The sequence below is a fragment of the Xenopus laevis genome, chromosome 5L, assembly GCF_017654675.1.
Source record: "Xenopus laevis strain J_2021 chromosome 5L, Xenopus_laevis_v10.1, whole genome shotgun sequence".
Taxonomy (NCBI): Eukaryota; Metazoa; Chordata; class Amphibia; order Anura; family Pipidae; genus Xenopus; species Xenopus laevis.
The window spans coordinates 153,877-290,263 of NC_054379.1; the positions used below are offsets into that span (position 1 = coordinate 153,877).

Consider the following 136,387-nt stretch of genomic DNA (forward strand, 5'->3'; position numbering starts at 1 on the left):
CTTTATTAGTGGAAAACCTTCAGTGCCTGGGGTCTCCTTCTGAAAATATTTTTTGCCCCCCCCATTGCCACACAAAATTGTCAGTCACCCATGGTGTGAGTAAATATGTGGGTCACCCGTGATTTCACATTCATCATGAGTCTCCCACTACTCCTAGCCTCCATGAGACCTATGTTCCCCCCAGGCTGGCTATGGTTGCAAAGTATTTCCCCATCTAAAGTTAAACCACTGGGCCTAATCAATTTGCCTAAAGCAAATAAAGTTCTGTCTTGCATGAAAAAGGGCATTAACTCAAAGGATGAAAACATAATTATGCCTCTTTATAGGTCCCTGGTGAGGCCTCATCTGGAGTATGCAGTTCAGTTTTGGACTCCAGTCCTTAAGAGGGATATAAATGAGCTGGAGAGAGTGCAGAGACGTGCAACTAAACTGGTTAGAGGGAGGGAAGAGTTAAATTATGAGGGGAGACTGACAAGGTTGGGGTTGTTTTCTCTGGGGGAAAAAAGGCGCTTGTGAGGGGACATGATTAGACTTTACAAGTACATTAGAGGACATTATAGACAAATAGCAGGGGACCTTTTTACCCATAAAGTGGATCACGTACCAGAGGCCTCCCCTTCAGACTAGAGGAAAAGAAGTTTCATTTAAAGTGTAGGGTAGGGGGTTCATTACAGTGAGGACAGTGAGGTTGTGGAATGCACTGCTGGGTGATGTTGTGATACTGATTCAGTTGGTGCCTTTAAGAATGGCTTGGATGATTTTTTGGACAGACATAATATCAAAGGCTATTGTGATACTAAGCTCTATAGTTAATATAGGTATGGGTATATAGAATTTAATTAAAAGTAGGGAGGGGTGTGTGTATGGATTCTGGGTTTTCATTTGGAGGGGTTGAACTTGATGGACTTTGTCTTTTTTCAACCCAATTTAACTATGTAACTATGTAATCCTGTACCTGAAACAGAGCCTCCCTTCTTCTCTCAACTTCTCTGCCATTTGTTTGCCCTGTTTGCCTCTATCCCATAAGTGCAGAGGAATCTTTAAATACTATTTTATACACACATTTCACCACATAACTAAGCATAACAACTGCTTCCCATACAGAATGTTCCTTAGTAAAATAGCAGGTACACTGAACATGTGGGATGGAGGCAAGCAGTGGAAGTGTGGGTTTAGAATAATTCTAAAGAGAGATTCTAATAATATGACCCAGGCCCCTGCTTTTTCTACCTGTAAATCCTGTAAAGATGTACAATTTGTATCTGTTGTTTCATGTTATTTAGGGTTACTTAAAAGACAGTTATGCCATTTTTGGTTGTTATCAAAAATTAAAAACAATAAAATTGTAAAAGAATCGAACAAAGTAGACATTTAACCCCAACCCAAAATAAATTTCACAGCAAAGACTGACTGTGTGATTTTGCTTGTTAATGAACTACAGCTCCCAGCATCCCCTGTCTTCCTATCCCTAATCATTTATAAGTAAATAGATACACGAAGGGAGAAAACAAAAGGCAGCAACCAGGGCTGATAGAGGTCTGATATATATTGTGGCCCTCAAGCTGTTATAGCTCCTGTGGTATATGTTTACACTTTATAAATACATGTTACCAATAATAATAATAAGGAACAAGAGGATGAGTGATGCCCTTATACTAGGATCTTAAAAATGTGTCCTAGGATTTTTCATCAGAAACAGCTGCAGGGTGAACTTGGGTTGTACTTGTATGGCGTTTATAAACACGAGCAGCCCTCCAGCTATTAGATAAGAACAGCTCAGAGTAACTAGACACAGATACTGATTAACCCAATTGCAGCAGGAAGAATACAAGAGACAGTGACTAATCCCAGTATAGCTGGAGGGAAGCAAATACTTCATTAAAATCCAGAATGCAAACCCACCAACTGTTAGTGACTACAGTGCCAGCATACACAGACAGTGATAAATAAAATAATTAATGGGGTTACCCATACTGGTCAGGAATGTCACAGATGACACAGAAGAGTGCAACATGGGGTCCTTAAGTTGATATTAAAGTTAGCTCTGGTGAGTAAAGGCAGATAAGAATGAATTGCACAAAAGCTAGAGGCACCCAAGATAAAAGGTATGACATAAATAAATGTAGTACGTGGTTCTGCCCCCTACCATCACCAAACAATAGATCTTGTCCTCTCAAAAAACAGCAGTTTATTCCACAACAGCTGGAGAAATTAAAGACATAGCCTTCATGAGACTGGATCATGAAAATGCCCTCCTGCTCTTACTAAACTTCTTCAAAAGCTTTGAATTCAAAAGTTATTTTTATATAAGAGTTTAATAATGAAATCCTACACAAGTAAAGAGAATAAATGATGAGCTATATACCAGCCAGCTGCTGCTAGTTCTGTATTCCTATCTGAACCCATAATGAGTAAAATAAAAAATAACTTACAGGAAGGAGCTGCGGTAGATAGCAAATTCACTGGTTCAGGAGAAGAGAGGAAAGCTATAATCCAGTACACTGCACAGTGCAAATGCCACTCCTGGACTTTGTATGGCAATGCTATGAGGAGAGCAGATACATGTCTAGCCAATAGGGGCACAGAGGGGGAGGAACCACAATCTGATATCCAGAAATGAGAAAAGGAAACCACAAGGTGGCACCATATGTATACCTACAAATGAATTCTCAGATGTTCTGATCTCACAATGAGCTAAACCCTCATACACATGTTCTGTCTAAATGAAGCAATATGAAAGTTCCCATCCATATGTATAAATTCAAATATACAGAGAAGTGATCCACTGGATGCTTTATGATTTAGCCCTCATACCATACTGGCTAATTGAAGCAATATGGTAGCTCCCTCCCATATGTCAAAGTCAAAGTAAACTTTATTGTCATCTAAGCAGTATACGAATACACAGCGAGATGAGACGATGTGGCTCCAGCTAGTACAGATGACAAAAAGGCACTTAGAATACACATACAATACACAATAAATAAATATGTATTTATAATAAATATATTGGTAGAAATTGTAAAAATACATTTACAAATATACAGAGACGGAATGTTCTGTGCACATAATAGCTATACCGCCATACTGTACTTTCTAAGGGAATCAATATGGCACCTCCTCCTCCCATATGTATAAATACAAATATACAGAGACGGAATGTTCTGTGCACATAATAGCTATACCCCCATACTGTACTTTCTAAGGGAATCAATATGGCACCTCCTCCTCCCATATGTATAAATACAAATATACAGAGAAGGAATGTTCTGGGCACACAATAAGCTATACCCCCATACTGTACTTTCTAAGGAAATCAATATGGCACCTCCTCCTCCCATATGTATAAATACAAATATACAGAGACGGAATGTTCTGTGCACATAATAGCTATACCCCCATACTGTACTTTCTAAGGGAATCAATATGGCACCTCCTCCTCCCATATGTATAAATACAAATATACAGAGAAGGAATGTTCTGGGCACACAATAAGCTATACCCTCATACTGTACTGTCTAAGGGAATCAATATGGCACCTCCTCCCATATGTATAAATACAAATATACAGAGAAGGAATGTTCTGGGCACACAATAAGCTATACCCTCATACTGTACTGTCTAAGGGAATCAATATGGCACCTCCCTCCTCCCATATGTATAAATACAAATATACAGAGAAGGAATGTTCTGGGCACACAATAAGCTATACCCTCATACTGTACTGTCTAAGGGAATCAATATGGCACCTCCTCCTCCCATATGTATAAATACAAATATACAGAGAAGGAATGTTCTGGGCACACAATATGCTATACCCTCATACTGTACTGTCTAAGGGAATCAATATGGCACCTCCTCCTCCCATATGTATAAATACAAATATACAGAGACGGAATGTTCTGTGCACACAATAGCTATACCCCCATACTGTACTTTTTAAGGGAATCAGTATGGAACCTCCCTCCTCTTGTATGTATCAAGTGTAGCAATATGGAAGCTCCTCCCTTATGTATTAATACAAATATATAGATTTAAGGTGCTCTTTTAGGCTTGGGCAAAATGACTGTGGATGTTGGCGTGCATTTCTCTGCAGGGGGCCTTGAAACACCAGCTCCAATGGGACTCAGCCCCCCAGTCTGACTGGATGTGCCTATGGCAGACATGTACCTAATGATACTGGCAGACACCTGAGAAATCTACACGGTGAGAAGCCTTATCTATCAGTTGTAACTGGGTAGAGCAACAATGGGGAAAACAAGGGGACAGGAATGAAAAGCCAGACTAATGGTGGGGGAGAAAAATGTTGTGAAGTCTATTGTCCAGGTAAGTCCCTTGCTCTTCTGAAGGCAGACATCAATAGGAGCTGATACTGGCTGCTGGGCTTTTTACCTCTTTTTATGATTCATACCCCCATACTATACTGGCTGAGTGGATTAATATGAAAGTTCCCTCCCATATTTATAAATTCAAATATACAGAGAAGTGATCCACTGGATGCTTTATGATTCATACCCCAATACTATACTGGCTAAGGGGATCAATATGGCAGCTCCCTCCCATATGTATAAATACAAATATACAGAACACATCTGTTTTTATGCTGGCCTCATAGAAATATGCTGACAGGGGGATACAAAACCATTTTGCAATAAGGTTAAAATAGCCTGCTGAAATACACAGGCTGAAAAGCAGACCCCAGGTGGGCAGTAGCCTCCTCCTCTTTGAATGAAAACCACCCGGTCTGGTACACAATGAATTGGTAACAGGCAAACATCTAAGGAAAAAGGCTTTGTTGAGGTCCATTTGTTGCCATTTGTAATAAAAGTCACCTCATTTTCCCAGGAGCAGTAACCTAAAGCAAACATGTTATTGGGTATGTCTATGGGTTGCTGCTACTGGGCAAATGTAGTCACTCTAACCCTCACCCTTTATTACATATGGTCAGGGCTGCCATCAGAAATCTCAGGGCCCTGTATGACAAAGATTTGTGGGGCCCCTGGGCCCTGCCCACCACCACCTGGCCTGCTATAGAGCCACAGCAATTCCACAATCATGGATGGATATCATGATATTGGTGGTAAATATAAATAAAAAGAAAGGGGTTTCCCCACTGCAGAAAAACTAGTGTGTGCGGATCCATGATTGTGGAAATGCTGTTGCTGAGGGGCCTTGTTGGGTCAACGGATAACCAGCACCACTAGAGCAGCGAAAGTGAGTAAAATTCCGGGTGTGCGGTGTAATTATTATAATATTATTGACTGCTATAGAGCCACACACTAAAAGGCCACACAAACATGGGCACTAAAAATCCTTTGATGGCCAGGGTCCCTCCTACAAGTTAAACAAAAATAATTGGTGGCCAGGGGCCCCCACAAAAGTTTAAAAAACTTCAATGGTGGCCAGCCCCCCTATAAGTTAAAAGAAAATTGGTGGTCAGGGGCCCTGATTGTGACCATGAGATGCAAAAATACAGTACATTTGAAAACAATGACTGAATGCTATATGGTACCTGGTTAAAGGGATGGTTCACCTTAAAGTTAACTTTTAGTAAGTTATAAAAGGCATTTTTTAAGCAACTGTTCAATTGACATTTATTTTCTTTTTTATAGTTTTAGAATTATTTGCCTTCTTGCCTCTTTTCAGATTTCTAATGGGGGTCACTGACCCTATCTAAAAACAAATGCTCTGTAAGGCTACTAATGTATTGTTATTGCTACTTTTTATTACTCATCTTTCTATTCAGGCCTTTCCTCTTATTCAAATCAGTGCATAGTTGCTAGGGGAATTTAGGCCCTAGCAACCAGATGGCTGAAATTACAAACTGGAGAGCTGCTGAATAAAAAGTTAAATAACACAAAAAAAAGCTGCAATTTGTTTTCAGAAAAGATGGCAACCATTCTACATGCTCACCCTCTGGCATCCATACACAACACAAAACCTGCATTTGCTTATAAAACTCCACTGCTCATATACATCCCAAACATGCTGATATTACTCCTATATAACAAATAACAAGTATGAGTCTGATATCTGGCAAAAGTAAAAGATTTCAATTATCACCAAACTGATTTTCACTTTAATTTCTTCACTTGTTTTGTGTCCCCTGAGGAAAAAGTTAGGAAACCTGACACAACATTATCTGAGGGGGGAAATGGGCGGAGCCTCACCAGCACAATCCTGTCAGTCTTATCAAAAGTTGTATAAGGGGCATGGCCAAGACAAGGCCAGATAAATTGAGAGGGCTGGACTTGTAATGCTTTGGGCGGTCCCGCTGTAGAACATGGGTGGAGCTTGGGACAGGGAACCGGTGATCCATATGCATTGTGTGTCAGGAAGTGTCATGTTTGTGGCTTCCGTTCCAGAACTCCAGCTTTGAGCTCAGCACCAGCAACATGGCTGCCCCAGCAAGTGAGGAGAGTTGCAGCAGTATGGTGATAGCAGTAAAGTGCGCCACTTGTTATTCCCACTTTGTGCCTGCCACACAATTGACTTGCTTCTTTGTGCACAGTCTGCTGGTACACTCCCTCATTCCACTGCATACTGTCAAGGGGGACCCAGCTAATTTGGAAATTGCAGCACATATGGGCCCCCCTTTAGACCTGGGCCTGGTACAACTTTACCCCCTGTGCCCCCCTGATGGCAGCCCTGCATAAGGTGCTATTATGTGTACCAGACAGGGCACATTAATACCATTACAGGTGGTGACAGAGGTGTTTGTGCTTCTGCTTTCCCCCAGATGATGAAATACACAGCAGCAGTACAATTACTATACAGCATGTGCCAGTTAAGGTTCTGCTAGCAGCTTAGTCATTTCTGAGTTACTGGGAAAGCATCTTATTCACAGCTAAGGGTTTGGAGACCTACAGAATAGAAATGGTGCATGTATTGTTATCTACATTATACTTGCTTTAATAATGAGTCCAACAGTGTACACTGTCATATCCAATGACTACTATTTGAGACACAGAAAGAAAAATATTCAGGCCATAAAACTTGTCAGTTTCAAACTTTTTATTTAAACCAACAACAAACATAAGTGCACACACAAACTGCTGCTTTAGTCTCCCCTAATGGCAGGTCTTCCTCCATCAGGCTCCTGCAACAAAAATACACATTTTATCAGTACAGTGGCTAAACTATTATTCTCTCATATACAGTATTTTGCATGTTTTTGAAATCTCATGCTTTACCTGTTCTACCCACTGACCACCAGAAAATATGAAGGCTAGTTACATAAATTCATATCGGGGCAAAACATTCCTATTCGTTTAATTAATAATAAAATGTTGTTCTTAGTAGACGTAAGATAATACAAATTACATAAGAAACAACCATCAGAAAACACACTGGTCTTAACCATTTAGGATTTTCTATCAGCGCCAGTCTGTCTGTATGAAGGGCCCCCTCCCTTTTATTCCCACTAATTTTCATCATCGGGACTGGAGCAATGGGGATTGGCGCACAGGAAATTTCAAAAACTATTTTATCTCCTGCACATCCCCAGTATTTCTGAACCAATGTGGGTGTGGTTGGGCAGCATGTCGCCCCCTAAAATCCTGCCCGGGCCTTTCTACAAATCTGGACTTGTCTGTATGAAGCTTTGTGTCAGTTAGATTAGTTAGATACTCAAATGGAGCATCTAGCCACAGCCAGTATAGAGCAGTGTTATGTTAATGTACACATTATTATATTTAAAAAGATATTTATTTCCATGAAATTATGCTTATATAAAATATAGCAGACCCCTCTGATATGTATAAATAGGAATACACAGAGTGCTATACCCTCATACTGTACTGTCTAAGGGAATCAATATGGCACCTCCTCCTCCCATATGTATAAATACAAATATACAGAGAAGGAATGTTCTGGGCACACAATAAGCTATACCCTCATACTGTACTGTCTAAGGCAGTGATCCCCAACCAGTAGCTCATGAGCAACATGTTGCTCTCCAACCCCTTGGATGTTGCTCCCAGTGGCCTCAAAGCAGGGGCTTATTTTTTAATTCCAGGCTTGGAGGCAAGTTTTGGTTGCATAAAAACCAGATGAACTGCCAAATAGAGCCTCCCGTAGGCTGCCAGTCCACATAGGGGCTACCAATAGCCAATCACTGCCCTTATTTGGTACCCCAGGAACTTGTTTCATGCTTGTGTTGCTCTCCAGCTCTTTCTACATCTGAATGTTGCTCACAGGTGAAAAAGGTTGGGGACCCCTGGTCTAAGGGAATCAATATGGCACCTCCTCCTCCCATATGTATAAATACAAATATACAGAGAAGGAATGTTCTGGGCACACAATAAGCTATACCCTCATACTGTACTGTCTAAGGGAATCAATATGGCACCTCCTCCTCCCATATGTATAAATACAAATATACAGAGAAGGAATGTTCTGGGCACACAATAAGCTATACCCTCATACTGTACTGTCTAAGGGAATCAATATGGCACCTCCTCCTCCCGTATGTATAAATACAAATATACAGAGAAGGAATGTTCTGGGCACACAATAAGCTATACCCTCATACTGTACTGTCTAAGGGAATCAATATGGCACCTCCTCCTCCCATATGTATAAATACAAATATACAGAAAAGGAATGTTCTGGGCACACAATAAGCTATACCCTAATACTGTACTGACTAAGGGAATGAACATGACACCTCCTCCTCCCATATGTATAATTATACAAAGAACAAATGTTCTGGGCACACAATAAGCTATACCCTCATACTGTACTGTCTAAGGGAATCAATATGGCACCTCCTCCCTTATGTATAAATACAAATATACAGAGAAGGAATCTTTTGGGCACACAATAAGCTATACCCTTATACTGTACTGTCTAAGGGAATCAATATGGCACCTCCTCCCATATGTATAAATATAAATATACAGAGAAGGAATGTTCTGAGCACACAATAAGCTATACCCTCATACTGTACTATCTAAGGGAATCAACATGGCACCTCCTCCTCCCATATGTATAAATACAAATATACAGAGAAGGAATGTTCTGGGCACACAATAAGCTATACCCTCATACTGTACTATCTAAGGGAATCAATATGGCACCTCCTCCTCCCATATGTATAAATACAAATATACAGAGAAGGAATGTTCTGGGCACACAATAAGCTATACCCTCATACTGTACTGTCTAAGGGAATCAATATGGCACCTCCTCCCATATGTATAAATATAAATATACAGAGAAGGAATGTTCTGAGCACACAATAAGCTATACCCTCATACTGTACTATCTAAGGGAATCAATATGGCACCTCCTCCTCCCATATGTATAAATACAAATATACAGAGAAGGAATGTTCTGGGCACACAATAAGCTATACCCTCATACTGTACTGTCTAAGGGAATCAATATGGCACCTCCTCCTCCCATTTGTATAAATACAAATATACAGAGAAGGAATGCTCTGGGCACACAATAAGCTATACCCTCATACTGTACTGTCTAAGGGAATCAATATGGCACCTCCTCCTCCAATATGTGTAAATACAAATATACAGAGAAGGAATGCTCTGGGCACACAATAAGCTATACCCTCATACTGTACTGTCTAAGGGAATCAATATGGCACCTCCTCCCATATGTATAAATATAAATATACAGAGAAGGAATGTTCTGAGCACACAGTAAGCTATACCCTCATACTGTACTGTCTAAGGGAATCAATATGGCACCTCCTCCCATATGTATAAATATAAATATAAATATACAGAGAAGGAATGTTCTGGGCACACAATAAGCTATACCCTCATACTGTACTGTCTAAGGCAATCAATATGGCATCTCACTCCTCTCATATGTATAAATACAAATATACAGAGAAGGAATGTTCTGGGCACACAATAAGCTATACCCTCATACTGTACTGTCTAAGGGAATCAATATGGCACCTCCTCCCATATGTATAAATATAAATATACAGATAAGGAATGTTCTGGGCACACAATAAGCTATACCCTCATACTGTACTGTCTAAGGGAATCAATATGGCATCTCCCTCCTCTCATATGTATAAATACAAATATACAGAGAAGGAATGTTCTGGGCACACAATAAGCTATACCCTCATACTGTACTGTCTAAGGGAATCAATATGGCACCTCCTCCTCCCATATGTGTAAATACAAATATACAGATAATGAATGTTCTGGGCACACAATAAGCTATACCCTAATACTGTACCGTCTAAGAGAATCATTATGGCACACACCCCCCTCTCATATGTATCAAGTGTAGCAATATGGCAGCTCCTCCCTTATGTATCAATACAAATATACAGAATTATGATGCTCTTTTAGGCTTGGGCCAAATGAATGTGGATGTAGGCCTGCATTTCTCTGCAGGGGGCCCTGAAACACCAGCCCCAGTTGGACCCAGCCCCCCAGTCTGACTCTGGGTGTGTCTATGGCAGACATGTACAGATGAAGCCACATGTGTGTCTAACAGAATAACTAAACCCAGACAACTCATTAAATACAGAAAATTGTGTTACAGCATCCCATCTAGGCTTTATGTAAACAATGGTAGTATTGTATTGTTCTTGGAAAGGTTAAATACATTAAATGAGATTAGATGACTTTAGATAACACCGTTTCTTCATTATTCTCCAGTCATGACATATAAAACACATAAATCCAAGTGGCTGCATCTGTACCTAATGATACTGGCAGACACCTGAGAAATCTACATGGTGAGAAGCCTTATCTATCAGTTGTAACTGGGTAGAGCAACAATGGGGAAAACAAGGGGACAGGAATGAAAAGCCAGACTAATGGTGGGGGAGAAAAATGTTGTGAAGTCTATTGTCCAGGTAAGTCCCTTGCTCTTCTGAAGGCAGACATCAATAGGAGCTGATACTGGCTGCTGGGCTTTTTACCTCTTTTTATGATTCATACCCCATACTATACTGGCTGAGTGGATTAATATGAAAGTTCCCTCCCATATTTATAAATTCAAATATACAGAGAAGTGATCCACTGGATGCTTTATGATTTAGCCCTCATACCATACTGGCTTATTGAAGCAATATGGTAGCTCCCTCCCATATGTCAAAGTCAAAGTAAACTTTATTGTCATCTAAGCAGTATACGAATACACAGCGAGATGAGACGATGTGGCTCCAGCTAGTACAGATGACAAAAAGGCACTTAGAATACACATACAATACACAATAAATAAATATGTATTTATAATAAATATATTGGTATAAATAGTAAAAATACATTTACAAATATACAGAGACGGAATGTTCTGTGCACACAATAGCTATACCCCCATACTGTACTTTTTAAGGGAATCAGTATGGAACCTCCCTCCTCTTGTATGTATCAAGTGTAGCAATATGGAAGCTCCTCGCTTATGTATTAATACAAATATATAGATTTAAGGTGCTCTTTTAGGCTTGGGCAAAATGACTGTGGATGTTGGCGTGCATTTCTCTGCAGGGGGCCTTGAAACACCAGCTCCAATGGGACTCAGCCCCCCAGTCTGACTGGATGTGCCTATGGCAGACATGTACCTAATGATACTGGCAGACACCTGAGAAATCTACACGGTGAGAAGCCTTATCTATCAGTTGTAACTGGGTAGAGCAACAATGGGGAAAACAAGGGGACAGGAATGAAAAGCCAGACTAATGGTGGGGGAGAAAAATGTTGTGAAGTCTATTGTCCAGGTAAGTCCCTTGCTCTTCTGAAGGCAGACATCAATAGGAGCTGATACTGGCTGCTGGGCTTTTTACCTCTTTTTATGATTCATACCCCCATACTATACTGGCTGAGTGGATTAATATGAAAGTTCCCTCCCATATTTATAAATTCAAATATACAGAGAAGTGATCCACTGGATGCTTTATGATTCATACCCCAATACTATACTGGCTAAGGGGATCAATATGGCAGCTCCCTCCCATATGTATAAATACAAATATACAGAACACATCTGTTTTTATGCTGGCCTCATAGAAATATGCTGACAGGGGGATACAAAACCATTTTGCAATAAGGTTAAAATAGCCTGCTGAAATACACAGGCTGAAAAGCAGACCCCAGGTGGGCAGTAGCCTCCTCCTCTTTGAATGAAAACCACCCGGTCTGGTACACAATGAATTGGTAACAGGCAAACATCTAAGGAAAAAGGCTATATTTGTTACCATTTATAATAAAAGTTTGCCCAGGAGCAGTAACCTAAAGCAAACATGTTATTGGGTATGGCTATGGGTTGCTGCTTCTGGGCAAATGTAGCCACTCTAACCCTCACCCTTTATTACATAAGGTGCTATTATGTGTACCAGACAGGGCACATTAATACCATTACAGGTGGTGACAGAGGTGTTTGTGCTTCTGCTTTCCCCCAGATGATGAAATACACAGCAGCAGTACAATTACTATACAGCATGTGCCAGTTAAGGTTCTGCTAGCAGCTTAGTCATTTCTGAGTTACTGGGAAAGCATCTTATTCACAGCTAAGGGTTTGGAGACCTACAGAATAGAAATGGTGCATGTATTGTTATCTACATTATACTTGCTTTAATAATGAGTCCAACAGTGTACACTGTCATATCCAATGACTACTATTTGAGACACAGAAAGAAAAATATTCAGGCCATAAAACTTGTCAGTTTCAAACTTTTTATTTAAACCAACAACAAACATAAGTGCACACACAAACTGCTGCTTTAGTCTCCCCTAATGGCAGGTCTTCCTCCATCAGGCTCCTGCAACAAAAATACACATTTTATCAGTACAGTGGCTAAACTATTATTCTCTCATATACAGTATTTTGCATGTTTTTGAAATCTCATGCTTTACCTGTTCTACCCACTGACCACCAGAAAATATGAAGGCTAGTTACATAAATTCATATCAGGGGCAAAACATTCCTATTCATTTAATTTATAATAAAATGTTGTTCTTAGTAGATAATTAAGATAATACAAATTACATAAGAAACAACCATCAGAAAACAAACTAGTCTCAACCATTTAGGATAATAGCTGCCATATGCATCAAGAAACAGATTTTTTAATGCACTGTATTATTTTAGAGGTTTCACGTGGACACATGATTCTTCCTAATGAATGATTTTCTATTAGTAGCCTGTCTGTCTGTATGAAGGTTTGTGTCAATTAGATTAGTTAGATACTCAAATGGAGCATCTAGCCACAGCCAGTATAGAGCCAGTGTTATGTTAATGTACACATTATTATATTTAGAAACACTTTTTTTACATATACCCTCATACTGTACTGTCTAAGGGAAACAATTTGGCACCTCTCTCCTCCTATATGTGTAAATAGAAAAATACAGAGAGCTATACCCTCATACCAGGCCCAGATTGGCAATCTGTGGGTTCTGGCAAATGCCAGAGGGGCTGCTGTAAGATGCCATAGAAAGTGACTATTAAGTGGGCGGTTGGGGTCTGTTTGGGCCTCTATGTACTAGGAATGGCAGGGCCTATTTTGAATCCCAGTCCAGTCCTGCCTCATACTGTAATATATAAAGGAAACAACATGGCAGCTCCAACCCATATGTATTAATTCAAAGTTACAGAATAAGAGTTTGTGTAGCTAAATGCAGGTGGGCAATGTAGGAACATAGAAGGGCAGAAAAGATGAATGACGTGTATGGTGCATCTTGGGGTCATGCTTACCTAACAGTCACATTGTTACATGTTTAAGCTCCAGCAGTGACGAGCTTTATGTCCACAGACACCACAGACATAGCATCTTATATTTTTCTTGTCCTTTCTTCTTTGATTCTCTGGCAGTGGTTTCAGTAGTTGTGCCAGGAAAGGGCATTTGATGTTTTTCCACATGGAACTGTCTTGCCGTGGACTGATGTTTTCACCTGGCTTTTCTTTTGGTTTGCAGTCTGGGCAGTGGCACTCCTTGTCTTCCTCCCAGCACAGTTTTTCCACTGCTGGAGCTGGAGTTGGGGAGCTGAAGGATAAATCCTGTCCAGACATGCTTTTGTCTGTTTGATGGTACCCAAAAGAGAAGAAATTGCAATTTGTTTAGCACAAAATCAAACTCAGGGAACTCTTAAGTATAACTCATCCATTACAAGTCCTACTGCAAATTGTAATGGTATTAGAAGTCCCTGATATCATTGTAGCTATTACTAAAGGTATTGGACAGTGCTATTCTACATCTCCATGCTGTAATCTAAAGTACATACCAGGCATACAGTTTGAAGCTGAGCAACCCCATCAAGCACGTTAAAATGAGATATTACTGACCAAAATATATCACCATTAATGTGCTAAATCACTAAACAATGTGCTAGTGTTTCAGTTAAAACCAAAAAGGTGCATTATGGGGAGAAACTTTGGAATGAGTGGTTTGCACCTTTGTAAGCTGCAATGGCACTATTGGTGAACTACAGCTCTCAACCTTTTCTTTAAACTGAACAACTAGGATTTTAATGGTTTAATGCATTATATGTCATATGTAACTAGCAAATAAAAACACAGAAAAATAGAGAAAACTAGACAAGAAAGTTTATACATTACCAGTAAATGGCTGAGAAGCAAACATGTGGAGAGGCTTTATCTCTTGTTTGCAGTCTGGGCAGTGGCACTCCTTATCTTCCTCCCAGCATAGTTTTTCCACTGCTGGAACTGGAGTTGGGGAGCTGAAGGATAAATCCTGTCCAGACATGCTTTTGTCTGTTTGATGGTACCCAAAAGAGAAGAAATTGCAATTTGTTTAGCACAAAATCAAACTCAGGGAACTCTTAAGTATAACTCATCCATTACAAGTCCTACTGCAAATTGTAATGGTATTAGAAGTCCCTGATATCATTGTAGCTATTACTAAAGGTATTGGACAGTGCTATTCTACATCTCCATGCTGTAATCTAAAGTACATACCAGGCATACAGTTTGAAGCTGAGCAACCCCATCAAACACGTTAAAATGAGATATTACTGACCAAAATATATCACCATAGTGCTTCAGTTAAAACCAAAATGGTGCATTATGGGGAGAAAATTTGGAATGAGTGGTTTGCACCTTTGTAAGCTGCAATGGCACTATTGTTGAACTTCAGCTCTCAACTTTTTCTTTAAACCGAACAACTAGGATTTTACTGGTTTAATGCATTATATGTCATATGTAACTAGCAAATAAAAATACAGAAAAATAGAGAAAACTAGACAAGAAAGTTTATACATTACCAGTAAATGGCTGAGAAGCAAACATGTGGAGCGTCTCAGTGGCAGGCAGAGTAAAGACCTTTTAATAAATTCTAGTTCCTACAGGGGTTGATATAGCAAAGCTACATCACAGGGGCTGGGCTAATGGCCTAGCTTAACTAATGACTTGCATGCTATTGGTTATACTTGTTTGCTCTCAGTTCATTACACCATAGGGTGGGTTCCACCCAGTCTGAAAAAAAGTTTTTTTGTATTGTTCTGAATGGGATATGGGCAAGTTGCGGCAGCTACTACTAAGCAGCTGTCTAAGGGTCCGTGAAGGTGCCACATAGATTTGGGGGGAAGGGGCTGGCCTCTTCATTATGCCATTAAGCAGAGAGACACCCTACAGTATTATAAATTGTCAAAAGTCATATGACCACCAGCTCATTTGGACTCCGCTGCAACAATTGGAGCATATAAAAGGTGAGCTGCCCTCTTGCAATTTTGTTCTTCGTACCATACAAAGTAAAGCAATATGGCAGCTCTCTCCTATATGCATCAATACAAAAATACAGAGAAGGCGTCCACTGGTCTATGATCTATAACCTTATATTGTACTGGCTAAGTGGAGCAATATGGCAGCTCCTTCCCATGTGTATCATATATAAATTTACAGAAATAGGGATGCTTCTTATCTTTGGCCCTGTTGAGCAGACTATCGGAGTTTCATTAAAAGCAGCTGTTAGAATTGATACAATAGTTCTTAATACTCGCGAGATGCTGGAAATAGTATCAACTAATTGTATCAACTAAATATGGCAAATTGCAAGAGTTTAGCAGCCCCTTAAGGGAAAGTTTCAGTAATGAAATGGTGCACAATATGTGGCTCTTTTATAGTAATTTACACTGGCCAGTTAATCTCCTTTTATGGGAGCATTAGAGCAGTGATATACCTGATACTACTTGGTACAACATATGCATACCTGAGACTGCAGTAAGAGGTTTTTCCAGATTTAAGTATCAAAGTAATAGCTCCCAGCATGAATGGAGTGCATCCACTGTACTGCATAAGATGCATACAAACCCGCAAAAGAAGGGATTTTGGCAGACTTCACATTTATATGTTTTAATATTTAAATGAAAATGATAATGTGCCCACATTGAATGCAATATATTAAGTGAAACAATGTTAGGCAAGATCTGTTTGTAAAATTTTATTTTTATTTTAACAAACAATAGACACACAGGATATAAATCAATGGCAAGTGAATCAATTAAAGTGAGCATATATTTAAAAAAACACACACAACTGCAAACAATAAAAAATGATATCAAAGAATTGTAGTATATGAACGTGAGGAATAGTCTGCGTCACTTGCTAAACTAGGGTACATTAATCTAACAAATGCGTTATTGGCTACTAGGAGTTAGTGGTCAACACTGAATCTCTTCATAAATCTGCTTATAACTGCCTTTTTGGTTCGGTCTAACTCAATTAAACGGTTTTGTATTTCACCAGGTAAGTTTGCAGAACTTTCATCTGGAAAGATGTTATGCTTTTTACCAGACTGCAGACATTCCACAGCAAAATCTGCATTGATTTCCCTACCATGGTTAGTGTGGTGATAGTATCTGATAAAGGCAAGCCAAAAAGCAGGCCATGTTTCACCCTGTGGTATCACTTTAGGCATATATTGCTTAATCATATTGTGTATGGGATCACTGTGCCCTGGATCTTGTCCCTTTTCCCCTGTCGTGTCCACACTGTCTGACGATTTCTCGGCCAAAGATGTGCCAGCTGTGTCCCTGCTTGTGCCTGACATGTCAGCTTGTTCATCAGATAAAGCCTGGTCAGCAGCAGCTGCATCATCATCATCATCAAGAGGTGAGGCTGCAAGGACATAGAAGAGTTCAACAAAATGCTTTCATGAAAATGTGAACTTTTACAGGTTAATGGTTGTTTGATGACGGCCTGTATTTTGCACATCAGACACACAGCACTTCTAGGTGTCAAAGTACACAGAGGAAGGGATTAGTTGGTATGTGGATCATTTGGGGAGTTCTTCATTTTCACCCTGAGATCCCTGAACAGGCTCACTGACAAGGTTCATTTCTGTGCAGTTCTATTAAATAGGACCCATCAAGACCCTGATTGTGGAACCACCCATATCTCCGCTTGTTGTCAAATATATTACAGTTCATAATTATGGCTATATTTGTTTTATTAATAGAATTTAATGGTGGACAGGGTCAGACTGGGGGACCCAGGGCCCACCGGGGCAGCTATCTCAGGCCCCCCTGCCACAAATCCTCCTATGGACCCCGGCCGCAACCCCCCCATGTGCATGTGCATACCTTGCCGTGACCGGGGCCAGAGAGAGAGGAGATTGGGCAGCAAAGGCAGGGTGCGGGTCTGGGCTGGCCAGTCACACAAGAGATGGGGCCCACCAGGTTTTTCCTGAAGTCCCGCCAGCCCAGTCCAACCCTGAATGGGGACCAAGTCACTTTAGGGTTTACAATGTGGCCAAATAGTTAAAAATGAAAATAATCACCGGTGCCCTGTTCCTGACACCAAGAGCCATCAGTTGGGCACAGTACTCATGCAGCAGCAGCAGTGATCCAGCACTATTGTCTGGTGCAATTAGGCCCAAGACAATCCTGCTGGCCACTTTGTCCCCTCCCCAACATGTGCAGAGGGAGGAGGAGCTCACACAGAGGTGTGCCAGAGAGTGCCAGTTGGGGAATAAGGGCCTGGACCAGGGGTAGGTGAAAGAAGAGTATGTGCTTGGCACCCCCTCTTCCCTGCATCCTAGGCATTTGCCTCTTCTGCCAAGTCCTAGTTCTAGCCCTGCTTGCAAGTATTGCATTTTTATTCAGGGTGATGAGTGTAGGTGTATGACATGTAACTCCCCCTAACCCTACAATAACCAATAACACAGAATGATATTTATTGTAAGGCCTTTTACTTACACTGGGAGAGGTCCATTTCTTCCGGAGCAATGAAAGACCGGTAGGTTAAGACTAGCTTGTCACACTCATTTCTGGCACTTTGGAGATTCTTCCCTAGGGTAGTCCACCTGTCTACAGTCCCCTTATATTGCTGAATTTTTTGCTTTTTGTCACTGATGTTCTTCTCTTTTTGTGTTATAGAGGCCTTTGTTGACTTTATTTTCATTTGCAAGGACTGGATTTCTACCTGCTTGACATCATTTGCAGTTCTCATGCTGTTCAGCTCTGCCAGGAGCAGTTGCTTTTTCTTGTTTAGCTCACCTGACAATATTAGTTGATTACAATGCAGGTTTTGGTAATGTTTAAATTCTTGTTTTAGGGCATTATATTCTTCTTCAGGGCTTTGCTTCTGGTGTGCAGTCATGTCGGTATGTATTTGGCCTGTAAGAATAGAAATAGACAAATTCAGTTCTCACAGTGTCTGAAATCACAACTCACACAATGGACAGCATCTATAGTCAGAGTACAGTTAGTCCCATAAAAGCTGCAGGGGCCCAGGATGGAAAGAAAATTATGTAATTATACATATGATCCAACAGCCTGCCCTTCAACTTTTAAGAAACTAAGGGGCAAATTCACTAAGATGCGAAGTTGCGCCAGGCGAAACTTTGCCGCACTTCGCCAGGCGTAGTTTCGCCAGTGCTCCGCAAATTCACTAAAATCCAAAGTTGCGCTCAGGGGTAGCGCAAGGTTGCGATGTTGCACTAGCGTTGATTCGCTATGTAAAGCGAAGTTACGCTAGCGAAGGCTAATTTGCATACCGCGCCAAATTCAAATTTCAATGGAGGAATACGTATCAGCACTACAAATGCCAAGAAAACCTTCAAATCATCAAATAAAAATTTTATTTTGCCCTACACATGTGCCCACTGTCTAGGTAAGTTGCCATGAGTCAGGAAATGTAGGGGGGAAGGAGGGGAGCCCCAAAAAATTTTTCGATCTTTTTCAGCCTATCACCCATAATGTAGAAAACACGCCAGCGTTTTTTGGGACTTAGAATTTTTTTTTACTTTTTTTGAAACAATCCCTATCTACTCTATTGTGCTTCGCCAGGTCTGAGGTGGCGAGGGAAGTCTAGCGTAAAAGGTAGCATTCAGTACACTGCGCAAGTTAGTGAATTTGCGTAGTTATGTCGCTAGCGAAATTCGCCTGGCGTAAGGGTGCGAAGTAACACTAGCGAAACTACGCCAGCGTTCGTTAGTGAATTTGCGCAGTAACGAAAATGCCTAATGCTAGCGAATTAACGCTAGCGTTTGGCGCTTCGGCGCTTAGTGAATTTGCCCATATAACTCTCAACCAGAAACAGCCCCCTAAACATTGCACCCATGGCAAATACCTCTTCTGCCTACCACTAGTTCTGGCCCTGGTTTGGGCATCTGTGCATCTGGGACCCAGAATGTAAAGCCACAATGTAAATATAAACTCCCATCAACACCACAACAGACCCAGGATTGAATGCATAGTGTAAAATAAGCAGTTTACAGCCCACCTGCCATTTCAAAATTATAAAGGACTGGGATACTAGGTAATTTGGAATACCTTATATAACAATAAAACAACATCCAGCCCTGAAGATACTATGTAAGTAAAACTCTAGTAATGAAATCATGGAACCTTGTTCAGACATAGGCAATGATTAATCCAATAGCAGCAGCAGCAGCAGCAGCAGCAGCAGCAGCAGCAGCAGGGGGTCAGATTGGAAGCATCACACAATAGCTGTGGTATCTAGATGTTCTTGATTGCTAGACTTTTTTATTATTGCTAAATATCACCATTAACTTCAGCTCTTGTCAGCAGGTTCCTCTGCCCCTATGTTTTTATTTTGTAACCCTTGTTTGTGAAATAATTGTAAGGACTCCTGTTTGTTATAAAGTAATGTAAAACATTGTAATTTACTTCTGCTATGTAAATGATCAGGATAGACAATAAGAGTCATAGCATTTTCATGGAGAAGCATATGCCCCAGTTGTTCTGTGACTAGGATTGCCACCTTTTCTGCAAAAAAATACCGGCCTTCCTATATTCTTGCTATGTCTTCCTATTAATAACATTGGCATCAAGCATAATTTTTACCAGCCAGGCCATTAAAATACTGGCCAAATGGCAACCAGGTCTGGACTGAGAATTAAAATAGCCCCTGGCATTTTAGGTACACAGAGGCCCAATAAGCCCACATAAAGGCCCAAACAGCCCCCACCAGCCCACTAAATACTGACTATTAAAATGGCACCTTATAGCCCCCTCTGGCATTTGCCAGAACCCACATATTGCCAGTCCAGGCCTTGTGGCAACTAGGGTTGCCACCTGGCCTGTATTTTACTGGCCTGGCTGGTAAAAATGATGGTTGGTCCCAATGTTATTAATAGAGAAAAAAGATAAATATATAGGAAGGCCGGTATTTTTTTCCAAAAAAGGTGGCAACCCTATCTGTGACACAGTAATGTACCCAGTGTATGAACAATAACCATGGGGATTTTATGTATATGATTTAAGTGCATTATTGTCTCACAGACTGGCTGTGTCTGTGGTTTTGTCATTTCATCAAACACCTCAGCAGGTCTGATTAACACTGATTTGAGGGTGCACGCTCTAAAAATATCATGTGAATATAATGTTTTGTTCCAGTTATAGTTTAACTATTCACATCTGCTTAGATATTTTCAAGCATAAAATACATACTTTATGTAGCTGGCATACATCTCTGAAAAGAATCATGCTTAAACACATACCTGAATATTAAACTGTCTATGCCTGCATTTATTGCCCCCCTACATAAAGGAATATGTTACTAACCCTATTAAAAGCACACAATGTAAAAGATTTCCTGTTATGTACAGAAACAAAATATATATGAAACGTGTAGCAATCTATCACCTAGTGATATAGTGTAATCTACCTAACTGAACTACAGCTCACTTCATCCATTAGCAGACACCATTTTAATCTCAGCTGGAGGGCCCCCAATAGAAAGGTTAGGATGGTCTCTCTTACCTGAATATACTGTGAAGAAAGCTTTTGCAAGGATTGCTGAGTCTTTCTATAGGTTCCACAAAGTTGTCAATGAAGCATGTGCAAGTAGATGCTGCTTGTTTGTTGCACTGAGGAGAAGTGGGCCTTTCATACTGGCAGACACTATGTGAGAGGGGAGGGGCAGAGTGGTGAGATACTTATATATGCTTAGTTTCATTTACATGCAAGAACTTGGATATCCAGAGATGCACATGGCCTTCCCAGCCTTCTGTGTAAACTGCTCAGTTTCTTTATCTAAAATGCAAGTCATATGATATATGGTGTGACAAAAGAAAGTTAATGCAGAACTATTGCTGTGATTGTCACTGTTTCATTCTGCTTTTAGAGAGCTGATTACTTGGATATTTCTACATCTCTGCAACATCTGTGAAAAGAAACATTCAACATTCAAGTCAGACCACAGCCTTGAAAGTTCGTAAGTAGACTCTTAATAATCAGGCCAATGGGGGTTATGTAATAAAAGACACAGAGTTTTCCTAGGAGCAGAAACCCATAGCAACCAAGCATAGGGTAGAATTTACTAGTCAAATGTTTAAAAGCAAACTTCTTATTGGTTGCTGTGGGTTACTGTTCCTGGGCAAACAGGTCTGGATTTGTGGTGAGACCACAAAGGCCCGTGCCTAGGGTGGCAAAATTTCATGGGTGACATGCCACCTAGTCACATCATGATGTGCACTGGGGATGCACAGCTCCCCAGGACACAGGCGCATGTGCACGCGTGCTTTTAGGGCAGGGGTATTTTCTATATCCATATTGATTTCTTATGTTCTTATGTTTGATGTTCCTCTGGGTTCCTCTGTGTGCCTTGGACCACCTCACAGTGGGCCTAGCACTGATGTGCCAGTTTTGATAACGTGTTATGACAATGTGTTTGAATATTACAGATCTCAGTGTTGCTGGTCTTTTTTGCTGGGATATATATATATATATATATATATATATATATATATATATATATATATATATATATTATACAGTTGTGTATTTTAAAGAGACAATGTTGGCTCTCCTTGAAGTTGGGGACCAGGCAGGAGATTTTTAACAGTTGTTTGAATCTCACAACGGCCCAGTACCCAGTGTCAGCAATCGGGAAAACAGTGAAGTAGATGAGGGAGGTGAGTGGTGGGACAATGTGAGCAGGAGGGGAGTTGTGAGTGGTTGGGGGGTTGCAGGTGGTTGGGGGGTTGCGGGTCAGGGGGATGTGCAAGCTGATCAGATATGAGTGGAGTGGGTCACCTTTTCAATCTGGCACTGTGACAATTATTGAGGCAGAGAGAATTGAATGCACATTTTACATCTAAGTGTGTCTATGCAGAGCCAAGTGGAGGGGAGGCTGGTCTCCACTCTGTTAACTATGTAGCCACACACAGGTGGAATGACCCAAATAAGCTAGTATGCCCTTGCCCATGTGTATGGTTAATGCAATGCTATCTTAGCAATTAATCCATTCTTTAATAGCACTGTATGAGACAAATATAATTTTATACACACTGGTGAAATGTATATGTTAGATTAAACAAACTGTAATGGCATTTGGGTTTCATATAACCAGGCCCGGACTGGCAATCTGTGGTTTCTAGCAAATGCCAGAGGGGCTGCCATAAGGTCCCATAGAAATCAGTATTTAGTGGGCTGGTGGGGGCTGTTTGGGCCTCTATGTGGGCTGATTGGGCCTCTGTGTACTGAAATGCCAAGGTCCATTTTAATTGTCAGTCCAGACCTGCATACAACTGTTGTCACACTGCCAACGGACATAAGTACTGTGATGCCAGAAAGTATTTTGTTGTAAATGAATTTGACATTGCACGGGAATGGTGCTAATAAAGTTAGTCAATTTATTCTGCAGAACTTATTTTGAACAGCAGTGTGAGAGACGGGGTTCAAGGTGGTGCCTTGGAGTGTGGAAAGATGATGCTTAAGGAACAATGTAAAGAAATGAGGGAACTGTATGAAGATCTCCTGAGAGGCAATTCAAACCTTAGGAGAGAGATTCGGTCTCTAGCTCATTCAAAGGATGATGCCAGCAGTAAATTGCTTGAGTTGGAAGAGGTTGGTAGACTGAAAATAAAGGAGCTGCAAGCATTAAAGAACCATTTTAGAATGCTACAAAAAGAGGAGTGCATTCTGGCCAACCACCTGGAGGATCTGACTGGCACATTGCCACACTTATCCCCGGAACACATGATACAATGCCAGTTAGAGATCAGTCAAGAAGCATCTTCTCTGTTACAAGCCACCAACAAAAAGATGCTGCAACAGACCACTGATAAGCCACAAGCAGGTAAGTATTCTATCCTCCTGATAAAATAATGCTCTGATGTGAAATCAGATAATGATTGTATGGATCTGTTATATAAATCTCTATATGCGGGAGCTATCTTACTGCTCAAAAAGACACACAATGGGAAATCTCTGGTTCAGCAGGTAGTATGTCTACCTCCCAGCAAATGGGTGCCTAAGGATGCTGGGCATTTCATTGCCTGACAGGGATTCTTCTCTTCCATCACTAATGAAGCACCCGACATACCTGCTCCTGGTAATTTGAATTGCTGCATGTAAAACACATTACATGTGGTTATGCCAGGTAATTGTTCAGAAATTCACCCTTCTGCAATTTTAGGTGATTAAAAGATTGTTTTACATGCAGCAGTTGAAAATCAAGTGAAGGAACAGGTATTGTTGAGCACTTCATAGCCCAAGAGAGATGAGATTTACAAACGGACGATGAAGCACCCTGTATGTCAGGGCCCTAAGTTGCAGTGTCGAATTGGAGTGGTGGGGCTCACCAGGGCTGAGAAAAAGTTCCAAGGGTGCCAAATAAGAGCTTTTGATTGGGTAATTGGTAGCCCATATGTGAACTGGCAGCCTACAGGATGCTCTGTTTGGCATTACTACAGGTTTTTATGCAATCACTGTTTGCCTCCAAGTCAGGAATTTAAGATTAGGCCCCTGTTTTGAGGCCAGTGGTAGCAACATTTGAAGGGATTGGTGAGCAACATGTTGCTATAATGGCTGCCTTACTTACTACAAAAACATTCCCATGAAATACTCCCTCTCACACATTTATTGCACAAAAGAAAAATCTGAAACATGTTATAAATAGTGAAGCAGAGGTAGGTGCGCTTTGCCGGATTAACTAGTAGTTGCCTGGAAAAAAGAAGAGGGGGACTCGATGGTGTATTATCCTCTTTTTTATGGGGTAGTGTGTGTTATAAAACTACTCACGGGGGATCTGTAGATTTGATTCGCAAAAAAGGCTGCTCTTGACTTCAGTAAAGCTGATCGTCTTGGTAGCCTGTCAGAAGAGAAATTTGGCTACCAAGACGACCAGCTTTACTGAAGTCAAGAGCAGCCTTTTTTGCGAATCAAATCTACAGATCCCCCGTGAGTAGTTTTATAACACACACTACCCCATAAAAAAGAGGATAATACACCATCGAGTCCCCCTCTTCTTTTTTCCAGGCAATTACTAGTTAATCCGGCAAAGCGCACCTACCTCTGCTTCACAAATTATTCGCTTGTGGATACGTGGATCCACTCCTTCCTGGTGCAGCTTAACCCCTTAGATAACCAGCAAGCGCAGATCTCCTGCCCCCTCTCTATAATGTTATAAATAGTGGATAGTTGCCTTTAGATGTACAATTGTTTAGAGAAATGCTTTATTTTTATTAGTTTTCCTTTCAGGAGATGTTTGATCTTTTTTTTTTTTTTTGCAGAAAAAAGTAGAGAAGAGAGGCAAGTAAAGGGGAAAGAGAAGATGCATTTAGAGGAAAAAATGATAAGTAAGTGCTATTATAGTCCTGTGAGAAAACTAGGGGCTATACTACATATTCATATTGATGGCCAAAATTTAAACTACTTGAAATGCCAATGACTCCTCTACAACTATATGGGTAGTTAAAATATAAAAATCTAATATTTAACCAGCAATTTAGTCTTGTGCACTGCTGAGTTCTGCACCTGTTTACCATGTCTATAGGCAGGAAGTAAAAACAGGGCTTCTTAGCAGCCTGCACCCTCCCCTGCTCCATAACTTGCACATCTGAATGGCATGCAATTCAGGGTCAGACTGGGGGGCCCGGGGCCCACCGGGACTGCTGTCCAGGGCCCCCTCCACCCCCTACTGTGATGATGTGTGCACGCTTATGGTTGCTCATGTGTGAACAGTGCCCCCTTGGCTGAACTGCATCGGAAATTTATTTTTTTTTGTAAAACCCGGACATCAGGAGAGGTGGGTTTGGCCCGGCAGCGGCCCACAGGGCTGCCATCAGGGGGGAACTAGGGGGACAGTTGTCCCGGGCCCCATGCTTTTTGGGTCTTAGGGGGAGCCTGGCCGCTGTACTCACGCTGTAGTTTGTAGTTTCCCTAGAGCCGTATGGTGATTAGATAAGCCTATCCAATCCCTGTGTATATCTACCGGGACTACTAAGCACTATAGCTCCACCCACCCTACCCGATGCAGCTCACTGAGAGCAGGGGGGACTTAATGTTTTTGTTTTTTATAGTTTATTGAACCCATGGCCACCAATGATTTTTTTTATTATATTCTACGGGGCCCCTGGCCACCAATGTTTTAGTAAAACTTTTATGGGGGCTCTCTGTCATCACTGGGTTTTTTTTTATTTATTGGTGGGCCCTGACCACTAATGAATTTTTTAAACTTATAGGGGGGCCCTGACCACAAATGAATTTTTTTAACTTATAGGGGGGCCCTGACCACCAATTGTTTTTGTTAACTTATAAGGGGGCCCTGACCACCAATGATTTTTTAACTTATAGGGGGGCCCTTACCACCAAATATTTTTTTTTTACTTATAGGGGGTCCCTGACCACTAATGATTTTTTTTAATGATTTTTTTTTTTAACTTGTAGGTGGGCCCTGACCACAAATGGTTTTTTTTGGGGGTGGGACTTGGGTGCAGGATCTGGGGTGGGCGGGGACCAGGGTGACCAGAAAATTTTGACGCATTCCTGATGGCAGCCCTGGGGGTCCACAAGGGTCAGGGTCACTGTGCATGCAGATTATTGTACACAATTCATGGCAGGAGTGTAAATAGGTATTTATGCATACGTTCTGGCCTGAAAGTGAAATAACATTAAAAAGAAAGGCCCTAGTTGGAGGCTGAATTGTTCAGGTTGTACATGTGTTAATAAATAATATTTTCCATTTTCATTTAAGCCATACCTGAGAGCCTTAGAGCTTTCAATCCAATTATACCCACTTATAAGAATAAAAAAGGGTCAGCAAGAAAGGTAGCATTATAACAATAGCACACATCTTTATAAGATTCATAATAATGACAACACTTGGGTATTTAAGATAAAAAAACATTTATACTCACAACATTACAGAAAGTCTTGCCAAACTGAAGTTCTTGATATCCTGTATTTATAATGCCCTGTAATATTATGCTGGTCTGTGTCAATAAATAGAAAATTCAGCTAATGAGGTTACTAAAAGCAGCCATCAATATAGCTACAACCAGGTCTGTATAGCTATTAAGATTTAAATAACCAGTATAGCAAATAATATGCTGTTGTTTGAGGTGTATTATCGCTTCTCATTCAGGCTTTCTTTCTTCTAGGGGTTGTTCCTCCCACATTAGCTAAAACACAAAGGAAAGTAGAAATAGCTGGAACTACAACAATGAAGAGCAGTAAGTAATATGAGTGCATACATAAGTAATCTGGAACTGGGGTAACAGTTTCGCACTTATAGTCCCTGTGTGCTGCCCCAAGCCCCACCCCCACCCCCATCCCCAAGTGAGTTTTACTTTGTCCTCTTTTGACAGAAGATGGAATTGTGAGTAGTGATGTTAGCTATGAGAGTTCGTCCTGGCAGAGTGCAGAAGCATGTGCCTAGGCCACAGCATTAGAAGGGCATTAATGCCTACACCCTAATCTGTCTACCTCCCTCCTAGTTCATGGTCCTAGAAGATTGCCCAACCCCTCACTTCCTCCCCACTTGTCACTTTCTGGCTCTCTTGTACATGTGACAGTTGGTCAGGGGGTTGCTATCAGCAGCTTGCCTTAGTCACATTTTGTTCTTAGTCCAGCATTGCTTATATGCAGTAGGGGGCCAAGAAAAACAATACACAGACACACTGCATGGGGAAAGTATATGAACAATAATGGCTGTATATATTAATATTTATCTGCCCTGTACTAAAACATGCTTTGATTGTATTAAATATTTGTTCTATTTTGTCAGTAATTAAATTAGTAGTAGTTAAATTATAGCAGGGTGACTGTTACCCCAATGTTTCTATATACGTGTAACCATGTTATGAGCTAAGGGGGCCCAGTCTGAAGGCCAGTTAGGGGGAGATTTGGGGTGAGTGCTTATTTGTACCCTGAGTACCCCTGGAACTATAGCAGGGTGACTGTTACCCCAATGTTTCTATATATCTGTAACCTTGTTATGAGCTAAGGGGGCCCAGTCTGAAGGTCAGTTAGGGGGAGATTTGGGGTGAGTGCTTATTTGTACCCTGGGTACCCCTGGAACTATAGCAGGGTGACACCCCAATGTTTCTATATATCTGTAACCTTGTTATGAGCTAAGGGGGCCCAGTCTGAAGGTCAGTTAGGGGGAGATTTGGGGTGAGTGTTTATTTGTAACCTGGGTACCCCTGGAACTATAGGAGGGTGACACCCCAATGTTTCTATATATCTGTAACCTTGTTATGAGCTAAAGGGGCCCAGTCTGAAGGTCAGTAAGGGGAGATTTGGGGTGAGTGCTTATTTGTACCCTGGGTACCCCTGGAACTATAGCAGGGTGACTGTTACCCCAATCTTTCTATATATCTGTCACCTTGTTATGAGCTAAGGGGGCCCAGCTTGAAGGCCAGCTTGGGAGAGATTTGGGGTGAGTGATTATTTGTACCCTGGGTACCCCTGGAACTATAGCAGGGTGACTGTTACCCCAATGTTTCTATATTTCTGTCACCTTGTTAGGCCAGCTAGGGAGAGATTTGGGGTGAGTGCTTATTTGTGCTCTGCATATCCCTGGGACTTATAGCAGGGTGATCACCAATGGTCCTTCAATTCTGAGACCACACTACACTGAGCATACAGGCCAGTTAGGACTAGGGTGGGTATTTAATGTTGATGAGAACTCAATGGAATAGGTAAAATATAGAATCTAAAAGGCTGCATTAGTACAGGAGTCCCTGACCTTTTTTACCCATGAGCCACATTCAGATATAAAAAGACTCTGGGAGCAATGCAAGCATGAAAACTGTTACTGGGTGGTATAAAATAAGGGCTGTCATTGGTGATTTAGTGTCCCCTATATGGACTATATGGACTGGCAGCCTACAGAAAGCTCTGTTTGGCAGTAAATCTGGTTTTTATGCAACCACAACTTGCCTGTAAACCAGGAATTCAAAAATAAACACCTGCTTTGAGGCCACTGGCAGCAACATCCAAGGGGTTGGTGAGTAACATGGTGCTGACAACCCTCTGTTTGGGGAACAGTGTATTAGTACTAGTACTGACCAGTGGATACCAATGCATGTAACCAAATTGGTCACTGATGTGGCTGTTCATCTTTTGGGTTATCAGGCAGATTTACATAAAGCTGTATTCGTTACAGTAGTGTAGACTGACATGTAGCTCTATGAAGCAATTGAAATTTTGTGCCCGGTTAGTAAATACATAGATGTGGAGTTGTATTGTTTGCCTGCCACTGTATATTATTTTTGGTGAGTCTTTCAAAAGAAGCAAAAAATGATGCATTTTTGAAATCATAGTTCAATGTGTAAGCTATGCAAATATTTTTTGTTGCCCCAGTGGTTTTGTTTTAAATTGTATGCACAAAGCACATCACATAGGTATGCAGCTTATAGGAGTCATTTACGACTGCAAATGCAAATGTTTCCAATTCTGGAAATCAGCATGTTTTTTTTTTCCCCACAAAGTAGGATTTTTCCCATAATTCCAGTGTAGTAGAAAGCATAAGGGAAAGTCATGGCTGAGGGAATTGTGACAGATGCATCAAAATACAGATAACCACACCTTTCTTTCAATCCTAGTCAGATGCTTTTGTGTTCTTTATGGCACAAATTAAGTCTATGCCTGATTATTTGGATGTCAGTGTTCTGCATGCATCGCCATTACACTCTATGCTAGCACCTTTAAGTTTCTCATTCCTGGTATAGTAGTGGCACCTATAAACCAATGCCCCAACCACTGTAAACATCAGTACTTGTTTCCCACCTCTTTGTTTCTCTAAGTCACCCACTGTAAGCTCTGCAAGGTAGGGTCTTAGATACCACAAGTGATTGATAAGTGATTGATAAAGCACCTATAACTCGAATCTACTGTTTTCTCAGGAGTACAGCCAGCCAGGAAGAGTGCTGTTAGAATGGAAGAGGAGAAAACAAAGAAGTTAAAAGATATTTTATCTGGGGATGAAAGCAATTTTAAAATTTGTAATTTCCAAGAAAAGGGGCGTGGTGTGGTTACTTTAAAATCATTTAAAAGGGGAGATCTTATCTTACAGTACAAGGGGGATCTCCTAAAATACAGAGAAGGCAAACAGACAGAAGAGACATACTCCAGTGATGATAGTATAGGTTGTTACATGCTGTTTTTTAAACATAAAGATACCACTTGGTGCCTTGATGCAACTGCGGATGATGGAAGCTTGGGGAGACTGCTGAACCATAGCTTAAAGGGCAATTGTTTGCCAAAACTGTTTATTCATGAGGGAGATCCCTGTGTGATTTTTGTAGCAATTCGAGACATTGACATTGGGGAAGAATTGTTATATGACTATGGTGAGAAGAGAAAGCATGTAGTAGAATTAAATCCATGGCTTAAAACATAGAGCAGTGTTTCCCTTCATGCTACTGATAAGCGGTACATTTTCTCCACTGGTGTATTTACACTGCAGCAGAAAACATCATGTCTGTAAATGTGCAAACAGGCATGGAATCACATGCAAGGTAGATTTTGGCATGAAAATGCATACATTCACGTATGTGTGCCAAAATCCATTCTGCATCCCCTATGGAGAAAGGACACCATGCGCCAATAGCTAGATTTTTAAAAATCATTCATTTTTATTGATTTTAATTATTAAGGAGGGTTGGAGGAGGGAGCAAGGTGGTTCCACTTGGGTGTCTAATATGTACCTGCTAGACGTTATCACCTTTAAAATATATTACATTGTTCATATATATTATTTTACATGGCCAATACATTGTATTCATCTGTGATGGTGAATCTTTTTATATCAATCCAGGCAAGCCAGATAAAACTTGTCGGGACAGCCCCTGGCTAAGTAGGTAACAGCCAAATCCTTTGCAAGGGTTCATCGAATCCGAATCCTGCTGAAAAAGACCGAATCCTGGCCGAATCCCGAACAGAATCCTGGATTTGATGCATCCCTAATAATAACACACATAATGCACAGCGCCGGATTTGTTTGCCGGCTGCCCCTAGGCCGCGAGGTCCGACCAGGCGGCCACACGGTCCTAGCGCCTGCCTACACTTCCCCCTTCCCATTGCGTCGGCGAAAAAGCGCCGGCGCAGCTGGTGTAATCGAATGGGGATGCACACGTCCCCATAATGCGGCTGGGCGGCATGCCGCCCTAGGCCCGGCCTATGTGGCCTCGCCACAAATCCGGGCCTGATAATGCAGGTCGGGACTGGGAGTCAAAATATGCCCAGACATTCCAAGTACGAAGAGGTGCAATAATTACTGACTGTCTATGACATCTTACAGCTGCCCCTCTGTCATTTGCCAGAACCCACAGATTGCCAGTCTGAGCCTGTCATCATGAAAAATATACAGGACACTATAGCACAGTGAGTCAGTGGGTAGCACTTCTGCAGTGCTGGGGTCCTGAATTCAGTCCAAGTTTGAACATTGTCTGCAAGCAGTTTGTATGTCCTTTCTGTGTCTATGTGTGTTTTCTCTGGGTATAGCAGTTCCTCCCACACATGAAAAACATACAGTCAGCTTAATTGGCTACCAATAAAATGAGCCTCTGTGTGTGTAAATGGCATAGGGACCTTAGTTTGTAAGCACCACTAGGGCAGGGAACAATGTAAACAAAGCATAATCTCTGTACAGTGGTGTTGTGGTCTGTCCAAAATAGTAGGTATTGACAAGCCTATGGCTACACTTAAAGCACTGTAAAAGGCCTCAACCCTCAGGACTCTGTATGTCTCTGTAGCCAACTATAGTTGTAAAACTGCTAGTATAACAGCACAGAGAGTGTTAAAGAAGCATGTTGTTTTTTAAACCATTGCTAATTGTGCATTTGTGTAGCATGAGGCATGGGAATTACTTCTGCAGGATGAATGAATGAGATTACTAACCATGTATCCAGATTACCACGTTTAACTGAAATTGGACATTTCTCACTGTAAAATCTATTGCCTGCCCACGTTTGTTTGCATTATAATTAAAACGTTAACACTTGTTTGTTTTCTACTCCAGAAATTCTTAGACACACCCTTAAGCTGGCCACAGACGCAAAGATCCGATCGTACGAATCAACATACAAACCGACTTTCCCATCTCCCAACCTGCCACTAACCATAAAGATCAAAGTCTTACTATTCAAATATCAAGTATCAAGTTGTAAGAACAGATCAGCCGATGTTCTGCCCCTGACAGCAATTGTAGGATAGTTAAAGCCAGTGACAGTCTCCCTCTGAAAATCGTACGATCGGCAATACACACAGAGATATTATCCGCAGCCGACAGAAAATTTCTAACCTGTCCGATTGACCAAACGACCGATCTCCACCGTACGAAAAATGTCGGGACTCTCCACACACGGTCTGAATATCGTATGAATCCTCAATTCGTATGATCGGATCTTTGCGTCTATGGCCAGCTTAAATGAATTGGCTTCAGTTCCCATATTGGCCATATGTCACATATGCAAACCTAACATGGGTGTAGCTTTTTGTGACTCTCAGTACAGCACCTACTGCAAATATGCAGATTGGGAATCTGTGGGGTTGCATGCAATTACTATATACAGCAGACTGCTGATATACAAATGGGGAGAACATTTGCATTCAAGAGTTTTGCCTGAGCATGATCTATCACAACAATTGTCCAGAGACAAAAACCTTGCCTCGGGCAGCAGTGCCTCAAAAAATACCAGGGCTGGCCAAAAGCTGTTCATTGTAACTTTATGAGCCAAATGTCTGGTTATTACACTGGAATTTCAGCACTTCCAGTACAGAGTGTGTAATTGCACTCTCTACACTACTGTGTGTGAGTGTGTGTGTGTGGGGGGGGGGGGAAGCTGCATCATGATGGCCACCTCAGGCAGAGGTGATTCTGGGGCTGATGCTGCCCCCCCATATTTTCAGAGCAGGTCAAAGGGGGGCAGTATCACTAGTGCAATGAGCACAATAGAGCTCTCTGCACTAGCCGATGTATCTTCAAGTTACAAGAGGTGACTTTTTGGAACCCCTTGCAACCAGCAGCTCACTGCCGCCTGAGACAAGGTTCTTAACTTGCCTCATGGCAGGAGCAGCCCTGACCTCAGGTCACTTTGGTCACTTTGGGGCTGAGTTCTGCCACCATATACATAGCTGTCAGTGGCAATTTTATACAACACACAACTGAAAGCTGAATGGTTTTGTCCACTTGCTGCCTATAAGTACGGAAAAAGGTCCACCAAAGCATAGTGATCCAATCATTTGGACCTACTTGAGCAAAACTTCACAAAAGTGAGGAGATGCAGCAAGCTGTGGAATTTTCTAGAAACTGCACATATAAGCAGAAAGTTGTCTTGTTTTTCTCCCAGTGCCTAACCAGCAGGTTGTAGCTGAAACACAAAGCTATAAATCAAGCAGAAGAGATAAAACCATGCTCAGAGCTGGAAAAAAAGACCTCCTGTTTGTTTTGGTTTTGTAATGTGATTTAGAGATAGCAATAATTGCAGGAGCCGTCTGAGCCTTCTATCACATACATTGTAACCATTGTGACCTTGATATCTGTGTCCTGGCCCCATGAGTCAGTCCTATTCAAACCTTGGTTAAAGGAGCAGTATACCCACTTTTGCAACATGAGCTCAATGCATAGGACTAGTGCTGAACATTTTTTATGACTATGAAATATTGTGAAATATTTGTGTCTATGAAAATGAAATCTCTTTGACTTTAGCACTTCAGTGATTCGAGTGATCACCGTTTTCAGAGATTTTTTGAAAGCAGAAAGGTTGGGAGAAAGTCGGACAGACCGTGGGAGAGCGTGGAATGATGCCAGATAGACTTTGAACATATTGGGTGCAATTGTGCCAGCCAGAGCTGGATTTCTCCAACCAGTACCCTGAGGCTGCAAGGTCCTAGCTCCACTGCCAAGCTCTCTCCCCTACACATGCAAGTGTTGGTGCACTGGCGAGTTGTGTGCTCCTTAGGATGCGGCTGGGTGGCATGCTGCCCCTAAGATTTTGCCGCCTTTGTGGCAGAAGAGATAAAACCATGCTCAGAGCTGGAAAAAAAGACCTCCTGTTTGTTTTGGTTTTGTAATGTGATTTAGAGATAGCAATAATTGCAGGAGCCGTCTGAGCCTTCTATCACATACATTGTAACCATTGTGACCTTGATATCTGTGTCCTGGCCCCATGAGTCAGTCCTATTAAAACCTTGGTTAAAGGAGCAGTATACCCACTTTTGCAACATGAGCTCAATGCATAGGACTAGTGCTGAACATTTTTTATGACTATGAAATATTGTGAAATATTTGTGTCTATGAAAATGAAATCTCTTTGACTTTAGCACTTCAGGGTTCAAGCACACGGCAGATTGGGGGAGATTTAGTCGCCTGGCCAATGCACTTGCAGCGCTTTGATTTCCGAAGTCGCCCGAAGTTTTCTCGAAACTTCAGGCAACTTCGGAAATCGAATCACCGCAAGTGCATTGGCTCTGGTGTTTTGACAGTATAGCAGGTGGCAGGCAGGGGGAAGGCAGTTTGGGGAGATTGTCACCCAGCAGAAGAGGCAATTAGTCGCCAGGCGACTAAATCTCCCCAAATCTGCCCTTATGCTTAAATCCTAATAGTGCAGTTGCAAATAAACCCCAGTCAGTTGCACTTTAAACCTCATTCTTTCAAGGTACAGTGGGCTGTGTCAATCACTGCAGCACAGTTGCACACTACCCCAGGGTCGGACTGGGGGTCCCCAGTCAGTTGCACTTTAAACCTCATTCTTTCAAGGTACAGTGGGCTGTGTCAATCACTGCAGCACAGTTGCACACTACCCCAGGGTCGCCATGCCACGATGTGTTTTGTGCCTGTGCCCATGCACACATACACCGCAGTTCTGCGCATGCGCAAACACAGTGCACACAAATAATTTACCCCAACAAAAGGGCTTTGCTGCATTAAGAAGAAGATGCAGGTACGGACTTGGACCAGCAGAGCCCACAAGAGTCGGGGCCCACCAGGTTTTTTCCCAGTGCCCCCTCTGGCCCAGTCCGACTCTGTACTTCCCTTGCATGGCTAATACTGGAATTTTATTATTATTATTAACATGTATTTATATAGCACCAACATATTGCGTAGCACTGTAAAGTAAATGTGATTATACAACTACATCACATGAATTACATATATAGAATATATGGAGTAACAAACATCACAATCAATACAGGTACAAAAGGTGAGGAAGGCCCTATGCATAGGCATACAGTCTAAAGGGAAGGGAGTAATACACAAGGTGTGGGAGTGGGCAAGATCGAAGTGGGTGAGAAATGTGGTGTTGTATGTGTTGTTGCGTTTGGTAGTTAAGCAGAGTGAGGGGAGGCTTCTCGAAAGAAGTGCGTTTTCAGAGATTTTTTGAAAGCAGAAAGGTTGGGAGAAAGTCGGACAGACCGTGGGAGAGCGTGGAATGATGCCAGATAGACTTTGAACATATTGGGTGCAATTGTGCCAGCCAGAGCTGGATTTCTCCAACCAGTACCCTGAGGCTGCAAGGTCCTAGCTCCACTGCCAAGCTCTCTCCCCTACACATGCAAGTGTTGGTGCACTGGCGAGTTGTGTGCTCCTTAGGATGCGGCTGGGTGGCATGCTGCCCCTAAGATTTTGCCGCCTTTGTGGCCTTGCCACAAATCTTGGCCTGTTGCCAGCTTTGAGATAACGTGTATGCACAATTATGCTAATTCTGAGGTACTGGCCACAATTGTGACAGGCACATAACCCCATGGAATTCTGCGGGGGAAATGCTGCATTTTGGGGAAACATTTTTTTGATTCAGGTGAAAATTGCACTTTCCTCACTGCATTTGCATTCATAAATTACTCCTTGTCCTGCCTTCTTATGATGCCAAGTCATTGATTAAGGCTAATTCCACACAGGAATTGCAGAAATGCACAGGCCCAGAATCAGCCCAGCACTGATATTAGCATTCTTCTTTGTCTGCTCCCATCACCATTGTGCCAGCCTGAGCAAATTTGAGCATTTTAACTCTGAAATCTACTGTGGGTGCCTGCAACTGGGCTGCTGCATTGGTTCTGATGCTTTGGGGCTGATCCTCAGCATGTGCGTTTCCACCGACTGTGATCATCCCCCATGAGGCATTAGCTTAGAGCTGGCCATAGACACAAAGATATAATCGTGTGAATTGTATTGTCGTATGACAGCGTTTGGATCGGCCTGACATTTTTTGTACCATGGCGATGGTTGTTTAGTAATTGAACAGATTTCTATTGGCTAACCATAATTTCTCTGCATGTATTGCCGATCTGACAATATTAATGGGAGCTTGTCACTAGAATTTGTATGAAAAATTGTCAAAACAAAACAAAATTGTTGCTAAGACAAAAAAGTCGCCAGAAAAAAAAGTGCCCATTGACTGCAATGCATTTGGAGTGAGAAAAAAGTGTTAGGGTTAGGGTGCGCAAAAAATTGTCACGAGTAAAACGTTTTTTGATGCCCATTGACTTCAATGCATTTTGCAAATTTTTGGGCGAAACGAAAAATGACTAAGATTCGCTCATCGCTAATATTACCATGTTGGCATTGTTTCTGACCCAAGACCATAGGATTGGAACTCTGCTCCTATAATTTTATGTTTTTTATTCTGTCATTTATGAAGTTTCTTCTACCTCCCCCCCTTTTAGCCACATGACTTCCCTTATCAAAGGTCCTGTTTTTGACCCTAGAAAATGTTACATTCCTCAACCTGCTTCTACATTCCAGAATTTAAAACATAAATGAATGAAAAGAATTGGACCCATTTGAGGGAATAATCTCCCCTCCCTGTTCCAGGCTTAACTCTAATTTGCTTGATTGCTAATATACATTTTAACCATTATACTTGTTTTGTCTAGGATTACCATTTTATTATCAAATGCAGTCCCTTGAGGCCAAGCATACCAATCTATTCCACTTCTCCTGCAGGGGGTAGGGTTAAGACCCATCAATTTTTGTGATGCTCTGCTTCACTAGTGGAGCTATAGTTCAACAGTACAGAACAAGAAAGCAGGGCCTGTTTAGGTAATGGTAAACTTCAGAATTATGGTAACACATATCCAAATTAATTTCTACATTGATAGAAAAGAACAGAACAGCCCTACACAATTTAAGGGTCCTACAGTTCTAAAACTATTTATGCTGTGTGCCCACTGTATTTTTGCTATTTTAAAAATCATGGTTGTGTGTCATGCTCCTCTAACAATTAGTATTTTTTGTGGTGCTTGTGCAGCTGTACCAGGACCTCACAAACAGGCCCAGGATGGCAATCTGTGGGTTCTGGCAAATGCCAGAGGGCATGCTGTACAATGTCATAGAAAGCCACTATTAAATGGGCTGGTGGGGGCTGTTTGGGCCTTGTGTACTTGGAATGCCAGGGCCTATTTTGACTCCCAGTCCAGACCTACTCCCAAACTATATTTAAGAACTCCAGTAGTGTCACATAAGGCCCCGCATGTGCAGTTTAACACACTGGCCTTATCTGGTGCAATTCCTATTAGATTTTGCATTTTGAAAGATGCAATTATAATATGTCATTTATAATGGGATTTTGTATCTCTTGCCTGCTGTGCCTCACAGAACTGTGATCCATATTGCATTGTATGTATAATTGCATTGATAATAATTTAATAAGCCTGGCAGCACCACCACCGAGTGCTCTCTCCCCCATGTACGCAAATGTTGGAGCACTCGGGAGCTGTGTGTCCCCAGTGCTCCTTAGGATGCGGCTGGGTGGCATGCTGCCCCTAACATTTTGCCAATTTTGTGGCCTTGCCACAAATCTTGGCCTGTTGCCAGCTTTGAGATAAAGTGCATGCACTATTATGCTAATTCTGAGGTACTGGCCACAATTGTGACAGGCACATAACCCCATGGAATTCTGCGGGGGAAATGCTGCATTTTGGGAAAAAATGTTTTTGATTCAGGTGAAAATTGCACTTTCCTCACTGCATTTGCATTCATAAATTACTCCTTGTCCTCCATTCCTATGATGCCAAGTCATTGATTAAGGCTAATTCCACACAGGGGGTGAGCTCAACCTGCGGAAATGCAAAGGGCCCAGAATCAGCCCAGCACTGATATTAGCATTCTTCTTTGTCTGCTCCCATCACCATTGTGCCAGCCTGAGCAAATTTGAGCATTTTAACTCTGAAATCTACTGTGGGTGCCTGCAACTGGGCTGCTGCATTGGTTCTGATGCTTTGGGGCTGATCCTCAGCATGTGCGTTTCCACCGACTGTGATCATCCCCCATGAGGCATTAGCTTAGAGCTGGCCATAGACACAAAGATATAATCATTTGAATTAAAGTTTTGTATGACTTTTGGACCTCGTTCGGATCGTCTTAACATTTTTTGTACCATGGCGATGGTTGTTTAGTCGACAAGGATAACAGATTCCTATCGGCTAAGCATAATTTCTCTGCATGTATTGCCGATCTGACAATATCGATGGGAGCTTGTCACTAGAATTTGTCTGAAAAATTGTGAAAACATAACAAAATTGTTGCTAAGACAAAAAAGTCGCCAGAAAAAAATTGCAATTGACTTCAATGTATTTGGAGTGAGAAAAAAGTGTTGTGTGTGTAAAAATTTTCACGAGAAAAACGTTTTTGACGCCCATTGACTTCAATGCATTTTGCTAATTTTTTGGTGAAGTGAAACACAACAGATTCGCTCATCACTAATATTAACATGTTGGTATTGTTTCTGACCCAAGATCATAGGATTGGAACTCTGCTCCTATAATTTTAACCCTACCCCCTGCAGAAGAAGTGGAATAGATTTGTATGCTTGGCCTCAAGGGACTGCATTTGATAATAAAATGGTAATCCTAGACAAAACAAGTATAATGGTTAAAATGTATAGAAGCAATCAAGCAAATTAGAGATAAGCCTGTGACAGGGAGGGGAGATTATTCCCTCAAATGGGTCCCACTCTTTTCATGGATTTATGTTTTAAATGCTGGAATGTAGAAGCAGGTTGAGGAATGTAATATTTTCCAGGGTCAAAAACAGGACCTTTGATAAGAAAAGTCGTGTGGTTAGGGGGGTAGAAGGAACATCATAAATGACAGAATAAAAAACATAAGAACCATCAATTTTTGTAATGCTCTGCTTCACTAGCGGGGCTATAGTTCAACAGTACAAAACAATAGAGCAGGGCCTGTTTAGATAATGGTACACTTCAGAATTATGGTAACACATATCCAAATTCATTTCTACATTGATAGAAATCTTTTTTTTAACTAAAGAACAGCCTTACACAGTTTGCGTCCTACAGTTCTAAAACTATTTATGTTGTGTGCCCACTGTATTTTTGCTATTTTCAAAATCATGGTTGTGTGTAGGGATGGGCGAATTGTTTCGCCTCGTTTCACCAAAAAAATGACGCCCATAGACTTTTATGGCGGCATGCGTCAAAAAAAAAAAAAAAACGCGCGTCAAAACAATTTCGCCACGCGACAAAAAATTTTTGACGCCCATAGACTTTAATGGGCATCTGCGACATTTCGGCGGTGAGTTTTTGGCGAAACGAAACGGGTCAAATTCGCCCATCCCTAGGTGTGTCGTGCTCCTCTAACAATTAGTATTTTTTCTGGTGCTATTGCAGCTGTGAAAAGCTTTGAAGAAGCCACACAACACACAAACCCAAAAATCCTTTCCCTGGTGCCCAGCAATAGAGGAATCGGTCACCTCACACCAAGGGTAAGAAGAATTTCACTGGCACACAGGAATTGAATTTCCTGTGTGCCAGTGAAATTCTTCTTACGCTAGTGCAGCTGTACCAGGGCCTCACAAACAGGCCCAGACTGGCAATATGTGGGTTCTGGCAAATGGCAGAGGACATGCTGTAAGTCACTATTAAATGGGCTGGTGGGGGCTGTTTGGGCCTTGTGTACTTGGAATGCCAGATCCTATTTTGACTCCCAGTCCAGACCTACTCCCAAACTATATTTAAGAACTCCAGTAGTGTCACATTGGGCCCCACATGTGCAGTTTCACACGCTGGCCTTATTTGGTGCAATTCCTATCAGATTTTGCATTTTGAAAGATGCAATTATAATATGTCATATATTATGGGATTTTGTATCTCTTGCCTGCTGTGTCTCACAGAACTATGATTCATATTACACTGGATATGTATAATAGCGTTAATAATAATTTAATAAGCCTGGCAGTAACAGAGAAAAGGGACATCCTTTAACTTGCTTAACACGGCTAAACCAGACATCTTGTATGAGACAGCAATAATATTCAACCAATAAAAATATGTTTTCTTTCCTCAGGCACATATCCTATGTCACAACCTTGGGAACACTTAGAAGGGCCACTAAAAGGAGCTGGATTGCAAATGGATGAAGCTGAAGAGAGAGTGACACCAGAAGATGACATTACAAGTATCGTCACGGAAGACTATGGTGATTCTGATGAAGATTATAGTGAGCCTTTGAAAGCAATTGAGGACATAGCCCAAGAAAATGCATACTCCTTAATAAGGGCTAGAAATAATTACACTTCTTGGGAGAAATTCTTAAAGTGGGAAAAGAAGGATACAATTAATCTTCTACCATCAGAATTATCATTTGAAAAGGTCTCTTTTACTGAAGACATGGATGGATATGTGGCATCTCTTTCCACCTTTAGGGCAATAAAGTTTAATATAACCAGAATATACTTTTGGCCATATGGTAAAAAAAGTCACGTTCCTCTTAAAAAATATTTACACAAGATGTATTTGCCAGAAAGTCTGCTTTCAAAATACCTAAAGGTGGCCTATGGAGCTCACATTATTTCAGAAGGGGGGACCAACATACTAATCTCTCTCTGGCCAAAAAGCAATTTAAGTGATTTTGAACACCAGCAAATAATCAAGTTTGCACATTTAGAAATATCAAAGTTCATTGACAACCTCCGCAAGGCATTTGCTGGCCTTGTGATTAGCAGAGGAAAGCCTGGATCAGCACTGTTTACTTCCAACACCAAAGATAGTACTACTTTCATAGTCTCAGCAGAAGATGTTGATACAGCACTTGGAATGCTAGATGAAGCTGTAAGGATGGCCACCAAAAAAATTCAAAGGGATGATCTTATGCCCCTTCTGCTTGCCATTAGAATGGGACAAAAGGAATCCAACTATACAACCCTAACTAATTTGTTAGATTTAGAAAAGGTTACAAAGCTCTCTCTTCACTTGGCGATCCAGCTGAAGCATGCTGACTTCATTTTGCTCTGGTCTAGAGGCGCATTTACTTTTTCGAAGGCTTGTTCTCACAGACGGAATTTTATGGGTTTAGGATTAAGCCAAGCTGCAAACTTCTCTTTCCATGTAAAACCTGAACATGGTGGCCTTTTTAACATACTTCTTGCAGATTCACATGTGCGAGTCACTTTTTTACAGGCCTACCATGCTCTGCCTCATGCAATGCCAACTAGCCAAGGGGCCCTAAACTTTGCAGTGAGCAAGCAAATGCTGCTGCCTTACTTCATGAGTTTGAGCCAAGGCTCCTGGGCAGATCAAATTAAAAACTTGGTTGACCATCTTGTAGTGGGCCTTTCCAAGCCTTTTCCAATCCGTCTGGAGGTAGTGGCAGAAGTGCCGAGCACAGCTTCTCTCTTCCGGTCACAAACAAGCAGCGCATGGAATAAAAAAACATTGGAAAAGCTTTTCCTGGAGCAGAAAATCATCACTTGCATTACAAAAGAGGGACTTAGTGTTATTCTGGACATGGCACGATGGGCCAAAAATAATCTAAGGGAAGCAGATAAAGTGGAAAAACAATTAATCCCAAGGCTGAAAAAAGCTGCGTCCATAACAATGGCAGAGATTGTAGTACAAATGTTAATATGGGGCCGTGTCAGGAGCTGGAGGTCTGGAAAAATAATGTCCAATTTTGCAATGAACTCATCTGCCTTTAGAGGTTTCTTAGTATTGAAGCCCAGTGAGGAGGTTCAAATGACAATCCCATACTTGTCCTGGTTTGGAAGTGAGAAATTGGCAAACTTACAAAAATCCTTCATTCAGATGTTGAGGGTTTTTGGAGCAGCTCTACAGGATGAAAAATTAGGGGAGGCATTCTCAGAAACTTTGGCCGAAGCTCTCATTGAGGATCTTGCTGTGTCCTATACAGATGTTCCAATATTTCAAAAACTCTGCAGCGGAATCTTCACTGAGCCCCTCCGTGTACAACAAAGGGCAATGTCAGTTGACCAATGGGTTCAACAATACATGAAAGGGTTACAGCACAGGAAAAATATATCTGTCATGCCTACCTTGTTAAATTATTTTTCTCAGCAGCAACTAGAACAACACTTGACCACAGGTTTAAAAAAAAGGGGAATGACCTATCTTCCATACTTGATACATTACACACAGACAAGGAAATCACTGTGCTTTTGGTCATTTCCTGATGTCTTAGTCACGGGAGAAGTAACAGATGAGCAAAAACGGCAGACTGTACTTGAGTCATTCTGGGACGATGCTAAATCCCTGTTAACTGATACCTTTAGCATTTATGTAAGCAAACTGCGTACTGCTTTTCCAGGAGCAGCCCCAAGATTTGTCAGAACAATATGCCAGAGAGTGAAAACAGAGCACAAGTGGTATCCTCATGTTCTCGCTTGTGTGGCTCTTGTAGTATTACAACATCAGAAATTCTATATTGATTATAGAAGTATCCAGAAGATCAGAATAGCCTGGAAGCCAGCTGTGGAAGCTCTGTGTATAGCAGGACTAGCCAAGGTGTCCAGTGGTAACCAACCAGTCCAAATGATGGGATTTGAGCCTAGTCCAGAACTGATGAACATTCTAGCACATGAACATTACATTGCTCAGTCATTGCCAGTGACTAAGGGCACTGTAGCTGTCCGTGCTGATTTGAGTGGCATGCTGGAAGAACTTGATGCTGTTGTTACATCTGATAATGAGGAGGCAGAAGCTTTACAAGAAATCCATCCACCATTTACAGGTCCTTGGAAATTAATAGAGATACATTTATTGGAGGAAGTTACATCTCTTCCACATTCCACACAGCTGGAGAAGTATCATATTTTTACAAGAAGGATGAGGAAGAATCACAATAGGCATCCACGCTCTTGGGTTGGTTTCAAAAGGAGGATTGATAGAACTCGGCACCAAACCCAGTGAGAAATCAACTTTAATATTTCTGATAAACTGTATCCACTAAAAAGAAAATCTTTAGATGTTTCAGAGCTATGATGAGAGTAATTTAACAAGGAAAACATTCTGTCATCTATCAATAAATAGACGCAAATTTTACATTTGATTTTTAGCTATGATGACTTTACTTGATTTCCATTGAAGCAATCTATAGCAGGTCACAGGTGTTTCTATATACCATGCGTGTAGATAGATATATGATAGAGAAAGATAAACTTATTTTAGTGAATCCACGTTCATTTTTGTTTTAAAAGGTTAATAAAGAGAACATTTTAGGAATTGTGTTTTGTATATTCATGAATCAAATACTTAAATTAAGTGTAAAAAAACCTGGGGCTGTCAAAAAAGGCCTTGCAGACCAGAGGATTCTGCTTTAAGGCCAGATATTAGATATTGATGTATATAGTTAATGTGAATGTATGTATGGAGGGGTCAGTGTGAGTGTGTGTATATATGTGTTTCATTTGGAGGGGTTGAACTGGATGGGCCACTCTATATACAGTAATGTGACTAGTTGGGGGCAGGCCCGGGTGCGGGCCGTGCAGCCGGGCCGCATCCCCTTCTGTGCTGATTTTCTTAGTGGCTGCAGCCGACTACAGCCAGCTGCAGCATCGCCTGCGGGGGTGTGGGCCCTGGTCCAATCACACCCCCTGCTCCCCCAGTAGTTATACCACTGTCTATATACCACAAATCCACTGACACACCATGCTTAGAAATAAAGTCCACAGTACTCCTTTATTTCTCATCATTCATGGGTTTATGCAGTTTGCTGGGAAACTTTGTCCAATTCATATTAATTCTTACAGTTGCACACTGAATTAGTCAGTATGCTGCGAAATGTAGTCTAATCTCTACCACCATTTCCCATCATTTCTTGGCTTGTGGAATTGCTGGGGAACAAAGTCAACTTGCATTAGTTCTTTCAGTTGTGGGAAATCTAGCCCAATCTTTATCATGACTTCACATTAGCCTTTGACTTTTGGAGTTTGGTGGGAAACATAACCCAAGTTGTATAAGTTCCTCCAACTGTGCACTGATTTGCAGGGCATTCTGGGAAACATAGTGTAGTTGTTTCCACCAGTTCTCATTATCCTTTGCTTATATCTGTACAATCCAATGTACAGCAGTTCTGCCTATGGAGAAATATGTCTGCTGTTTTTTGCTGACATCTGGTGGCCAGTTACAAGCATGACAGAAGAGTCAAATTTCAGACCATTTCAGGCACACCAAAATGCTATTGGAGAGAGGGACGGCTTGAGAACCTTAGAGTCGCATGAATGCAAGTCAGTGTTTGCTTTTCGGAGTTTGCTGGGAGACAGACCTCACTTGTGATAGTTCTTTCATTTATATCTTGCTTTATAGTGCATGCTGGGAAAAGCAGTCAAATTACTTTCACCAATTGAATTTTTTGTGACGGGTGAATAAATTCGCCATAGTTAAATTCGCGGCGATTTTCCGTGTTTTGCCGCGGGTGATTTTTTTTGCGAAACCACATAAAAAATTTGCCTTGTGGCTCGTTTTGCTGCGCATAAAATTTTTTGTTGCGCGCTGATGAGGCGTGACGCAGAGAGCGCTCGTCAAAAAAAAGGACGTGTGACAAATGGAATGTCATCCACAGCAGCCAACTAGATGTGAGCCATCCCACTGTCTATATAAGGAGCTGCAGAGGCAGCCATTTAGGTAGAGAGAACAGGATAGTGAGAGATTTGTGTGTGATTTAGCTAGTGGATAGTGATGGGCGAATTCGCGGCGAATTTGCGCGATTCGCGTCCAGCGAATAAATTTGCGAAACGCCCGCGAAAATACGCCGAAAAAATTTGCCGGCGCCGTTTCGCGAATTTTTCGCCGTTTCACGAATTTTCCGTGTGTAGAGAGCTTTTTATTATTTTGAGTCAGTGCAAGTGGAGGTTGAAGATTTCAGTTTACTGTTTTCCCTCTTCTGCTTGCCTGCTCATCACCCAATAACCCTTTTTAGGGCTAACTGTCTTTGTCTGTGCTTGTGTGAGTACTCCTTGTGGGTACACTCTTCTGCTGAGGGGATTTAGTTGAGGGTTTTATTTTTTTCTCCTTTCCTTCCCCCAAATACCCAAACCCCCCCTTATTTATTTATTTATTTTTAGTTTAGTTGTGGCCACTATGATGGGCTGTGGGAGAGGGGGAGGGGTGGTGGTGGTGGTGGGAAGAAGGGTGGGATAGGGAGCAGGTGGCCGAGGAAGAGGCCATGGGCATCCAACCCCACAACAGCCCAGCCCACGTGCCATGCCCAGTCTGGGCACTGTAGCACAGCACAAGCTGCCATCACAGCAGCAACAACAACAGCAGCAGCAACAAAAATAGCAGCAGCCACAACAGCAGCAGCAAATGCCACAGCAGCAAGTGGCTCTGGGTCTCAGTGGGGCAACTGGCACACATAGGACTGTGGCCAATTTTTTGCCACTGTTTCATGACCCATACATTTGCAGCAGGCAGAGGCGGTGGTAGACTGGCTGACCCAGGCTACCTCATCTGCAGTGGACACAAGTGAGTGGCAGGAGGTGGCATCACCTGCTAGCTCAGTGTGGGATGACACCCCATCCCTCTTATTTGATCCTGAGGTGGACTTAGGCCCAGACACCCAGGATCTTTTTTGATGATCAGGCAGGAATAGGGGGGACATTCATGTCTGATGAGGAGGAGGTCATGTCACAGCCCAGATCAGTAGGGGATATTGGGCAGGGTTCCCTTATGGCAGGGCAGCAGGTTGCTGGTGTGGGGTCAGACACCCGCATGCTGGATGTGGGTATTGATGCCATGTTTGAGGCAGGGTCTGGTCTGGGGGAGGACGATGACAGGGACAGACCCTGGGAGCCGGCTAAGGAGGATAACAGTAGCAGTTCAGGGGGGAACTGTTTGTTGTTGATGAGGATGAAGAGCCGGCTCCACCAACCACTGCTGGGGGGGGGCAGGCAACAGGGCAGCACTGCACCTTGGTCCAAAGCCTATGGGCAGTTTTGTCCCAGTTCGCTGTCCATAACCTTTAAAGAGAACACACGCCATCCTTTGTTTCCAAACAGTTTATACAACGTATTCATAGATCCAGTGCAAAGCCCTTAAAGGGGTGGTTCACCTTGAAGATAACTGTTAGTTTGTAATAGTATGGCAAATTCTAAGCAACTTTTAAATTGGCTTTCATTATTTATTTATTTTAGTTTTATAATTATTTGCCTTTTTCTTCTGACTCCTTGTAGCTTTTAAATGGGGGTCACTGGTATTGTTATTGCTACTTTTTTCTATTTAGGCCTCTCCTATTCATATTCCAGTCTCTTATTTAAATCAATGCATGGTTGCTAGGGTAATTTGGATCATAATATCACTCTCTACATCATACTAAAAATTATCTCCAAGTTAAACAACCCCTTTTAAGGACAAGTAAACCCTTTACCCCAAGTCACTAGTATGTAAGAGAGTCCCTGTACTGCCTCAGCTGTTAATAGTTGTATTAGGTTTAATATTAATGTTTCATTGCTTAAAGAGGCTACAAGCACTTCAAAAGCGTGCCACACATCAAATACAATGCGCGCCTCAAATCCATTTTTTGAATCGCCATAGATTCGCCCATCACTAATAATTCCGCTTCCAGCATCGTAGTGTAATTTCTTCTGGTTGAGGCCTACCTTTTTTTAATTCTAATTCTAATAATGTTACTTCTAATACTGTAAAGCCTGAAAGTAAGGGAAAATGTTTTATTGGTAGCCCCATTGCTGAAAAAATGTGACAAACAAAACACCCATAGAAGATTGGTGCATTGTGAGTCAAAAAAATAAATAAATAAAGTTGCGCGTCAAAACACAGATAAGAGCGCTCGAGACAAATTATTTTGACGCGCGACAGCAAAGAGCCCATTATTTTGACGCGCAACGAAATCAAATTTTTTGCCATTTCGCGAATATCACTGGAAATTTGCCAATTATTCGGAGAAGCCACAGATTCGCCCATGACTACCCATTTTCCTTTGGTTTATGGTGTTAACATGAGCATGCTGGGAAATGTGGTTCAGTGTGAGACAGACCCCACTTGTGATAGTTCTTTCATTTATATCCTGCTGTATAGTGCATGCTGGGAAAAGCAGTCAAATTTCTTCCATCATTTCCCATTTTCCTTTGGTTTATGAAGTTAACTGGGAAATATAACATCTTCCAGTTGTGTACTGATTTCTAGAGCATGCTGGGAAATGTGGTACCGTGTGTACCAGCATTTCCCCATTATCCTTCTGTTAATTCCTTTAGTACATCAGAACAGTAGTTGGTTAGTCCAATATGTTTACACTATGGCATTATTTAGTACCATGCATGCATGAAGTCATAGCCATCTCTGTATTGTACTGGGGGCATTTAAGGGAAACAGCCATTCCCACATGTATCTAGTTCAAATTAAGTGCAGTGATAGAACAGAAACATATATTAAATATAATTGAATGTTGCATTTAAACTCTTGCTAATTTACCTTTATGTCCGTGCATAACTGCTCACACCGCTTCAACCCTTGTTTTTGGATTGTAAGAATATCATATCTATTTAGTGGCTGCAGCTGATGACAGACAGCTGCAGCATCACAAGATCTGCCGGGGGGGCCCTGCGGGGTGCGGGCCCTAGTCCAATTGCACCCCCTGCTCCCCTGGTATTCCCTGGTAGTTACGCCACTGTCTATACACCACAAATCCACTGACACACCATGCTTAGAAATAAAGTCCACCGTTCTCCTTTATTTCTCATCATTCATGGGTTTATGCAGTTTGCTGGGAAACGTTGTCCAATTCATATTAATTCTTACAGTTGCACACTGAATTAGTCAGTATGCTGCGAAATGTAGTCTAATCTCTACCACCATTTCCCATCATTACTTGGCTTGTGGAATTGCCGGGGAACAAAGTCAACTTGCATTAGTCTTTCCAGTTGTGGGAAATCTAGCCCAATCTTTATCATGACTTCACATTAGCCTTTGACTTTTGGAGTTTGCTGGGAAACATAACCCAAGTTGTATAAGTTCCTCCAACTGTGCACTGATTTGCAGGGCATTCTGGGAAATGCAGTGTAGTTGTTTCAACCAGTTCCCATTATCCTTTGCTTATATCTGTAAAATCCAATAAACAGTAGTTCTGTCGATGGAGAAATATGTCTGCTGTTTTTTGCTGACATCTGGTGGCCAGTTACAAGCATGACAGAGGAGTAAAATTTCAGACCATTTCAGCCACACTAAAATGTTATGGGAGAGAGGGACGACTTTAGAACCTTAGAGTAGATTGAATGCAAGTCAGTGTTTACTTTAGGGAGTTTGCTGGGAGACAGAGCCAACTCTTCTTTGCTTGTATTGTTTTTTTTATTCATATACTGCTTTATAGTGCATGCTTTGGAATGTAGTCAAATTGCTTCAAATATTGCCCATTATATTTTGGTTTATGGAATTGCCTGGGAAGTATAACCCAAGTTGTAAAATTTCTTCCAGTTGTGAACTGATTTACAGAGCATTGGGAAATGCTTATACCTGTACAATCCAATGTACAGCAGTTCTGCCTATGGAGAAATATGTCTGCTGTTTTTTGCTGACATCTGGTGGCCAGTTACAAGCATGACAGAAGAGTCAAATTTCAGACCATTTAGGGGACAGCAAATGCTATGGGAAAGAATGACAGCTTGAGAACCTTAGAGTCGCATGAATGCAAGTCAGTGTTTACTTTTTCGAGTTTGTTGGGAGACAGACCCCACTTGTGATAGTTCTTTCATTTATATCCTGCTGTATAGTGCATGCTGGGAAAAGCAGTCAAATTTCTTCCATCATTTCCCATTTTCCTTTGGTTTATGAAGTTAACTGGGAAATATAACATCTTCCAGTTGTGTACTGATTTCTAGAGCATGCTGGGAAATGTGGTACCGTGTGTACCAGCATTTCCCATTATCCTTCTGTTAATTCCTTTAGGACATCAGAACAGTAGTTGGTTAGTCTAATATGTTTCCACTATGGCATTATTTAGTACCATGCATGCATGAAGTTATAGCCATCTCCGTATTGTACTGGGGGCATATTATGGCCATTCTAACCCACATGTATCTAGTTAAAATTAAGTGCAGTAACAGAACAGAATCATATATTAAATATAATTGCATGTTGCATTTAAACCCTTGCTAATTTACCTTTACATCCATGCATAACTGCTCACACCGCTTCAACCCTTGTTTTCGGATTATAAGAATATCGTAACCACAAAGTTCCTCCAATGGTGCACTGGTTTGCAGGGCATTCTGGGAATCCTACTTTTTTCAAGATTTTTTGACCTTGGAATCTAAAGTATGTCATTTTCTGCCTTTGTGCTTTCAAAATTCAGTAATATACTGCTGGGAGTTTTTGCTATACAGAAGTCCTAAATCTCACTAAAACTATACATAGCTGATATTGACATATTCAAGAGACATGAGGCTTTCCAAATCAGTTGGATTTTCATGCATAAAATAAAATATTTTTTTGTTATAAATATATATGTTACGAAATATAGGAATTTTTCATTTTTTTGGTATATATCTTGCTATAAATCTTTTTGAAGAGGTGGAAATACATGAAAACATTGGCAGATTTAGAAGGCTCAGGTACTCCCAAAAAAAACAATGGATAGTTTTCCTAGGTAAACTAAAGGTTTCCCCACAGAAAATGCCCCTAAATTGAGAGAGCACAAAATGTTTTAAAATCGTCTAACGTCTTAGTGCAACTAAAATATGAAATTCTGCTGGCACTTAAGGCTAGGGGCACATGGGAATATTCCGGGAGATTTAGTCACCCATTGACTAATTACCTCTTCTTTGGGGCGACAATCTCCTTCCCCTGCCTTCCCGCCGGCTAGAATGAAAAATCGCCAGCGGCATGGCACTCGTTGTGCTTCATTTTCCAAAGTCGCCTGAAGTTTCCTCGAGGGTTGTACAATTGTTAAAATTGTACAATTGTTAAAATTGTGTTGTACATGACAATATATATAAATTTGTATATATGTATATATATATATATATATATATATATTTATTTTTTTGTACTATTTATGTACACAGCACTGTACAGTAGAACTATAAATTAATAGTACAAATCTATTGTTATCTTGAGGCTTGTAATAATGTTAACATAACACAAGATGTCAGTATTGTACACATCGTTCGGAATGATTTGCTGCCATACAAAAGTAAATCATTTTATATATATATATATATATTTTTTTTATTTTTATTTTATTATTTATTTATATAGCACTACGTATGTAGTAGTGTGGTGCACATGGCTTATGCTTATTTGCTGCAACACCAAAGGAAACTCTTTGAAATTTTCAGGCATGTACAGACAGAAACCAGTTGGTATAGTCCCAACCAGGTCAGAGATAGGAAACTTGTGCTACCCAAACATACAGTGGAAAAGAGCTGGGCCCTTGTTCCAGAGCCTTGGCCCACTCAGGGAGAGAAGGAGCAAATGCCTCCCTCCCAAAGTCCCTGGTCAAAGAAAATGATGAATGCGCCCATGGGCCTGACTGACCAAAGCAGAGTCTCATTTAATTGATTAGGATGGATGAAAGTCTGGATGAAAGCTAATTTGCATAATCCAACAAAACAATAGCTCCAGGACCTCAGGAGTGATTTGAGGCAGGAATGGGTCTAGGCCCTTCTGCCCAGCCCTCCCATGCTACATTTTTTAGGCCTGTGTGGACAAGAAACAGGGTGAAAGGGCCCAAGCAGGTCAGCAATGTAAACCTTGCCCTGCCCAAACCTTCTGCAAGATGCCTGGAGAGCAGGCAGAAGCCTTACCAATGAGAGGAAGGAGAAAAGCCCTTGTTCCCCAGAGTCTTAGTCCAATTGGGGAGAGAATTGGCATATGCCTCCCTCTGTAAGTATGAAATACCAATAAACTTGTAAAAAGACATTCAATGTCAAGTGCAGTATTGAATAGGGTTAACTTACCCAGAAAAGCAGGGGGTCCAGGTGCTCAAGACCCAGACCTTCAGCTCAGGGAGGCAATGTGTTGTGAATAGATAATAGTAAAGGGCTGGCACATACCAGACCGCACTCCATAAATTGACGTAGTAAATTTATTTTATTGTAGCAAAAACATCCCAGCCAAGCTTTAGGCTTTTGCTGGGATGTTGCACAATAAAAACATCCCAGTATCTTCAATGCATCAGGTTGTCCTGTGTTTTCAGTTCCCATGTGCAGGTACCTGATTGTTTCACCTGCCAATCTATCTACTTGCCTCCACCTGGCAATGGCTTTAGGCCCCCTCCTGTGCTGCTCTCCTTGAGCAGTCTTTCCTGACTGATTGTGTTCTCCCTATATCCTCCTGAGGAAGGGGGCTGCCACTATCAGCTGAAGGCCAAGTGTTTGATCCTGCAGCAAATTGATATGAGCTGCTACCTTGAAGACTCCACAGCTGAGTCTTGGTCCCCTGTTTTTCCCACTGAGCATATCCTTCTTATGTGTTGGTCTTCCCCGAGAGGCTGGAGAGGCTCTCCAAAATCCCATGAGGAAGCTAAGTCAGTATGAGTATGGAAAGGGGAGGGCAACCTTCTCCATTTCTGTTCTGCCCCTATTGCTTCCCTGATCAATGTAGAATTCTGCACTTCAGCAGGGAGTTTACTCTGCCTGCCTTACCCCCTGGTGGGGCTGCTAAACATGCTCAGAGAGGCTTCTCCTGGCTCACCCTGGAGTTCTTTCAGCCCCTTCAGTGTCTGGGGCTGGTCCCTCTCTCCCTCACATGGGGAGATGGGTTGCAGTTTTAACTGTGTTTTCTCTGTGTCATCTCTTCTCTTGGCTGGGAGCTCCCTGATCTCTGGCTGATGCTTTTATCCTGTGTTGCTCTTCTTGGGTAGCTGGTATGGGCCCTTTCCTGATCGAGTGTGTGCCCACAGTGCCCACTCAGGCTGTGGGCACTCAAGGCAATAAGTGGGGACAAAAAGCATCTAAGGTGCTAAGTGAGTAGCTGCAATCAGCAAGGCTATATTTTTCTCTCAGATCTAACTTTCGGTGTCCTCTATATTTATGCATTTTGGCAATAGAGAGGTGCAGTTCCACAACATCCTTAAACCCCATATATACACAAATATATACACAAAAATATATACTGTAATTAATCATAAACCATGTAATGGACTCCTCTGTTAGGACAGTCACTGCAGATTAACACTGTAGATTGATGGGTCAGTGGAACAGGGAGAATGCCCCCTGCTTAATATCCTATCTTGACACTAGTGGAATATGCCACCTTGCCATAGCAATGACTGGTGAAAGTTGCTTCTTTCAGAATACCTGCCTTCAATTCAGTGACCCCATCTGCACAATGTGTTCCATGAATTTAAACGTACAGGCATAGGATCTGTTACTTCCTTTACCAGCCCATTTAGGCAATTAGATTCTTATTGCTATTTACACTTTCTCTATAATAAAACAACAGAAGTACATGAGTCAAATATTTAGCCATAGCCTAGTAGAGAGGATAAACAGAGAATAATTTGGATACAGTGAACACAGAATGCATAGTAAATAATAGTGAATAAGGTACAATAGACAGACAGGGATCACTATGACATGTGAACAGAAAACATGTGACATGTGAACAGTGAAAGGCCTGGGCTGGCAGTTTTAGATTTTGGAAAATATAAGCAAGGATTCTGTAAGAAGCCATAGATAGTCAAATTTATCAGGCCTGTGGGTGGCTATTTTGGATTTTTGTACTTAAAATGCCAGGTCTTATCATGAATATCCATCCAAACCTGATAATGAATAAACCTGATAATGAATAGTAGAATATGGGTTAATAAAGCCAGACAGTGCCCATTAGAGACACAGCTTCCTGTAAATTAGTATCTCCAGCTGCACATTGCTTACCTTGAGTGTATAACTCTGAATAGACTGAAATGGGAATATATACAATAGAAAATATTTTAAATGGCATCTACATAGGGCACAATAACTTGACTTGGTTCAGTATGACACAAATAATGAATTGGGTATACAGAACACAGACTATGTCACAAATAATGGGTATGGAGCAGAATAGCTAGACAGGCCTAGTTTAGACACATACGTGTGCCTAAATTCAATATATAAATTCAATATATAAAGAAACACTGAGTAGTGAACAGTGTATGGTGTACAACAGCAAAGACAGACCTAAGCAGAGGCACAAAAAAATTGGGTTTATGAATAAGAGCATACAAAATGAACAGGCCTTAAATTCTGTAGTTGCTGTTAATTGCCATAAAGAGTCCATTTTTATTGGGCCTCTGTGTAGTTGAATTGTCATGTAGTGTGTAGTGTCACAGGAATGTGCTCTGCTGTTATTGTACCTGACATCTGATCAGTCATACCTCAATTGTTCAATTGAGCATAACCTGTGGATTGTCTGGGACAATAAATCATTTTCCACTTAGAAAAGGCCCATCTGGGTGAGAGAGTCCAGTGTGAGCCATTTTGTACCGATCACTAGCTTGGGAAAGTCTGTTTAAGCAAAGATAGGGTCACACCTGCAAAAATAAACCCCACGTATGTATAACTTTATTTGTAAAGCACTGTTAAGGAGCCACAGCACTGTACAGGGCATAAAAGTACAATATATAAAAGTATACATGGGGGAGACAAACCACATAATAAATATATATAGGACAAGGAGCTTAAGTGCTATATGGTAAGAGACATATACACTATAATATGCCAAAAACCATCTAATGGGCTCCTCTTTTAGAACAGAAGCTGCAGATTAAATCTGTAGATTCATGAGTCAGTGGAACAAGGAGAAGACATCTGCTGAATGGTCTATCTTGATACAAGAGTGGTTTATGTTCCCTTGCCCTAGCAATAACCTTTAAAATTGTCACTTGTAGAACAGCTGCCTGGAATTCAGTGACTCTGTCTGAAAAATGTGTTCCAAGAGTTGAAAAACACAGGTACAGTTTCTTGTATCCTTAAACTGATTTACCCAGAAAACTGCAAAATACACAAAGGCCATATTCCATACCAGATACCAGCTCATTCATGTGAATTCATTTTTAATGATTTACACTTTATCTGTAATAAAAAAAACAGAGGATAGGGCCTAGTACAGACCAAAAAAAAAGAAACAGAGAAAAAAATGGATGTAGAGAACACAGAATGTATAGTAAATAGTAGTGAATGGGGCACAATAACTGGACAGGGATCAAACAGAGAATGTGGTCCATGCGCTGTATATAAAAGAGAAAATGAACAGTGAAGAAGTCTGAACTGGCAGGCTGTATATTAAAGAAAATGGCAGGGTGGTTGCTGTGAGAAGACATAGATAGTCACATATTATAGATCCTTCCTGGGACTGATTGGGCCTCTGTGTACACCAAAGCAATATTCCATACCGCAAAAAAAACAAAGGCAGAATTCCATACCAGATACAAGCCCACATAGGAGACCTTATTTTTCCCATCATTTATAAAAATTGAACAGGCCAGGACAATTATGGCAAATCCCGCATGGTTGTTGTTAATTGCCTAAAGAGTCACTATTTTTTGCACTGTTTGACAGTGTGACCATGTTCTATAGATCACTTACTTGAGAAAGCCTGGAAGCCTGATCTAGCCAAGATAGGGTTGTACCTATAAAGATAAACCCTACATATACACTGCAATATGCCACAAACCATCTAATGGCCTCCTCTGTTATTATAGCAGATTCAGATTAATGGTGTGGAGTCAGTAAAAATGTGAGAAGATCCCATGCGGAGTGTCTTCTGTTGATAAATGAGTGAAACATGCCTCCTTACCCTAGCAATAAAATTCCTACTTGCAGAACATCTGCCTGGAATTTAGTGACTCCATCTGCATGATGTGTTCCATGGGTTTAAAAGAACAGGTATAGGATCAATAATCTGTAAACTCATTTACCCGTAAAACTGTAAAATACACAAAGTCCATATTTCATACCAGATACCAGTCCATTTAAATAAATAACAAACATTTTATTTGAGATTTATACTTTCTCTGCAGTAAAACAGCAGAAGTAGATGAGTCAAATATGTAGCCAGTGCCTAATAGAGAGACAGAATAATAATTTGGCTATAGAAAAAACTTAATGTAGAGCACATAATAGTGAATACGGTACAGTAACCAAACAGGGCTTAATTACATAGACAAAGAGAGAACATAGTTAATATATTTTACTTGAAACAAAGAATGAATAGCTACTAGGCCTGCATGGACAGTCTGTATATTCTGGAAATTGCCAGGGTGGTTGTTGGAAGTCAGACATTCACTATTTTATTAGGTCTATGGGGGACTGTTTGGGATTCTGTGTAGTTCAAATGTCAGGGCCTACTGTGTATTTCAGTTTTGGATTGATAGTGAAAGACCAGGTATGAGTTAATAAAAGTAGACAGAGACACAGCTTTCTGAATTCGGTGTCTACATCTTGAATGGGTGTAGGACTCAAAGAGCAAATAGTGAACAGGCCAGGACTTGCAATCAGGCCTGGACTGGCAATCTGTTGGTTCTGGCAAATGCCAGAGGGGCTGCTGTATGATTCAATAGAACGTTACCATATTGTGGGCTGGTAGGGGGCTGTTTGGGCCTCTGTGTACTTAGAATGGCAGGGCCTATTTTGACTCCCAGTCCAGGCCTGCTTGCAATTAGTACATTACTGGAAATGCCAGGGTGGTTGCTGTTAATTACCATAAAGTTCAGTATTTGTGGAGTATGAGGGGAATGTCAGTGTGCACAAAAGCCATATTCTATCAGATAGCATCATAAAAAAACACTTAGTAATAACAATAAAAAATGACAGTAAAAAAAAACAGTGTTACACGACTAAAATGTCGAGCCAGAAAAATACAGAAATAAAGAACAGAATGAACAGAGAATAAATTGGATATAGAGAGCACAGAATGTGTAGTAAATAATTGTGAAAATGTGTTGATTTTGCAGTACCTGAAATGACAGACCATATGGGGGTCTTCTTTTTGGGGCCCCTATATGCCACATGCTTGGGTACACCTATACATATTGGGCATCAAACTGTTCAGAGGACCCTAGGCTTTCATATTTGGGGTGATTTCTCTTGATACCTAAAAGTATGTGGGTAATACGATGCTGGAGGCTAGGAATTTTGAAGTGATTTTTGGAAATGTCACCAAAATCAGAAAACTTAGGAATGGTTTGCGGCTTAGTACTTTGTATTACAAAGACATGCATACCCAATTTAGATTCGCGGGAATGTGTACTTTCCGAAAATATATGTTTTTCAAGGGTGAAAGTACTCTTTTCTACTTTTGCCCCCCCAAAACGATGTAAATGTGTTTCTTTTGCAGTACCTGAAATGACAAACCATATGGGGGTCTTTGTTTTGGGGCCCCTATATGCCACATGCTTGGGTACACATGTACATATTTGGCATCAAACTGTTCAGAGGACCCTAGGCTTTCATATTTGGGGTGATTTCTCTTGATACCTAAAAGTATGTGGGTAGTACGATGCTGCAGGGTAGAAATTTTGAGGTGATTTTTGGAAATGTCACCAAAATCACAAAATTTATGAATGGTTTGCGGCTTGGTACTTTGTAGTACAACGACATGCATACCCAATTTAGATTTGTGGGAATGTGTACTTTCCGAAAATATATGGTTTTCTGGGGTGAACGTACTTTTTTCAACTTTTGCCCCCCCAAAACGATGTAAATGTGTTGATTTTGCAGTACCTGAAATGACAGACCATATGGGGGTCTACATTTTGGGGCCCCTATATGCCACATGCTTGGGTACACATATACATATTGGGCATCAAACTGTTCAGAGAACCCTGGGCTTTCATATTTGGGGTGATTTCTCTTGATACCTAAATGTATGTGGGTAATACAGTGCTGCAGGGTAGAACTTTTGAAGTAATTTTTGGAAATGTCACCAAAATCACCAAATTTAGGAATGGTTTGCGGCTTTTTACTTTGGAGTACAACGACATGCATACCCAATTTAGATTCAAGGGAATGTGTACTTTCCGAATATATATGGTTTTCTGGGGTGAACGTACTTTTTTCTACTTTTGCCCCCCCAAAACAATGTAAATGTGTTGATTTTGCAGTACCTTAAATGACAGACCATATGGGGCTCTTCTCTTTGGGGCCCCTATATGCCACATGCTTGGGTACACCTATACATATTTGGCATCAAATTGTTCAGAGCACCCTGGGCTTTCATATTTGGGGTGATTTCTCTTGATAACTAAATGTATGTGGGTAATACGGTGCTGCAGGGTAGAACTTTTGAAGTAATTTTTGGAAATGTCACCAAAATTACCAAATATAGGAATGGTTTGCGGCTTGGTACTTTGGAGTACAAAGACATGCATACCCAATTTAGATTCGTGGGAATGTGTACTTTCCGAAAATATATGTTTTTCTGGGGTGAACGTACTTTTTTCTACTTTTGCCCCCCCCAAAACGATGTAAATGTGTTGCTTTTGCAGTACCTGAAATGACAGACCATATAGGGGGTCTTCATTTTGGTGCCCCTATATGCCACGTGCTTGGGTACACCTATACATATTGGGCATCAAACTGTTTAGAGTACTCTAGGCTTTCATATTTGTGGTGATTTGTCTTGATACCTAAAAGTATGTGGGTAATACGATGCTGCAGGGTAGAAATTTTGAGGTGATTTTTGGAAATGTCACCAAAATCACCAAATTTAGGAATGATTTGCGGCTTTTTACTTTGGAGTACAATGACATGCATACCCAATTTAGATTCAAGGGAATGTGTACTTTCCGAATATATATGGTTTTCTGGGGTGAACGTACTTTTTTCTACTTTTGCCCCCCCAAAACAATGTAAATGTGTTGATTTTGCAGTACCTTAAATGACAGACCATATGGGGCTCTTCTTTTTGGGGCCCCTATATGCCACGTGCTTGGGTACACCTATACATATTGGGCATCAAATTGTTCAGAGAACCCTGGGCTTTCATATTTGGGGTGATTTCTCTTGATAACTAAATGTATGTGGGTAATACGGTGCTGCAGGGTAGAACTTTTGAAGTAATTTTTGGAAATGTCACCAAAATCACCAAATATAGGAATGGTTTGCGGCTTGGTACTTTGGAGTACAAAGACATGCATACCCAATTTAGATTTGTGGGAATGTGTACTTTCCGAAAATATATGTTTTTCTGGGGTGAACGTACTTTTTTCTACTTTTGCCCCCCCAAAACAATGTAAATGTGTTGATTTTGCAGTACCTTAAATGACAGACCATATGGGGGTCTTCATTTTGGGGCCCCTATATGCTACATGCTTGGGTACACCTATACATATTAGGCATCAAACTGTTCAGAGAACCCTGGGCTTTCATATTTGGGGTGATTTCTCTTGATACCTAAATGTATGTGGGTAATACGGTGCTGCAGGGTAGAACTTTTGAAGTAATTTTTGGAAATGTCACCAAAATTACCAAATATAGGAATGGTTTGCGGCTTGGTACTTTGGAGTACAAAGACATGCATACCCAATTTAGATTCGTGGGAATGTGTACTTTCCGAAAATATATGTTTTTCTGGGGTGAACGTACTTTTTTCTACTTTTGCCCCCCCAAAACGATGTAAATGTGTTGCTTTTGCAGTACCTGAAATGACAGACCATATGGGGCTCTTCTTTTTGGGGCCCCTATATGCCACGTGCTTGGGTACACCTATACATATTGGGCATCAAACTGTTTAGAGTACTCTAGGCTTTCATATTTGTGGTGATTTCTCTTGATACCTAAAAGTATGTGGGTAATACGATGCTGCAGGGTAGAAATTTTGAGGTGATTTTTGGAAATGTCACTAAAATCACCAAATTTAGGAATGGTTTGCGGCTTTTTACTTTGGAGTACAACGACATGCATACCCAATTTAGATTCAAGGGAATGTGTACTTTCCGAATATATATGGTTTTCTGGGGTGGACGTACTTTTTTCTACTTTTGCCCCCCCCAAAACAATGTAAATGTGTTGATTTTGCAGTACCTTAAATGACAGACCATATGGGGCTCTTCTCTTTGGGGCCCCTATATGCCACATGCTTGGGTACACCTATAAATATTTGGCATCAAATTGTTCAGAGCACCCTGGGCTTTCATATTTGGGGTGATTTCTCTTGATAACTAAATGTATGTGGGTAATACGGTGCTGCAGGGTAGAACTTTTGAAGTAATTTTTGGAAATGTCACCAAAATTACCAAATATAGGAATGGTTTGCGGCTTGGTACTTTGGAGTACAAAGACATGCATACCCAATTTAGATTCGTGGGAATGTGTACTTTCCGAAAATATATGGTTTTCTGGGGTGAACATACTTTTTTCTACTTTTGCCCCCCCAAAATGATGTAAATGTGTTGCTTTTGCAGTACCTGAAATGACAGACCATATGGGGGTCTTCATTTTGGGGCCCCTATATGCCACATGCTTGGGTACACCTATACATATTAGGCATCAAACTGTTCAGAGAACCCTGGGCTTTCATATTTGGGGTGATTTCTCTTGATACCTAAATGTATGTGGGTAATACGATGCTGCAGGGTAGAACTTTTGAAGTAATTTTTGGAAATGTCACCAAAATTACCAAATATAGGAATGGTTTGCGGATTGGTACTTTGGAGTACAAAGACATGCATACCCAATTTAGATTCGTGGGAATGTGTACTTTCCGAAAATATATGTTTTTCTGGGGTGAACGTACTTTTTTCTACTTTTGCCCCCCCAAAACGATGTAAATGTGTTGCTTTTGCAGTACCTGAAATGACAGACCATATAGGGGGTCTTCATTTTGGTGCCCCTATATGCCACGTGCTTGGGTGCACCTATACATATTGGGCATCAAACTGTTTAGAGTACTCTAGGCTTTCATAGTTGTGGTGATTTGTCTTGATACCTAAAAGTATGTGGGTAATACGATGCTGCAGGGTAGAAATTTTGAGGTGATTTTTGGAAATGTCACCAAAATCACCAAATTTAGGAATGATTTGCGGCTTTTTACTTTGGAGTACAATGACATGCATACCCAATTTAGATTCAAGGGAATGTGTACTTTCCGAATATATATGGTTTTCTGGGGTGAACGTACTTTTTTCTACTTTTGCCCCCCCAAAACAATGTAAATGTGTTGATTTTGCAGTACCTTAAATGACAGACCATATGGGGCTCTTCTTTTTGGGGCCCCTATATGCCACGTGCTTGGGTACACCTATACATATTGGGCATCAAATTGTTCAGAGAACCCTGGGCTTTCATATTTGGGGTGATTTCTCTTGATAACTAAATGTATGTGGGTAATACGGTGCTGCAGGGTAGAACTTTTGAAGTAATTTTTGGAAATGTCACCAAAATCACCAAATATAGGAATGGTTTGCGGCTTGGTACTTTGGAGTACAAAGACATGCATACCCAATTTAGATTCGTGGGAATGTGTACTTTCCGAAAATATATGTTTTTCTGGGGTGAACGTACTTTTTTCTACTTTTGCCCCCCCAAAACGATGTAAATGTGTTGCTTTTGCAGTACCTGAAATGACAGACCATATAGGGGGTCTTCATTTTGGTGCCCCTATATGCCACGTGCTTGGGTACACCTATACATATTGGGCATCAAACTGTTCAGAGTACTCTAGGCTTTCATATTTGTGGTGATTTGTCTTGATACCTAAAAGTATGTGGGTAATACGATGCTGCAGGGTAGAAATTTTGAGGTGATTTTTGGAAATGTCACCAAAATCACCAAATTTAGGAATGGTTTGCGGCTTTTTACTTTGGAGTACAACGACATGCATACCCAATTTAGATTCAAGGGAATGTGTACTTTCTGAATATATATGGTTTTCTGGGGTGAACGTACTTTTTTCTACTTTTGCCCCCCCAAAACAATGTAAATGTGTTGATTTTGCAGTACCTTAAATGACAGACCATATGGGGCTCTTCTTTTTGGGGCCCCTATATGCCACGTGCTTGGGTACACCTATACATATTGGGCATCAAACTGTTCAGAGAACCCTGGGCTTTCATATTTGTGGTGATTTCTCTTGATACCTAAAAGTATGTGGGTAATACGATGCTGCAGGGTAGAAATTTTGAGGTGATTTTTGGAAATGTCACCAAAATAACCAAATTTAGGAATGGTTTGCGGCTTTTTACTTTGGAGTACAATGACATGCATACCCAATTTAGATTCAAGGGAATGTGTACTTTCCGAATATATATGGTTTTCTGGGGTGAATGTACTTTTTTCTACTTTTGCCCCCCCAAAACAATGTAAATGTGTTGATTTTGCAGTACCTGAAATGACAGACCATATGGGGCTCTTCTTTTTGGGGCCCCTATATGCCACGTGCTTGGGTGCACCTATACATATTGGGCATCAAACTGTTTAGAGTACTCTAGGCTTTCATAGTTGTGGTGATTTGTCTTGATACCTAAAAGTATGTGGGTAATACGATGCTGCAGGGTAGAAATTTTGAGGTGATTTTTGGAAATGTCACCAAAATCACCAAATTTAGGAATGATTTGCGGCTTTTTACTTTGGAGTACAATGACATGCATACCCAATTTAGATTCAAGGGAATGTGTACTTTCCGAATATATATGGTTTTCTGGGGTGAACGTACTTTTTTCTACTTTTGCCCCCCCAAAACAATGTAAATGTGTTGATTTTGCAGTACCTTAAATGACAGACCATATGGGGCTCTTCTTTTTGGGGCCCCTATATGCCACGTGCTTGGGTACACCTATACATATTGGGCATCAAATTGTTCAGAGAACCCTGGGCTTTCATATTTGGGGTGATTTCTCTTGATAACTAAATGTATGTGGGTAATACGGTGCTGCAGGGTAGAACTTTTGAAGTAATTTTTGGAAATGTCACCAAAATCACCAAATATAGGAATGGTTTGCGGCTTGGTACTTTGGAGTACAAAGACATGCATACCCAATTTAGATTCGTGGGAATGTGTACTTTCCGAAAATATATGTTTTTCTGGGGTGAACGTACTTTTTTCTACTTTTGCCCCCCCAAAACGATGTAAATGTGTTGCTTTTGCAGTACCTGAAATGACAGACCATATAGGGGGTCTTCATTTTGGTGCCCCTATATGCCACGTGCTTGGGTACACCTATACATATTGGGCATCAAACTGTTCAGAGTACTCTAGGCTTTCATATTTGGTGGTGATTTGTCTTGATACCTAAAAGTATGTGGGTAATACGATGCTGCAGGGTAGAAATTTTGAGGTGATTTTTGGAAATGTCACCAAAATCACCAAATTTAGGAATGGTTTGCGGCTTTTTACTTTGGAGTACAACGACATGCATACCCAATTTAGATTCAAGGGAATGTGTACTTTCTGAATATATATGGTTTTCTGGGGTGAACGTACTTTTTTCTACTTTTGCCCCCCCAAAACAATGTAAATGTGTTGATTTTGCAGTACCTTAAATGACAGACCATATGGGGCTCTTCTTTTTGGGGCCCCTATATGCCACGTGCTTGGGTACACCTATACATATTGGGCATCAAACTGTTCAGAGAACCCTGGGCTTTCATATTTGTGGTGATTTCTCTTGATACCTAAAAGTATGTGGGTAATACGATGCTGCAGGGTAGAAATTTTGAGGTGATTTTTGGAAATGTCACCAAAATAACCAAATTTAGGAATGGTTTGCGGCTTTTTACTTTGGAGTACAATGACATGCATACCCAATTTAGATTCAAGGGAATGTGTACTTTCCGAATATATATGGTTTTCTGGGGTGAATGTACTTTTTTCTACTTTTGCCCCCCCAAAACAATGTAAATGTGTTGATTTTGCAGTACCTGAAATGACAGACCATATGGGGCTCTTCTTTTTGGGGCCCCTATATGCCACGTGCTTGGGTACACCTATACATATTAGCCATCAAACTGTTCAGAGAACCCTGGGCTTTCATATTTGGGGTGATTTCTCTTGATAACTAAATGTATGTGGGTAATACGGTGCTGCAGGGTAGAACTTTTGAAGTAATTTTTGAAAATGTCACCAAAATCACCAAATATAGGAATGGTTTGCGGCTTGGTACTTTCGAGTACAAAGACATGCATACCCAATTTAGATTCGGGGGAATGTGTCCTTTCCGAAAATATATGGTTTTCTGGGGTGAACGTACTTTTTTCTACTTTTGCCCCCCCTAAACGATGTAAATGTGTTGATTTTGCAGTACCTGAAATGACAGACCATATTGGGGTCTTCGTTTTGGGGCCCCTATATGCCATGTGCTTGGGTACACCTATACATATTAGGCATCAAACTGTTCAGAGAACCCTGGGCTTTCATATTTGGGGTGATTTCTCTTGATACCTAAATGTATGTCGGTAATACGGTGCTGCAGAGTAGAACTTTTGAAGTAATTTTTGGAAATGTCACCAAAATCACCAAATATAGGAATGGTTTGCGGCTTGGTACTTTGGAGTACAAAGACATGCATACCCAATTTAGATTCATGGGAATGGGTACTTTCCGAAAATATATGGTTTTACGGGGTGAACAAATTTTTTCTACTTTTGCCCCCCCTAAATGATGTAAATGTGTTGATTTTGCAGTACCTGAAATGACAGACCATATTGGGGTCTTCATTTTAGGGCCCGTATATGCCACGTGCTTGGGTACACCTATACATGTTAGGCATCAAACTGTTCAGAGAACCCTGGGCTTTCATATTTGGGGTGATTTCTCTTGATAACTAAATGTATGTGGGTAATACGGTGCTGCAGGGTAGAACTTTTGAAGTAATTTTTGGAAATGTCACCAAAATCACCAAATATAGGAATGGTTTGCGGCTTGGTACTTTGGAGTACAAAGACATGCATACCCAATTTAGATTCGGGAGAATGTGTACATTCCGAAAATATATGGTTTTCTGGGGTGAACGTACTTTTTTCAACTTTTGCCCCCCCAAAACAATGTAAATGTGTTGATTTTGCAGTACCTGAAATGACAGACCATATGATGCTGCAGGGTTGAAATTTTAAGGTGATTTTTGGAAATGTCACCAAATTTTGCAGCACCTGAAATGACAGACCATATGGGGGTCTTCATTTTGGGGCCCCTATATGCCATGTGCTTAGGTACACATATACATATTGGGCATCAAACTGTTCAGAGGACCCTCATATTGGGGGTGATTTATCTTGCTACTCAATAGTATGTGGGACATACAATGCGGCAGGGTGGAAGCTTTGAGGTGATTTTTGGAAATGTCACCAAAATTGCCAAATTTAGGAACATTTTGCAGCTTGGTGCTTTAGAGAATAAAGACATGCATACCCAATTTGGATTTGGGGGAATGTGTACTTTCCGAAAATATATGGTTTTCTGGGGTGAGCGTACTTTATTATACCTTTGCCACCTCCCAAAACGATGTAAATGTGTTGATTTTGTAGTACCTGAAATAGCAGGCCATTTATTTAAACAAATTCACCAATTTCTATAAAACTGTATCACTTTAGGAAACAATTGCAACTTGGTAGTTTGGAGTACAAAGATATAATTACCCATTTTTGATTCACCAGAATCTGTTCTTTCTAATAATGGCTAGTTTTCTAGGGTAAACCTACTGTTAGCGGAATGTTTGGCCTTGAAATCAAAAGTATGCTGTTTGGGGAGAGGTGCTTTGGAAATTTAGTAGTGTACTGCTTGTAGATTTTGAGCTATACAAGTTAGAAATCTCCATAAAACTATATATATTTGGTATTTCCGCATTCTGGATACATAGACCTTTCTAAATCGGCTGTGTTCTCGTACATAAAATAAATGAGGTTTCTCATATATGTGATTGTTCTTTGTGAAACATGATTTTTTTCATTTTATTATACAATTTGCAGCCTGTATTTTTTTTGCAGAAGTAGAATTGCACCAACATTCTTGCATATTGTGAACGTTCAGGTTGTCCTGAAAAAAATATATATTGCTTTCCTGGGTAAACTAAAAGACCACCCCAGGAAAGGCCCTTAAATTGAAAGAATGCAAAATATCTAAAAACTGCTTGGCAGTAGATGTTCGCATCTAGGGCCGAACGGCTGGCAGGAAAAGGGTTAAACTGCGAGTAGTATGACCTACATATTGTTTTTTGCAACTTTTGCAGTATAGCAGATATACCACGCTCTTAGTATTACAGTTATAGAAACTGTTACACCCTTCATGTGACATGTTTGCTCAACCCTATCTTTTTCCAACCCTATTTTTTTCTATCCCTAAATTTTTATAAACCCTATCTTTTTCCAATCCTAACTCCTAAACCAAACACCAACCCTAACCTTGCAAAACCTGAGCAACCCTCAATCTTCCCAACCCTTTCTTTGTCCTTCCCTCAAACTGAGTGTGAAGCCCAACACCAAATCTTCCCTCTAACACCAACACTTACCCTTAATCCCTCAACCCACACTTGCCCCTCCCTTTGGTACTCTTGGTCTTTACTCTTCCCTATAACCCTGTACAGCTGCAACCCTCAAGTTTTACAACCCTATATTTTTTCAACTTTCAAACTGAGTGTTACCCCAACCCCAAATCTTACCTCCAACACAAACCCAAACACTGAGTCCCTGAAACCACACTCTCCCCTCCCTTTGGTTTTTTTGGTAACAAAGTTCTCACCCTACCCTATAACAATGTACAGCAGCAACACTCATGCTTATGTTTTCAAACCCCAACCCCCAGTTCATAACTCTAGCACTGACATCTAAACCCCAACTATTTGTTACAAAATCACTTCACAATGATTCAGCTACTGGTATTATACTCAGCATTAGTTCAATCATTTTTAAATTTGAAATCTGCATTGTATTCATTCTTCACCAAGCTCAAAATGTCTGACCAATTTTTTGGTTTCATTTAAACATAAATGCAGTATTGTCTAATATTTTAATCTATATTCATACTCAAAAATCTTTTTTTTACAAAGTTCCTGTGCTTAGTCCACTGTTCACACATCAACATCTCATCCACACACAAAGCAACAAAAACTTGAAGTCTCAATCTCCTTTCTATAAATGTGACCCTATAACTAACTTGCATTTTTATTTTTCAGGAACAACCCGGTTTCTGTAGTTAGCTGCTGGTTTTCTTCAACAATCCACAAGCAATATATCATGGATCAGCGATTCCTGCATGGTCTGATTTTGAACAGACAACCACTCTATCCTGTCTGTAGAACTTTGGCACATTCTGGATATGGAAATTTAAATGAATGTTATCTATATAATTCTTCTAACCCTAACTCTTTTTACAAACACAGGGAATCTGTGATGAGATTAATTTATTTTTGTGGTACTTGTATAAAATGTATTTTATTCAATACACTGTAAGTGTTACTTGTACTTATAACAGGTTGCCTGACTGTACAATTAAGGTGTTACCAATAATGAATAAAAAACATAATCTTTATATCTTCTTTCTTAAAATGCCCCCAGCTCATTTAATCTCGGGTTTGTATTATTTTTTTGACTGATAAAAATGAAAAAAAAAAACACTATTCTGCCATGTGAGTTAAAGGAATTTCTAAAAATTCATATAATTGTTCTCTTTTTAATCAGTAATGCTTGCAAACCATTTGTATACACAGATGCAGTGGTATAGCTCCCTTACAGTAGACACTGTCCCTTAGGGAACCAGGGTACAAGGGGGCCCAGATCTCAGAGTTTACTGTATGGCAGTTCTTCCTTCACCGTTGGGCAAGCCGAATGTGCCACCACTATTCTGCAAATGTATACCAGGACCACCCAAGGATTTTTATGGAGTGTAGCCAGGGCAATGATAGAAATCTGCTGAACAGGCGACAGGAAAGTCTCCACTTCGCATCACTTCATAATACATGGTCCCTGGAGATGTTTTTTTTTATTTATCTGTTATATATCTTGTGCTAACTCATAAAAATCATTCACATCAGCCACTGTCAGAACAGAGCTTAACCTAAGGACCTTATCATATTCACACACTAGGGCAAATTTTTATTAACTTTCCTGTATGTTTTGGGAGTGTGTGAGGAAACTGCGGAGCTGGATAGAACAGGGGCAGCAGGAGTGGCAAAGACTTAGTATAGTAAACATGGAGGGCAATCAAATAAGGGACAAGGGCAAGTTTGCGTTTGAAAGTGGTAATTTATCAAATACCAAACAACATGTTTGGATCATCACATGCACTTTTTCACATATGTACTGCAAAGTGAGAGATTATCCCTTTACCTGAAAGGGGAGATGTCCATGCAGATAGGCTACACACAGGAAGGAAGAAAATTACAGGATTGAGACATGCAAGTCAAAAGTTGCTCATCTTGTTCATAGCCATCCAAAAACATAACATGGTAGCCAGGGTGCATGACTGACCTCCTTTGTGTAACCTGAATTCTATGACACCACCCTACTTGACTACTGAATCCACACATTTGCTCAGCATTTGAGCACACAGCTGCTGATGAAAGGACTCGAGGTATAACATGTTCTGGATTTTCAGGTTTTATTATAAATTTGAAGTGCTCTAGGCTGAAGCCCTGTAAAACACTAGGGAAACACATTGAAACAGCCATGTATGCTGTAAGGCCACCAGCCCACCTCTCAGATAAATCTTAAAGCATTTAATTCAACACAACAAAACAGTGATCTATAATGTTTAGATAAAAGATTTACACAAAATAAATGATGCAATACATGGATATAACATAACTATAAAACAGCTCAGAAACACACTTCTACTATCTTGTATACTTTGAGGCAACCAAGCCCACCTACTTTACAACAGGCAATTATTACTTTATATGTGTTACAGGATTTCTTTTTTAAACCTAATAGTATACTGTTTAAGGCCAATAGTACATTAAACATCACTAAATAACAAATTTGCAGTGTGATGATAAAGTCATAATCAGATAACAGGGTGCTGTTTAGATTGTTATACAATAGCCATCTTGGATTATAACATGTGTCCTGCAGATCTTCGCTATACACTTGAGATTAACTGCAAAGGCAAAAGTTGCTGCACAACACAGTTACTATAGCCATGAATACACAACCTATTGCCCATAAGAAACAAACTCATTTTGATGAACAAAATGTTAACAGTTCTCTTTTCTCTCCCATATTCCTTAAAGGGGTTGTTCTCTTTTAAATTAACTTTTAGTATGATGTAGAGAGTTATATTTTGAGAAATGTTGCCACTGGTCTTTATTTTTTATTATTTGTTTTTCTTTAGTTATTTAGCTTGTTATTAAGAAGCTCTCCAGTTTCCAGGGTCAGCAAGCAGGTTGCTAGGGTCAAAATTACCCTAGCAATCATGCATTGTTTTCAATAAGAGACTGGAATATAAATAGGAGATGGCCTGCATAGAACGAAAACAACAACTTTGTAGCTTTACAGAGCATTTGTTAAAAGAGTAGGGTTCAGTATACCTAATATACTGGCTCAGTATAGCTTGAATCACATCAGCTATGTTTTTCAACCCAACCCCCAGTTCATAACTCTAGCACTGACATCTAAACCCCAACTATTTGTTACAAAATCACTTCACTTGATTCAGCTACTGGTATTATACTCAGGCATTAGTTTCAAATCATTTTTAATTTGAAATCTGCTATTGTATTCAATTCTTCAAACAAGCTCAAAATGTCTGACCAATTTTTTGGTTTCATTTAAACATAAATGCAGTATTGGTCTAATATTTTAATCTATATTCATACTCAAAAATCTTTTTTTTACAAGTTCCTCTGCTTTGTTCCACTGTTCACACATCAACATCTCATCCACACACAAGTAACTTAAAACTTGAAGTCTCAATCTCCTTTCTATAAAATGTGGACCCTTATACTAACTTGCATTTTTATTTTCAGGACCCGCCGGTTTCTGTAAGTTAGCTGCTGGTTTTTCTTCAACAATCCACAAGCAATATATCATGGATCAGCGATTCCAGCATGGTCTGATTTGAACAGACAAACCACTCTATCCTGTCTGTAGAACTTTGGCACATTCTGGATATGGAAATTTAAATGAATGTTATCTATATAATTCTTCTAACCCTAACTCTTTTTACAAACACAGGGAATCTGTGATGAGATTAATTTATTTTTGTGGTACTTGTATAAAATGTATTTTATTCAATACACTGTAAGTGTTACTTGTACTTATAACAGGTTGCCTGACTGTACAATTAAGGTGTTACCAATAATGAATAAAAAACATAATCTTTATATCTTCTTTCTTAAAATGCCCCCAGCTCATTTAATCTCGGGTTTGTATTATTTTTTGACTGATAAAAATGAAAAAAAAAAACACTATTCTGCCATGTGAGTTAAAGGAATTTCTAAAAATTCATATAATTGTTCTCTTTTTAATCAGTAATGCTTGCAAACCATTTGTATACACAGATGCAGTGGTATAGCTCCCTTACAGTAGACACTGTCCCTTAGGGAACCAGGGTACAAGGGGGCCCAGATCTCAGAGTTTACTGTATGGCAGTTCTTCCTTCACCGTTGGGCAAGTCGAATGTGCCACCACTATTCTGCAAATGTATACCAGGACCACCCAAGGATTTTTATGGAGTGTAGCCAGGGCAATGATAGAAATCTGCTGAACAGGCGACAGGAAAGTCTCCACTTCGCATCACTTCATAATACATGGTCTCTGGAGATGTTTTTTTTATTTATCTGTTATATATCTTGTGCTAACTCATAAAAATCATTCACATCAGCCACTGTCAGAACAGAGCTTAACCTAAGGACCTTATCATATTCACACACTAGGGCCAATTTTTATTAACTTTCCTGTATGTTTGGGAGTGTGTGAGGAAACTGCGGAGCTGGATAGAACAGGGGCAGCAGGAGTGGCAAAGACTTAGCATAGTAAACATGGAGGGCAATCAAATAAGGGACAAGGGCAAGTTTGCGTTTGAAAGTGGTAATTTATCAAATACCAAACAACATGTTTGGGTCATCACATGCACTTTTTCACATATGTACTGCAAAGTGAGAGATTATCCCTTTACCTGAAAGGGGAGATGTCCATGCAGATAGGCTACACACAGGAAGGAAGAAAATTACAGGATTGAGACATGCAAGTCAAAAGTTGCTCATCTTGTTCATAGCCATCCAAAAACATAACATGGTAGCCAGGGTGCATGACTGACCTCCTTTGTGTAACCTGAATTCTATGACACCACCCTACTTGACTACTGAATACACACATTTGCTCAGCATTTGAGCACACATCTGCTGATGAAAGGACTCGAGGTATAACATGTTCTGGATTTTCAGGTTTCATTATAAATTTGAAGTGCTCTAGGCTGAAGCCCTGTAAAACACTAGGGAAACACATTGAAACAGCCATGTATGCTGTAAGGCCACCAGCCCACCTCTCAGATAAATCTTAAAGCGTTTAATTCAACACAACAAAACAGTGATCTATAATGTTTAGATAAAAGATTTACACAAAATAAATGATGCAATACATGGATATAACATAACTATAAAACAGCTCAGAAACACACTTCTACTATCTTGTATACTTTGAGGCAACCAAGCCCACCTACTTTACAACAGGCAATTATTACTTTATATGTGTTACAGGATTTCTTTTTAAACCTAATAGTATACTGTTTAAGGCCAATAGTACATTAAACATCACTAAATAACAAATTTGCAGTGTGATGATAAAGTCATAATCAGATAACAGGGTGCTGTTTAGATTGTTATACAACAGCCATCTTGGATTATAACATGTGTCCTGCAGATCTTCGCTATACACTTGAGATTAACGCAATCATGCATTGATTTGAATAAGAGACTGGAATATAAATAGGAGATGGCCTGCATAGAAAGAAAACAACAACTTTGTAGCTTTACAGAGCATTTGTTAAAAGAGTAGGGTTCAGTATACCCTAATATACTGGCTCAGTATAGCTTGAATCACATCATAAAACAGTAGTGGGCCTGATTATTAACAATTATTGCTTACATAGTGTGACATGCACTTTTTGGGGGAATTAGCATTTGGTAGGCAGGTAGCATAGGATTTGGAGCTTAGAGACAGGGACACCAAGGTTTTGAACAAAACACAGGTTTATTAAGCACTGTGTATTGCCAACAAAAATGCAACAGAAAAATGTTCAGGGTACAGTTCAGCAAAAACACTACAAAACATCCAAGGTTTTCCCCCCTCTGGTTGCTCACCATCAAGGGAAACTCTCACCCTCTGGAACTTCAGAGCATTTGGGCTTCACACTCAGCCCTGCTGGCTTCCCCTCCTGGGATTCAGACTCACCAGCGTGGGTATTAAGGCTCCAACCTCTGGAACTCTATTGCTGGCAGCAAAGCTCCTTCTGCCAGGCAGTGTCTCTCACAGCACCACACTTCCCTCCACTCTAGGAGGTGTTTGGAGAGCCCTAAACTGTGCTCACACAGTCCTTTTATATTGCCAGGTACAGTGGCGTAACTATATGTCACTGGGCCCCACAGCAAATTCAATTTAGGGCCCCAAAATATTGATAAGGTGGCCTGTTGTACCCAAACATATTGAAATTGGCTATTAATTAGGGCCTCACTGGGCCCCCTATTCTACTGGGCCCCCTGCAAGCGCAGGGTCTGCTTCCTCTGTAGTTACGCCCCATGCCAGGTAGATCCTCTCTCTCAGCTTGCCACTTAATTGCCTGGCTGACAGGGAAATATTAACCCTACCTGAGCTGAGTATCCCTCTGCAACACCTATCTTGCAGTTTAAATGTACTCTTTTTCATGCACTTTCCTGCAAGCCAGTGGTGTTTTCCAAACACCCTGTCACAATAGGAAGGGGATGAGGAATTTGTGGAGTGGTGTCAAAATAACAACTTATTCCTAAATGTTGAAAAGTCCAAATTGATGGTAATTGATTTCAGAATGAAAGTTGATGATCATTATCTACTGCATATAGAGGGTACTGCTGTTGAATGTGAAGTTTATTGGAGTGAACTTTGCTGATGACCTTTACAATACTGCTTCTATTACTAAGAAAGTGAATCAATGGTTGTATTTTTTGCATAAATTTAAAAAAAAGTAGCCTCTCTCCCGAAATTCATACATCTTTCTACTGTGGCACTATGGAGAGTATTTTATGCAGTGATATCCCAGTGTGGTTTGGGTAAGGTTCAGTAAAAAAAAGCAGAGGATAATTAGGACAGCAGAATAATTATAGGAAAACCTATTTTGCCTATATTACAACACTTTAAGAAGCTGGTTATTTGATGAGAAATAGTATAGTGGGAGACATTTTCCATCCATCTCGAATATTGGTTCCCCTATTAACATCTGGTAAAAGGTTTTACAATATCAGGACTGCAATAGTTAGATCTAGAAAGTAATTAGGCCCATACCCCTTTTACTGCCAAACATTCTCAGCTCTTCTGAGTTGCTGTGGCACTACCAGGCCAACCCTCCCAGAACAGGCATCTGTGCTAACTTGTATAGGATGCTTGGGGGGCTCAGCAAACATGACTAGAGATGCCCCTGGCTGGAAGTCTTGATGAGAACTAATTTGCATAGGCAGACCCAGCAATACTCCCAAGAGCACAGGAGAGACTAGAGGCAGAAATGGTCTAGGCTTTCCTATGTTAGATTTTTTCAGACAGAAACCAGATGGTGTAGTCCCAACCAGGTCAGAGATAGGAACCTTGTGCTGCCCAAACATACAGTGGAAAGGAGTTGGGCCCTTGTTCCAGAGCCTTGGCCTACTCAGGAAGAGAAGGAGCAAATGCCTCCCTCCCAAAGTCCCTAGTCAGAAAATGACAAATGAGCCTGGGGGCCTGACTGACCAAAGCAGAGTCTCATTTACTTGATTAGGATGCTTGGGGAGCTCTGCAGACAGGGCAAGAGATGCCACTGCCCAAAAGCAATAGTTCCAGGAGCATAGAAAAGGTTCATGGCAGGACTGGTTCTAGGCCTTCCCATTCACCCATCCCATGCTACATTTTTCAGGCATGTGCAGACAGGAAGCAGGGTGAATTGAAGCCCAGGCTTTATGCATGACACCCAGAGAACAGACAGAAGCCTTCTTATGAGGGGAAGAAGTCATGTCCTTGATCCCCTGGGCCTTAGCCTGCTTGGGGAGAGATACAGCAGATGCCTCCTCCAGAATTCCCTGGGGAAACAAAAAGATGAACCAGACCAGGGGTCTGCTCATCCACAGTGGAGTCTTGTTTACTTGTATAGGATGTTTGGGGAGCTCCACAGACAGGGCAAAAGATGCCCCTGCCTTGAAATCTGGATGAGAACTAACTTGCCTAATCAGACCTAGCAAGATTTCCAGGACCCCGGGAGAGATTTGAGGCAGGACTGGATCTAGGCTCTCTTATGCTATGTGAAGGGAACCTTGTGCTGCCCAAATTTTTGGTGGGGCACCTAAAGAGCAGGTGAAAGCCTTACCAGGAGAGGAAGGAGCAAGGCCCTTGTTCCCCTGAGTGTTAGCCCACTTTGGAAGAGAAGAGGCAGATGTCTCCCTCTGGAAGTCCTTGGGGAAGAAAGAGATTCATGAGCCTGGGGGCCTGCCAGCCTACAGCAGAGTTTCATTGACTTGTATAGGATGCTTGGGGAGGCCAGCAGACACGGCAATAGATGCCCCTGCCTGGAAGTCTGGATGAAAGCTAATTTGCATAATCCAACCCAACAATAGCTCCAGGAACTCAGGAGTGATTTGAGGCAGGAATGGGTCTAGGCCCTTCGGCCCAGCCCTCCCATGCTACATTTTTTAGGCATGTGCAGACAAGAAACAGGGTAAAAGGTCCCAACCCAGTCAGCAATATAAACCTTGCTCTGTCCAAACCTTTTACAGGATGCCTGGAGAGCAGGCAGAAGCCTTAGCAATGAGGGGAAGGAGAAAGGCCCTTGTTCCCCAGAGCCTTTGTCCAATTGGGGAGAGAAGTGACATAGGCCTCCCTCTGGAAGTATGCAATACAAAGAAACTTGTAAAAAGATGTTCAATATTGAGTGCAGTAATGAATAAATTTAACTTACCCAGAAAAATGGGGGTCCAGGTGCTCAAGCCCCAGACCTTCAGCTCAGGGAGGCAATGTGTTGTGAATAGATAATAGTAAAGGGCTGGCACATACCACACCACACTCCATAATTTGATGTAGTAAAAAAGTTTTATTGTAGCAAAAACATCCCAGAAAAAGCCTTAAGTTTTTAATTTACTTATATAGGAAGCTTGGGGACTCCAGCAGACAGGGCCCCTGCCTAGAAGTCTGGATGAAAGCTAATCTGCATAATCTGACCCAACAATAGCTCCAGGACCTCAGGAGAGATTTGAGGCAGTAATGGGTCTAGGCCCTTCTTCCCAGCCCTCCTATGCTACATTTTTTAGGTGTGTGCAGACAAGAAACAGGGTAAAAGGTCCCAAGCAGCTCAGCAATATAAACCTTGCTCTGCCAAAACCTTCTGCAGGATGCCTGGAGATCAGGCAGAAGCGTTACCATGAGGCAGGCCCGGACGGGCAATCTGTGGGTTCTGCCAAATGCCAGAGAGGCTGCTATAAGGTCCCATAGAAAGTCAGTATTTAGTGGGTTGGTGGGGGCAGATAGGGCCTCTATGTGGGCTGATTGGGCCTCTGTGTACCTGAAATGCTAGGGCCTATTTTAATTCTCAGTCCGGATCTGCCATGAGGGGAAGGAGAAAGGCCCTTGTTCCCAAGAGCCTTAGTCCAATTGGGGAGAGAAGTGGAAAATGCCAATAAACTTGTAAAAAGATGATCAATGTTGAGTGCAGTGATGAATAGGGCTCAAGCCCCAGACCTTCAGCTCAGGGAGGCAATGTGTTGCAAATAGATTCCCACGGCTGAGTCTTGCTCCCCTGTTTTTCCCACTGAGCATATCCTTCTTGTGTGTGGGTCTACCCTCGAGAGGCTGGAGAGGCTCTCCAAAATCCCATGAGGAAGCCAAGTCAGTAGGAGCATGGAAAGGGGAGGGCAACCTTCTACATTTCTGTTCTGCCCCTATTGCTTCCCTCATCAATGTGGAATTCAGCACTTCAGCAGGGAGTGTACTCTGCCTGGCTGACCCCCTGGTGGGGCTGCTAAACATGGTCAGAGAGGCTTCTCCTGGCTCACCCTGGTGTCATTTAAGCCCCTTCAGTGTCTAGGACTGGTCCCTCTCTCCCTCACATGGGGAGATGGGTTGCAGTCTTGACTGTGTTTGCTCTGTGTCATCTCTTCTCTTGGCTGGGAGCTCCCTGATCTCTGGCTGCTGCTGTTCTCCTGTACTGCTCTTCTTGGGTAGCTGGTAGGGACCCTTTCCTGACTGAATGTGTGCCCACAGTGCCCACTCAGGCTGTGGGCACCAGGGAGATACGTGGGTCACAGGAAAAAATCATCTAAGGTGCTGAGTGAGTAGCTGCAATCAGTGAGGCTATATTTTTCTGTTGGATGTAACTTCTGGTGTCCTCTATCTTTATGCAATTTGGCAATAGAGAGGTGCAGTTGCACAACATCTTTAACCCCATATATACACTGTAATTAATCACAAACCATGTAATGGACTCCTCTGTTAGGACAGTCACTGCAGATTAACACTGTAGATTGATGGGTCAGTGGAACAGGGAGAATGCCCCCTGCTTAATGTCCTATCTTGACACTAGTGGAATATGCCACCTTGCCATAGTGATGACTGATGAAATTTGCTAATTTCAGAATACCTGCATTCAATTCAGTGACCCCATCTGCACAATGTGTTCCATGAATTTAAAAGTACAGGCATAGGATCTGTTACTACCTTTACCAGCCCATTTAGGCAATTATTGCTATTTACACTTTCTTTATAATAAAACAACAGAAGTACATGAGTCAAATATTTAGCCATAGCCTCGTTGAGAGAATAAACAGAGAATAATTTGGATGCAGAGAACACAGAATGCATAGTAAATAATAGTGAATAAGGTACAATAGACAGACAGGGATCACTATGACATGTGAACATGTGACATGTGAACAGTGAAAGGCCTGGGCTGGCAGTTTTTGGAAAATTTAAGCAAGGATTCTGTAAGAAGCCATAGATAGTCAAATTTGTCAGGCCTGTGGGCAGCTGTTTTGGATTTTTGTACTTAAAATGCCAGGGTTTATCATGAATATACATTCAAACCTGAATAAGAGAATATGGGTTAATAAAACCAGACAGTGCCCATTAGAGACGCAGCTTCCTGTAAATGTCTGTAGCTGCACATTGCTTACCTTGAGTGTATATGTCTGAATAGACTGAAATGGGAATATATACTATAGAAAATATTTTAAATTGCATGTACATGGTGCACAATAACTTGACAGGGTTTAGTAGGACACAAATAATGAATTGGGTATACAGAACACAGGATATAAAACAAATAATGGGTATGGAGCAGTGTGACAATTTATATTTCTTTTGTATGTGTTTTAAGGGGGGTTAGACATTGCAGGGTCTGTGCATGTTTATAACCTCCTGCTGTTTTATGGTCCTTTGCTGCAAGCAGACCCCTGTCTCTCCCTGTGTCCCATTCCCCCACATAGGATTTTTATGTATATCCACAGGGAGCCATTTTTCCTGTTTTCTGAGGACCATGTGGGTTTTGGCTCAACTTCAGGCAGTGAAGGTGATTGGCTGATGGGCCAAATGGTCCTGATAGCCTAGTGTAGCCCCATCTGAGTGGCTCTGGGACTTGTCAATTATCCTTAGGAATGTGCCCCTGCTTTTGGGAAAACCCTTGCACAGCCTCGCCCAAGTTAGTCTATGCAGAGGAAGCAACCCAGTCAACAAGTTGTGCAAAGACTCCCTGGATCTCCGAAACCAGGATTAAGCTAAACCTCTTCTTCCTCTGAGGCCATTTACAGTTTCTTATAATAGGGACGTAAGTGGTCATATTTTTGAACATTTTCACCTTTTCTTTACTGTGCTGTACGTGTATTATATACATTGCTATTTGTAAATATTGTGTGCTGTGAACTTCTCCTATTAAATTCCAATTAATGACTCAACTGGCTTGGCTGATGAAAAGTACCTACATTTTTATCCTTTTTGGGGTTTGCAGAGTAACTTTGCTTATATTGTTAATTTGTAGTGGGGCCCTGGGCTGTCTGGTACCTCTGAGACCTACAGGTTTATAGGAGCTCAGTGGGCCCAGACAGATAGGATTTGGGGTGTAGGTGAGTGGGCATATTAATCACCAGGTGGTCACATGTTACCCAAGCGCTGTGGCACTTTCTAAAGTTTTGGGGCAACTCAGGGAGATCCAGTGAAGCACCATCCGTGGGGTCAGAGGACCTGGGTGCATTCAGGCTGGTTTTGAGTTGTGCCTATTGCAGAGGTGAAGCTAGAGTAGGCCTCTTTGGATTAGCCTGGGAGTATTAGTATTTTTATAGTTTTCTTTTTACTCTTGCCCACTTAGTACACCTGGTGGATGGAATTAACCCCCAGTTTTGTCACAGACTGGTGACAGTTAACGGTGGGATTCATCAGCCTCAGTGTTTGGATAACTTTTGGGTTTCTTTACACTGAGTGGATCTAGTATTGTTAACTGGATCTCAAGGCAGAAGAGTACAGCACATATTGCATATATACATATATATATATATACAGTTGCAGGTCCCTCCCTGTTATTTGTTATATTGGCTTAGAGTTAGGAGTTTAGTAGCAGAATGCCTATCAACTACCGGAGAATGAACAGGGAGGAGCTGCTAGCATTGTGCCAGGAGAGATGCATTGCTGTGGCACCAGAGGCTAGCCGTCAAGATATGTTCCTTCTACTCTGCACATTTGATGCAGAACTTGAGAGAGAGCCATTTGTGGAGGAGGATGTTAATCCAACTCAGGATCAGATGGAAACAGCCCCAATGACAAATACAGAAATCAGCCCTAGGCATGCTAGCAGTGGATTTGACACAGCAGAAGATCGCAGACTGCGTATTGCTAAAAGTATTATGGGCATAAATGCAATCAGAGCAGAACTTCTGGACTGTTACCTAAAACTAAGCCAAGCTGATGATAGGCAAACCAAGGGGTCCAACCCAAGCAACTCTATTTTCACTGTTCCTGCCCCTCTCACAGTGCTAGCAGATTTCTTCCCAAAGATGCCAGAGACTAGTGATGATATAATCACATTCTTTGAGTCATTTGAAAGGGCCTGTGTGGTTAATGGAGTCTCAAGGAGTGACTGGGCAATTTATTTGGCTGGCCGACTCACCGGAAAGGCCCTGGAGGCCTATAGTGAAGTCCCAATAGATGATTTAAGGGATTATGACAGAATCAAGGATGCTCTTCTCAGACGCTATGCTGTAACCCCAGATACCTACATGGTTAACTTTCACAGCATCCACAGGAAGCCAGAGGAGACCATTGCAGGACTTTATCACAGACTGCGCAACCAGGCTGCAAGGTGGATGGAAGGATGTGGTGTTCGTACCTTTGAGGCCTGTTTTGACCTTGTTGTCCTGGAACAACTTCTTCCCTTTTCCTCCAAAGGACAAACCAGCTGGAGGGCGCCCAATTGCCTGCATTTATACTGACCCCCCCAGAGGAGGCAGTAGCAAGATATGCTGTCAGTTCAAACTGCCAGTGATCCCAATGTTGAGACCTTTGTGGCTCCAATATTACCTGTTGAAGTAGAGCCAAGGGAAGAGGATTCAGTTGCTGTAGCTTGGCAGGCTGCCTATGACAACAGACAAAACCATCTCCATCCTGTTATGGTAGGATCTACACCTGCCGAAGGTTTCCTGGATACTGGGGCCACCACCACTTTAGTACAGCCACACCTTGTACCACCAGAACAGATTCTTACTGGCCAGCAAATTGACATTATTGTAGCTGGTGGTGCCAAAGTTACTGTCCCCATGGCAAGAGTAATGCTGGATTGGGGTGAAGATCATGGATTTCGAGAGGTGGGAGTGATGGATGGACTCCCGGCTGATGTTCTGCTAGGCAATGACCTGGGACAGATGATCAGTGGATATGTCACACCGGTGACCCACAGTCAGACCAGAGCAACACAGAGAGACAAGACTGTGTCAGTAGATGTCCAGATGATCAGTAGTCAGAGGAAAGCCAGACTCACACCTGACAGAGCTGCAAATGCACAACATTTAGATTATGAGACCAAGGATTCTGCATTTGTAGCCAGAGGGAGGGGTGACCTGGATGAAAGCCCAGCTGCTAGCAATCCAGAGGCACTAGGAATGGTAAGCAATGTGGAGCCAGACTTGACTCTGACAGAATTAGACAGGATCCCTGCCCTTTCTGATGAACCCCTATCTTATCCCCTTGCCCTTGAATAGGTTACTAGGGATAGGAGGGATTTTCAGGAGGCCCAGTGTACTGAGGAACAGGAAGCAAAAGCCCGACCTGACTCACTAGGGGAGACTGGTTCAGACAGATCTGTAGAGCAGGTGCTAACAGGAGATCAGCTCAGTGTTGTCCAGAGGGAGCAGCTTACTACTGTATTACAAGACCATGGGGTGCTGTTCACGAATAGACCTGAAGTGACCCTTTTATCAAATCATAGGTAGAAACTGGGAATCAGTCACCCACCAAGAAATTGGCCTACCGAATTTCACCTGACATCCATGGCAGGATTGACAAGGAGATTGATGAGATAGTAGATTCAGCAGTACTTGTTAGAATCAGGGAATCCGGACTGGCTATTAAACCTAGCAAGTGTCAAATGGGTATGGCAGAGGTTCAGTAGATACAGCACAGGGTGGGAGGTGGACACTTATACCCAGAGCCAGCAAAGGTGGAAGCAATCAGCCAGTGACCCACCCCCAGGACAAAGAAACAGGTGCTGGCATTCCTAGGGACAGCAGGATACTATAGGAAATTTGTACCCCATTACAGTAGCAAAGCCCCTTAATGACTTGACTAAGATAAGGCTCCCACACCATTTCCTGGTCACCAGCTTGTGAGGAGGCATTCCAGTTGCTAAAGGATGCCCTCATCAAGGCATCCATTCTGGCTGCTCCCGATTATAATAAGTGTTTTGTGGTTTAAACAGATGCATCCACTTATGGCATTGGGGCAGTGCTCAGTCAAGTGGATGATAAAGGTGATGAGCACCCCATAGTTTACTTAAGCCGAAAGTTGCTGGACAGAGAGGTTGCTTATTCCACTATAGAGAAGGAGTCCCTGGCCCTTGTGTGGGCACTGAAAAAACTAGTAACTTTGCTTACATTGTTAATTTGTAGTGGGGCCCTAGGCTGTCTGGTACCTCTGAGACCTACAGGTTTATAGGTGCTCAGTGGGCCCAGACAGGTAGGATTTGGGGTGTAGGTGAGTGGGCATATTAATCACCAGGTGGTCACATGCTACCCAAGCGCTGTGGCGCTTTCTAAAGTTTTGGGGCAACTCAAGGAGATCCAGTGAAGCACTATCCGTGGGGTCAGAGGACCTGGGTGCATTCAGGCTGGTTTTGAGTTGTGCCTGTTGCAGAGGTGAAGCTAGAGTAGGCCTCTTTGGATTAGCCTGGGAGTATTAGTAATTTTTATAGTCTTCTTTTTATTTTTTCCCACTTAGTACACCTGGTGGATGGAACTACCCCCCAGTTTGTCACAAGCAGAATAGCCAGACAGGCCTAGTTTAGACACATAAGTGGGCCTAAATTCAATATATGAAGAAAAACTGAGTAGTGGACAACAGTGTATGGGGTACAACAGCAAAGACAGACCTAAGGAGAGGCACAAAAAAATGTGGGTTTATGAATAAGAGAATAAAAAGTAAACAGGCCTTACATTCTGTAGTTGCTGTTAATTGCCATAAAGAGTCCCTTTTTATTGGGCCTCTGTGTAGTTGAAGTGTCATGTAGTGTAGTGTGTAGTGTCACAGGAATGTGCTCTGCTGTTATTGTACCTGACATCTGATCTGTCATACCTCAATTGTTCAATTGAGCATAACCTGTGGGTTGTCTGGGACAATAAATCATTTTCCACTTAGAAAAGGCCCATCTGGGTGAGAGAGTCCAGTGTGAGCCATTTTGTACTGACCACTAGCTTGGGAAAGTCTGTTTAAGCAAAGATAGGGTCACACCTGCAAAAATAAACCCCACGTATATATAACTTTATTTGTAAAGCACTTTATTTGTTAAGGAGCCACAGCACTGTACATGGCATAAAAGTACAATATATAAAAGTATACATGGGGGAGACAAATCACATAATAAATATACATAGGACAAGGAGCTTAAGTGCTATATGTAAGAGACATATACACTATAATATGCCATAAACCATCTAATGGGCTCCTCTTTTAGAACAGAAGCTGCAGATTAAATCTGTAGATTCATGAGTCAGTGGAACAAGGAGAAGACATCTGCTGAATGGTCTATCTTGATACAAGAGTGGTTTATGTTCCCTTGCCCTAGCAATAACCTTTAAAATTGTCACTTGCAGAACAGCTGCCTGGTATTCAGTGACTCTGTCTGAAAAATGTGTTGAAAAGAGTTTAAAAACACAGATACAGTTCTTGTATCCTTAAACTGATTTACCCAGAAAACTGCAAAATACACAAAGGCCATATTCCATACCAGATACCAGCTCATTCATGTGAATTCATTTTAAATGATTTACACTTTATCTGTAATAAAAAAAACAGAGGATAGGGCCTAGTACAGACAAAAAAAACAGAGCAAAAAATGGATGTAGAGAACACAGAATGTATAGTAAATAGTAGTGAATGGGGCACAATAACTGGACAGGGATCAAACAGAGAATGTAGTCCATGCACTGTATATAAAAGAGAAAATGAACAGTGAAGAAGTCTGAACTGGCAGGCTGTATATTATAGAAAATGGCAGGGTGGTTGCTGTGAGAAGACATAGATAGTCACAAATTATAGATCCTTCCTGGGACTGATTGGGCCTCTGTGTACACCAAAGCAATATTCCATACAAAAAAAAAAAAACAAAGGCAGAATTCTATACCAGATACAAGCCCACATAGGAGACCTTATTTTTCCCATCATTTATAAAAATTGAACAGGCCAGGACAATTATGGCAAATCCCGCATGGTTGTTGTTAATTGCCTAAAGAGTCACAATTTTTTTGCACTGTTTGACAGTGTGACCATGTTCTATAGATCACTTGCTTGAGAGAGACAGAATAATAATTTTGCTATAGAAAAAACTTAATGTAGAGCACATAACAGTAAATACGGTACAGTAACCAAACAGGGCTTAATTTCATAGACAAAGAAAGAACATAGTTAATATATTTACTTGAAACAAAGAATGAATAGCTACTAGGCCTGCATGGACAGTCTGTATATTCTATAAATTGCCAGGGTGGTTGTTGGAAGTCAGACATTCACTATTTTATTAGGTCTATGGGGGACTGTTTGGGATTCTGTGTAGTTCAAATGTCAGGGCCTACTGTGTTTTCCGTTTTGGATTGATAGTGAAAGACCAGGTATGAGTTAATAAAAGTAGACAGAGACACAGCTTTCTGAATTCGGTGTCTACCTCTGCACAGTGTATGGTACATCGATTGGAATGGGAATACATAGAACAGAGAGAATATTGTGAATTGAATGTATAAACAGTAAAAAATCTAGACAGGGTGCAGCATGACACAAAACAGAAAGAAAGTTGGGTATGCAGAACACAGAAGGTATCATAAATGACAGGTATGGAATGGAAAAGCCAGAAATATACAAACACAATTGCAATAGTGAGCAACAGTGTATGTGTACAATAGCCAGGCAGAGCTAAGCAAGTACACAGAACAGAGAAACAAATGGGTACAGGTCTGGACTGTGAGTCAAAACAAGCCCTGGCATTTAAACTGCACAGAGAACCAAACAGCCCCCCACCAGCCCAATAAATAGTGTCTATGGCATCTTACAGCAGACCCTTTGGCATTTGCCAGAACCCTCAGATTGCCAGTCTGGGCCTGAATGGGTGTAGGACTCAAAGAGCAAATAGTGAACAGGCCACGACTTGCAATCAGTACATTACGGGAAATGCCAGGGTGGTTGCTGTTAATTACCATAAAGTTCAGTATTTGTGGAGTATGTGGGGAATGTCAGTGTGCACAAAAGCCATATTCTAAAAAACACATAGTAATAACAATAAAAAATGACAGTAAAAAAAAACAGTGTTACACGACTAAAACATTGAGCCAGAAAAATACAGAAATTAAGAACAGAATGAACAGAGAATAAATTGGACATAGAGAGCACAGAATGTGTAGTAAATAATTATGAATAGGGTACAATAAGCAGAGCTCAGTCTGACACAGACACAGACAGCGAATAGAGTGAATATACTGTATATGAAGCAGAGAATGAACAATGTATAGGCCTTGTCTGGCAGTCTGTAGATTCTGGAAAATCCCAGGGTGGCCATTGTAAAAAGGCATAGACAGTCTGTATTTATCAGGCTTGTAGGGGGCTGCATGGGCTTCTGTGTACTTGAAATGCCAGGGGAATCTCTACCCAGAGCTGATAACAGGCTATGGGTAAATAAAGCCAGACAATGTTCAGTAGAGATACAGCCATTTCCCATTATCCTTCTGTTGATCAAGTTTGCTAGGAAAAACAGCCAACTTTCATTAGTTCCTACAGTTATGTAATGATTTATTGAGCATACTGGGAAATGTAGTGTGATGTGTACCACCGGTTCCATTATCCTTTGCTTTATTGAGTTAGCTGGGAAACATAACCCAAGTTGTATAAGTTCTTCCAGTTGTGTAATTATTTATAGAGCCTGCTGGGAAATGTAGTCTCATTTTGTAACACCATTTGTCAATATAACGTGGCTTATGTACCCATGTAACAGCTCACTTTTTAGTATCATGTAGCTCTAGATCACTAACATTGCTTCTGTTGATAAATAGCCATGCTTGGAAAAACTGCTGCCCTTACAACATCTCAGTTTAAGTGACAGTCTGAAGCCACCAAGCTCAGCCTCCCTGCCCACTTTGCAGCACACCAATGAGCTGATTCCAACTGACATCATTTCTGTGTGCCATTAACAGAGCCAGTAAGCTGTAAGGGAGGTGGGGCAGGCTTTAGCTCACTAACCACACCTCCTCCATACAGTGCCATTCCCTCCATTATTTGAAATCACCAGCCAATGTAAGCAAGGCAGGAAATAGAAACTGGAGAATCTCCTCTTCTCCTGCAGAGGAACAGAGGACTGAGCAGAAGAATGAATGAAATGTTTATGATCTCTTGGCAGCTGCAAGCTAATGGTGAGAACACAGATTAACTCTGAGAGATGCTGCCTGTCATTTGTCTAAATGCTGCCTGTGCATGTACAGTACAGCTATGTCCCAGCCACATATAGCCCAGTCTGTAGTAGCACTTGCCATTTTCTACCAGCTATAGCCCAACTTGTACCAGTACTACAGCTTATCCATTGATTAGCACAGCATGTTGGGAAATGCAGTCCAACAGCTGCATTTTAACTCCCTGCACCTGATTATAAATTGTTCCAGAACAGTTGCATTTTACCTTGCAACACCCTGCACCTCATGATAAATTGTTCCAGAACAGCTGCATTTCCCCTTACAACTCCCGGCGCTGATCATAAATTGTTCCACAACAGCAGCATTTTACCTTGCAACTCCCTGCACCTGATCATAAACTTTTGCTCAACAGCTGCATTTCCCCTTGCAACTCCCTGCACCTGATCATAAATTGTTCCAGAACAGCTGCATTTACTCCCTTGCAACTCCCTGCACCTGATCATATATCAATATGAAGGAAAAAAAGCCTACAGCTGCTGTTCTGCAATATCATAGCAGTAAATACTAATGGACACTGTTTGTATAAGTGTTATAATGTAATAGAGGCAGGGAGTTGCACAGTGTATAACAATATATTATGGACTATAGATCATGTCCAGTTGGGCAGGTACATTAGTGTTTGATGCCTATTTACTATGGAACACAGGAGCATACTGTAGTACTTTAAATACAAGAAAATATTACTATTAGATTACCATTACAGTTTGTATTAACCTTCACATATATTGCTTTATGTTGAGCATTTAAGGTATATTGATACAAGCGAATGATGAGGCAGCAGCATAAGACAGTTATGTGCAGGCTGGAAACACGCAGGGCAGAGGGTGAGAGGGAAGGAGTTTGACTGCTACAGCTCAGGAGTTCAGCCTGTCAGTCAGTGCTGTGACCACTTCCTGTGAGATAATGAACAGACACTCCCACTCTTGATTTCAGCCTAGACACTGAACAGCTCTGTTATAATCAGAGTTCAAGGAGGTAAAATGCTTTCAAAACGTTTTTCTTTCTGCATCATTACATGTTTTGAGGAAGGATGAGTAATATATCTGAATATGAAGGTTATATTCAAGTGATAGGCTGAAGCCACCAAGCTCAGCCTCCCTGCCCACTTTGCAGCACACTAATCAGCTGTTTCCAGCTGACATCATTTCTGTGTGCCATTAACAGAGCCAGTAAGCTGTAAGGGAGGCAGGGCAGGCTTTAGCTCACTAACCACACCTCCTCCAATCAGTGCCTTTCCCTGTGTCATGTGTATTCACCAACCAATGTGAGCAAGGCAGGAAATATAAACTGTGGAATCTCTTCCTCTCCTGCAGAGGAACAGAAGACTGAGCAGAAGAATGAATGGAATGTTTATGATCTATTGCAAGCTAATGGTGAGAACACAGATTAAACTCTTTGAGAAGCTGCCTGTCACTTGTCGGTGTGTATTCTGTGCATGCAGCTACTTCCCAGCCACATATAGCCCAGTCTGTATTAGAACTTTCCCTTTTCTACCAGTTATAGCCCAACTTGTACTAGTACTACAACTTATCCATTGAATAGAAGAGCATGTTGGGTAATGCAGTTCAACTTGATCCAGCATTTCCTGTTATATTTGTTCCACAACAGCTGCATTCCCCTTGCAACTCCCTGCACTCCCTGGTTTCTGTAGCTTTCTGGGAAGCATAGGCAACTTTTATTAGCTCCTCCAGTTATGTACTGTTTATAGAGCATGCTGGGAATTGTAGTCTGATGTGTACACTAATATCCCAAGATAATTTGGTTTATGGGGCTTGCTGGGAAGTATAACCTACTTTTATTAACTCCTCCAGCTATGTACTGTTTATAGAGCATGCTGGGAATTGTAGTCTGATGTGTACACTAATATCCCATGATCATTTAGTTTATGGGGCTTGCTGGGAAGCATAACCTACTTTTATTAGCTCCTCCAGTTATGTACTGTTTATAGAGCATGCTGGGAATTGTAGTCTGATGTGTACACTAATATCCCATGATCATTTGGTTTATGGGGCTTGCTGGGAAGCATAACCTACTTTTCTTAGCTCCTCTAGTTATGTACTGTTTATAGAGCATGCTGGGAATTGTAGTCTGATGTGTACACTAATATCCCATAATCATTTGGTTTGTGGTGCTTGCTGGGAAGCATAGGCAACTTTTATTAGCTCCTCCAGTTGTGTGCTGTTTATAGAGCATGCTGGGAATTGTAGTCTGATGTGTATACTAATATCCCATGATCATTTGGTTTATGGGGCTTGCTGGGAAGCATAACCTACTTTTCTTAGCTCCTCTAGTTATGTACTGTTTATAGAGCATGCTGGGAATTGTAGTCTGATGTGTACACTAATATCCCATAATCATTTGGTTTATGGGGCTTGCTGGGAAGCATAGGCAACTTTTATTAGCTCCTCCATTTGTGTACTGTTTATAGAGCATGCTGGGAATTGTAGTCTGATGTGTATACTAATATCCCATGATCATTTGGTTTATGGGGCTTGCTGGGAAGCATAACCTACTTTTATTAGCTCCTTCAGTTATGTACTGTTTATAGAGCATGCTGGGAATTTTAGTCTGATGTGTTACACTAATATCCCATGATCATTTGGTTTATATGCAATGATCATTTGGTTTATGGGGCTTGCTGGGAAGCATAACCTACTTTTCTTAGCTCCTCTAGTTATGTACTGTTTATAGAGCATGCTGGGAATTGTAGTCTGATGTGTACACTAATATCCCATAATCATTTGGTTTGTGGTGCTTGCTGGGAAGCATAGGCAACTTTTATTAGCTCCTCCAGTTGTGTGCTGTTTATAGAGCATGCTGGGAATTGTAGTCTGATGTGTACACTAATATCCCATGATCATTTGGTTTATGGGGCTTGCTGGGAAGCATAACCTACTTTTCTTAGCTCCTCTAGTTATGTACTGTTTATAGAGCATGCTGGGAATTGTAGTCTGATGTGTACACTAATATCCCATAATCATTTGGTTTATGGGGCTTGCTGGGAAGCATAGGCAACTTTTATTAGCTCCTCCATTTGTGTACTGTTTATAGAGCATGCTGGGAATTGTAGTCTGATGTGTATACTAATATCCCATGATCATTTGGTTTATGGGGCTTGCTGGGAAGCATAACCTACTTTTATTAGCTCCTTCAGTTATGTACTGTTTATAGAGCATGCTGGGAATTTTAGTCTGATGTGTTACACTAATATCCCATGATCATTTGGTTTATATGCAATGATCATTTGGTTTATGGGCCTTGCTGGGAAGCATAACCTACTTTTCTTAGCTCCTCCAGTTATGTACTGTTTATAGAGCATGCTGGGAATTGTAGTCTGATGTGTATAATAATATCCCATGATCATTTGGTTTATGGGGCTTGCTGGGAAGCATAACCTACTTTTATTAGCTCCTTCAGTTATGTACTGTTTATAGAGCATGCTGGGAATTGTAGTCTGATGTGTACACTAAAATCCCATGATCATTTGGTTTATATCCAATGATCATTTGGTTTATGGGGCTTGCTGGGAAGCATAACCTACTTTTATTAGCACCTTCAGTTATGTACTGTTTATAGAGCATGCTGGGAATTGTAGTCTGATGTGTACACTAATATCCCATGATCATTTGGTTTATATGCAATGATCATTTGGTTTATGGGCCTTGCTGGGAAGCATAACCTACTTTTCTTAGCTCCTCCAGTTATGTACTGTTTATAGAGCATGCTGGGAATTGTAGTCTGATGTGTATACTAATATCCCATGATCATTTGGTTTATGAGGCTTTCTGGGAAGCATAACCTACTTTTATTAGCTCCTCCAGTTATGTACTGTTTTTAGAGCATGCTGAGAATTGTAGTCTGATGTGTACACTAATATCCTATAATCATTTGGTTTATGGGACTTGCTGGGAAGCATAACCTACTTTTATTAGCTCCTCCAGTTATGTACTGTTTATAGAGCATGCTGGGAATTGTAGTCTGATGTGTACACTTATATTCCATAATCATTTGGTTTATGGGGATTGCTGGGAAGCATAGGCAACTTTTATTAGCTCCTCCAGTTATGTACTGTTTATAGAGCATGCTGGGAATTGTAGGCTGATGTGTACACTAATATCTCATGATCATTTGGTTTATGGGGCTTGCTAGGAAGCATAACCTACTTTTATTAGCTCCTTCAGTTATGTACTGTTTATAGAGCATGCTGGGAATTGTAGTCTGATGTGTACACTAATATCCCATGATCATTTGGTTTATATCCAATGATCATTTGGTTTATGGGCCTTGCTGGGAAGCATAACCTACTTTTCTTAGTTCCTCCAGTTATGTACTGTTTATAGAGCATGCTGGGAATTGTAGTCTGATGTGTATACTAATATCCCATGATCATTTGGTTTATGGGGCTTGCTGGGAAGCATAACCTACTTTTATTAGCTCCTTCAGTTATGTACTTTTTATAGAGCATGCTGGGAATTGTAGTCTGATGTGTACACTAAAATCCCATGATCATTTGGTTTATATCCAATGATCATTTGGTTTATGGGACTTGCTGGGAAGCATAACCTACTTTTATTAGCTCCTCCAGTTATGTACTGTGTATAGAGCATGCTGGGAATTGTAGTCTGATGTGTACACTAATATCCCATAATCATTTGGTTTATGGGGCTTGCTGGGAAGCATAGGCAACTTTTATTAGCTCCTCCATTTGTGTACTGTTTATAGAGCATGCTGGGAATTGTAGTCTGATGTGTATACTAATATCCCATGATCATTTGGTTTATGGGGCTTGCTGGGAAGCATAACCTACTTTTATTAGCTCCTTCAGTTATGTACTGTTTATAGAGCATGCTGGGAATTTTAGTCTGATGTGTTACACTAATATCCCATGATCATTTGGTTTATATGCAATGATCATTTGGTTTATGGGGCTTGCTGGGAAGCATAACCTACTTTTCTTAGCTCCTCTAGTTATGTACTGTTTATAGAGCATGCTGGGAATTGTAGTCTGATGTGTACACTAATATCCCATAATCATTTGGTTTGTGGTGCTTGCTGGGAAGCATAGGCAACTTTTATTAGCTCCTCCAGTTGTGTGCTGTTTATAGAGCATGCTGGGAATTGTAGTCTGATGTGTACACTAATATCCCATGATCATTTGGTTTATGGGGCTTGCTGGTAAGCATAACCTACTTTTCTTAGCTCCTCTAGTTATGTACTGTTTATAGAGCATGCTGGGAATTGTAGTCTGATGTGTACACTAATATCCCATAATCATTTGGTTTATGGGGCTTGCTGCGAAGCATAGGCAACTTTTATTAGCTCCTCCATTTGTGTACTGTTTATAGAGCATGCTGGGAATTGTAGTCTGATGTGTATACTAATATCCCATGATCATTTGGTTTATGGGGCTTGCTGGGAAGCATAACCTACTTTTATTAGCTCCTTCAGTTATGTACTGTTTATAGAGCATGCTGGGAATTTTAGTCTGATGTGTTACACTAATATCCCATGATCATTTGGTTTATATGCAATGATCATTTGGTTTATGGGCCTTGCTGGGAAGCATAACCTACTTTTCTTAGCTCCTCCAGTTATGTACTGTTTATAGAGCATGCTGGGAATTGTAGTCTGATGTGTATAATAATATCCCATGATCATTTGGTTTATGGGGCTTGCTGGGAAGCATAACCTACTTTTATTAGCTCCTTCAGTTATGTACTGTTTATAGAGCATGCTGGGAATTGTAGTCTGATGTGTACACTAAAATCCCATGATCATTTGGTTTATATCCAATGATCATTTGGTTTATGGGGCTTGCTGGGAAGCATAACCTACTTTTATTAGCACCTTCAGTTATGTACTGTTTATAGAGCATGCTGGGAATTGTAGTCTGATGTGTACACTAATATCCCATGATCATTTGGTTTATATGCAATGATCATTTGGTTTATGGGCCTTGCTGGGAAGCATAACCTACTTTTCTTAGCTCCTCCAGTTATGTACTGTTTATAGAGCATGCTGGGAATTGTAGTCTGATGTGTATACTAATATCCCATGATCATTTGGTTTATGAGGCTTTCTGGGAAGCATAACCTACTTTTATTAGCTCCTCCAGTTATGTACTGTTTTTAGAGCATGCTGAGAATTGTAGTCTGATGTGTACACTAATATCCCATAATCATTTGGTTTATGGGACTTGCTGGGAAGCATAACCTACTTTTATTAGCTCCTCCAGTTATGTACTGTTTATAGAGCATGCTGGGAATTGTAGTCTGATGTGTACACTTATATTCCATAATCATTTGGTTTATGGGGCTTGCTGGGAAGCATAGGCAACTTTTATTAGCTCCTCCAGTTATGTACTGTTTATAGAGCATGCTGGGAATTGTAGGCTGATGTGTACACTAATATCTCATGATCATTTGGTTTATGGGGCTTGCTAGGAAGCATAACCTACTTTTATTAGCTCCTTCAGTTATGTACTGTTTATAGAGCATGCTGGGAATTGTAGTCTGATGTGTACACTAATATCCCATGATCATTTGGTTTATATCCAATGATCATTTGGTTTATGGGCCTTGCTGGGAAGCATAACCTACTTTTCTTAGCTCCTCCAGTTATGTACTGTTTATAGAGCATGCTGGGAATTGTAGTCTGATGTGTATACTAATATCCCATGATCATTTGGTTTATGGGGCTTGCTGGGAAGCATAACCTACTTTTATTAGCTCCTCTAGTTATGTACTGTTTATAGAGCATGCTGGGAATTGTAGTCTGATGTGTACACTAATATCCCATAATCATTTGGTTTGTGGTGCTTGCTGGGAAGCATAAGCTACTTTTATTAGCTCCTCCAGTTGTGTGCTGTTTATAGAGCATGCTGGGAATTGTAGTCTGATGTGTACACTAATATCCCATGATCATTTGGTTTATGGGGCTTGCTGGGAAGCATAACCTACTTTTCTTAGCTCCTCTAGTTATGTACTGTTATAGAGCATGCTGGGAATTGTAGTCTGATGTGTACACTAATATCCCATAATCATTTGGTTTATGGGGCTTGCTGGGAAGCATAGGCAACTTTTATTAGCTCCTCCATTTGTGTACTGTTTATAGAGCATGCTGGGAATTGTAGTCTGATGTGTATACTAATATCCCATGATCATTTGGTTTATGGGGCTTGCTGGGAAGCATAACCTACTTTTATTAGCTCCTTCAGTTATGTACTGTTTATAGAGCATGCTGGGAATTTTAGTCTGATGTGTTACACTAATATCCCATGATCATTTGGTTTATATGCAATGATCATTTGGTTTATGGGCCTTGCTGGGAAGCATAACCTACTTTTCTTAGCTCCTCCAGTTATGTACTGTTTATAGAGCATGCTGGGAATTGTAGTCTGATGTGTATAATAATATCCCATGATCATTTGGTTTATGGGGCTTGCTGGGAAGCATAACCTACTTTTATTAGCTCCTTCAGTTATGTACTGTTTATAGAGCATGCTGGGAATTGTAGTCTGATGTGTACACTAAAATCCCATGATCATTTGGTTTATATCCAATGATCATTTGGTTTATGGGGCTTGCTGGGAAGCATAACCTACTTTTATTAGCACCTTCAGTTATGTACTGTTTATAGAGCATGCTGGGAATTGTAGTCTGATGTGTACACTAATATCCCATGATCATTTGGTTTATATGCAATGATCATTTGGTTTATGGGCCTTGCTGGGAAGCATAACCTACTTTTCTTAGCTCCTCCAGTTATGTACTGTTTATAGAGCATGCTGGGAATTGTAGTCTGATGTGTATACTAATATCCCATGATCATTTGGTTTATGAGGCTTTCTGGGAAGCATAACCTACTTTTATTAGCTCCTCCAGTTATGTACTGTTTTTAGAGCATGCTGAGAATTGTAGTCTGATGTGTACACTAATATCCCATAATCATTTGGTTTATGGGACTTGCTGGGAAGCATAACCTACTTTTATTAGCTCCTCCAGTTATGTACTGTTTATAGAGCATGCTGGGAATTGTAGTCTGATGTGTACACTTATATTCCATAATCATTTGGTTTATGGGGCTTGCTGGGAAGCATAGGCAACTTTTATTAGCTCCTCCAGTTATGTACTGTTTATAGAGCATGCTGGGAATTGTAGGCTGATGTGTACACTAATATCTCATGATCATTTGGTTTATGGGGCTTGCTAGGAAGCATAACCTACTTTTATTAGCTCCTTCAGTTATGTACTGTTTATAGAGCATGCTGGGAATTGTAGTCTGATGTGTACACTAATATCCCATGATCATTTGGTTTATATCCAATGATCATTTGGTTTATGGGCCTTGCTGGGAAGCATAACCTACTTTTCTTAGCTCCTCCAGTTATGTACTGTTTATAGAGCATGCTGGGAATTGTAGTCTGATGTGTATACTAATATCCCATGATCATTTGGTTTATGGGGCTTGCTGGGAAGCATAACCTACTTTTATTAGCTCCTTCAGTTATGTACTTTTTATAGAGCATGCTGGGAATTGTAGTCTGATGTGTACACTAAAATCCCATGATCATTTGGTTTATATCCAATGATCATTTGGTTTATGGGACTTGCTGGGAAGCATAACCTACTTTTATTAGCTCCTCCAGTTATGTACTGTGTATAGAGCATGCTGGGAATTGTAGTCTGATGTGTACACTAATATCCCATAATCATTTGGTTTATGGGGCTTGCTGGGAAGCATAGGCAACTTTTATTAGCTCCTCCAGTTATGTACTGCTTAAAGAGCATGCTGGGAATTGTAGTCTGATGTGTACACTAATATCTCATGATCATTTGGTGTATGGGGCTTGCTGGGAAGCATAACCTACTTTTATTAGCTCTTCCAGTTATGTACTGTTTATAGAGCATGCTGGGAATTGTAGTCTGATGTGTACACTCATATCTCATGATCATTTCGTTTATGGGGCTTGCTGGGAAGCATAACCTACTTTTATTAGCTCCTCCAGTTATGTACTGTTTATAGAGCATGCTGGGAATTGTAGTCTGATGTGTACACTTATATCCGATGATCATTTGGTTTATGGGGCTTGCTGGGAAGCATAGGCAACTTTTATTAGCTCCTCTAGTTATGTACTGTTTATAGAGCATGCTGGGCATTGTAGTCTGATGTGTTCACTAAAATCCCATGATCATTTGGTTTATGTGGCTTCTGGGAAGTATAACCTACTTTTATTAGCTCCTCTAGTTATGTAGTGTTTATAGAGCATGCTGGGAATTGTAGTCTGATGTGTACACTAATATCCCATAATGATTTGGTTTATGGGGCTTGCTGGGAAGCATAACCTACTTTTATTAGCTCCTCCAGTTATGTACTGTTTATAGAGCATGCTGGGAATTGTAGTCTGATGTGTACACTAATATCTCATGATCATTTGGTTTATGGGGCTTGCTGGGAAGCATAGCCTACTTTTATTAGCTCCTCCAGTTATGTACTGTTTATAGAGCATGCTGGGAAATGTAGTCTGATGTGTACACTAATATCTCATGATCATTTGGTGTATGGGGCTTGCTTGGAAGCATAACCTACTTTTATTAGCTCTTCCAGTTATGTACTGTTTATAGAGCATGCTGGGAATTGTAGTCTCATGTGTACACTCACATCTCATGATCATTTCGTTTATGGGGCTTGCTGGGAAGCATAACCTACTTTTATTAGCTCCTCCAGTTATGTACTGTTTATAGAGCATGCTGGGAATTGTAGTCTGATGTATACACTAATATCCGATGAGCATTTGGTTTATGGGGCTTGCTGGAAAGCATAGGCAACTTTTATTAGCTCCTCCAGTTATGTACTGTTTATAGAGCATGCTGGGAATTGTAGTCTGATGTGTTCACTAAAATCCCATGATCATTTGGTTGATGTGGCTTGCTGGGAAGTATAACGTACTTTTCTTAGCTCCTCCAGTTATGTACTGTTTCTAGAGCATGTTGGGAATTGTAGTCTGACGTGTACACTAATATCCCATGATCATTTGGTTTATGTGGCTTGCTGGGAAGCATAGGCAACTTTTATTAGCTCCTCCAGTTATGTACTGTTTATAGAGCATGCTGGGAATTGTAGTCTGATGTGTACACTAATATCCAATGATCATTTGGTTTATGAGGCTTGCTGGGAAGCATAACCTACTTTTATTAGCTCCTTCAGTTATGTACTGTTTATAGAGCATGCTGGGAATTGTAGTCTGATGTGTACACTAATATCCCATGATCATTTGCTTTATGTGGCTTGCTGGGAAGCATAACATACTTTTATTAGCTCCTCCAGTTATGTACTGTTTATAGAGCATGCTGGGAAATGTAGTCTGATGTGTACACTAATATCTCATGATCATTTGGTGTATGGGGCTTGCTGGGAAGCATAACCTACTTTTATTAGCTGTTCCAGTTATGTACTGTTTATAGAGCATGCTGGGAATTGTAGTCTCATGTGTACACTCATATCTCATGATCATTTTGTTTATGGGGCTTGCTGGGAAGCATAACCTACTTTTATTAGCTCCTCCAGTTATGTACTGTTTATAGAGCATGCTGGGAATTGTAGTCTGATGTGTACACTAATATCCCATGATCATTTGTTTTATGTGGCTTGCTGGGAAGCATAACCTACTTTTATTAGCTCCTCCAGTTATGTACTGTTTATAGAGCATGCTGGGAATTGTAGTCTGATGTGTACACTAATATCCAATGATCATTTGGTTTATGGGGCTTGCTGGGAAACATAACATACTTTTATTAGCTCCTTCAGTTATGTACTGATTATAGAGCATGCTGGGAATTGTAGTCTGTGTACACTAATATCTCATGATCATTTGGTGTAGGGCGCTTGCTGAGAAGCATAGGCAACTTTTATTAGCTCCTCCAGTTATATACTGTTTTTAGAGCAAGCTGGGAATTGTAGTCTGTGTAGTCTAATGTGTACACTAATATCCCATGATCATTTGGTCTATGAGGCTTGCTGTGAAGCATAACCTACTTTTATTAGCTCCTCCAGTTATGTACTGTTTCTAGAGTATGCTGGGAATTGTAGTCTGATGTGTACACTAATATCCCATGATCATTTGGTTTATGGGGCTTGCTGGGAAGCATAGGCAACTTTTATTAGCTCCTCCAGTTATGTACTGTTTATAGAGCATGCTGGGAATTGTAGTCTGATGTGTACATTAATATCGCATGATCATTTGGTTTATGGGGCTTGCTGGAAGCATAACCTACTGTTATTAGCTCCTCCAGTTATGTACTGTTCATAGAGCATGCTGGGAATTGTAGTCTGATGTGTACACTAATATCCAATGATCATTTGGTTTATGAGGCTTGCTGTGGAGCATAACCTACTTTTATTAGCTCCTCCAGTTATGTACTGTTTATAGAGCATGCTGGGAATTGTAGTCTGATGTGTACACTAATATCCCATGATCATTTGTTTTATGTGGCTTGCTGGGAAGCATAACCTTCTTTTATTAGCTCCTCCAGTTATGTACTGTTTATAGAGCATGCTGGGAATTGTAGTCTGATGTGTACACTAATATCCAATGATCATTTGGTTTATGGGGCTTGCTGGGAAACATAACATACTTTTATTAGCTCCTCCAGTTATGTACTGATTATAGAGCATGCTGGGAATTGTAGTCTGTGTACACTAATATCTCATGATCATTTGGTGTAGGGCACTTGCTGGGAAGCATAGGTAACTTTTATTAGCTCCTCCAGTTATATACTGTTTTTAGAGCATGCTGGGAATTGTAGTCTGTGTAGTCTAATGTGTACACTAATATCCCATGATCATTTTGGTCTATGAAGCTTGCTGTGAAGCATAACCTACTTTTATTAGCTCCTCCAGTTATGTACTGTTTATAGAGCATGCTGGGAATTGTAGTCTGATGTGTACACTAATATCCAATGATCATTTGGTTTATGGGGCTTGCTGGGAAACATAACATACTTTTATTAGCTCCTTCAGTTATGTACTGATTATAGAGCATGCTGGGAATTGTAGTCTGTGTACAATAATATCTCATGATCATTTGGTGTAGGGCGCTTGCTGGGAAGCATAGGCAACTTTTATTAGCTCCTCCAGTTATATACTGTTTTTAGAGCAAGCTGGGAATTGTAGTCTGATGTGTACACTAATATCCCATGATCATTTGGTTCATGTGGCTTGCTGGGAAGCATAACCTACTTTTATTAGCTCCTCCAGTTATGTACTGTTTATAGAGCATGCTGGGAATTGTAGTTCAATTTCTACCATCATTTTCTAGCATACTTTGTGTTTTGACATTTGCTGGGAAACTTAGGCCAACTTGTATTATTTCTTCCAACTTGTATTATTTCTTCCAGTATGGAATGTTAGAGTATGCTGGGAAGTGAAGTTCAAATTGTACCACATTTTACCATTGCTTACTGGTGTTTGCTAGGATGCCTTGCTCAATCTTACTAGCACTTCCTATTGTCATCTGTCTTGTTTAGCATTCTGGTAAGTATATTTTAATTAGTACCATTTATCACTATGCTTTGGCTCATGTACTCAAGTTGATCGCCAGCATGCTGAGAAATATATCCCAGGTTCATTTATATTGCTTAAAAATAAAATCATGCCCGCCTTCTTCCTGTGCAATGTGTGTCCCTGTGTGCATTAGTATTAGAAACTAGTGGTGTATAATACATACTCCAGCAGGACAGATAATACTCACTGCTTTATTTCTTATTTATGTTTTTGTACTAAACACCAAAGTTCATTTTCTATGTCTATAATGCATAATACAGTGTGTCTCACCTCTACTTCTACTAAAATGTCTCAAGTAGTACTAACAGCCTTTATTATACTAAGCACCCCTATATTTTGTGTGTATTTTGCATGCTACAGTGTGTCTCACACCCACTTGTACTGTACTGGCTCAAGTAATACTAACTGCCTTTATTATACTAAGCACCACCATGTTATGGGTGTATAATACATGCTATAGTGTGCCTTTTATTATTATTAACACTTTTATACTAAAGTGTGGCTCACTAGTTTTCTTATTCCAGTTTATTTATGATTTAATACCCATAATGGATACAAGATGTAATCAAGATGTAATGCGTTCCCATATTAAGCCACAAAAAGTAATTTTTTTAGTAACCCTTGAGTCTGTGTAAACAATAATACACTATTATTATGCATTGAGCTATTGTTGCTATTATTGCTTTGCTACTAAGTTTGTTTAAAGCAGTGGAATAGATCATGGATATCTAAACCTGTTCTCTGCATGAGGTGAGTTAGGTAAGTTGGAACCCCTGTACAACAAAATGCACAAATTGAATGTTTAGCAGCAAGACAGGAGATACTGGTGATTTTCACCTCAAATAATATTCTACATTTGAATAGCCCTTGTGATTTAAAAAAAAAAAACATTTTTGCAGATCATTTTTATAAATGTTATATTTTGAAGTTAGCCTTGCTAAAGCTCTCTCTTCTGTGTTCTCAACTCTCTCTGTAGGGGATTTCCCTGCCCGGGGCTTGGCAAACAAATTCACACTGAACTGGCTCTGCACATGCATCTTCTGTTTCTTTTGCACGTCTTTGATGGGATTGGCTGGCAAGATTTAGCCAATAGGATCAGTGAAATACAATCAAAACAGAAAGAGGGGAGGCATGTGCAGTGACCAGTTCACTGTCGGCTTCCTATATGGCAGAATGTACTTCCGGTGTTGGCAATACAAGACAGAGAGGCAGCAGAGAGAATAGGAAATAGGTTTTTAGTAGCAGAAATCCACAGTTTATATAGCTTCAAAACTATACATTTAAAATAATAAAGGTAAATAACAAAACTGTTTCTTCTGACAGGGGCTATGTTCTGAAGCTGAACCTACCCTACTCTCTGTCTGCTACCACTGGCTCGACTGCAATGCCCACTTTAGGTTAGTGACACGTGTTAAGATTTGTCACCCATGATTTTTATGTGCGGTTACGGGTAATAAATCTCTTAAAAATGCCTCTTCATTGCCAGTAACGGAAATCACTGGCGGTATGTCCAACTTATTTTGAAATTACCCAAAGTTGCCTCTGGAGGAAACTTTGGATAATTTTGCGATAAGTTGGGCATACTGCCAGCTATTTCAATTAATGGCAATGAAGAGGCATACTCTGGAGAGTTGTCACCCACAGTTGCATCTAAAAAATCATGGGCAACAAATTTACCCATGTGCCACTACCCTTATGGAGGAGAGACAGTAGAACCTGGTTGCTTGGAGCATGCTATAGTGTGTCTTACCCCCACTTGTACGGTACTGTCGAAGTACCATAAAAGTGTCTACTATTGTACTAGACACCCTCTTATTATTGGTATTTTATGCATGCTACATCGTGTCTCACCCCCTACTTGGGTCAAGAATTACTAGGGCGGAAATATAATAAAATTCTCAACAAGCTAAAATTTGTGAATTCAAACTTGCAGGTCACAGTGGAATAATTTTCAATATGATTCAACTGCATTGTGAATGCTAATTGAGCATTGTGAATCTTTTACGCCTACTTGAAGGTGGCATAAACCTTTGGAACAAACAATACATTTTTATTTAAGCAATTTATTTAGATACACTTCACACTATCATAAACTATATAATTCACAATTGCTATCCCATTGTAGTGAGAGGGGAAAAGTGTTCTCCAAGGAAAAATTGGTCACTTGGCAAACATTTATTCACATTGTAAATGAACTGCAAATGCATTAGCGACCAATATTACATCCCCCCATAATCGTTTTTATTGAACAGAGTACCCCCTTTATTATGGGAGTATAATGCATACTACAGTGTGTCTCTCCCCCACTCCCCCACTTGAACTCTACTGGGTGAAGTAAAACTAACTGCCTTTAATATATTGTTCTAAGTGCCATTTTATTATGTGGGTAAAATATATGCTATGACATGTCTTATCCCTACTTATTGTTTTAAATACTTTCTACAAGTGTTGCAGAGCAGTTCTCATATTTAATTTTATTTAGGATATATAGCCCATTTTATTTAGGATATATAGCCCATAATGGATAGAAGATGTCATGAGAACCCTGCTCAATTTGATTTTGCATTTGATGCAAATGTGTTCTAACACTAAACAACAACAATTTGTTAGTAGCCTTCTAGCTCTATTTTATGCCAATGTAAACAATAATACAGCAATTGTGTGCTTAGTAAGAATTTTCTTGTAATCTACACAAATTAGACAAATACTGACTGGTAGAATGCATACATATTAAATTATATTTTTCTGAAAGCTTCTGCACCTGTTTTGGGAATATTTTTAAAATCATATCAAATTTCATGATACATGGCATTTTGACAGATACCATTAAAATGTTTCAGCACACAAATTCTTGAGTGGACAGAAATATTTCACTATTGTTACTAATCTGACAAAGCACAAATGTTATGAACTTTGTTTTAAGCAGTGGGATGGATCATGGATATCTAAACCTGAACTCTTCATGAGGTGAGTAAGGTAAGTTGGAACCCCTGCACTACAAAATGCACACATTGAATGTTTACCAACAAGACAGGAGATAAGCTTTTCGCTACTGTCCCGTCTGCTAGCTCCGGCTCGACTGTAATGTGGGGAAGAAGGCATGACCCCTTTACGGAGGACAGACAGTAGAGCCTGGTCGCTTGGAGCATGTAAGTTGAGGAGTAACTCCGCTCTGTACAGAAAGGATCTAGCCCTCAATGTCCAAGTATGGAGTAGTGTGGTAAAAGCTAGCTCTTTACCTCAAAGGGTGCCTCAGCACATGCAAAGGGTGCAAAGAGCTTCTAAATTATTTTTAAAATAGGACTTATGTCCACAATTGTTAGGGAACAAATGAAAACACCCTTTCTCTCACCTTTCCTATATTCATCTCCCAACAGAAGTGTGAAACCTTTACCCTGCCCTATAACTCTGTAAAGCCCTTACCCTATCTTTCTCCAACCCTTACCCTATCTTTTTCAAGCAACCCTCAATCTTCCCAAACTTATCTCTTTTTCAACCTTTGCCCTATAATTTCCCAACACTTACCCTATCATTTTCCAATCCTAACAGTATCTTTTTCCAACACTTACCCTATCTTTTTCTAACTCTGACCCTTACCCTATCTTTTTCCAACCCTAACCCTATCTTTTTCCAACCCTAACCCTGGCTTTTTCCAACCCTAACCCTTACCCTATCTTTTTCCAACCCTAAGTCCTAACACTAACCCCAACACCAATCCCTCCTCACACTCGCCCCCACCTTTGGTACCAAAGTACCAAAATCTTCGCCCATCCCTATAACCCTGTACGGCCACAACCCCGAGAAATCACAGCAGCCCTCAATCTTTCCAACCCTATCTTTTTTCAACCCTAACCCTATCTTTTTCCAACCCTAACCCTATCTTTTTTCAACCCTAACCCTATCTTTTTCCAACCCTAACCCTATCTTTTTCCAACCCTAACCCTGTCTTTTCCAACCCTAACCCTATCTTTTTTCAACCCTAACCCTATCTTTTTTCAACCCTAACCCTATCTTTTTCCAACCCTAACCCTATCTTTTTCCAACCCTAACCCTATCTTTTTTCAACCCTAACCCTGTCTTTTCCAACCCTAACCCTATCTTTTTTCAACCCTAACCCTATCTTTTTCCAACCCTAACCCTATCTTTTTTCAACCCTAACCCTATCTTTTTCCAACCCTAACCCTGGCTTTTTCCAACCCTAACCCTTACCCTATCTTTTTCCAACCCTAAGTCCTAACACTAACCCCAACACCAATCCCTCCTCACACTCGCCCCCACCTTTGGTACCAAAGTACCAAAATCTTCGCCCATCCCTATAACCCTGTACGGCCACAACCCCGAGAAATCACAGCAGCCCTCAATCTTTCCAACCCTATCTTTTTTCAACCCTAACCCTATCTTTTTCCAACCCTAACCCTATCTTTTTTCAACCCTAACCCTATCTTTTTCCAACCCTAACCCTATCTTTTTCCAACCCTAACCCTGTCTTTTCCAACCCTAACCCTATCTTTTTTCAACCCTAACCCTATCTTTTTCCAACCCTAACCCTATCTTTTTTCAACCCTAACCCTATCTTTTTCCAACCCTAACCCTATCTTTTTCCAACCCTAACCCTATCTTTTTTCAACCCTAACCCTGTCTTTTCCAACCCTAACCCTATCTTTTTTCAACCCTAACCCTATCTTTTTCCAACCCTAACCCTATCTTTTTTCAACCCTAACCCTATCTTTTTCCAACCCTAACCCTGGCTTTTTCCAACCCTAACCCTTACCCTATCTTTTTCCAACCCTAAGTCCTAACACTAACCCCAACACCAATCCCTCCTCACACTCGCCCCCACCTTTGGTACCAAAGTACCAAAATCTTCGCCCATCCCTATAACCCTGTACGGCCACAACCCCGAGAAATCACAGCAGCCCTCAATCTTTCCAACCCTATCTTTTTTCAACCCTAACCCTATCTTTTTCCAACCCTAACCCTATCTTTTTTCAACCCTAACCCTATCTTTTTCCAACCCTAACCCTATCTTTTTCCAACCCTAACCCTGTCTTTTCCAACCCTAACCCTATCTTTTTTCAACCCTAACCCTATCTTTTCCAACCCTAACCCTATCTTTTTTCAACCCTAACCCTATCTTTTTCCAACCCTAACCCTATCTTTTTCCAACCCTAACCCTATCTTTTTTCAACCCTAACCCTGTCTTTTCCAACCCTAACCCTATCTTTTTTCAACCCTAACCCTATCTTTTTCCAACCCTAACCCTATCTTTTTTCAACCCTAACCCTATCTTTTTCCAACCCTAACCCTGGCTTTTTCCAACCCTAACCCTTACCCTATCTTTTTCCAACCCTAAGTCCTAACACTAACCCCAACACCAATCCCTCCTCACACTCGCCCCCACCTTTGGTACCAAATAGAGATGTCGCGAACTGTTCGCCGGCGAACTTGTTCGCGCGAACATCGGGTGTTCGCGCTCGCCGGAAGTTCGCGAACGTCGCGCGACGTTCGCCATTTTGGGTTCGCCATTGTTGGCGCTTTTTTTTGCCCTCTCACCCCAGACCAGCAGGTACATGGCAGCCAATCAGGAAGCTCTCCCCTGGACCACTCCCCTTCCCTATAAAAACCGAAGCCCTGCAGCGTTTTTTCACTCTGCCTGTGTGTGCTGAAGAGATAGTGTAGGGAGAGAGCTGCTGCCTGTTAGTGATTTCAGGGACAGTTGAAAGTTTGCTGGCTAGTAATCGTTTGATACTGCTCTGTTATTGGAGGGACAGAAGTCTGCAGGGGTTTGAGGGACATTTAAGCTTAGGTAGCTTTGCTGGCTAGTAATCTACCTTCTACTGCAGTGCTCTGTATGTAGCTGCAGTGGGCAGCTGTCCTGCTTCTGATCTCATCTGCTGACTGCTGCAATAACAGTAGTCCTTGTAAGGACTGCTTTTATTTATTTTTTTGTTGTTTTACTACTACTACTACTACTACTACTATAAGAGCCCAGTGCTATTAGTCTAGCAGTGTTGGGGAGTGGGACTGGTGTGCTAATCTGCTGCTCCTAGTAGTTCAGCAGCACCAACTTTAATTTTTTTTTTTTAATATTCATTTTTTTTTTATTTTACTTTTTTTTATTTTACTACCGCTGTAGTAGTGTATAAGTTGACCTTTTAGGCATTATTTGCCCTGTAGGCATTATTTGCACACTGTTTTCTTCAACCCGCCATCGAGCTGTGTGACCTTGTTCACATTCTGTCTAAATATCCATAATATTACCGTCTCCAGAAAAAACACCGGAGTCACTTTTTTCAAGCAGCCATAATATATTTTACGTAATCCGTATCCACCGCTGTAGTAGTGTATACGTTGGCCTTGTAGGCATTATTTGCACACTGTTTTCTTCAACCCGCCATCGAGCTGTGTGACCTTGTTCCCATTCTGTCTAAATATCCATAATATTACCGTCTCCAGAAAAAAACACCGGAGTCACTTTTTTCAAGCAGCATTCATATATTTTACGTAATCCGTATCCACCGCTGTAGTAGTGTATACGTTGGCCTTGTAGGCATTATTTGCACACTGTTTTCTTCAACCCGCCATCGAGCTGTGTGACCTTGTTCCCATTCTGTCTAAATATCCATAATATTACCGTCTCCAGAAAAAACACCGGAGTCACTTTTTTCAAGCAGCATTCATATATTTTACGTAATCCGTATCCACCGCTGTAGTAGTGTATACGTTGACCTTGTAGGCATTGTTTGCCCAGTTTTTTTGGCCGCAGCCACTGAAGCACAGAGGCCAGAAAAAATATGCCATATAAATGCTGAAAATAGTAATTTTTTGCCATACGTTGACTCAACGTATATGGCAAAAAATGACTATTTTCAGCATTTATATGGCATATTTTTTCTGGCAACTGTGCTTCAGTGGCTGCGACCAAAAAAATGCATATTTTCTGCATTTATATGGCATAATTTTTCTGGCCTCTGTGCTTCAGTGGCTGCAACCAAAAAAATTTATATTTTCAGCATTTATATGGCATAATTATTCTGGCAACTGTGCTTCAGTGGCTGCGACCAAAAAAATGCATATTTTCTGCATTTATATGGCATAATTTTTCTGGCCTCTGTGCTTCAGTGGCTGCAACCAAAAAAATTTATATTTTCAGCATTTATATGGCATAATTTTTCTGGCAACTGTGCTTCAGTGGCTGCGTCCAAAAAAACTGGGCAAACAATGTCTACAAGGTCAACGTATGGCGAAAAATTACTATTTTCAGCATTTATATGGCATATTTTTTCTGGCAACTGTGCTTCAGTGGCTGCGTCCAAAAAAACTGGGCAAACAATGCCTACAAGGTCAACGTATGGCAGTTGTTTAAAGAGAACAGTAGATTACTAGCCAGCAAAGCTACCTAAGCTAAAATGTCCCTCAAATCCCTGCAGACTTCTGTCCCTCCAATACAGAGCAGTATCAAGCAGATTACTAGCCAGCAAGCTTACTATCATCTGTCCCTGAAATCACTAACAGCTCTCCCCCTACACTATCTCTTCCAAGCACACACAGGCAGATTTTTCAGATACATTTTTGCCCTTGATCCCCCTCTGGCATGCCACTGTCCAGGTCGTTGCACCCTTTAAACAACTTTAAAATCATTTTTCTGGCCAGAAATGTCTTTTCTAGATGTTAAAGTTCGCCTTCCCATTGAAGTCTATGGGGTTCGCGAACCGTTCGCGAACCGCTCGCATTTTTGCGCAAGTTCGCGAATATGTTCGCGAACTTTTTTTCCGACGTTCGCTACATCCCTAGTACCAAAGTACCAAAAATCTTCGCCCATCCCTCATAACCCTAACCCTAACCCTAACCCTAACCCTAACCCTAACCCTAACCCTAACCCTAACCCTAATAACCCTAACCCTAACCCTAACCCTAACCCTAACCCTAATACACTAACCCTAACCCTAACCCTAACCCTAACCCTAACCCTAACCCTAACCCTAACCCTAATACACTAACCCTAACCCTAACCCTAACCCTAACCCTAACCCTAACCCTAATACACTAACCCTAACCCTAACCCTAACCCTAACCCTAACCCTAACCCTAACCCTAACCCTAACCCTAACCCTACACTAATATTCCCATAAATCATTGGTTTATGGGGCTGCTGGAAGCATAGGCAATCTTTTATTAGCTCCTCCATTTGTTGTACGGTTTATGAGCATGCTGGGAATGTGTCTGATGTGTATTACTAATATCCCATGATCATTTGGTTTATGGGGCTTGCTGGGAAGCATAACCTACTTTTATTAGCTCCTTCAGTTATGTACTGTTTATAGAGCATGCTGGGAATTTTAGTCTGATGTGTTACACTAATATCCCATGATCATTTGTTATATGCAATGATCATTTGGTTTATGGGGCTTGCTGGGAAGCATAACCTACTTTTCTTAGCTCCTCTAGTTATGTACTGTTTATAGAGCATGCTGGGAATTGTAGTCTGATGTGTACACTAATATCCCATAATCATTTGGTTTGTGGTGCTTGCTGGGAAGCATAGGCAACTTTTATTAGCTCCTCCAGTTGTGTGCTGTTTATAGAGCATGCTGGGAATTGTAGTCTGATGTGTACACTAATATCCCATGATCATTTGGTTTATGGGGCTTGCTGGGAAGCATAACCTACTTTTCTTAGCTCCTCTAGTTATGTACTGTTTATAGAGCATGCTGGGAATTGTAGTCTGATGTGTACACTAATATCCCATAATCATTTGGTTTATGGGGCTTGCTGGAAGCATAGGCAACTTTTATTAGCTCCTCCATTTGTGTACTGTTAATAGAGCATGCTGGGAATTGTAGTCTGATGTGTATACTAATATCCCATGATCATTTGGTTTATGGGGCTTGCTGGGAAGCATAACCTACTTTTATTAGCTCCTTCAGTTATGTACTGTTTATAGAGCATGCTGGGAATTTTAGTCTGATGTGTTACACTAATATCCCATGATCATTTGGTTTATATGCAATGATCATTTGGTTTATGGGCCTTGCTGGGAAGCATAACCTACTTTTCTTAGCTCCTCCAGTTATGTACTGTTTATAGAGCATGCTGGGAATTGTAGTCTGATGTGTATAATAATATCCCATGATCATTTGGTTTATGGGGCTTGCTGGGAAGCATAACCTACTTTTATTAGCTCCTTCAGTTATGTACTGTTTATAGAGCATGCTGGGAATTGTAGTCTGATGTGTATACTAAAATCCCATGATCATTTGGTTTATATCCAATGATCATTTGGTTTATGGGCTTGCTGGGAAGCATAACCTACTTTTATTAGCACCTTCAGTTATGTACTGTTTATAGAGCATGCTGGGAATTGTAGTCTGATGTGTACACTAATATCCCATGATCATTTGGTTTATATGCAATGATCATTTGGTTTATGGGCCTTGCTGGGAAGCATAACCTACTTTCTTAGCTCCTCCAGTTATGTACTGTTTATAGAGCATGCTGGGAATTGTAGTCTGATGTGTATACTAATATCCCATGATCATTTGGTTATGAGGCTTTCTGGGAAGCATAACCTACTTTTATTTGCTCCTCCAGTTATGTACTGTTTTTAGAGCATGCTGAGAATTGTAGTCTGATGTGTACACTAATATCCCATAATCATTTGGTTTATGGGACTTGCTGGGAAGCATAACCTACTTTTATTAGCTCCTCCAGTTATGTACTGTTTATAGAGCATGCTGGGAATTGTAGTCTGATGTGTACACTTATATTCCATAATCATTTGGTTTATGGGGCTTGCTGGGAAGCATAGGCAACTTTTATTAGCTCCTCCAGTTATGTACTGTTTATAGAGCATGCTGGGAATTGTAGGCTGATGTGTACACTAATATCTCATGATCATTTGGTTTATGGGGCTTGCTAGGAAGCATAACCTACTTTTATTAGCTCCTTCAGTTATGTACTGTTTATAGAGCATGCTGGGAATTGTAGTCTGATGTGTACACTAATATCCCATGATCATTTGGTTTATATCCAATGATCATTTGGTTTATGGGCCTTGCTGGGAAGCATAACCTACTTTTCTTAGCTCCTCCAGTTATGTACTGTTTATAGAGCATGCTGGGAATTGTAGTCTGATGTGTATACTAATATCCCATGATCATTTGGTTTATGGGGCTTGCTGGGAAGCATAACCTACTTTTATTAGCTCCTTCAGTTATGTACTTTTTATAGAGCATGCTGGGAATTGTAGTCTGATGTGTACACTAAAATCCCATGATCATTTGGTTTATATCCAATGATCATTTGGTTTATGGGACTTGCTGGGAAGCATAACCTACTTTTATTAGCTCCTCCAGTTATGTACTGTGTATAGAGCATGCTGGGAATTGTAGTCTGATGTGTACACTAATATCCCATAATCATTTGGTTTATGGGGCTTGCTGGGAAGCATAGGCAACTTTTATTAGCTCCTCCAGTTATGTACTGCTTAAAGAGCATGCTGGGAATTGTAGTCTGATGTGTACACTAATATCTCATGATCATTTGGTGTATGGGGCTTGCTGGGAAGCATAACCTACTTTTATTAGCTCTTCCAGTTATGTACTGTTTATAGAGCATGCTGGGAATTGTAGTCTGATGTGTACACTCATATCTCATGATCATTTCGTTTATGGGGCTTGCTGGGAAGCATAACCTACTTTTATTAGCTCCTCCAGTTATGTACTGTTTATAGAGCATGCTGGGAATTGTAGTCTGATGTGTACACTTATATCCGATGATCATTTGGTTTATGGGGCTTGCTGGGAAGCATAGGCAACTTTTATTAGCTCCTCTAGTTATGTACTGTTTATAGAGCATGCTGGGCATTGTAGTCTGATGTATTCACTAAAATCCCATGATCATTTGGTTTATGTGGCTTCTGGGAAGTATAACCTACTTTTATTAGCTCCTCCAGTTATGTACTGTATATAGAGCATGCTGGGAATTGTAGTCTGATGTGTACACCAATATCCAATGATCATTTGGTTTATGAGGCTTGCTGGGAAGCATAACCTACTTTTATTAGCTCCTCCAGTTATGTACTGTTTATAGAGCATGCTGGGAATTGTAGTCTGATGTGTACACTAATATCTCATGATCATTTGGTTTATGGGGCTTGCTGGGAAGCATAGCCTACTTTTCTTAGCTCCTCCAGTTATGTACTGTTTATAGAGCATGCTGGGAAATGTAGTCTGATGTGTACACTAATATCTCATGATCATTTGGATTATGGGGCTTGCTGGGAAGCATAACCTACTTTTATTAGCTCCTCTAGTTATGTAGTGTTTATAGAGCATGCTGGGAATTGTAGTCTGATGTGTACACTAATATCCCATAATGATTTGGTTTATGGGGCTTGCTGGGAAGCATAACCTACTTTTATTAGCTCCTCCAGTTATGTACTGTTTATAGAGCATGCTGGGAATTGTAGTCTGATGTGTACACTAATATCTCATGATCATTTGGTTTATGGGGCTTGCTGGGAAGCATAGCCTACTTTTATTAGCTCCTCCAGTTATGTACTGTTTATAGAGCATGCTGGGAAATGTAGTCTGATGTGTACACTAATATCTCATGATCATTTGGTGTATGGGGCTTGCTTGGAAGCATAACCTACTTTTATTAGCTCTTCCAGTTATGTACTGTTTATAGAGCATGCTGGGAATTGTAGTCTCATGTGTACACTCACATCTCATGATCATTTCGTTTATGGGGCTTGCTGGGAAGCATAACCTACTTTTATTAGCTCCTCCAGTTATGTACTGTTTATAGAGCATGCTGGGAATTTTAGTCTGATGTGTTACACTAATATCCCATGATCATTTGGTTTATATGCAATGATCATTTGGTTTATGGGCCTTGCTGGGAAGCATAACCTACTTTTCTTAGCTCCTCCAGTTATGTACTGTTTATAGAGCATGCTGGGAATTGTAGTCTGATGTGTATAATAATATCCCATGATCATTTGGTTTATGGGGCTTGCTGGGAAGCATAACCTACTTTTATTAGCTCCTTCAGTTATGTACTGTTTATAGAGCATGCTGGGAATTGTAGTCTGATGTGTATACTAAAATCCCATGATCATTTGGTTTATATCCAATGATCATTTGGTTTATGGGGCTTGCTGGGAAGCATAACCTACTTTTATTAGCACCTTCAGTTATGTACTGTTTATAGAGCATGCTGGGAATTGTAGTCTGATGTGTACACTAATATCCCATGATCATTTGGTTTATATGCAATGATCATTTGGTTTATGGGCCTTGCTGGGAAGCATAACCTACTTTTCTTAGCTCCTCCAGTTATGTACTGTTTATAGAGCATGCTGGGAATTGTAGTCTGATGTGTATACTAATATCCCATGATCATTTGGTTTATGAGGCTTTCTGGGAAGCATAACCTACTTTTATTTGCTCCTCCAGTTATGTACTGTTTTTAGAGCATGCTGAGAATTGTAGTCTGATGTGTACACTAATATCCCATAATCATTTGGTTTATGGGACTTGCTGGGAAGCATAACCTACTTTTATTAGCTCCTCCAGTTATGTACTGTTTATAGAGCATGCTGGGAATTGTAGTCTGATGTGTACACTTATATTCCATAATCATTTGGTTTATGGGGCTTGCTGGGAAGCATAGGCAACTTTTATTAGCTCCTCCAGTTATGTACTGTTTATAGAGCATGCTGGGAATTGTAGGCTGATGTGTACACTAATATCTCATGATCATTTGGTTTATGGGGCTTGCTAGGAAGCATAACCTACTTTTATTAGCTCCTTCAGTTATGTACTGTTTATAGAGCATGCTGGGAATTGTAGTCTGATGTGTACACTAATATCCCATGATCATTTGGTTTATATCCAATGATCATTTGGTTTATGGGCCTTGCTGGGAAGCATAACCTACTTTTCTTAGCTCCTCCAGTTATGTACTGTTTATAGAGCATGCTGGGAATTGTAGTCTGATGTGTATACTAATATCCCATGATCATTTGGTTTATGGGGCTTGCTGGGAAGCATAACCTACTTTTATTAGCTCCTTCAGTTATGTACTTTTTATAGAGCATGCTGGGAATTGTAGTCTGATGTGTACACTAAAATCCCATGATCATTTGGTTTATATCCAATGATCATTTGGTTTATGGGACTTGCTGGGAAGCATAACCTACTTTTATTAGCTCCTCCAGTTATGTACTGTGTATAGAGCATGCTGGGAATTGTAGTCTGATGTGTACACTAATATCCCATAATCATTTGGTTTATGGGGCTTGCTGGGAAGCATAGGCAACTTTTATTAGCTCCTCCAGTTATGTACTGCTTAAAGAGCATGCTGGGAATTGTAGTCTGATGTGTACACTAATATCTCATGATCATTTGGTGTATGGGGCTTGCTGGGAAGCATAACCTACTTTTATTAGCTCTTCCAGTTATGTACTGTTTATAGAGCATGCTGGGAATTGTAGTCTGATGTGTACACTCATATCTCATGATCATTTCGTTTATGGGGCTTGCTGGGAAGCATAACCTACTTTTATTAGCTCCTCCAGTTATGTACTGTTTATAGAGCATGCTGGGAATTGTAGTCTGATGTGTACACTTATATCCGATGATCATTTGGTTTATGGGGCTTGCTGGGAAGCATAGGCAACTTTTATTAGCTCCTCTAGTTATGTACTGTTTATAGAGCATGCTGGGCATTGTAGTCTGATGTGTTCACTAAAATCCCATGATCATTTGGTTTATGTGGCTTCTGGGAAGTATAACCTACTTTTATTAGCTCCTCCAGTTATGTACTGTATATAGAGCATGCTGGGAATTGTAGTCTGATGTGTACACCAATATCCAATGATCATTTGGTTTATGAGGCTTGCTGGGAAGCATAACCTACTTTTATTAGCTCCTCCAGTTATGTACTGTTTATAGAGCATGCTGGGAATTGTAGTCTGATGTGTACACTAATATCTCATGATCATTTGGTTTATGGGGCTTGCTGGGAAGCATAGCCTACTTTTATTAGCTCCTCCAGTTATGTACTGTTTATAGAGCATGCTGGGAAATGTAGTCTGATGTGTACACTAATATCTCATGATCATTTGGATTATGGGGCTTGCTGGGAAGCATAACCTACTTTTATTAGCTCCTCTAGTTATGTAGTGTTTATAGAGCATGCTGGGAATTGTAGTCTGATGTGTACACTAATATCCCATAATGATTTGGTTTATGGGGCTTGCTGGGAAGCATAACCTACTTTTATTAGCTCCTCCAGTTATGTACTGTTTATAGAGCATGCTGGGAATTGTAGTCTGATGTGTACACTAATATCTCATGATCATTTGGTTTATGGGGCTTGCTGGGAAGCATAGCCTACTTTTATTAGCTCCTCCAGTTATGTACTGTTTATAGAGCATGCTGGGAAATGTAGTCTGATGTGTACACTAATATCTCATGATCATTTGGTGTATGGGGCTTGCTTGGAAGCATAACCTACTTTTATTAGCTCTTCCAGTTATGTACTGTTTATAGAGCATGCTGGGAATTGTAGTCTCATGTGTACACTCACATCTCATGATCATTTCGTTTATGGGGCTTGCTGGGAAGCATAACCTACTTTTATTAGCTCCTCCAGTTATGTACTGTTTATAGAGCATGCTGGGAATTGTAGTCTGATGTATACACTAATATCCGATGAGCATTTGGTTTATGGGGCTTGCTGGAAAGCATAGGCAACTTTTATTAGCTCCTCTAGTTATGTACTGTTTATAGAGCATGCTGGGAATTGTAGTCTGATGTGTTCACTAAAATCCCATGATCATTTGGTTTATGTGGCTTCTGGGAAGTATAACCTACTTTTATTAGCTCCTCCAGTTATGTACTGTATATAGAGCATGCTGGGAATTGTAGTCTGATGTGTACACCAATATCCAATGATCATTTGGTTTATGAGGCTTGCTGGGAAGCATAACCTACTTTTATTAGCTCCTCCAGTTATGTACTGTTTATAGAGCATGCTGGGAATTGTAGTCTGATGTGTACACTAATATCTCATGATCATTTGGTTTATGGGGCTTGCTGGGAAGCATAGCCTACTTTTATTAGCTCCTCCAGTTATGTACTGTTTATAGACCATGCTGGGAAATGTAGTCTGATGTGTACACTAATATCTCATGATCATTTGGATTATGGGGCTTGCTGGGAAGCATAACCTACTTTTATTAGCTCCTCTAGTTATGTAGTGTTTATAGAGCATGCTGGGAATTGTAGTCTGATGTGTACACTAATATCCCATAATGATTTGGTTTATGGGGCTTGCTGGGAAGCATAAACTACTTTTATTAGCTCCTCCAGTTATGTACTGTTTATAGAGCATGCTGGGAATTGTAGTCTGATGTGTACACTAATATCTCATGATCATTTGGTTTATGGGGCTTGCTGGGAAGCATAGCCTACTTTTATTAGCTCCTCCAGTTATGTACTGTTTATAGAGCATGCTGGGAAATGTAGTCTGATGTGTACACTAATATCTCATGATCATTTGGTGTATGGGGCTTGCTTGGAAGCATAACCTACTTTTATTAGCTCTTCCAGTTATGTACTGTTTATAGAGCATGCTGGGAATTGTAGTCTGATGTGTACACTAATATCTCATGATCATTTGGTTTATGGGGCTTGCTGGGAAGCATAGCCTACTTTTATTAGCTCCTCCAGTTATGTACTGTTTATAGAGCATGCTGGGAAATGTAGTCTGATGTGTACACTAATATCTCATGATCATTTGGTGTATGGGGCTTGCTTGGAAGCATAACCTACTTTTATTAGCTCTTCCAGTTATGTACTGTTTATAGAGCATGCTGGGAATTGTAGTCTCATGTGTATACTCACATCTCATGATCATTTCGTTTATGGGGCTTGCTGGGAAGCATAACCTACTTTTATTAGCTCCTCCAGTTATGTACTGTTTATAGAGCATGCTGGGAATTGTAGTCTGATGTATACACTAATATCCGATGAGCATTTGGTTTATGGGGCTTGCTGGAAAGCATAGGCAACTTTTATTAGCTCCTCCAGTTATGTACTGTTTATAGAGCATGCTGGGAATTGTAGTCTGATGTGTTCACTAAAATCCCATGATCATTTGGTTGATGTGGCTTGCTGGGAAGTATAACGTACTTTTCTTAGCTCCTCCAGTTATGTACTGTTTCTAGAGCATGTTGGGAATTGTAGTCTGACGTGTACACTAATATCCCATGATCATTTGGTTTATGTGGCTTGCTGGGAAGCATAGGCAACTTTTATTAGCTCCTCCAGTTATGTACTGTTTATAGAGCATGCTGGGAATTGTAGTCTGATGTGTACACTAATATCCAATGATCATTTGGTTTATGAGGCTTGCTGGGAAGCATAACCTACTTTTATTAGCTCCTTCAGTTATGTACTGTTTATAGAGCATGCTGGGAATTGTAGTCTGATGTGTACACTAATATCCCATGATCATTTGCTTTATGTGGCTTGCTGGGAAGCATAACATACTTTTATTAGCTCCTCCAGTTATGTACTGTTTATAGAGCATGCTGGGAAATGTAGTCTGATGTGTACACTAATATCTCATGATCATTTGGTGTATGGGGCTTGCTGGGAAGCATAACCTACTTTTATTAGCTGTTCCAGTTATGTACTGTTTATAGAGCATGCTGGGAATTGTAGTCTCATGTGTACACTCATATCTCATGATCATTTTGTTTATGGGGCTTGCTGGGAAGCATAACCTACTTTTATTAGCTCCTCCAGTTATGTACTGTTTATAGAGCATGCTGGGAATTGTAGTCTGATGTGTACACTAATATCCAATGATCATTTGGTTTATGAGGCTTGCTGTGAAGCATAACCTAATTTTAGTAGCTCCTCCAGTTATGTACTGTTTATAGAGCATGCTGGGAATTGTAGTCTGATGTGTACACTAATATCCCATGATCATTTGTTTTATGTGGCTTGCTGGGAAGCATAACCTACTTTTATTAGCTCCTCCAGTTATGTACTGTTTATAGAGTATGCTGGGAATTGTAGTCTGATGTGTACACTAATATCCCATGATCATTTGGTTTATGGGGCTTGCTGGGAAGCATAGGCAACTTTTATTAGCTCCTCCAGTTATGTACTGTTTATAGAGCATGCTGGGAATTGTAGTCTGATGTGTACATTAATATCCCATGATCATTTGGTTTATGGGGCTTGCTGGAAGCATAACCTACTGTTATTAGCTCCTCCAGTTATGTACTGTTCATAGAGCATGCTGGGAATTGTAGTCTGATGTGTACACTAATATCCAATGATCATTTGGTTTATGAGGCTTGCTGTGAAGCATAACCTACTTTTATTAGCTCCTCCAGTTATGTACTGTTTATAGAGCATGCTGGGAATTGTAGTCTGATGTGTACACTAATATCCAATGATCATTTGGTTTATGGGGCTTGCTGGGAAACATAACATACTTTTATTAGCTCCTCCAGTTATGTACTGATTATAGAGCATGCTGGGAATTGTAGTCTGTGTACACTAATATCTCATGATCATTTGGTGTAGGGCGCTTGCTGGGAAGCATAGGCAACTTTTATTAGCTCCTCCAGTTATATACTATTTTTAGAGCATGCTGGGAATTGTAGTCTGTGTAGTCTAACGTGTACACTAATATCCCATGATCATTTGTTTTATGTGGCTTGCTGGGAAGCATAACCTTCTTTTATTAGCTCCTCCAGTTATGTACTGTTTATAGAGCATGCTGGGAATTGTAGTCTGATGTGTACACTAATATCCAATGATCATTTGGTTTATGGGGCTTGCTGGGAAACATAACATACTTTTATTAGCTCCTCCAGTTATGTACTGATTATAGAGCATGCTGGGAATTGTAGTCTGTGTACACTAATATCTCATGATCATTTGGTGTAGGGCGCTTGCTGGGAAGCATAGGCAACTTTTATTAGCTCCTCCAGTTATATACTGTTTTTAGAGCATGCTGGGAATTGTAGTCTGTGTAGTCTAATGTGTACACTAATATCCCATGATCATTTTGGTCTATGAAGCTTGCTGTGAAGCATAACCTACTTTTATTAGCTCCTCCAGTTATGTACTGTTTCTAGAGTATGCTGGGAATTGTAGTCTGATGTGTACACTAATATCCCATGATCATTTGGTTTATGGGGCTTGCTGGGAAGCATAGGCAACTTTTATTAGCTCCTCCAGTTATGTACTGTTTATAGAGCATGCTGGGAATTGTAGTCTGATGTGTACATTAATATCCCATGATCATTTGGTTTATGGGGCTTGCTGGGAAGCATAACCTACTGTTATTAGCTCCTCCAGTTATGTACTGTTCATAGAGCATGCTGGGAATTGTAGTCTGTGTAGTCTGATGTGTACACTAAAATCCCATGATCATTTGGTTTATGCGGCTTGCTGTGAAGCATAACCTACTTTTATTAGCTCCTCCAGTTATGTACTGTTTATAGAGCATGCTGGGAATTGTAGTCTGATGTGTACACTAATATCCAATGATCATTTGGTTTATGGGGCTTGCTGGGAAGCATAACCTACTTTTATTAGCTCCTCCAGTTATGTACTGTTTATAGAGCATGCTGGGAATTGTAGTCTGATGTGTACACTAATATCCCATGATCATTTGGTTTATGGGGCTTGCTGGGAAGCATAACCTACTTTTATTAGCTCCTCCAGTTATGTACTGTTTATAGAGCATGCTGGGAATTGTAGTCTGATGTGTACACTAATATCCCATGATCATTTGGTTTATGGGGCTTGCTGGGAAGCATAGGCAACTTTTATTAGCTCCTCCAGTTCTGTACTGTTTCTAGAGCATGCTGGGAATTGTATTCTGATGTGTACACTAATATCCCATGATCATTAGGTTTATGGGGCTTGCTGGGAAGCATAACCTACTTTTATTAGCTCCTCCAGTTATGTACTGTTTATAGAGCATGCTGGGAATTGTAGTCTGATGTGTACACTAATATCTCATGATCATTTGGTGTATGGGGCTTGCTGGGAAGCATAGGCAACTTTTATTAGCTCCTCCAGTTATGTACTGTTTATAGAGCATGCTGGGAATTGTATTCTGATGTGTACACTAATATCCCATGATCATTAGGTTTATGGGGCTTGCTGGGAAGCATAACCTACTTTTATTATCTGCTCCAGTTATGTGCGGTTTCTAGAGCATGCTAGGAATAGTAGTCTGATGTTTACACTAATATCCCATGATCATTTGGTTTATGGGGCTTGCTGGGAAGCATAGGCAACTTTTATTAGCTCCTCCAGTTATGTACTGTTTATAGAGCATGCTGGGAATTGTAGTCTGATGTGTACACTAATATCCCATGATCATTTGGTTCATGTGGCTTGCTGGGAAGCATAACCTACTTTTATTAGCTCCTCCAGTTATGTACTGTTTATAGAGCATGCTGGGAATTGTAGTTCAATTTCTACCATCATTTTCTAGCATACTTTGTGTTTTGACATTTGCTGGGAAACTTAGGCCAACTTGTATTATTTCTTCCAACTTGTATTATTTCTTCCAGTATGGAATGTTAGAGTATGCTGGGAAGTGAATTTCAAATTGTACCACATTTTACCATTGCTTACTGGTGTTTGCTAGGATGCCTTGCTCAATCTTACTAGCACTTCCTATTGTCATCTGTCTTGTTTAGCATTCTGGTAAGTATATTTTAATTAGTACCATTTATCACTATGCTTTGGCTCATGTACTCAAGTTGATCGCCAGCATGCTGAGAAATATATCCCAGGTTCATTTATATTGCTTAAAAATAAAATCATGCCCGCCTTCTTCCTGTGCAATGTGTGTCCCTGTGTGCATTAGTATTAGAAACTAGTGGTGTATAATACATACTCCAGCAGGACAGATAATACTCACTGCTTTATTTCTTATTTATGTTTTTGTACTAAACACCAAAGTTCATTTTCTATGTCTATAATGCATAATACAGTGTGTCTCACCTCTACTTCTACTAAAATGTCTCAAGTAGTACTAACAGCCTTTATTATACTAAGCACCCCTATATTTTGTGTGTATTTTGCATGCTACAGTGTGTCTCACACCCACTTGTACTGTACTGGCTCAAGTAATACTAACTGCCTTTATTATACTAAGCACCACCATGTTATGGGTGTATAATACATGCTATAGTGTGCCTTTTATTATTATTAACACTTTTATACTAAAGTGTTGCTCACTAGTTTTCTTATTCCAGTTTATTTATGATTTAATACCCATAATGGATACAAGATGTAATCAAGATGTAATGCGTTCCCATATTAAGCCACAAAAAGTAAGTTTTTTTAGTAACCCTTGAGTCTGTGTAAACAATAATACACTATTATTATGCATTGAGCTATTGTTGCTATTATTGCTTTGCTACTAAGTTTGTTTAAAGCAGTGGAATAGATCATGGATATCTAAACCTGTTCTCTGCATGAGGTGAGTTAGGTAAGTTGGAACCCCTGTACAACAAAATGCACAAATTGAATGTTTAGCAGCAAGACAGGAGATACTGGTGATTTTCACCTCAAATAATATTCTACATTTGAATAGCCCTTGTGATTTAAAAAAAAAAAACATTTTTGCAGATCATTTTTATAAATGTTATATTTTGAATTTAGCCTTGCTAAAGCTCTCTCTTCTGTGTTCTCAACTCTCTCTGTAGGGGATTTCCCTGCCCGGGGCTTGGCAAACAAATTCACACTGAACTGGCTCTGCACATGCATCTTCTGTTTCTTTTGCACGTCTTTGATGGGATTGGCTGGCAAGATTTAGCCAATAGGATCAGTGAAATACAATCAAAACAGAAAGAGGGGAGGCATGTGCAGTGACCAGTTCACTGTCGGCTTCCTATATGGCAGAATGTACTTCCGGTGTTGGCAATACAAGACAGAGAGGCAGCAGAGAGAATAGGAAATAGGTTTTTAGTAGCAGAAATCCACAGTTTATATAGCTTCAAAACTATACATTTAAAATAATAAAGGTAAATAACAAAACTGTTTCTTCTGACAGGGGCTATGTTCTGAAGCTGAACCTACCCTACTCTCTGTCTGCTACCACTGGCTCGACTGCAATGCCCACTTTAGGTTAGTGACACGTGTTAAGATTTGTCACCCATGATTTTTATGTGCGGTTACGGGTAATAAATCTCTTAAAAATGCCTCTTCATTGCCAGTAACGGAAATCACTGGCGGTATGTCCAACTTATTTTGAAATTACCCAAAGTTGCCTCTGGAGGAAACTTTGGATAATTTTGCGATAAGTTGGGCATACTGCCAGCTATTTCAATTAATGGCAATGAAGAGGCATACTCTGGAGAGTTGTCACCCACAGTTGCATCTAAAAAATCATGGGCAACAAATTTACCCATGTGCCACTACCCTTATGGAGGAGAGACAGTAGAACCTGGTTGCTTGGAGCATGCTATAGTGTGTCTTACCCCCACTTGTACGGTACTGTCGAAGTACCATAAAAGTGTCTACTATTGTACTAGACACCCTCTTATTATTGGTATTTTATGCATGCTACATCGTGTCTCACCCCCTACTTGGGTCAAGAATTACTAGGGCGGAAATATAATAAAATTCTCAACAAGCTAAAATTTGTGAATTCAAACTTGCAGGTCACAGTGGAATAATTTTCAATATGATTCAACTGCATTGTGAATGCTAATTGAGCATTGTGAATCTTTTACGCCTACTTGAAGGTGGCATAAACCTTTGGAACAAACATAATACATTTTTATTTAAGCAATTTATTTAGATACACTTCACACTATCATAAACTATATAATTCACAATTGCTATCCCATTGTAGTGAGAGGGGAAAAGTGTTCTCCAAGGAAAAATTGGTCACTTGGCAAACATTTATTCACATTGTAAATGAACTGCAAATGCATTAGCGACCAATATTACATCCCCCCATAATCGTTTTTATTGAACAGAGTACCCCCTTTATTATGGGAGTATAATGCATACTACAGTGTGTCTCTCCCCCACTCCCCCACTTGAACTCTACTGGGTGAAGTAAAACTAACTGCCTTTAATATATTGTTCTAAGTGCCATTTTATTATGTGGGTAAAATATATGCTATGACATGTCTTATCCCTACTTATTGTTTTAAATACTTTCTACAAGTGTTGCAGAGCAGTTCTCATATTTAATTTTATTTAGGATATATAGCCCATTTTATTTAGGATATATAGCCCATAATGGATAGAAGATGTCATGAGAACCCTGCTCAATTTGATTTTGCATTTGATGCAAATGTGTTCTAACACTAAACAACAACAATTTGTTAGTAGCCTTCTAGCTCTATTTTATGCCAATGTAAACAATAATACAGCAATTGTGTGCTTAGTAAGAATTTTCTTGTAATCTACACAAATTAGACAAATACTGACTGGTAGAATGCATACATATTAAATTATATTTTTCTGAAAGCTTCTGCACCTGTTTTGGGAATATTTTTAAAATCATATCAAATTTCATGATACATGGCATTTTGACAGATACCATTAAAATGTTTCAGCACACAAATTCTTGAGTGGACAGAAATATTTCACTATTGTTACTAATCTGACAAAGCACAAATGTTATGAACTTTGTTTTAAGCAGTGGGATGGATCATGGATATCTAAACCTGAACTCTTCATGAGGTGAGTAAGGTAAGTTGGAACCCCTGCACTACAAAATGCACACATTGAATGTTTACCAACAAGACAGGAGATAAGCTTTTCGCTACTGTCCCGTCTGCTAGCTCCGGCTCGACTGTAATGTGGGGAAGAAGGCATGACCCCTTTACGGAGGACAGACAGTAGAGCCTGGTCGCTTGGAGCATGTAAGTTGAGGAGTAACTCCGCTCTGTACAGAAAGGATCTAGCCCTCAATGTCCAAGTATGGAGTAGTGTGGTAAAAGCTAGCTCTTTACCTCAAAGGGTGCCTCAGCACATGCAAAGGGTGCAAAGAGCTTCTAAATTATTTTTAAAATAGGACTTATGTCCACAATTGTTAGGGAACAAATGAAAACACCCTTTCTCTCACCTTTCCTATATTCATCTCCCAACAGAAGTGTGAAACCTTTACCCTGCCCTATAACTCTGTAAAGCCCTTACCCTATCTTTCTCCAACCCTTACCCTATCTTTTTCAAGCAACCCTCAATCTTCCCAAACTTATCTCTTTTTCAACCTTTGCCCTATAATTTCCCAACACTTACCCTATCATTTTCCAATCCTAACAGTATCTTTTTCCAACACTTACCCTATCTTTTTCTAACCCTGACCCTTACCCTATCTTTTTCCAACCCTAACCCTATCTTTTTCCAACCCTAACCCTGGCTTTTTCCAACCCTAACCCTTACCCTATCTTTTTCCAACCCTAAGTCCTAACACTAACCCCAACACCAATCCCTCCTCACACTCGCCCCCACCTTTGGTACCAAAGTACCAAAATCTTCGCCCATCCCTATAACCCTGTACGGCCACAACCCCGAGAAATCACAGCAGCCCTCAATCTTCCAACCCTATCTTTTTTCCAACCCTAACCCTATCTTTTTCCACCTAACCTATCTTTTTTCAACCCTAACCCTATCTTTTTTCAACCCTAACCCTATCTTTTCCACCCTAAACCCTATCTTTTTTCCAACCCTAACCCTTCCAACCCTAACCCTATCTTTTTCAACCCTAACCCTATCTTTTCCAACCCTATCTTTTTCCAACCCTAACCCTATCTTTTTTCAACCCTAACCCTATCTTTTTCCAACCCTAACCCTATCTTTTTTCAACCCTAACCCTATCTTTTCCAACCCTAACCCTATCTTTTTTCAACCCTAACCCTATCTTTTTCCAACCCTAACCCTGGCTTTTTCCAACCCTAACCCTTACCCTATCTTTTTCCAACCCTAAGTCCTAACACTAACCCCAACACCAATCCCTCCTCACACTCGCCCCCACCTTTGGTACCAAAGTACCAAAATCTTCGCCCATCCCTATAACCCTGTACGGCCACAACCCCGAGAAATCACAGCAGCCCTCAATCTTTCCAACCCTATCTTTTTTCAACCCTAACCCTATCTTTTTCCAACCCTAACCCTATCTTTTTTCAACCCTAACCCTATCTTTTTCCAACCCTAACCCTATCTTTTTCCAACCCTAACCCTGTCTTTTCCAACCCTAACCCTATCTTTTTTCAACCCTAACCCTATCTTTTTCCAACCCTAACCCTATCTTTTTTCAACCCTAACCCTATCTTTTTCCAACCCTAACCCTATCTTTTTCCAACCCTAACCCTATCTTTTTTCAACCCTAACCCTGTCTTTTCCAACCCTAACCCTATCTTTTTTCAACCCTAACCCTATCTTTTTCCAACCCTAACCCTATCTTTTTTCAACCCTAACCCTATCTTTTTCCAACCCTAACCCTGGCTTTTTTCCAACCCTAACCCTTACCCTATCTTTTTCCAACCCTAAGTCCTAACACTAACCCCAACACCAATCCCTCCTCACACTCGCACCCACCTTTGGTACCAAAGTACCAAAATCTTCGCCCATCCCTATAACCCTGTACGGCCACAACCCCGAGAAATCACAGCAGCCCTCAATCTTTCCAACCCTATCTTTTTTCAACCCTAACCCTATCTTTTTCCAACCCTAACCCTATCTTTTTTCAACCCTAACCCTATCTTTTTCCAACCCTAACCCTATCTTTTTCCAACCCTAACCCTGTCTTTTCCAACCCTAACCCTATCTTTTTTCAACCCTAACCCTATCTTTTTCCAACCCTAACCCTATCTTTTTTCAACCCTAACCCTATCTTTTTCCAACCCTAACCCTATCTTTTTCCAACCCTAACCCTATCTTTTTTCAACCCTAACCCTGTCTTTTCCAACCCTAACCCTATCTTTTTTCAACCCTAACCCTATCTTTTTCCAACCCTAACCCTATCTTTTTTCAACCCTAACCCTATCTTTTTCCAACCCTAACCCTGGCTTTTTCCAACCCTAACCCTTACCCTATCTTTTTCCAACCCCTAAGTCCTAACACTAACCCCAACACCAATCCCTCCTCACACTCGCCCCCACCTTTGGTACCAAAGTACCAAAATCTTCGCCCATCCCTATAACCCTGTACGGCCACAACCCCGAGAAATCACAGCAGCCCTCAATCTTTCCAACCCTATCTTTTTTCAACCCTAACCCTATCTTTTTCCAACCCTAACCCTATCTTTTTTCAACCACCCTAACCCTATCTTTTTCCAACCCTAACCCTGTCTTTTCCAACCCTAACCCTATCTTTTTTCAACCCTAACCCTATCTTTTCCAACCCTAACCCTATCTTTTTTCAACCCTAACCCTATCTTTTTCCAACCCTAACCCTATCTTTTTTCAACCCTAACCCTATCTTTTTCCAACCCTAACCCTGGCTTTTTCCAACCCTAACCCTTACCCTATCTTTTTCCAACCCTAAGTCCTAACACTAACCCCAACACCAAACCCTCCTCACACTCGCCCCCACCTTTGGTACCAAAGTACCAAAATCTTCGCCCATCCCTATAACCCTAACCCTAACCCTAACCCTAACCCTAACCCTAACCTAACCCTAACCCTAACCCTAACCCTAACCCTAACCCTAACCCTAACCCTAACCCTAACCCTAACCCTAACCCTAACCCTAACCCTAATACACAAACCCTAACCCTAACCCTAACCCTAACCCTAACCCTAACCCTAACCCTAACCCTAACCCTAACCCTAACCCTAACCCTAACCTAACCCTAACCCTAACCCTAACCCTAACCCTAACCCTAACCCTAACCCTAACCCTAACCCTAACCCTAACCCTAATACACTAACCCTAACCCTAACCCTAACCCTAATACACTAACCCTAACCCTAACCCTAACCCTAACCCTAATACACTAACCCTAACCCTAACCCTAACCCTAATACACTAACCCTAACCCTAATAACCCTAACCTAACCCTAACCTTAATATACACTTGTATTCCTTTTGTCGAGTTCAAATAAAATCATTATAAAAACCTAAGGTATTAGGGTTAGGGTTGGGTATGAGGCTTAGGGTTGGGTATTAGGGTGGGGTATTAGGGTTAGGTATTAGGGTTAGGTATCAGGGTTTATATTTTAGGGTTGGGGTTAGGGTTGGGTATTAGGGTTAGGGTTGGGAATAGGTATTAGGGTTGGGTATTAGGGTTAGGTATTAGGGTTAGGGTTGGGAATAGGTATTAGGGTTGGGTATTAGGGTTAGGTTTGCATATTAGGGTTTGTTATTAGGCTTAGGTGTTAGGTTAGGGTATTATGGTTGGGTATTAGGGTTAGGGATAGGTATTAGGGTTGGGTATTAGGGTTAAGTTTGGGTGTTAGGGTTGGGTATTAGGGTTAAGTTTGGGGGTTAGGGTTAGGTATTAGGTTTAGGGTTAGGTATTAGGGTTGGGTGTTAGGGTTAGGGATTAGGGTTAAGTTTGGGGTTAGGGTTGGTTATTAGGGTTAGTTATTAGGGTAGGGGTTGGTTATTAGGGTTAGTTATTAGGGTAGGGGTTGGTTATTAGGGTTAGTTATTAGGGTAGGGGTTCGTTATTAGGGTTAGTTATTAGGGTAGGGGTTGGTTATTAGGGTTAGGTATTAGGATTAGGGTTGGATATTAGGGTTAGGTATTAGGATTGGATATTAGGGTTAGGTATTAGGATTAGGGTTGGATATTAGGATTAGTATTAGGGTTGGATATTAGGATTAGTATTAGGGTTAGTTATTAGGATTAGTATTATGGTTAGTTATTAGGATTAGTATTAGGGTTAGGTATTAGGATTAGTATTAGGGTTAGGTATTAGGATTAGTATTAGGGTTAGGTATTAGGATTAGTATTAGGGTTAGGTATTAGGGTTAGGTATTAGGGTTAGGGGTTAGGGTTGGCTATTAGGGTTAGGGTTGGCTATTAGGGTTGGCTATTAGGGTTGGCTATTAGGGTTAGGGTTGGCTATTAGGGTTAGGGTTGGCTATTAGGGTTAGGGTTAGCTATTAGGGTTAGGGTTGGCTATTAGGGTTAGGGTTGGCTATTAGGGTTAGCTATTAGGGTTAGGGTTGGCTATTAGGGTTGGCTATTAGGGTTAGGGTTAGCTATTAGGGTTAGCTATTAGGGTTAGCTATTAGGGTTAGGGTTGGCTATTAGGGTTGGCTATTAGGGTTAGCTATTAGGGTTGGCTATTAGGGTTAGGGTTGGCTATTAGGGTTAGGGTTGGCTATTAGGGTTAGCTATTAGGGTTAGCTATTAGGGTTAGCTATTAGGGTTAGGGTTGGCTATTAGGATTAGGGTTGGCTATTAGGGTTAGCTATTAGGGTTGGCTATTAGGGTTAGGGTTGGCTATTAGGGTTAGGGTTGGCTATTAGGGTTAGCTATTAGGGTTAGGGTTGGCTATTAGGATTAGGGTTGGCTATTAGGGTTAGCTATTAGGGTTGGCTATTAGGGTTAGGGTTGGCTATTAGGGTTAGCTATTAGGGTTAGGGTTGGCTATTAGGGTTAGGGTTAGCTATTAGGGTTAGCTATTAGGGTTAGGGTTGGCTATTAGGGTTAGGTGTTAGGGTTAGGGTTGGGAATAGGTATTAGGGTTGGGTATTAGGGTTAGAGATTAGGGTTAGGTTTGGGTGTTAGGGTTGGGGTGTTAGGGTTTGTTGTTAGGTGTTATGGTATTAGGGTTAAGTTTGGGGGTTAGGGTTAGGTATTAGGGTTGGGTATTAGGGTTAGGGATAGGTATTAGGGTTAGGGATTAGGGTTAAATTTGGGGGTTAGGGTTGGGTATTAGGGTTAGGGTTGGGTATTAGGGTTATTTATTAGGGTTGAGGTTGGTTATTAGGGTTAGTTATTAGGGTAGGGGTTGGTTATTAGGGTTAGTTATTAGGGTAGGGGTTGGATATTAGGGTAGGGGTTGGTTATTAGGGTTAGGTATTAGGGTAGGGGTTGGTTATTAGGGTTAGGTATTAGGATTAGGGTTGGATATTAGGTTTAGGTATTAGGATTAGGGTTGGATATTAGGGTTAGGTATTAGGGTTGGCTATTAGGGTTGGCTATTAGGGTTGGCTATTAGGGTTAGGGTTGGCTATTAGGGTTAGGGTTGGCTATTAGGGTTAGCTATTAGGGTTAGGGTTGGCTATTAGGGTTAGCTATTTGGGTTAGGGTTGGCTATTAGGGTTAGGGTTGGCTATTAGGGTTAGCTATTAGGGTTAGGGTTGGCTATTAGGGTTAGGTGTTAGGGTTAGGGTTGGGAATAGGTATTAGGGTTGGGTATTAGGGTTAGAGTTGGGTATTAGGGTTAGGTATTAGGGTTGGGAATAGGTATTAGGGTTGGGTATTAGGGTTAGAGATTAGGGTTAGGTGTGGGTGTTAGGGTTGGAGTGTTAGGGTTTGTTATTAGGGTTAGGTGTTAGGGTATTAGGGTTAAGTTTGGGGGTTAGGGATAGGTATTAGGGTTGGGTATTAGGGTTAAGTTTGGGTGTTAGGGTTGGGTATTAGGGTTAAGTTTGGGGGTTAGGGTTAGGTATTAGGGTTAGGTATTAGGGTTGGGTGTTAGGGTTAGGGATTAGGGTTAAGTTTGGGGTTAGGGTTGGTTATTAGGGTTAGTTATTAGGGTAGGGGTTGGTTATTAGGGTTAGTTATTAGGGTAGGGGTTGGTTATTAGGGTTAGTTATTAGGGATGGGGTTCGTTATTAGGGTTAGTTATTAGGGTAGGGTTGGTTATTAGGGTTAGGTATTAGGATTAGGGTTGGATATTAGGGTTAGGTATTATGATTAGGGTTGGATATTAGGGTTAGGTATTAGGGTTGGCTATTAGGGTTGGCTATTGGGGTTAGGGTTGGCTATTAGGGTTAGGGTTGGCTATTAGGGTTAGGGTTGGCTATTAGGGTTAGGGTTGGCTATTAGGGTTAGGGTTGGCTATTAGGGTTATGGTTGGCTATTAGTGTTGGCTATTAGGGTTAGGGTTGGCTATTAGGGTTGGCTATTAGGGTTAGGGTTGGCTATTAGGATTAGGGTTGGCTATTAGGGTTGGCTATTAGGGTTAGGGTTGGCTATTAGGGTTGGCTATTAGGGTTAGGGTTGGCTATTAGGGTTAGGGTTGGCTATTAGGGTTAGGGTTGGCTATTAGGGTTGGCTATTAGGGTTAGGGTTGGCTATTAGGGTTAGGGTTGGCTATTAGGGTTAGCTATTAAGGTTAGCTATTAGGCTTAGGGTTGGCTATTAGGGTTGGCTATTAGGGTTGGCTATTAGGGTTGGCTATTAGGGTTAGGGTTGGCTATTAGGGTTAGGGTTGGCTATTAGGGTTAGGGTTGGCTATTAGGGTTAGCTATTAGGGTTAGCTATTAGGGTTAGGGTTGGCTATTAGGATTAGGGTTGGCTATTAGGGTTGGCTATTAGGGTTAGGGTTGGCTATTAGGGTTAGGGTTGGCTATTAGGGTTAGCTATTAGGGTTAGGGTTGGCTATTAGGGTTAGGGTTAGCTATTAGGGTTAGCTATTAGGGTTAGCTATTAGGGTTAGGGTTGGCTATTAGGGTTAGGTGTTAGGGTTAGGGTTGGGAATAGGTATTAGGGTTAGAGATTAGGGTTAGGTTTGGGTGTTAGGGTTGGGGTGTTAGGGTTTGTTGTTAGGTGTTAGGGTATTAGGGTTAAATTTGGGGGTTAGGGTTAGGTATTAGGGTTGGGTATTAGGGTTAGGGATAGGTATTAGGGTTAGGGATTAGGGTTAAATTTGGGGGTTAGGGTTGGGTATTAGGGTTAAGTTTGGGGGTTAGGGTTAGTTATTAGGGTTGGGGTTGGTTATTAGGGTTAGTTATTAGGGTAGGGGTTGGTTATTAGGGTTAGTTATTAGGGTAGGGGTTCGATATTAGGGTTAGGTATTAGGGTAGGGGTTGGTTATTAGGGTTAGGTATTAGGGTAGGGGTTGGTTATTAGGGTTAGGTATTAGGATTAGGGTTGGATATTAGGGTTAGGTATTAGGGTTGGCTATTAGGGTTGGCTGTTAGGGTTGGCTATTAGGGTTAGGGTTGGCTATTAGGGTTAGCTATTAGGGTTAGGGTTGGCTATTAGGGTTAGCTATTAGGGTTAGGGTTGGCTATTAGGGTTAGCTATTAGGGTTAGGGTTGGCTATTAGGGTTAGCGTTGGCTATTAGGGTTGGCTATTAGGGTTGGCTATTAGGGTTAGCTATTAGGGTTAGCTATTAGGGTTAGGGTTGGCTATTAGGGTTAGGGTTGGCTATTAGGGTTAGCTATTAGGGTTAGGGTTGGCTTATTAGGGTTAGGTGTTAGGGTTAGGTTTGGGAATAGGTATTAGGGTTGGGTATTAGGGTTAGAGTTGGGAATTAGGGTTAGGTATTAGGGTTGGGAATAGGTATTAGGGTTGGGTATTAGGGTTAGAGATTAGGGTTAGGTTTGGGTGTTAGGGTTGGGGTGTTAGGGTTTGTTATTAGGGTTAGGTGTTAGGGTATTAGGGTTAAATTTGGGGGTTAGGGTTGGGTATTAGGGTTAAGGTTGGGGGTTAGGGTTGGGTATTAGGGTTAGGGTTGGTTATTAGGGTTAGTTATTAGGGTTGGTTATTAGGGTTAGTTATTAGGGGTAGGGGGTTGGTTATTAGGGTTAGTTATTAGGGTAGGGGGTTGGTTATTAGGGTTAGGTATTAGGGTAGGGGTTGGGTTATTAGGGTTAAGTATTAGGGTAGGGGTTGGTTATTAGGGTTAGGTATTAGGATTAGGGTTGGATATTAGGGTTAGGTATTACGATTAGGGTTGGCTATTAGGGTTGGATATTAGGGTTGGCTATTAGGGTTAGGGTTGGCTATTAGGGTTAGGGTTAGCTATTAGGGGTTGGCTATTAGGGTTAGGGTTGGCCTATTAGGGTTGGCTATTAGGGTTAGCTATTAGGGTTAGCTATTAGGGTTAGCTATTAGGGTTAGGGTTGGCTATTAGGGTTGGCTATTAGGGTTAGCTATTAGGGTTGGCTATTAGGGTTGGCTATTAGGGTTAGGGTTGGCTATTAGGGTTAGGGTTGGCTATTAGGGTTAGGGTTGGCTATTAGGGTTAGTTATTAGGGTAGGGGTTGGTTATTAGGGTTAGTTATTAGGGATGGGGTTCGTTATTAGGGTTAGTTATTAGGGTAGGGTTGGTTATTAGGGTTAGGTATTAGGATTAGGGTTGGATATTAGGGTTAGGTATTATGATTAGGGTTGGATATTAGGGTTAGGTATTAGGGTTGGCTATTAGGGTTGGCTATTGGGGTTAGGGTTGGCTATTAGGGTTAGGGTTGGCTATTAGGGTTAGGGTTGGCTATTAGGGTTAGGGTTGGCTATTAGGGTTTAGGGTTGGCTATTAGGGTTAGGGTTGGCTATTAGGGTTGGCTATTAGGGTTAGGGTTGGCTATTAGGATTAGGGTTGGCTATTAGGGTTGGCTATTAGGGTTAGGGTTGGCTATTAGGGTTGGCTATTAGGGTTAGGGTTGGCTATTAGGGTTAGGGTTTGGCTATTAGGGTTAGGTTGGCTATTAGGGTTGGCTATTAGGGTTAGGGTTGGCTATTAGGGTTAGGGTTGGCTATTAGGGTTAGCTATTAAGGTTAGCTATTAGGCTTAGGGTTGGCTATTAGGGTTGGCTATTAGGGTTGGCTATTAGGGTTGGCTATTAGGGTTAAGGGTTGGCTATCAGGTTAGGGTTGGCTTATTAGGGTTAGGGTTGGCTATTAGGGTTAGCTATTAGGGTTAGCTATTAGGGTTAGGGTTGGCTATTAGGATTAGGGTTGGCTATTAGGTTGGCTATTAGGGTTAGGGTTGGCTATTAGGGTTAGGGTTGGCTATTAGGGTTAGCTATTAGGGTTAGGGCTATTAGGGTTAGGGTTAGCTATTAGGGTTAGCTATTAGGGTTAGCTAATTAGGGTTAGGGTGGCTATTAGGGTTAGGTGTTAGGGTTAGGGTTGGGAATAGGTATTAGGGTTGGGTATTAGGTTAGAGATTAGGGTTAGGTTTGGGTGTTAGGGTTGGGGTGTTAGGGTTTGTTGTTAGGTGTTAGGGTATTAGGGGTTAAGTTTGGGGGTTAGGGTTAGGTATTAGGGTGGGTATTAGGGTTAGGGATAGGTATTAGGGTTAGGGATTAGGGTTAAATTTGGGGGTTAGGGTTGGGTAATTAGGGTTAAGTTTGGGGGTTAGGGTTAGTTATTAGGGTTGGGGTTGGTTATTAGGGTTAGTTATTAGGGTAGGGGTTGGTTATTAGGGTTAGTTATTAGGGTAGGGGTTCGATATTAGGGTTAGGTATTAGGGGTAGGGGTTGGTTATTAGGGTTAGGGTATTAGGGTAGGGGTTGGTTATTAGGGTTAGGTATTAGGATTAGGGTTGGATATTAGGGTTAGGTATTAGGGTTGGCTATTAGGGTGGCTGTTAGGGTTGGCTATTAGGGTTTGGGTTGGCTATTAGGGTTAGCTTTAGGGTTAGGGTTGGCTATTAGGGTTAGCTATTAGGGTTAGGGTTTGGCTATTAGGGTTAGGCTATTAGGGTTAGGGTTGGCTATATTAGGGTTAGGTTGGCTATTAGGGTTGGCTTATTAGGGTTAGGCTATTAGGGCTATTAGGGTTAGCTTTAGGGTTAGGGTTGGCTATTAGGTTAGGGTTTGGCTAATTAGAGGTTAGCTTTAGAGGGTTAGGGTTAGAGGTTGTTAGGGTTAGGTTTGGGGAAATAGGTATTAGGGTTGGGTATTAAGGGTACGATATTAAGCCGCTTGCCCGTACTTAAGCGCTAGATTCCGTATTAGCGTTAGGCGCTGAGGTCATTAGGGTTACGGTGATTAGGGTATAAGTGGCCCCACGTATTGAGCGTTTAGGCGTACTATACGGTATTAGGGGTTAGCTATCCAATTAGGGTTAGCGCTGACGGTATTAGCGCTTGCGCGTATAAAGGGTAAGGGTTAGGTTGGGTAATTAGGGGTAGGCTTGCGAGTCTCATAGGGACAAGCCCGGTATTATGGTAGGTTGCAGGCTATTAGCGGTTAGGCTATTGGACAAATTAGGTTAGAGACCTCTTACGGAAAATTAGGGTCTAAAGGCTTGAAGAACCATCTAGCTTAGCGCGCCCCCTTGCCCGTACTTAGGTCTACAAGTCATAGGGTTGCGATGTCATTAGGGTTAGTTTTAGGGGTAGGTTGAGTATATAAGGGTTGCACCAAGGTATCTCAAGAGTTGGTTATTAGGCCCGGCTAGGCCTCTGAGCTCTAGGTTAGGTATTATGGTTGACCCCCAGTCATCTCAGCCCGGTCGTAGGCGACTTTGCGGTTATAAGGCTTTCAATAGGTTGGGTATAGGCGTAGCCGGTTGCCGCTCATCAGGGAGTTGGGTATTAGGCGGCTAGGGTAGGCGGGCCCGTTAGCGGCTCACGGCTTGGGCTATCTCAGGGATTAGGTCATACTAGAGCTTGCCCCCCGTACTTAGGGGGTAGGCGTTGGGGCATCTCAGGGTGCCGGCCCTATTAGGGCTTAGTCATCTAGTGGTAGGGTTGGGTATTAGGGTTAGGTTTTCAGGGTTGCGTATCTCCAGCGTAGCCGCTTGGTATTAGGGTTCACGTATCTACGTTTTACCGCTCATTAGGAGTTCACGCATATTAGGGTTAGGTATTCAGGGTCCTACGGTACTTAGGCGTGAGTGTCATTAAGGCCTTAAGGAGCTTGCACGGATATTAGCAGGCTTTGTATTAGGTTATAGGTATTAGTGTTCATGTATAGGGTAGGATTTAGGGTTGCCGGTCACTAAGGAGCCGCATAGGGTGCGTATTAGGGATAGGGGCGTATGCCGGTATTACCGGGCCCTACGCGGCGTAAAGGGTCGTAGGGTGGGCAATAGGGTGAGGTTGGGCATTAGGGTTATGGTTTGGCGGTTGGCACCATTAAGGGTTAGGTATAGTGGTATTGTATTAGGGTTAGGCGCTGGTCCAATTAGTTAGCGTATTAGGGTTAGCTGTACCGCGTCACTTCAGCGTCTAGCGTTGACCGTATTAGGGTTGGGACCTAATAAGGAGTAACAGCGGTTAGGTTGCGGTAATTCAGTCGTTAGGAGTTGGGCTATTAGGACGACCTAGGTTTAGGGTTCAAGCGCCCTTGGATGTAGCGTTAGCAGTCATTAGGCGTTAGTTGTTTAGGAGTTAGGCGGTTGGTCATATAGCCAGCCGTATAGGGTTGGTATTAGGAGTTAGGTATTAGGGTTAGTGTATTAGGTTATGGGTTGCAGAATTAGGTTAACGATTAGGGGTTAGTGTATAGGCGTTAGGCGTTATGCCAGGAATGACTCCGGTTGTTTTGGGGGCGGGACCCCAAATTACAAGACAGAAGGCAGCAGCAGAGAATAGGAAATAGGTTTTTAGTAAGCAGAAAATCCACAGTTTATAATAGCTTCAAAAACTAAGTCATTTAAAAAGTAATAAAGGTAATAAACCAAAACTGTTTCTTCTGACAGGGCTAGTTCTGAAAGCTGAACCTACCCTACTCCTCTGTCTGCTACACTGAGCTCGACTGCAATGCCCACTGTTAGGTTAGTGACACGATGTTAGATTTGTCACCCCATGATTTTTGTGCGGTACGGGGTAATAAATTCTTAAAAATGCCTCTTCAATTGCCAGAACGGAAAATCACTGGCGTATGTTCCAACTTATTTGAAATTACCCAAAGTTGCCTTCTTGAGAAACTTGGGATAATTTTGCGATAAAATCGGGCATACTGCCAGCTATTTCAATAAATGGCCAATGAAGACCATACTCTGGGAGATTGTCACCCACAGTTGCCATCTAAAAAAATCAATGGGCAACAAATTTACCCATGGCCACTACCCTTATGGAGGAGAACAGTAGAACCTGTTCTTGAGCAGCTATAGTGTGTCTTACCCCCACTTGTACGTACTGTCGAAAGTACCATAAAAGTGTCTACATTGTACTAGACACCCTCTTATTATTGTATTTTAGCATGCTACATCTTGGTCTCACCCCCTACTTGGTTCAAGAATTACAGGCAGAAAATATAATAAAATTCTCAACAAGCTAAAATTTGGAATCAAACTTGCAGCACAGTGGAATAATTTTTCAATATGATTCAAACTGCATTTGAATCGCTAATTGAGCATTGTGAATCTTTTACGCCTACGTGAATAGTGGCAAAACCTTTTGGAACAAACATACTTTTTATTTAAGCAAATTATTTAGATTTACCCACTTTCCCCCCCCCAAACCCCCACTTAATTCCATTAAACTAATAATTTCACAATTGCTATCCCATTGTAGTGAAAGGAAACAGTTGCTCCAAGGAAAACACTTGGATCACTTGGCAAAACATTTATTCACCATTGTAAATGAACTGCAGAATTGCATTACGACCAATATTAACATCCCCCCATTAATCGTTTTTATTGAACAGAGTACCCCCTTTATTAGGGATATAATGCATACTACAGTGTTCTCTCCCCCACTTCCCCCACTCTGAACTCTACTGGGGAAGTAAAACCTAACTGCCCTTAATATATTGTTCTAAAGTTCCATTCTATTATGTGGGTAAAATATTATGCTATACATTTCCGCCTTTCCTATACCTCCCATCCACCACTCTACTTATTGTTAAAGACTTTCTACAAGTGTTGCAGAGCATTCTCAATTAATTTATAGGATAATATAGCCCATATTATTAGGATATATGCCCAAAGGAAAAGATGTCATGAGAACCCTGCCTCAATTTGATTTGCATTGATTGCACATGTGTTCTAACACTAAACAACAACAATTTGTTTATAGCCTTCTAGCCTCTATTTTAATGCCAATGAAACAAATACAGCATTGGGCTTAGTAGAATTTTCTTGTAATCTTACACAAAATTAGACAAATACGACGTAAATGCCATACATATTAAATATATTTTTCTGGAAAGCTTCTGCTAACCTGCTTTTGGGAATATTTTTAAAAATCATATTCAATATTTCAATGATTACATGGGCCCCATTTGACAGATACATTAAAATGTTTCACACACAAATTCTTGAGTGACAGAAATAATTTCACTATTGTTTACTTAATCGACAAAGCACACAACATGTTATTGAACTTGTTATTAAGGCATGGGATGGATCATGGATATCTATAACCTTGAACTGTTCATGCAGTGAGTAAGGTAAGTTGGAACCCCTGCCCACTACAAAAATAGCACACATTGAATGTTTCACCAACAAGAAGGAGAGTAAGCTTTCGCTATGTCCGTCTCTAGCTCCTGGCTCGACTGTTAATTGTGGGAAGAAGGCATGGACCCCTTACGGAGGACAGACAGTAGACCTCGGTCCCTTGAGCAATGTAGTGAGGAGTAACTCCGCTCTACAGAAAGGATCTAAGCCCTCAATGTCAAGTATGAGTAGTGTGGTAAAACTAGGCTCTTACCTCAAAGGTTGCCTCAGCCACATGCAAAGGCGTGCAAAAGCTTCTAAATTTATTTTAAAATAGGGACTTATGTCCACAATTGTTAGGAACAAATGAAAACACCCTTCTCTCACCTTTACCTATATTTCATACTCCCAACAGGAAGTGGTTGAAACCTTTTACCCTGCCCTATCAACTCTGTAAACCCTTACCATTATCTTTTCTCCAACCCTTACCCTTATCTTTTTCAAGGCAACCCTCAATTTCCCAAAACTTATCTCTTTTTCAACCTTTCCCTATAATTTCCCACACTTACCCTATCATTTTTCCAATCCTAACAGTATCTTCCACCTACCTATCTTCTAACCTCGACCTTACCCTTATCTTTTTCTTCAACTCTACTACCCTATCTTTTCACTCCATTATCAACCTAAAACCCTGGCTTTTTCCAAACAACCTAACCCTTCCTATCTTTTTCCAACCCTAAGTCCTAACACTAACCCCAACACCAATCCCTCTCCACACTCCCCCCACCTTTGCGTACCAAAACCAAAAATCTATCGCCCATCCCTATAACCCTGATCGGCCACCAAACCCCGAGAAATCAAGCAGCCCTCAATCTTTCCAACCCTATCTTTTTTCAAACCTCAACCCTATCTTTTCCAACCCTAACCCTATCTTTTTCAACCCTAACCCATCTTTTTTCCAACCCTAACCCTATCATTCCACAACCCTAACCCTGTCTTTCCAAACCCTAACCCCTATCTTTTTCAACCCTAACCCTATCTTTTCCAAACCCTAACCTATCTTTTTCAACCCTAACCCTATCTTTTCCAACCCTAACCTATCTTTTCAACCCTAACCCTATCTTTTTTTTCAACCCTAACCCTGTCTTTCCAACCCATAACCCTATCTCTTTTCCAACCCTAACCCTATCTTTTTTCAACCCTAACCTATCTTTTCCAACCCCTTAACCCTGGCTTTTCCAACCCTAACCTTACCCTATTACTTTTTCCAACCCTAAGTCCTAACACTACCCCAACACCCAATCCCTCCTCACACTCGCCCCCACCTTCCGGTCACCACAAGTACCAAAATCTTTCGCCCATCCCTTAACCCTGTACGGCCACACACCCCCAGAAATCACCAGCAGCCCTCAATCTTTCCAAACCCACTATCTTTTTTCAAACCCTATACCCTATCTTTTCCAACCCTAACCCTATCTTTTTTCAACCCTTACCCTATCTTTTCAACCCTAACCCTTATCTTTTTCCAACCCTAACCCTATCTTTCCAACCCTTAACCCTATCTTTTTTCAACCCTAACCCTGTCTTATTCCAACCCTAACCCATCTTTTTCAACCTAACCCTACTCTTTTCCAAACCCTAACCCATCTTTTTTCAACCCATAACCCTATCTTTATCAACCCTAAACCCTGTCTTTTCCAACCCTAACCCTATCTTTTCCAACCCTTAACCCCTGTCTTTTCCAACCCTACCACTTTCACCCTAACTTCTTTTCCAACCCTAACCCATCTTTTTCCAACCCTAACCCTATCTTTTTCAACCCTAACCCTTATAACCTTATCTTTTTCCAACCCTAAACCCTATCTTTTTTTCACCCTTAACCCTGTCTTTTTCCAACCCCTAACCCTATCTTTTTACAAACCCTAAACCCTATTCTTTTTCCAAACCCTAAACCCTATCTTTTTTTTCAACCTAAACCCTATTCTTTTCCAACCCTAACCCTGCTTTTCCAACCCTAACCCTTACCCTTATCTATTTTCCAACCCAAGTCCTAACCACTAACCCCAACACCAATCCCTTCCTCACACTCGCCCCCACCTTTAGTTACCAAAGTACCAAAACCTGCATCCTATCCTGCCCTCTCTACCTCCTACCAACCCCCCTTCCATAAACCAACCCAAACCTCCCTACTAACCCATAACCCTACCCAACCCTAACCCTAACCTACTAAACCCTACCTAACCCTAACCTAACCCTAACCACCCTAACCCTAACCTACACCCTACCAACCCTACCACCAAAACCCTATAACCCTTAACACAACTAACCCTAAACCCTAACCTAAACCCATCCAACCCTAACCCTCAACCCTAACCCTAACCCATACAGCCCTACCAACCCTCAACCCTAAACCAACCCTAACCCTAACCCCTAACCTACCTACCCTAATAACCTAACCCAACCCTAACCCTAACCCTAACCCTAACCCTAAACCCTACCCAACCCTACCAACCCTAACTACCACTAACCCTAACCCTAACCCTAACCCTATACACCCTACTTAACCCTAACCCTAACCCTAACCCTAACCTAACCCTAACCTAACCAAGCCCTCCTCCCCTACCCTAACCCTACCATCCTAACCCTAACCCTAACCCTAACCCTACCTAACCCTAACCCTAAACCCTAACAACTACACTAAACCCTAACCCATAAACCCTAACCACACTAACGCGTAACCCTAACCCAACCTAACCCTAACCCTAACCTAACCCTAACCCTAACCCTAAACCCCTAAACCCCTAACTTACACTAACCCTAACCCTCCCTAACTAACCCTAACCCTAACCCTAACCCAACCCTAACCCTAACCTACCCTACCAACCCTAACCCTAACCCAACCCTAACCCTAACCGACCTAACCCTACCCAACCCTAAACCCTAACCCACCCTATCCAACCCTAACACCTAACCCTAACCAACCCTCCAACCCTTAACCCTATACCACTAACCCTAACCCTAATACACTAACCCTAACCCTAAACCCTAACCCTAACCCTAACCCTACCTAACCCTAACCCTAACACCTAACCCTAACCCTAACCCTAACCCTAATACACTAACCCTAACCCCTCCTAACCCTATACTCACTAACCCTAACCCTAACCAAACCTAATACACTACCTAACAACCTAACCCCTAACCCTTACCAACCTCAGACCTCCCAATACACTAACCCTATAACCCTAACCTACCTAAACCCTAACCCTAACCCTAACCCTAACCCTAACCCTAACCACTCCCAAACCCTACCCAACCAACCCTAACCCTAAACCCAACCCCCCTATAACCCTAACCTACCTCCAACCCTAACCCTAACCCTAACCCTAACCCTAATACCCTAACCCGTAATTCAACCTACCTCCAAACCAAACCCTACTAACTACCACCTAAACCCTAACCCTAACCCT

General features: G+C 41.0%; 5 protein-coding genes and 1 long non-coding RNA gene across 16 annotated transcripts in view; 3 read left to right on the forward strand and 3 right to left on the reverse strand.

The window, feature by feature from the left end:
• Positions 1-2,545, reverse strand: part of val.L (val protein L homeolog) — a 7,837-nt gene extending 5,292 nt beyond the window's left edge. For 7 of the 8 annotated variants that reach the window (XM_041562041.1, XM_018242410.2, XM_018242414.2 and 4 more), the window contains exons 1-2: positions 2,433-2,545; positions 1,969-2,044 (exon numbers count right to left, since the gene is read on the reverse strand). In XM_041562041.1, coding sequence (XP_041417975.1) covers positions 1,969-2,014 — 46 coding nt within the window. In that variant the 5' untranslated portion in view covers positions 2,015-2,044; positions 2,433-2,545. The remainder of the gene's footprint in view (positions 1-1,968; positions 2,045-2,432) is intronic. The other variant, NM_001142790.1, reaches the window with a different exon arrangement.
• A 10,106-nt stretch (positions 2,546-12,651) lies between these two features.
• Positions 12,652-15,351, reverse strand: LOC121393589. The gene is made up of 4 exons (XR_005961171.1): positions 15,213-15,351; positions 14,548-14,703; positions 13,687-14,009; positions 12,652-12,751 (listed from the first exon to the last, which is right to left on the reverse strand). It is a non-coding gene; the product is annotated as an uncharacterized LOC121393589 (long non-coding RNA).
• Positions 15,352-16,357: 1,006 nt separating this feature from the next.
• XB22062458.L (uncharacterized XB22062458 L homeolog) lies at positions 16,358-32,190 on the reverse strand. Of its 3 annotated transcripts, none has more exons than XM_041562421.1 (4): positions 31,945-32,190; positions 21,174-21,314; positions 18,144-18,563; positions 16,361-17,064 (listed from the first exon to the last, which is right to left on the reverse strand). In XM_041562421.1, the coding sequence occupies exons 3-4, from the start codon at positions 18,544-18,546 to the stop codon at positions 16,601-16,603; spliced, it is 867 nt and encodes a 288-aa protein (XP_041418355.1). In that variant the 5' UTR covers positions 18,547-18,563; positions 21,174-21,314; positions 31,945-32,190; the 3' UTR covers positions 16,361-16,600. The 3 variants fall into 3 exon arrangements, with proteins under 3 accessions (XP_041418357.1, XP_041418355.1, XP_041418356.1); XM_041562422.1 differs by lacking the exon at positions 31,945-32,190 and adding an exon at positions 26,555-26,807; XM_041562423.1 differs by lacking the exon at positions 31,945-32,190 and having other exon boundaries at positions 16,358-17,064; positions 18,444-18,563; positions 21,174-21,357.
• Positions 22,298-41,829, forward strand: LOC108705531. Its single transcript, XM_041562399.1, has 6 exons — positions 22,298-22,327; positions 23,059-23,493; positions 24,929-24,994; positions 26,798-26,869; positions 39,945-41,773; positions 41,815-41,829. Exons 2-6 carry the CDS (start codon positions 23,121-23,123, stop codon positions 41,827-41,829), a joined length of 2,355 nt encoding a protein of 784 aa, XP_041418333.1. The 5' UTR covers positions 22,298-22,327; positions 23,059-23,120.
• Positions 41,802-66,356, forward strand: LOC121393588. The gene is made up of 2 exons (XM_041562420.1): positions 41,802-42,798; positions 65,928-66,356. The coding sequence occupies exons 1-2, from the start codon at positions 41,855-41,857 to the stop codon at positions 66,202-66,204; spliced, it is 1,221 nt and encodes a 406-aa protein (XP_041418354.1). The 5' UTR covers positions 41,802-41,854; the 3' UTR covers positions 66,205-66,356.
• Positions 66,357-77,734: 11,378 nt separating this feature from the next.
• Positions 77,735-100,500, forward strand: LOC121393590. Of its 2 annotated transcripts, none has more exons than XM_041562425.1 (2): positions 77,735-79,040; positions 99,583-100,500. In XM_041562425.1, the coding sequence occupies exons 1-2, from the start codon at positions 78,399-78,401 to the stop codon at positions 99,628-99,630; spliced, it is 690 nt and encodes a 229-aa protein (XP_041418359.1). In that variant the 5' UTR covers positions 77,735-78,398; the 3' UTR covers positions 99,631-100,500. The 2 variants fall into 2 exon arrangements, with proteins under 2 accessions (XP_041418359.1, XP_041418358.1); XM_041562424.1 differs by lacking the exon at positions 99,583-100,500 and adding an exon at positions 85,412-85,954.
• The last annotated feature ends 35,887 nt before the right edge of the window (positions 100,501-136,387 follow it).

What these genes read in the sequence shown, in the direction of transcription:
- XB22062458.L (XM_041562421.1), bottom strand. Translation starts at nt 18,546, where the DNA reads ATGACTGCACACCAGAAGCAAAGCCCTGAAGAAGAATATAATGCCCTA. An exon ending in AGAAATGGACCTCTCCCAGT is followed by an intron (nt 17,065 to 18,143) that starts GTAAGTAAAAGG and finishes ATGTCCTTGCAG; the next exon opens with CCTCACCTCTTGATGATGAT.
- LOC108705531 (XM_041562399.1), top strand. Translation starts at nt 23,121, where the DNA reads ATGATGCTTAAGGAACAATGTAAAGAAATGAGGGAACTGTATGAAGAT. An exon ending in TTTAGAGGAAAAAATGATAA is followed by an intron (nt 24,995 to 26,797) that starts GTAAGTGCTATT and finishes TCTTTCTTCTAG; the next exon opens with GGGTTGTTCCTCCCACATTA. An exon ending in AACTACAACAATGAAGAGCA is followed by an intron (nt 26,870 to 39,944) that starts GTAAGTAATATG and finishes TTCTTTCCTCAG; the next exon opens with GCACATATCCTATGTCACAA.
- LOC121393588 (XM_041562420.1), top strand. Translation starts at nt 41,855, where the DNA reads ATGTCAGTTGACCAATGGGTTCAACAATACATGAAAGGGTTACAGCAC. An exon ending in AGAACTCGGCACCAAACCCA is followed by an intron (nt 42,799 to 65,927) that starts GTGAGAAATCAA and finishes TTTATTTTTCAG; the next exon opens with GAACAACCCGGTTTCTGTAG.
- LOC121393590 (XM_041562424.1), top strand. Translation starts at nt 78,399, where the DNA reads ATGCTGTCAGTTCAAACTGCCAGTGATCCCAATGTTGAGACCTTTGTG. An exon ending in ATCCAGAGGCACTAGGAATG is followed by an intron (nt 79,041 to 85,411) that starts GTAAGCAATGTG and finishes CCTCTCCTGCAG; the next exon opens with AGGAACAGAAGACTGAGCAG.